The 121896-nt window shown below is 32.6% G+C and overlaps 1 protein-coding gene across 1 annotated transcript; it reads right to left on the bottom strand.

Moving 5' to 3' along the window:
- Positions 1-241: 241 nt before the first annotated feature.
- LOC113396251 (uncharacterized) lies at positions 242-73614 on the bottom strand. The gene is made up of 9 exons (XM_064215573.1): positions 73447-73614; positions 29522-29604; positions 25005-25497; positions 17082-17190; positions 13034-13116; positions 7573-7709; positions 4346-4526; positions 3524-3675; positions 242-375 (listed from the first exon to the last, which is right to left on the bottom strand). Exons 2-9 carry the CDS (start codon positions 29580-29582, stop codon positions 266-268), a joined length of 1326 nt encoding a protein of 441 aa, XP_064071643.1. The 5' UTR covers positions 29583-29604; positions 73447-73614; the 3' UTR covers positions 242-265.
- Positions 73615-121896: the final 48282 nt, after the last annotated feature.

The following is a 121896-nucleotide window of genomic DNA, read 5'->3' as shown; positions in this document are numbered from 1 at the left end:
AGGTTCACGTATTATTCTAAATTGAAGATAATTCTGGTGTGAATTTACCTAAATTACATTAAAATTTGGACATTAATAATTTAAATCGTGTTCAAAAAAATGGAAATTCGATTATATAATAGAAAAGTCAAGGAATTGGATCTATTTAATAACAAATTTTGATGTTGCGCTTTTTCAATATCAGCAGATATTGATACGACATTTATTAGTATTGTTTGATAGTAAAAAAAAACAACAAGAATAATCAAAAATGAACAATTTATTGTTATACAATATTATAGGTTCGTAAAACTAGTAAAGTCGCGAGCGTGAATACTAGACACAACGAGGCTCTCTTTAATCCCTGTCCTTGATGTAGCTCAGCCAGACTTTCCCCTGTAATAAAACAAATAAGTTTAGAAAATAATTTAAGGAATCACAAGTTATCCGGCTCGAAGGACCAATTAATTTTACTAAGTTTCAGATAGATAGAGAATAGATTTTATAAGAGAATTTATGAGATTAGGTCCTAAAATTAAATTAGTAAAATTACTTGTGATTTAATTTATATTTGACGCATTTCCCAAATTTTGTTAATACAAAATTATAAGTAATATATAAAAAAACAATAACTATAAATATAAAGCAACGAAAATCAAAAGAAGCTAATCGACTGACGTACAACTAAATATATTGCACCAATAAGAATACACCAAATGAATTTTGACGAATCAAAGGATCGCAAATACCAATAAATAGTAACATATATGAAATTGTTTCTTGGTTAAAGCATCGGAGGCGCAGAGATTACACACAGTAAGTAATAGAATGATGAGCATGAGCGTAGAGGAGTGAAGGGGAAGAGAATGACCTACGAAGACACGGATGGAGTGTGTCGGGAGGGATATGAGACAAATGGATGTAAAGGATCAGATGGGGAATAATAGAGAAGAATGGAAGTAAAACACATGCTGCGCCAACCCCAAATAATTTGAGAAAAAATATTTTACGTAACACGTTATAAAATATCTGTACTCCAATTTGCTACCAAATTGTTCATGTAATGGTAAACAATAATCATATCAGAAGCCAAAGTCATAGGTAATAGTCAATTTCATCAAGATTTATTGAGGTAGAAACACTAAGGGATATACAAAGGGGGTATAACATTGCATAACAAATTCGTAAACGATCATATTCAAGCCAGTATCGGATACCGCACACGTGTCTCGCTCCTTTCGGCTTATTGTCATCGATTTGCATATTGGATAATGTCTCTTACAACCGTTATAGTGTCTTCGGAGTATTGCTACTGAACTATTTATTGTAACGAGAATATTTTTGTGTTCGATGTTAATATACTCGATACATTTTGTACTGGTTTGTTAAGTGCGAAATTATTTAACTTTGAGTAGACTATGATGTTTGCTCTTGTTTCATTGCATATATAATTAGGATCTTAAAATGTTCTTCGCGATGTTTTCATTCACTACCGTACAAAATTAAGTGAATTTATGAAACACAAATTAGGCACATGAAAATTCAGTAGTTGTCTGGTTCAATTCAACCCAACAGTCTATAATGATGAAGAAATCTTAGAAATATTATAGAAAAAACAATACAATTTATTTGTACGTCTGTGGATTTACGATACATCGTATCATAAATCCACATATAAAGTTACAAGTGCAATGACACCGGAATGAAATTGATTGGACTCTGAAGAGGGATCGGTTCACTTATATTCTGTAATTCTGTCTATATTTATAACAGAACACGTACTCTGAAAGTTCCTTAGGCATACGTGATTTCATTTTGGACTACTTTGCAGCGGCAAATTTTAACTAGCCCATTCTATTTACAAAAAATAGTAGCTTAATTAATTCTTTGTCCCAAACGATCCCTACGACAAATTATTAAGTTATTAAATATTCATTGTAAATGACACGTAATTTTGTTTAATTATAAAATTTTAATCACCATCAATCATCAAGCCGAAATAGTTAACTACAGGCCAGGCGCATTTTAAAATTCTTCGACCACGACTCAAAGAAGAAAAGGGGAATCTAGAGAACGCTTTGTCGTTCAAGGCACATTCAACTCATTGACGTTTGGAAGACATCAAACCTAACGCTTGACGCAAACGGTGTTGGAATGGACTGACCAAATAAGATCTGCAATAGGTCATAATATAAATGTACTAGGATAGCAACCGATAGCGAGACACGGCGTGACATTGTGAAGAGAATGACATCAGTCTCCACTTCATGACGACCACGATCTTATAGATAAATTTTAATACCCAATTGTATCTATATCAGAATCAACTAAAGTTAACTATGGAAGAGCTCCGTTGTTTTTTTAACATGATTAACTAAACTATTATATACGAGGTAAAATGTTCGGCAATCGTTACAAAGCAATGCTAGCATTCATATGATTATTTTATGGGATCGATCCGAGCCTCGATCTGCTTGTAAATGGAACATACCGAATGACTGATAAATGACTGCTGATGGTTCTCGATTAGTTTCCTTCTATCCCCTGAATGTTTGGGAGTTCATTGTCTCCCAAATGGTCTGTACGCGTAGGTCAAATATCTTACATTCTGTACAAATGTACTCTAGGCATTTGATATTTGTTAAATAGTTGAAGGGGAGTCATTTTATTTCAATAACGATAACATTTTGCTAAATTGAATATATTTTAGTATGCACACTATAAATATTTTATTCTAAATCTTTTTAAATGTAAATAAAATTAACGTCTATATTTAAAATAATCAAGCTAAGAAACCTTTTTAGGAACAAGAATTAAATTAATCTTTGTAAGTTAATAAGTTTGGTTGGATGGATGTTTGTAACTCAATTACGCGAGAATTGAGAACTGCCTTATTTCCAAGGCACATCAATAGGTATTACAAATCAAACACCATTGAAAAATTGTATCCACTCACAATTGAAGTTAGATTATGTATATTTTAGACGACCTCCGTGGTCGAGTAGTGTGTACACCGGTTTTCATGGGTACGCCATTCCGAGTTCAGAATCGAACCCGGAATTCCGAGTCGATGTAGAAAAAGTTAATTAGTTTTCTATGTTGTCTTGGGTATGGGTGTTTGTGGTACTGTCGTTACTTCTGATTTTCATAACACAAGTACTTTAGCTACTTACATTTGCATTAGAGTAATGTATGTGATGTTGTCCAATATTTATATATTTATATATTTGTCCATCAATCAGCATTATAGCAGCGTTATGGAATTAGCTCCAAATAAAATATTTTATGTATATAGATCACAGAGTGTGAGGGTGAGTTGAGTGTCACACTACAAATGAAGTAAAACAATGAATCAATTTTATTATCTTGGTGTGCGTGACAGTTACACATTGACACTCCTTAACCAGTGTGTGTGTACTTAGTAGTCAACTATTTTTTTCGACGCGTTTTCAACCTTGACTATCTATTTAGCCATCGGTCAAAACAGGTGAAGTCCAAGAAAAGTTTTAAAAAAATGATTAAAATTAAGTCCAAATAATATTACCCTTAATAACATGCAGGTAAACATGCGCCGGTGTGGGTGTGGGCGGTGGAGCACGTGCAATGCTGCAAGTGTATCTTCCCGCATCATCATTTCGCACACGTGCCACACGGAGCACAGAGTTAGCTCCGTTCGCGCCAAACTCTGTACGAACACTGTAAAGTTTGCCTATGAATTAACTTACTCTATTGGTTTTGACTTTAAACATAGTAATTAATTTATGTTGTTGAATACAGCGGTTTAACAACTAGTAAGATGGTAATTAAGACAATACCCAAATCTCATTAATTAACAGAGCATCAAGCTACGGATTATTGACTGATAAATAATTAAAAGTATCAAAATTATCTTGAATTTAAAATGGAATAAATACCATCGCTACGATATAGATATAATATTTTCATTGATGAAATTCGATATATCGATGCGACAATCATATACAAGTCCAGGTTCTATATTCTGTAAGATAAAACTCGAAACTAACCGTAAAATACGAACGTGAAATATGAGAAAGTGTTTTTGACTAATTTAAAAAAAAAATTAAAAACATATGACAACATCCACGGATCAAAATGGCATAACAGTAAGTCAGCTGTCAACATTTCATGATTCAGATACGAAGTGAATTCTTTACTATAATTTTTATGAAACAAAATATGCAGTGACAAAAAAAGAGTATATGAAGTTTATAAATAATACATCCTTATATATTTTTCAAACTACTAAATGATAGCGCGTTTTAATGTACATTCAGCGCCATCTAGTGACCAAAATGTTACATACAATTTATTTGTATCAATAATAATAATGTAAAATTTAACTTACCTAATACCACCTCTTGTTGTGTCATCATTAAGCAAGGCCTCCTTTCGGTACCAGAGAAGCGACGGGCCCCCTTCCATGCGAAGGCCCCGCACTTCACATCGCAGAGCCACCGTGCTCCCTAGCTCACAAACTTGTTCAGACACCTCAGCGCCAGCTCCATCCACGATGCGGACTGACACCTCTGTCAAAAAATCAGAAATCAAAATATTCATTATTCAAGTAAGCTTTTATTAGAGCTTTTGAATCGTCGAAGATCTAACGGATCTATTGAGAGTAATAGACAAGAAACTCAGTAGTTTCAGTTTTTTTTTTTCAAATAAAATATATAGTCAAAGATATTTCATATATGTTATGTTAAAAAGAAGATTAGTATTATTGAGATATATATTTATATATTTAAAATTTCCTTAGTAAATTAATAGAGATTTTCGTAATTTGAAATAGTAAAATTTGAATAGAATAAAACATAGTCATAACGGATTATGAGACCGTTTTTACCAGAAATAGAAATACATAATTTGTTATTTTTTTTGTACAAAATCACTACCACGTTCTATAGAAAAAAATGTTATCGTGCACATACACTAACGCTGGCAAAAATCTTTATTGATAAATTGCACCCACGCGAAGACGGAGCGGTTCGCTAGTATTCATATAATCCGTGCGATCAAAATGGGATCCGTTCTTTTGGAACTGAGACACGCGCGTTCCCGATACTGGTAGCGTTGGCAAGCTAACTCGATGACTCGCGAGACGTACATATTTACTTATTTATTAGTTTCGATTTTTGCTCGTGATTTGATTTTGTGTTAGACATACTATATATATAATTGTGCAATTATTTAAGTGATTAGATTAAAATGATAATAAGTACAATGAAAAATAAAATTTTGAAAAGTTAATCACACGAAATATTTCCTTTAGTTGTACAGACATACAAACAGGCCTATAAGGCCAATAAGGCCTATAGCCTATTCCAATGGAAGTAGGAAAAAGATAAAGAAACCTTAGATTTACGTCTTTCATGCGATTTGCTAATAACTCAGCTATATTGTGAACTATTAAGAGTTTATGATTATCTTTATTTATAATACAACACTATTACACTTAACTACTTATTTCCACTTTAATATTACTTTCAAAATTCCGATAACAGTTTCGTCGACGTTCAAAACGCCATTTTCGCAATCCATAGAGAATTTCATAGATTAATCAAGCTCTCAACCAATGATATCGCGTCAATTCGCTGTCAGATGTTGTTTATTTCGCTTTTTCCTGTTACGGTTGGAATAGAGTATACGTAGACATACTTTGCCAGTTGGATATTATTTCAGAATTTTTCTGCTAACGCTCCTTCACTCAAGAACTGTCATTTTCGATATACTTTGACAAAGCTTCGTCCCATTTCTATAGCGCACGGACTATGTTTCAGTGTTAGCAAATTTCTGTATTATATGTTCATACACCAGAAACATATAATGCAGAAAATTGCTCACGACTCAAAAAAAATGTTATATTCTACAATGGGTGAACTTTAATTAGCCGTCCCTTCCAGACTACCCAAGCTTAATTAATTGTAATTGGATATAATTACATTCGAGCATAGCATGACTTTTATTATTATGATATATGGTATTTATTCTTACAAAACAACAGGAACATGATATGTAATTAATGATCGAGCCTTGGTTGTATAAAATTTATAGGAAAATATTATCTCTATCTATCTAGTAAGAACTCGATTTGTATTTCACTCGTAAAGCGCTGAAAAGCGATTAACGCTGTAACGTTATTTTGATGCATGTTTTCGTTTTATATTTCATAACTGAATCAAAATCACTTGTCACAAAGCATTCATGTTCTTGTTTTACAGCTTGTTTAACATTTATACAGTAAAGATAAACAAGAGACAACCCCTGGCCGTAATAATGGATCTAAGGTCTTCCAATATTTAACTTTTGTTTATGAAATGCGGGCTTATTCAAGCAAGTCTAACTTAGCAAAACAAATTATTTGAATATAATAACTGGTTACCAGGTGAGACTGCTCTTATTCTTGACGTTATCAGATATATAAATCGATAACCAGCACTACTAAAACTTTCTTCGAAGATAATTATGGTGCTATTTGTTTGTTTCCATATAGTCATGGCAATTACTGGCCTTCATTTTTAGTACCAACAAAACGGTTTGTGGGCAAAGAAACCCAATAAAATAAAAAACCGACAGCAAGTAAAAATTCCAGAGATGGGCTTAACCCTTCTCTCCGCATCATCTATTAAGAAGAAGAAGGTTTAGAGTAAAATTCCATCGGTAATGGAATTACAAAGATGTAGTATAAAATAGGACTAAAGATTGATCCTTTGAGTTAAACGCCGTTTAAAAATTATCGATTTTAAATTTAATATCTCAATAAAATTAAGTCTTAATTCACTAATTAAAGTACGCTCCAGAGTCACCAAAAATGCTAAATACATTTTTGGTCCAATAATTCCAATATTATATGGACATAAGTCGGGTGCACGTATGTTGTAAGAGATGCTTTGCATACTTTCCAATCGGTATAAGCGTTTTGGGTCACGCCTTGGTCCCAATCATACACGTGTTCCGAATAAAACCAATTTACAGGGTGTTGCTATTTTGTAAGTTTGGAGCTATTCAAATTCAGGGCACATGTTGGAAGTTTTTGATCAATGATAAAGTGAACCATTCACTCCAGATCGAAAACTTGAAATCGAGAATGTTGAATCAAAACAGACATTCGTAGTCCTTAAAAATGCAGAACCCTTGACTTGGAATATCGGATGGCCTAATAAAAGTTATTGGTATATCAACTATCAAATGGCGTATCTATTCATCGTAAGGATTCAGTAAGCATTTAAGCTATATCCTATAACAATATGATTTTAAAAATACTTATTAAATAAAAAATAAAAAAACAAGTCAAGTAACTGCCTGTCAATGTCTCACTTTTAGGCCAAGGTTCACTTTTGAGGAGACGGTTCTCTTTGGAGCAGGAGAGACACATGAAGGTTCACGATATTTTTCCATACCGCCGAACATGAGATGAATTATAAGCACAAATTGAGTACATGAAAGTTCAGTGGTGCTTGCCTAGGTTGGAACCTGTAATCATCGGTTAAGATGTATGCGTTCTAACCATCCTGGATCGCCTTATTAAATATACGAGTACGTACAAAATACATATTTGTATTAAAAAATACACACCTGGTACTCTCAAAGTGACCCGAGCAGTTCGTGGTGGATGGGCTGAAAGCTGACAATCATAAAAGGCAGCGTCAGCAGGCCTCACTTCTTTCACTTCTAGTCTCCAGATGTCTGGTGGAATGAAGCGTGCTGAATACCTGCATAACAATTGAAGGTCTTTAATAATCCTATATTAAAATTCCTGTTGATCCCGTCTGTTAATTACGTACCAACTCTCTGAATAATTATTTGCTTACAAAACTGATTGACAATGTGGTTATTGGACAAGTTGGCAGGTCTAAGAGTGGATTGCGGATTTGGAACCGAACAAGATAAATATATCTATTGACCGACGGCGGTGTTTCACGTCGCTGATTTATCGGACATCCGATGGGGTTGCTAGACGGTTTGATTGTAAAGTTTTTAATTATTTCACACTTTTAGTTATTTAATAAAATTTAATCTAAATCAAGATTTATATATATACTATACAAAATGTAGACTAAGATGACTGAACGAATGACAATCATCATGTCATACAAAGAGAAAGACGTAAAGTAAAAATAACTAAATGTGTCGGATAAAGGCCTCCTCCCTTACAAGTCCTCCACTACGGTGCTCCAATAAGGCTTATCCAAAGCATACAAATTGCTCTAACAGTTTCCGTTTATCACCGAGCACGAGATTAATTATAATCACAAATCGAAAAATCTCGAAAAATCTGTGTTTCTTGTCTAGATTTAATACGCACTCTTTAGTAAAAATTAACATTTTCTAAGTACTCCGACATCTCGGCTCTACAAAAGGACGAGATTTCTTACAAATAATGCTTTAATAATACAGTTGGATGTATATAACAAGGCATTGTTAACGCTCACAAGGAAATATATTTTTAATTAAAACGTACTAAAATACTATCTATTAAAGCACTTCTTTTTAAATTCCACGTCAAAATTCCTCTCGAAACTATTAAAAGTTGGACAAGTACATCGTGAAGAGTCACCATATTATTAAGGGCAGTAGTTATTCTTTACTATGGTGGTGTTAATAATAATGTCTTTCTGACGTGTTAACTATGCAGGAGATGTACAAACAAGTACATTTCCTATTCCGTCACTTATATAATCCAGAAAATCCAATACGACCGGAAAGAGTTGCTTTTATTTAATAGGTAGACGGACGAGAAAATAGGCCTCCCAATATATGTGGTGACATACAATGCCCATAACTATTGTTTACAAAATCAAAGACAAAATATGCTTTATTCAAGTACACCATTTATGTGCCACCTACCTTGGGAACTAAGAGGTTATGCTTGTGTATACAGATACACAGACCCTTGAAACAGGAACACAACAATACTAATAGTTGTTCTGCGGTGGTACCTATCCAGACGAGCTTGCAAAAGTTCTTATACCAAGTAGTTCCAGTGCAGGACCAACGGTTTTATGCTCTTTCCTTGGCATAGGAGAGTACACTTTAACTTAACTTCCGGACTGTTACTGATAATTTTTCTGAAAACCTCAATATTCTTTATTTGCCAAACCCAGGGTTTGAAACCAGGAATTCGAGATCGGCGTTGTTATAAACTAGCCTTTAGACCAATGACGTAATAATCCATTAAATCATAACATTAATTAATGTAATTCATAAATAAATAATTGCGATGTTTATTATATAAAAAATATCTGACGTGGATTTCAATGGTTACACCTTCAAAGTATTATTAGAAAGACACTTTCAGTCACCTCTAATCTAGTATTGAGTAATATTACACAGTCAATCTGACTTATTTATTAATGATTTTTAATATAATATTAAAATTGAATATTTGAAAAATCTAGAATAAAATATATATTGATATCGTAAATCACTCGTTATCAAAGTACTATAAATTTTTAATTCTCAATTGACGAAACAAAATACCATAAAAAAATTATACAATAAAAATGAGGTGGACTATAGAACCATTAATTTATTCGCTTAATAGTCACAAGCTGTCATAGATACAATATACGTATCATAAATTTCTAAAGCTATATACATCAATTGAACATACGTCGTCCGTCAGTGAGTGCAGGTTCGCTCGACAGGTTTATGGCGGCATACCACTCACGTGATGTCGTCACCTCTGGCCAGCCGTGTATCGATTTATGTGTAATAGTTAAAATATGTATTACATAGTTATGTTTGCATGGCGATATAATTTGTGCTCTTAATGTCACTAGAAGCAGTTTTAAACGTAATTTTAAAATAAGAACATTTTGTTTTTTACAATTTGGTTATGGTGGAACAATTTTTATATGGCAAGGCCAAGGCAACATCATTATGAACTAGTAAATAAATGATTGTAGATAAGACAAAAATGTTAGTACCACATGGAAAATAATTTATAATATAATCGGGATTTAGCCGGTTTTGTCCGGATTTTAGCACACGACTTTTGTGATTTAATATCGACTGATTTATCAATAATATTAAGATTTAATATTAAAAAGTACTATTTATCTAAGAAAATAAAAGATTTTAGACCAAACAAACATAAATATAATGAAAATGATTGTTAAATTAATAGACACCATAGTATAGCTCACATAGTAGTAAACACCATAGTGTTGTGTTTATAATTCATCTCGTGCGGTGAAGGAAAACATCGTAAGGAAACCTGCATGTGTCTAATTTCAACGAAAATCTGCCACATGTGTATTCCACCAACCCGCATTGGAGCAGCGTGGTGGAATATGCTCCAAACCTTCTCCTCAAAGGGAGAAGAGGCCTTAGCCCAGCTGTGGGAATTTTACAGGGTACTAATGTAAAAAAAAGTGGGAGTATGTAAGGCATGTGTTAGATATTGAAGATAAAATTAAAAAATATCTCAGAGCGCAATCAAAACGTTACGCCCGTGAACCTAAACGAATCCCTCGTTATTTTATTGTATATATCGGCGGCAGCGATGGCTGAGCGGTAGAATTGTCATTTTCTCTGTTCGGTGGTACGGGGTCCATCACGATGAATTAAAATAACACATATAGCGACAGAAGTTTTATTACGGATTTACAACTTGGTTCTTAAATGGGTAGACCGACAGTTTCGCCTTGGAGGTGTGGGCTGATCAGTTACTCAACCGTAAGTGTCGTTATCCAGTCCGCATAATCTCCAACACGACTCTGTCCACGTGACTTTAACATTCCATGACGTCACGGCGTTTACCCACTACTATAATAATCAAATAAGCTTCTTTTAATCAAAATGATTGGCTTTCCACGACATATATATTCAAAAAGAAAACAAATCTCGCCACAGAGTAACGTCACGTAGAACCCACATTTCAATTTCACGTTCATCTGTGCGAATATTCGTTTGCGCGACAGGTTTATGAGGAGGTGATTTGTTCTGCCTTCAGATTACTAAAATACCTTTAACTGTGAACTATGTAATATTTTTAGCCAACTGCCAAAAGAGGTTATCGATTCGGCGCTGTTTTGAGCTTATTTTTTTTATGGGGATTGTCGTTTTATTTCAATTAATTTTTGTTATAGTTTTTTTTAATAAGATCATATGGCATATGAACATTGTATTGAATTATTAAATATTTTCCTTTTAACCTTTTGACCTAAAAATACGTGTTTTTCTATATTTCTATTATAAGAGTGTGTAAATCTCTCTCTTAATGTACATATGTATAGGTATACTCATTCACATTCATTCATTCACACATACATATATTAGAGGCTCCCTTGCAGCCAACGTTTATGTAGATCTTTTTGTTTTTATCTCGTTTGTTTTTTTTTTTTAATATTGCTTTTGTATGTCAAGCAATGATTCTCAACGGAGAGACTTTTTAAAAAAAAATATTTTGTAAACTTGTAAACATATTTTTGAATAATAAGTTATTATTGTTCTCAATGAAGATATTTGCAATCAAATTTGAAGCATTTAAATACGGTCCATAATTATTATTGAGTTAATCGTGTAGTTAATATTGTGAAATTACTCATTTAATTGAATCAAATTAAATAAATATTTAAAAATGGATTTTGTGTATCTCTTTGACACTAAGAATACATCGATACATCGGTTGATATTCATAGTCTATGCCACGAGTTGAATTCCTAGAGAAACTATTACTTGCACGTCATTGGTCAATGCAAGCTAGAAATAAGCGAGACGATTCCGGTATGTATGACAATCGTAAGAAATGATTTGGTTAAAGAAGGAATGAGAACCAATCAGCGCACAAGATTAATTTCCTCTGGGAGCTCGTTTCGTGGAATGGACTTAAGGTTAAATACGTAAACATTTGTAGCAGTTCATTAAAGAAACATTTTATAGCTGCTATGTTACACTTAAAAGGTAATTTACAAACAAAATTTTGTCAGTGGAAAGTTTCTTCATAGATTTGCTATAGAGTTTATTTCGCGGATAGTGATTTTTATTTAGTTGAATACAAGGTTTTGCAATGGTTTTAATTCAATTGCAAAATAAACTAGGTTATATTTTTGGAGCTCGCCTCGGTTACACAAAATTGAACAGACTACCTTTAAGATTTGTAAAACTAGCACTGCGTTTTACAATCGACTTTACGTTAAAGTATCCAAAAAATAAAACTCGTGGGTTCATTATTATTAAATTAAACATAATATTATATATTTCATTTTCATATAATATCATATGTATCAAATAAATTATTCGATACAACAAATACATATTATATGATAACAAAAAATATATAATATTATGTTAGATATAATAATGATGAGCCCACAAATTCGTTATAACTAGTAGCTTTGTAATAATACTTATCAGCGTTTTAGAACGGACAATTTCGACAATGTCATTCTGTAAGAACAAACTCGAATCTCACCGCAGTATAGGATCGTAAAATGTTACAACGTGTTAAGCGATATTGACTGTAACATTTAAAGGATATAGGCATCAAATTAGCGTAACAATATAAGTCGGCTTCCAACAAGATACTGCTACTGCTGACTTTATTGAATGTCGTTTCATCGTAACATGTTTCTCACGTGCCTAAGAAGATCACCAAACCAAGAGCTGAGCACAGGACTGGAGAGGCCGCGGATCCGTTATATCAATAACGCTTTCACTAACGACCAGTCTCTTTGACCCGTGACGAAGGTGGTACACTAGATAAATAAATAAATAAATATTGGACATCATCACATACACTACTCTGATCCCAATGTAAGTTAAAGCACTTGTGTTATGGAAAATCAGAAGTAACGACGGTACCACAAACACCCAGACCCAAGACAACATAGAAAACAAATGAACTTTTACTACATCGACTCGACTCTCTCGACTCGGTAGCCATGGAAACCGGTGTACACATACTCGACCACGGAGGTCGTAGTAAGAATCCCACATAACCCAATTATCCCCCAGAGGCCCAGGTTCAGACCTTTCTGGTTTCCAAATAGATGTAACACACATATGCATATATTCGTATGTATATATTTACCTGTCGTCGGCGGTGTATTGCTGTGTGCCGGTCGTGAGCAGCTCCATTGGTAGCTCGTCGTTTTTCCGACGCACCCACGAAACCTGTGTAACATATTTTAAATTATTTGCGAAATAATTTATTTTAAAACGTTTTTAGACTTCTTTTAAATAAAAATGACTCTATATAAAAATTTTATATAAATTATAAAATTATTATACAGGTTGATTTATTTTGAGTGGATTTGCAGAGAGAAAAAAATCTTAAAAATTTTAGCTCTGTTTTTATTTTAATTTTCATGCAAGCACTCGCTATTAATAATATTTATGTATTTTTTTTAAATGTGTTGATTAAGCTCTATCTGTATATTCAGTTCAGACATTATGTTCACTAAAGAGCGCCATATTCAATACAATGTGACATCACATAACTTATAATCACCGGACAATCTAGGCTCTTCATACGATACATCATTTGTTAAATTATCATAATATGTACGTTAGATGATATGCGGGAACAAATTAATATACATACCCAAAACACTTACATACATACCGATCAAAACCATAACCCTCTTTTTTCCTTCAACGTAGTCAGGAAAAAATATTCAATTCTTAGAACTGGCAACATTGTCACAGTATTATTATGCAATGACTTCCCCTTATTTTGTCTCTAACTTCCTACGATATGCTAGGAAAGCGATATTTCTATTATTTAGATACCTTGTGATTATTTTTTTATTTCAATACATGAATTCTTTTAACCCCTATTGATATTTCCTGCTGTTTGAAATACAAACATTATTAATAATTATATTTATTAATTTTATTCTGCAATGAACTTCAAGCATTAATAACACAGAACATTCCAAATACCCTATTTTTATATAAGAGTACGTTAAAGTTTTGTTTCCCACTGCTGGGCTGGAGCCTGCTCTCTGGAGGAGTTGAGCTGGTTGTATTGCAACCAGACTTAAATGGTATTTTACTATTCTCACATACATTTGCATTCTAGAAACTTGAACTTCATTTGATCAGGCCGCTGCAATGCGGAATGCAGGCTTACTGAAATCCTCGATGATTGTCTAAATATGTAGGCAATACGTTCTCGAGAGTAAAGAAAAATATGTCGTGTAAATGTTATACACAATTGGAGCCGTTGACAAAATTCGTGTAATTTATACATACAGCGACTTGCGTTGTTCATTACATCACACGAGCCGCCAGGGAAATATACTTCATATCGCATCAACCCAAAACTAATTAAGATGGAAGAAAGATCTCGCTGGATTTTATATTATTTATATTAAAAAAAATATTAAGTGCGAAAAAACTAAGTAAATAAATTTCTAAGAAACAATACAAAAATTTTAGTAAACGTAAATGCATAAATATTCCACCGCTGGGCAAACTTTCTTCACGAGGAATACGTTTAGAGCTAATTCGAAAATGTTGGTCGGGGTCCACGTTATGCATGTGGCAGATTTTTATCCTCCATATGCAGGCATTTTGCCAATGCTTTCTAAATATTGCGAAGATTTTTTTGTAAATATAGGAACCACATTGAAATATCTAAACTACAACGCTTGTGTCGTCATTTTCACAAAAACGTTTGTAAAATTAGGTTGTTTTTAAATTTTTATTATGTTAAAATCAAGTCAAATCGGTTTTATTCAAGTAAACTTCACAATGATTGTTTTGGATCGTCAATATTTAAACAGTACCACCGTTTCGGAAAGCAGCCTCCAGCAAAAAAAATGGCAAGTTGCTCCTTTCAAATAAACAGATTAACAATGCTGTTTCTCACAAAAATCAGTGTCCTGTGATGGAACGGATGTTATAAATTAGGTCAGGCATATATGCCACCTGATGGCAAGTCATCATCACCGCTCATAGACATCAGCGAAAGAACAGAAACACTAACCATTCCTTACATCGGCAATGCGCCAACTATCTTGGCAACAAAGATGTTATGTACCTTGCGCCTCGCTCACCTTTCTCCCAGAACGATTCACCCAAAGCCTTCCAAGTAAATGGAGTAAAAATTTTAAAATCGTTTCCAAATGTTTGGAAAATTCTGGTACAACCACACCAGCAACGATCGCAACCTTATATTAGCGGAACAGATAATTCTCAATAATAATTACTAATCTGTTAATCTAATTCAATTATCCAAAACATTTATCATTTAAGACTGCTTACTGTTAACGTTAATTGGATATTGGCAACAAATTGTATCGTTCACGAACCTCGCATATTAATTAGACCAACATGACATTATCATAGTAAATTACAATAGTATTAAATGATTTGACTGTAATAGCCTGTTATTCATGATTCATGTTCTATTACAACAACACTGTAATAAGCAAACGATGTACAATTATACTGTATTAACTGTTCGCAATTCAAATTTCAAGAATTATTAAACTGTCAATTATTCCCTTTAAAGCAAATCCTAACTTATATTAATAATTACGTGAATGTGTTCGTTTATGTATTATAATCAATTCTTAACACCTTACTGGAGCATTCTGTGGAATTCAACACAAAGACCACCAAAGCGATCGTCGTGACTTCAATAATTCTTCATGACACATAACGTGGGAATCGTACGAGTCGCAACATCAAGACCACCGACGAATCTTAACATCTGGCTCACGCTTCGAGCAGACACAAGGCTAATTGGTGGATAGGATAAATGTTTTTTTTTAATTTCTTTTTTTTTATTAAATAGTTTAAGTAATTCAAAGTCAAAGTCAAAGTCAAAAATCTTTGTTCAATATAGAAGTGTTTACACTTGCTTATTGATACTCAGCGGGATATATATATATATATATTTTTTTTAACCATTTTCCATGTACAATGATAATTATATTTTAGTTATTTGAAACAGCCTGGAGGCGATCATTTCATTCCCATTTCGTTTTATTGGCTCCTCTCGAGGTCGTTCATTGTAACTGCCGTAACAAACAAGTAACTTATAAATAACAAAACATAAAGTAAATTTCACTATTGTATTGCACTGTATTCTACTGCATTGCTTATGTCAGGAATCTAAATCGGGCTCTCGACTTCCAACGCTGATTTCCAATAATCGCCTTACAATAATTGATGCCTTCGAACGACAGTACAGCTTAAAATATATTAACCGTGCTAGTTTTCGGTGTTAGGAATTTGATATACCAGAAAGAGCTTTGGTTGTGATTCTCAAATTGTAGGTCCAATTTCTTCGTGTAAATAATTCATATCATCATTAAAAGTTTTGTAATGGTCGAGTTTCGTTTGACTTGGACTTGACCCTTCGTTGTTATTCGTCTAACAGAAAATCGACTATCAAAGATGACCTGTCAAAGTCTTAACTAACAAGCTATCTCCCTCTTAACTTACAAACTGTATTCGATTATGGTTCCACTAAATAAAATGGACGTATTATTATTGATATTAAATATTTGACCAGCCCTTGTTATTCATTGGTTAATAAATTATCAAAATAAATAACAGAACATAACACGCCGTGTTATGGACCCTGCATAGTTAGACGAACATGACAACATTCCTCGTGGCAGATTTTTGTGCGACACATACCAGGTTTCCTCACAATATTGTCAATTCCCTTTCGAGACTAGGTTTTTTTTATGATATAGGAAGGCGGACAAGCAATTGGGCTACCCGATGGTAAGTGGTCACCACCGCCGATAGACAACGGCACTGTAAGAAATATTAAACATGTGTCGTCCCTTGTGCCTGTAGTTACACTGAGTACTGCTGTTTGGTAGTAGAATATCTGATGAGTGTTTGATACCTACCCAGATGGGATTGCACAGAGCCCACCACCATCAACCACCACCACCAAGTAAATTTACGTGATCTTATGAAGATAAATATATTATTTAACTACGCAAGGCGTGTTGTATAGTGTATTTCAACGATAATATGTAATATCTTATGAAGACGAGACCAGTTGCTTGTATATTATATATATAAACGTCTAACTATTTACTTGTATTCCTTGTTATGTACTTAAACCCGTGACTGCTGGAAAGTTGGAATGCTGGAACATACATTACCAGTTTATCGTGAAGAGCGTCAACTTTGCAGTCCAGGTGTGCAGTGGAACCAACCAGCGCTTCAATTTCTGGTCCTGCGGCTACGTAGATACTGTTGCCATTTCCTGGTCTAGAAAAAAATATTAAAGTGTTAATAATTATTTCTAATGTTCTAAAAACCGTGGAATCTAAATTTGTCTTATATCAGAAGTAACGCAGAAGTTTGACAGTTTAATTTAAAGAAAAATGTTTTGGAAATTTATTTGCCATAAAAAAATCTGTTATGTTACCCATTTTGTTCCTTAATTATTTAAAGCATTTGATATCATGAGATTGTCATATATTAAGTTTTATAAATAAATCTGTGAGTCAGAATAACTTGCGACAGTCCTGATTGCGATACAATTGAGACGCCAACTAAATAAAAAATGGTATATCAGATTTCTCTTACCACGCGTGCTTACTTTAAACGTCTACATATATATATACTAATGTTTCTTTTCGAACAATACGTTTGTTTTATAGAGATATCTATATACAAAAAGAAATCATAATATTACTGTAGTGTGAACTTGTATCAAAAGAGTTACATACATAAATGTCAAATTTGATCTTGAACTTTTACTCGATAGAAACATTATATATAGCTTCATAACTATAATGTTTGATTGATTGACAGCTTCTTTGGTCTAGTGGTAGTGTAGATTCAGTGGTAGTACCGTGGTAGTGGTAGTAATACTGTAGTAGAAGCCAAGCGCTTTTTGGAGGACTCTGGGATAGATGAACCAGTGTTGGGCCATTAAATATAATCAAAACAAGTATTGTTATTTCTGTTGAAAAATTCTCAAGACAGCACAGCATCCTGGTATTTGTTAGCTTAGCCGTTAAGTGGCTAGTATGATATACATTGTAGCTATAGTGATCTATGAAGTGAAATTAAACATGTAGATCGCATTGTGAATATAATGGAAGCAGCGGAAAATCTTGGAAACGGTTAAAATTATAGTTAAAAGCATTCTTGCAGGATGCTCGTAAGGTATAACGTAATATTAAATTTAAAGAGCATCATAAAGTTTTCATTGTTTTCGTATACAAAGAAATATCTTTTAAATAATAATTGTTACATTTTTCGCTGTAGTTTAAATCGCTCGGCGTACACAATGCATGCTATTTTAAGCATCGTTTGTATTACTGTATTATGGGAAGTTATTGTTTGGGTTTCTTAATGATAAAAAGTCAACCAACTCCCCAATCCTCTCCAGAGAGTGAGACTGTTAAAACTATAGCAGGAAAATAAAGGGGTATTTACAATTGAAATATCTAACTTCGTAACTTAAGGCTTGGGAATTCGCAGGATTCGAATCTACGAGCAAGACCACCAAGGCCATCAATTAATAAAAAATATTTATAGTTTCGCTCAGCTCACTCAGGTGTATTAAATCCCTAACACGATTTAATTATATCATATGTATCAGTTGAAAACAACTACAGCATTGGATAAACAATTTGAATACAAATTTTTACTAAACCTAAACGTTAGAATACACCAAAACAAATTAACTACGAAAACAATACTGTATTTGTTTCGTTTAATTCAAACAAAATAAGTAACTATAAACAAAAACAACATAACTATTACTTGCGAATAGTAAATCGAATTACACTTCAGATTCTAACAAACATTTCGAACTAAGTTTATGAAGATAGTCGAATATATTAGAAGGGAAAATTAAGATTCGAATTAAATTAAGGTATAAATTCATAAAATTATGTAAATTCATAAATTAATTTAAATGATGAACCAATTAAGAGACATCGCTTAAGTATTTGACTAATCATTTTGAAGATATATTTATAATACCTTATTAATATTTTTCTGAGCAGGAACATCCGCGTATCCGGAGCCCTGTTCTTTTGTCATTGAAGTTACGGTAAGGTTAGATTCCGGTCTTATCGAATTTTATATTTTATGACGTCATAGGGTTTGAATCTATAACCTCGGAACAGTCACATAAATCAGCCGAGCCTAGAACTTTATATTTTACTAGCTGTTACCCGCGGCTTTGCTCGCGTAGAATATGAATATATTTACAAATTAACTTAAAATATTACGTTAATGTAAAACCTCTTTGTATACCACATTAATGTGAAAATAGCCCAAAAATAAAATTTCATGCTTCTAACTATAAAAATGGCGGAATTCCAGAGTAAACTGTATACGAAATGTCAACCCCTATTTCTTCTCTTAGACATAAAATATCAAAAAACACTTAAATACGTATTAACTCATTTTTAATCAGTGTCACAAAAATAAAGTTTCATGTTTTTAAATAAAAAAAATGATTCACTCACATAAAAACTTTCAATCCTTATTTCAACCCCTCAGAGGTAGAATATTAAGAAACGCTTAAATAGGTATTTACTCATTTTTAATAAGTAACACAAAAATTAAGTTTCATGTTTTTAACTTAAAAAATGATTGACTCTCATAAAAACTTCCAATCCTTATTTCAACCCCTCAGAGGTAGAGTATCAAGAAACGCTTAAATACGTATTTACTCATTTTTAATAAGTAACACAAACATAAAATTTCATGCTTCTAACTTAAAAAATGACGTACTTACAGACTAATCTATATAAGAAATGTCAACCCCCATTAAACCACTTACAGGTAGAATATCTAGAAACACTTGAATACGTATTTGAACATTTTTAATTAGTATCACAAAAATAGTTTCATATTTTTAGCTTAAAAAATAACGACTTCCATAAAAACTTTCAACCCTTATTTCACCCCCTTAGGGGTGGAATATGCAGAAATACTTAAATAAGTATCTACTCCTTTTTAATCAGTATCCCAAAAATAAAGTTTCATGTTTCTAACTTAAAAAATTACCGACTTCCATACAAACGTTCAACCCTTATTTCACCCCTTTAGTTGTAGAATTTCCAAAATCTCTCCTTAGTGGGTGTCACGATATGTTAGTTTATAAGTGTACAGCCTAAAATATAAGTTTTACGCTTCTAGTTCTAAAAATGACATTACTTTCAACATCTTACAACCTTTCAACCCCTTATCTACCCTTTACAGCACTTTTTTCCAAATAAAAAGTAGCCTATGTCCTTTCTCAGGCTTTAGACTATTTGTGTACCAAATTTCATTTAAATCGGTCCAGTAGTTTTGACGTGAAAGCGAGACAGACAGACAGTCAGACAGAGTTACTTTCGCATTTATAATAATAAGTATGGATAACCCAAAAATACCTTTTTATACTAAAATTATAAAAAATATAATCGCCTATAAACGTCTCGCTACGTAAATAGGTTTAGGCCAGTAGACCAGGCAATTACTTTTGGAATTTAGATATAAATAAGTAACCAATGCCGAGATATCCCAGTGGTTAGAACGCGTGCATTTTAACCGATGATTTCGGGTTCAGACCCAGGCAGGCACCACTGTATTTTCATGTGCTTAATTTGTTTTTATAATTCATCTCGTGGTCGGCGGTGAAGGAAAACATCGTTAGGAAACCTGCATGGGTCTAATTTCAACGAATTCCGACACATATGTATCCACCGAACCGCATTGAATCAGAGTATTCTCTATGCTCAATATGCTCCAAACCTTCTATTAATTTACAGGCTGTTAATGTTTAAAATATTGAGTAACCAAAAACCTTATCTGTATATGGCCCTTTTACACAGAAGGCTTGGAGTTTATACCAACACATTTTCTCAATACACCCGTATTGTTTCCGAACGATGTTTTCCTATTCCACCAAGCATGAGACATTAGACACGAGTGACTTATTATAAATACAAATTTAGCCTTTGAAAATTTACTGATATTAAACCTTTTTTGAAAACCTTATTTGAAAAGTTTATAGCTAAAAACCACGGAGTATATTCTTAAATTGTTCTACAGTCAACTACTATAATAAAATATATGGACAGTGTACGCTGTCTGTTCTATTGTAAAGTAATTTTGGTGATTGGTGATGAGCCAGTATAACAAGAAACAGTACAAACACAAGGGACAAAATATCTTTCATTTATATGTTGTAGCCGATTGTAAGAAATGGCTTATATTTCTTGTCAGTATTTTTATAAGCGGAGCGGCACGAAGACGTAATTTCCGGCAGTTAGATAGTATATATACATTTATTGATCTTTATATTGATGATATATACTTAATATTACAAATACAATTGTTTTTGATGTTTGTGGAGAAAATCTAATGTAATTATATATATAGAAGTAAATTATATTAATGTTATGAACACTATTCGGTGCATGTTGTGTTCTTGAGTAACTGAAGGTACATTTAAGCACTGTGTTCTAAGCATTTTATTACTTATTTTATTAATTACGTAAAGGATTCTATGTTATATATTTTTAAAGTGATAACTTCTTATGGGAGGGTAAACCGCTTCGTTACGTAATGCGTTACGGCGCCAGTCTGTCTGGCTTTCCTTTCTCATACGCATACGGCAGCGATTAGTTTAAGTTATCACTTCCGTCGGACGTGTCTTATTTTATAATTTAGCCTAAGAACATCTACATCAGTCAGTCGCATCTAATGATGATAAAAAAAATATATTTTTTTTTCTAAGCCAAAACCACGCGAATTTTGTAAGTTTGTAACTATTCGGAAAGTAAACTCCGGAATCACAGCTCTTTTATGAAAAAAACATCGTTATTTGAAAAATATATATATACTACTTCTATAATATATACTACTTCTGTATCAAATGTTCAAATTAAACGCAATGAAACGATATTATACAGTGTCATATCTAAAACGAACAAAGTCGTGCGCAAAGCAACGTTCCTAAATCCGAAGAAGCGAAATAGAACAATATTTGCATGTTTTTCCATACCGTACGATACGAGTAAACACTGTACTTAACCAAAACGACCTTAGGTATAGCTCGTAAGTGTTCCGAATGAAAATGTCATATTGACCTGTATTTTTATTTTTACGATTATACTTTAAGATGCTTTTTATTTTGCGATGAATATTTTAGACATTGTTTTTTTTTTAATTGATTTTCTTATGTTTTCGGTGTTTTCCGTGACGGCATACGTCATGACAGTTTCTTATTACGTCCCCTCCCTGCTGCCGCTCTTTCATCACAAAAATATTAACCTTTTAAATTTAAAAATACAAATTTAAAATAAAATTTAGAACTCAACTACCGAATTAGTCAAATTATTCCGCAACATATTTAATGCACTTCTTTTTTTCCTATTTTGGGGTCTTCCGCGGATGACAAAGGCGAGACGGCGTGAAATAGGGATTTCATGTGACAAAGAACTCCACCGGCGTTTAGTCCGAACTCCTACCAGGCTCCTAAAATGTGCAGTATATCTGTCTTGCTGGTATATGATCTTTTGTCTTGTAACCTTCGTGGTAACCTTCTTCTTTCTGTAAATAAGTCTTCGAGAAGGATAGGATTTTTGTGCACTTTCTCACTTCAATCATGTTAATTTTGGTAATTAGTAATCCTATTTTGATCGATTTTAAATTCAAATTTTCAAACAAGACGCGACTCCTAAATTAGTGCTTAATGCGGTAGGTATGAATCTACAAAAAATAACTCTCCTTTCAGGGACATCTTCGTGAATAATTTGCGCAGGAGTATAATGGTAAATGGTGGTGATGGAATCCTGCATTATGCACTGTATACCATGCTGTGTGTGCTGCGCTCTGTTACAGAGAGTCGTACGGCGAAGGTGTTTGTCGAAATGGTTCGAATGGTTCATCGATAAATTCTTATCCTCTCAGTAATTAACAACATGGACTGGGAGTCTTTCGACATTAATTTGTCGTCTCTGAACACTACCAGATTCCCGGATTCGCTTATTATAAACTGATGAAACGGTGAAGAGGAAACCGACGCGAATAATCTTGCATTGCTTAGGTATGTATTAAACTTATTTGCGAGACATTCAAAGAGCGAATTTAAGTTTTGTTCGAATAAAAATTTCTGCCAGCGTCTTTTGTGGTCATTTTATTTCGGTTGTTTGAAATAAGTTCCTAGTTGTTATACATTTTTGGAGAGCTGATAAAACGGCTATGTTTTGAAAATAATCTGCAGGACAAGTTTCATAACGTTTTTTATTGTTTTTAAGGCATTTTTGTGGAAAAAATATTTGAAATAATATCTTTTTCCGTCTCGCATTTTTAAATATGGAACGATAATTATTGTTTTAATATTGACAAATAACCAGTGTTTATTCGTTTTTATAAATCATAAGAAAAAAGTAGATTTTAATCGATACTTTTTTTTTAAATAAATTTATGATGTTGCATTTTTGACTTATTTTGAAAAAATCTAAAAAACGCGATAACTCAAAAATGGTTCACTTTTACATCATGCATATGGGGGTTAAAATTGTCGCAAATAGTCGCCCCTATCACCTCCTAACGGGAATACGTCGAATTACCAATAACCCTGTATAATGGATTTAGTTAAATTAACGCGAGATAAATAGTACATTTAGATCTTAACCGACATTTGCGGGCTGAAAACAAACCAGAATTTTCATATGCTTGTGTCATATTAGTTTTTTGTTTATAATTCATCTCGTGCTCGTTGCTAAAGGAGAACATCGTAGGGAAACCTCCGTCTAATTTCAATGAAGCTCTGCCTTATGTGTCCCCAACCCACATTGGAGCAGCGTTGTGAAATATGCTCCAAACCGTCTCCACAAACGGAATGGATGTCTGAGCCCAGTTGTGGGACATTAATAGCCTGTTATTTTACTTTTATTGTACAATCAAGAATGTAGTTAGTTTTGTTAAAAAGTATACATTGTTTATTTACAAGCACGTGTTCAGTGTGGGTGGGTGTTCAGTGGTGTTGTTTCGTATTTTACGGATGAAGTATTTACATCACTGTCAATTTCGAAACCGCTCAATCGTCCGTAAACTTCATCGATGGTTGACATGTGGCTGTTTTGAGCGTAGCGTTATCAGTTTCATGTGTTGAATATATCAAAGTAGAAAATTATTAATAACATAATGTTCAATAATGGCGAATTTTAAAAACAAAAATATTGTTTGTATTGACTTTTCAAAGGGCCGGTATGTTCAGTCATGTCGTCTAAGTGAAAAAATACAAAATTATACGATATGATCTACACCTAACTAATAAATGCTTATCACTGCTTCGTTGAACTAAGGGCTATAAATGAATATGCAGATCCTAGGTTTAATACCCGGGTTGGGTCTCTAAGCAATCATTACGTTTTTTGACAAGAACTTCAGTAGCAGTCACTTGAAGTCAGTCTTTGGTCTTTACGCCTGATTCTTGTATTGAATTTACTATCGGGGCTATGATTAGATTCATGAAATAAAGAGATAGGTACCTACTCGTGTTTATAAAATTAGATTTTTTGTACAATTATATAAATATATAATAAATGTTTTATATATAAGGCTAAGTCAAGACGAAAACGCCAAGAAGTCATTAATTATTATTAATAATTAGAAATTGTTTTACAAAAACCGGTATATTACTCTTTTTTATAATATTTCTTCAACAATGGTTATAAGACTGTGCAAGTCCGTATGGGTACCACCCTCTCATCAGATATTCTATTTTAAAGAGATAATGAGCCATTGTAACTACAGTCATAAGGATCATAACATCTTAGCTACCAAGGTTGGTGGCGGTTTTTTTATGTAAATGTCTATGGGAGGTATATAAGTACCATCAGATGGCCAGTCCGCCTACATATATCATAAAAAATATATATCACTAGGTTAATTCAAAGGTATATATATAATTATATCTTAAATCGAACGGTCTGCATATTTTGGTGATGTTATTAGGAATTTTGTTAAAAAATTTACCTAAATTTCTAATTGGCAATTTCACAGGTGACTTATTTCAAATGGTCATAGTGTATAAATAATAAATTAATCAAAATAAAAACCTTTCATTTCGATGTTGATGCGTGTTAGAATATGTATCAAATATGTAGTTCAGAAGTGGAGCACTGGAGCCAGCTTCCCCTGGCTTACGTCTTCTTTCCATTGCCATTGGTTCTGGATCAGACGTAACCGTCGTCACTTGTACATAGCTAAAAGTGTAATTTTCATCCGTCCTTATCACATTAACTACCCGTCTCTTTCTATTTCTCTTATTATCTTTATTTAGCATTTGTTTTGGGATAGCGCGATCTTGATTACTTGGCACAATGAAATCTTGACAGCACATGTGGTTAGTATTATCTGAGCTCGGGAAATGTTTTTGATTACTATTTTCGAAACTATTCGGTTCATTAAGAGTGTAATTAAAGTTGAGGAGTTTAGCTTGATTGTGTGAACTTGAAATATCGTGTAGCATTTGATAAACTTTGTTTATTATGGGCGGTGAAGTTGACTCCTGTTCTTCTTTTGGTATCGTTGATGAATCCGCGTCGGTTCCTGGAAAGATGAATTAGATTAATTATGTTAAATTATACAACAAATATTTGATTGTGTCTAGATAGACAGTCAAAGCTGAGAGTCGAAAAAAATAGCGGTCACTAAATACACACACACTAGTAAAGTAGGATGACGTTATGCGATAGTGTGTGTGTCAAGCGTAGTATTACACACACCAAGATGATAAAGTTAACTCGTTTGTTTTAGTGCCTTTGTAGTGAAACACTCTATCTAAATATATCAAACTAAGACTAAAATATACGGGGAATCTAATATTAACTCACAATCAGTTCAAGTGATGTTATAATTATATATTTTTTTTCGCTTGTTGAATAACCGCTCAATTTCTTAATCGAGCAAAATAATTCTATGAAAATTGTTAATATTTTATTATATAGCTGAAAAAGGAATTGAGAAAAACATATAATAATAAAATAATAATAATCTTTATTAATAATTGAGAGGTCGAGTTTAATAATGATTACAAAATTATTTTGTACAATTCAATTACAATTAGGCATGTGAAGTGCTGTACTCCTAGCTAGGTTATAAAATTATTATTATTACAAAATAAATATAATTTGTAGCAGTCCCGATACCCTTTATGTGTGTTACAAAATAATTATGTACAATGTGTTTCCTCTTTATGTGTGAGTGTGTAAGTATATGTGAGTGTGTGGGTATGTGAGAGATAGAATGAACGTTACTATTTATATATTCGAATATATAGTTTAGGTATTTTTGTGTTAGTTATTTTTTATTGACAGTTATTGAAAGTAGTAAAGCAAAGTTAAATATCGTCAAATGTCTACACCTGAATAGATATAATATTAAAGACTAATGTGTAGCTAAGTAATATAGTATTTACACTTTGTAAACGTCATATACTTCGAGAAATAATATTATTTGGCTTAAAAGTTTTCCTCTTAGTAAAAGAAAACCTTATTTAATTACTAAATTAATCTGCTAATGATGATGGGAAAAAAGGGTCTCACGCCTACATTTGAGAAGCGCAGGATGATATTTGTACTATTTTTAGAACTTCTTAGAGAAACAGCTATTTAATGTTATGCCTGATTATAGTACATAAAATAAAATATATGTACTTTTTAAAGAATATTTATTAATATCTAAACTTGTATCAAAAGTGTTTTCTTGCTATAAATATGCTTTTAAGTCTCCGACATTTCTTTGGTATTTTGGTCATATTCAGAAAAGTTTTTAACGCGATTACCTATTCGACGTAACGGTTACGTAAGTTGAAGTGGAAAGTTTGAAAGAGGCTGTTCAACCGGGTGATCGTGGCGAACTTAGAGGCATTAAAGTTTCGGTAAAATCCCTCACTCGCTACGGAGAAAAGGTTAAATACGAAAACTGTTTTTTCCGTTTTTTTGTTTTTTTTTTTAACTTAGTGGATCGAGGATTTCGGTTAAGTAGCCAGGTAAGAAGTGTCGTTCAATTTATTGCATAGGTAACATTTGATTTTAGCATAACAGAATAGCCCTTACTTGGTAGCAGAGATTTATGCAAGCCCGCCTAGGCAGGTACCACCCACTCATCAGATATTCTACCGTCAAACAATAGTATTGTTGTGTTCCAGTTTAACTAAAGGTACAAGTGACATAACATCTTAGTTCCCAAGGTGAATGGCGTATTGACTATGTAAGAAATGGATAATATTTCTTACAGCAACTTTGACTACGGTGGTGACCACTTACCGTCAGGTGGCCTATTTATCCGTCTAGCTATACCATAAAGAAATACATCCAGGTCGTCCAAACAATTTGGTAGATAAATTGTTAATAAAATGTGCTCTGTTGATCAGTGCACATTTTATTCCAACACAATATTTTCAACATATTTATGAATGCTTTTTGTACTGAACCATTACGTTCTTCTGAGGTTATAATGTTATAATTAAGATATGTCTTAAAACACTTATCTTTTCGTGTTCTGAATATGCTGTCTAAATTCAGAAAATCGATTGAATATTTGGAGAGACAATTGATACGCTTCATTTTATATTTAAATAATGTTGAAAGATTAAATACTCCAAAACGACAACCATTAAAAATTTAAAGCCTTTAAGTATCTTTGAAAATAAATATTTATTACAGAAGCTCTCATATTTTAATTAAAGACGAATTTATAATTTAATTAAAGTTTTTTTAGGAAGAACATTTCAAGCTTTCGCTTAAAAGGCTGAGAGGAAAATGTGGTGTATTTTAATTCCTTGCAGTAACGGTAGGCGAATTTTAAAACGAAATTTATACGAATTCATAAAACGAAACAGGACGCTAACGAGCCTTATTAGGTAACGAGCTGAGACCCCAACTTCGTTTACGTGGACGTAATTTTTTCCATTATAAAACTATAAAATTTATAAGATCACACGATTTGTAAAATAACATCTCATAATGGGTCTGGTCATATGTATGTGGCTTCAGCGTATAAATTATATACTGCTTTTCTATATGGATTTTAATTTTTACAATTTTTAACCGATACGTCTTTTGCTCATATTATTTTCCTCTACCGTTGAACACAAGATGCATAGAAATTTGGCACATGTAAAATTGCATGCTTACCCAGTTTTTATTGGACATATTTCGATGTCGCTTACTATTAACTTAAGACCAATTGGTTCTCAGCTATGCTACAAGCTGTCTTCTAAATTTGAATAAAATTTATCGGTGCATTAGGGCTGTATGAAATATTAGAAATTCCTTACATTGCCAATGTGCCACCAATCTTGGGAATTAAGATTTGATGTCCTTTGCCTGTAGTTATTTTGGCTCAATTGTTCTTCAAACGGAAACACAACAAAGTATGGCTTTTTGGCAGTTGAATGATTCACATATTAATAATAAAAAAAATGAATAACAGTAATTAAAATAAATTCAATTTTGATATGATATAAAATATTATTCATTTAGTAACAACGTTTTTTCATTACATTTCTGCACGTTTTGGTATATTAAATAAAATGTTTAACGTGCGGAAACGGATTCATTACCCTAACATAAAATTATTCAAATTACGAGCTAGACTGTTTTTAAAAAAATATATATATTTATTATTTTATTTTATAAAGTCGGACGTATACGTAGTTCTTTAGATATAAATTAATTTGTCTTATATGACATATTCACTGTTGGAAACATGACAATTCATAGTAAATACTATCGCTAATAATGCAACAATGCTTTTAACAAAACGTTTCTCTGCATATCAAAGTTTTGGTTAATCGTTTTGAAGAGTTTATTTGTGACCACCACTGCCCATAGACTGTGGCACTGGGCGAAATATTTATCCCTTTCAGCGTCAATGTGCTACCGTGGGAACTAAGTTGTTAACACCTCTGTGCTGTTGCTCTAAGTGTTTTTGTTTGGCAGTAAAATATATGTTGAGTAAGGGATTCAAATCCAGACGGCCTTACGCAAATCGCCACTAAGTAAAATATCGTAGCTTGATAAAATTATTTATTATTTGAAGTTGAATAAATCGAAATTTAATGAGCGCTCGTTCCAGCAAGAACCAGCATACGGACAGTGAAACAGCTGCAGTCACAAAACAAATAGATAATATAAAAAATATCTGTGGATTGGCGTCTGATTATTTTCCATAGGACTTCTGGAAGTTTACGTTATCGCTCTAGAAGGTTCTCAATACAAAATTCAAGCTTAGATTGAGGTATTTTTAAGAGTCACCAGAATTTTGGTTTTCAAACTAGGCCTATGTAGACATTTAAACGATACTATTTATTTATTAATTTCTCAAAAAACAATTTCATTTAGTAAAAAATAATTATTCTAAATTTAAAACGCCCGTATAAGTATTATTTCTTTTTCCGTAAAATACAGTACTTCGCTATTTTCGAAAATAATATAAATATGTATAAAATCAAGACAGCGCTACTTAAAGTTTAAATTTCAAAAAATCATTGCTCTCTAACGTAACGAGCATGTCCGTCGCGAAAGGAGTAATTACTCCTGTTATATATGATATTATGAAACATATTTACCTTTACAAGGAAGAGCGGCAAGCGCGGCGAAAAACAGCGCCGCTGCGGCCGGCGCACACATCGCTCCTACATCTTTATTAACACTGCAACAAAGAGAATTAATTATAAAATAAGAAAATAATAAACAACCACAAAAGAAAAGCTTTTACAGGTACCATTCTCAAGAGAGAACTGCCAAGTACGGTTACTATAGTCTATAACCAGATGTATTAAAACAAAATGTTTACGAGCCGACGATGTAAAAAGTCGCAGGTTCGATCCTGACCATCTGAGCTATTGTCGTCTCCCCTAGCACAAGCTTTAAGCTTAATCGGAGGAGTAAATGGGAATATTAATAATTCCGTATAAATAACTGATCAATGGAATTTAGCACAGTTTTGTTAATATAGCATATTATATAGTCCATTCCAACCAATATACGCCATATATAAAGCCAAATATACAACATTTGAAAAGAATCGAGATGGCCCAGTGGTTAGAACGCGTGCATCTTAACCGATGATTTCGGGTTCAAACCCAGGCAGGCACCACTGAATTTTCATGTGCTTAATTTGTGTTTATAGTTCATCTCGTGCTCGGTGGTGAAGGAAAACATCGTGAGGAAACCTGCATGTGTCTAATTTCAACGAAATTCTGCCAAGTGTGTTTCCACCCACCCACATTGGAGCAGCGTGGTGGAATATGCTCCAAACCTTCTCCTCAAAGGAAGAGGAGTCCTTAGACCAGCAGTGGGAAATTTACAGACTGCTTAACGATAATTTAACGTGGAGGTTTGCTTCGTAAGTGAGTAAATACATAATAAATATTGGACAACATCACATACATTTCTCTGATCACAATGTAAGTAGCTAAAGCACTTGTGTTATGGAAAATCAGAAGTAACGACGGTACCACAAACACCCAGACCCAAGACAACATAGAAAACTAATGAACTTTTTCTACATCGACTCGGCCGGGAATCGAACACGGGACCTCGGAATGCCGTACCCATAAAAAACCGGTGTACACACTACTCGACCACGGAGGTCGTCGTTAGATACTAGAGTAACAAAAGTGTGTGCCTTTGCACACAATACGATTGCAGGACTCATACATAGTAACAGTTGAAGTTAAATAAAGCTTGTAGTAATGTATAATATTTTATTTGACGTTTTTATAGTGTAGTAACAAAAGCATAAATGTTGTATCATCAAGATTGTTCTGAGTTGATAAAACGACGTCAACCAGGCAAGCAAGTTAAATAACAAGGTTGTGGAACTCGCTGCCGCAGTCCATTTCCACTTTTAAGAACAATTTGGTTAAGTATTTTACGTCACTGGTATATATTTAATATTTAAGCAGAACTTTTTATTTTATCGTAATTGTCATACTTTATTTTCTGCCAATGTTTAATACTATTTGGGTGGGCTGAGAAATTTATTAAATGGATAAGCATACTTTTAAATTGTGGATTCTGAAAAGATTGTTAGGTCAAAATTCGCGCAAATATAAAAAAAAATATATTTCTTGTCATCTCGTTGTCCGATAAGGAACATAGCACCAGTCTAAAGCAGCGTGGTTGTATACGCTCTAAAAGGTCTCACCTTAAAAGGAAAGCTTAGCCCTAAGGCGGAATATTTACCGACTGTTATTTTTATTTACTTAAAATTAAGTAGGTTAATTAAGGTACCAAGCTAAAACATTTACACGTATGAACTAGGTATCTTACTATGATATCCTATCAGTAGAAGCTGATGTTATAAAAAAGGACGTCATTTATATAAATCATTTTTTTTCAAATACTTTATTGACCACCACAAAGTAAAAGGCGGACGTAACGCCTGAAGGCGTTCTCTGCCAGTCAACGTTTAGGTCAAACAGAAAACCATGAAGGCGGTAATTAATAATTAATTAACAATATATGAACAAACTTATATATATAAAACTATAAAAAAAAACCAAATACATACCCATATAGTATAAAATAAATATTGATCTATACTCTCTATAGTAAAAACATATATAAAATCTTATATAATATGAAAAAAAAAACATTCATAGATTGTTCAAAATTGATATTAATTTATTTGCAAGCACTCGTAGTATTGGTGCAATCTGCATTGCGGAGAAATATACGTACATAATCCGTTAAAGCGGTCTCGTTTTTTATAATCTAAGTTTGCCAGATTAAAAAAAAAAACCAACGCATACACAGCGGTTACCTAACATTTCCGATATTTCCGTTAAATTAATTGGTATTAAATCAATGTTTTTACAAATATAACAAATAATATTACAGTTATATATTAATTAATGAAAAGATTTTTCATTACTGAATATATATAAATATATCTAATACTTTATTTATATAAGAATTATTAAAATTATAGCCTTAACTATATACAAGTAAGGATTAAAAAGACTTACTGTATGTATCATGACCGCGTGGAATGGTGGCAAGAATGCTAGCAGCATTTCCCCGTTTAATCGCAATTCCGATCCTTAGGGTAAAAAAGTAACTAGCCCTCCGGTCACCAGTGAAAGTAAAAAGGCGAGGAGTTTTTTAAAAAAGGGTTTTGAACAACTAGTTAAAGGTCTGAGTGTATATAAATAATTTGTTGCTATATCATCAATAAAAGTAAACTTAGGTAATCTTATTATTACGTAATCAATGGAGCTAGGTTTATTAAGAAGATTCCTCCAACGTATAATATAGTCAACTTTGTAGAAATTAAACATTAATTAATTTAGCTTTCTTAAATGTTTGATTATTTTGGTTGGCTCGCTGAAGGATTGTTTGTGAAATAATTACATTGTTGGTTTTAAATGGGACGACACGGTAAGTATACTATATATGCTTGTTGGCTTCCAGACTGGATGTGTTATATACGTATATAATTGAATTTAACTAACGTAACTTTGTATTTTAAATGTTGAAAAATATTCAGTTCTGAATTTCTTGAAATATTTTTTCTGTGGAATCTACATTCCGAGCCGGTGGTAGCTTTACGTAATATACTTTGTTAAATGACAATTTAAAAGTGTTTGTTAAAGCTTTAAATACCCTCCGAAACAAAAAATAGAATTATAAATGACGGAATTGTGAGGTAACAAACGTAAAAATAAAACCGAATTGATAACCTACTCATTTTATTGATCTCGTTTAAAAGGGTTTGATATTTTCAATTAGTTATGTATTCCGGCGTTTCTCATACGCGTGTAAGACTAAGGTTGGGTTGAACGATAGTATACCAATAATATTAGGTTATTCAGATGTTGATTGGCTGTATGTCTATATCATATATTTAGTTATTGACCATGACGACGGTTAGTCGAGTATATTATAGTATATATTTGCTATTCGGAGCGCTTGAGGTTGTCACCTCATTGACTCAGAGCGAGCCAAGCAAAACAAACCCGCCGACAAAGACAGTGTAAGATGTTTTGTATCTCTCTCTCTGTTCCTTAAGCGTTATGATCCAATTGATCATTGAAGCTTATATCGAGAAAGTGTATTGAACATCAGCTTTCAAAAAAGACAATTCTAAAGCGCGATTCAGGAAAGTATCTCCCAAGAAAAGCGACATCTTTCGTTGAAAAACGCAAACCAACTTTCTTATATAATTGTATGAGATGCACCCCATCTTGATAGCGCGCAATAACTTCCAGTGACATTTATCGTCGAACAGATTTACTGTTATATGACTTATACAATGAGACGATGCTGTTATATTTAACTACCTTTAACAGTTGTGGCTTCTCGCTCGGAAATAAAAAATATATTTTGGCGACATTTTAATTTGATCCTGAAAACAAATGACGGTTCAAATGTGCTTCTAAGACCTTACTTTGGAATAATTAATAATGACGAAACGTATTTTAAATAGGTAGGTTGTATGTTTCGCTTGTGTTTCAAGATGTTAAGCGTATAGTAATAGTCCTGTTCAAACTTGCTTCATACCAAATTTCATCAAATTCGGTTCAGTACTTATGTCGTGAAAGCGCAACAAACTGATAGACCAGTGAGTCAGATATTTTCACATTTATAATATTCGTATACATTATAATATCATGTTGCAGGTAATCGTATCGTCGATCTTGTTTCGAATTTACGTACCTATATATAATTTATCGTTGCAATTCATCTCGCCTTGAAGGAAAATATCGCGAGAAAACCTCCACGTGTCGTATGAAAATCTTTTTCAAGTGTATCAACCCACTAGAATTGGAGGTGCATGGTGGAATAAACTACAAACAACCACCCTTAAGGAATAACCTTAATCAAACAATCTCACAACCTGCTAAAGCCTCACGCTTTAATAGGTTGTGACTTTACTTTGTGCTCTGTGAAGAAGGGAAAACTCAATTAGAAGATAATTCTACAATTTACTTGTAATAAGTGGAAGTAACTTCAGATTCCTCACCAAGAAATACATTAATTTGCATCAATTTAAAGTTTTTCACTTCTGTTGTTAATTATCAATAATTTTATCAAACTAGCGACCCGCCTCGGCTTCGCACGTGCACGATTTATTTAAAAAGAAAATGATATGATACCAGTGAAAACTCTTTTAGATCGTTAGTTCCTGAGATTACCCCCTACATACAAACAAAATTTTACTTCTTCATAAAATTAATATAAATAATAAATGTTCAATTTCCGTCTTCAAATAAAACGTAGATTTATTGTTAAAATATTCAAGAGAGCCGATGACAATACGAGTAATTTATAATACAAATGAATTCATATATTAATTATTATAATTGAAAACCCACGTCCAGCTTCGACGGCTAAATGAAAAACACAAAATTCAATTTTTCCATTCGAAAAATTGTCAATATCCATTAATATTCCTTACCTTAATACGAAAACATTGCGAATATTAATGAAAGAATTTACATCGATAAGCAGAGGCCACACCTTCTGTGTCTATTTTTATAATCAGATCAAAGTGCTTATAAAAGTCTACTTGAATAAAGTACATTTTGATTTTGATCGTTTAAGTTATTCAGGTAATTCAGAAAATGGCGACGTAAAAGATCTTAATTGAGTATGCACGTGGCAACTTGACTAGGTGATCATGACAATAACTGATATGTTAACCTACTTATCTTTTTATACTATGTTTTATACTGTTCTAGAATTATATTGCTAACCATGTTTTTCCAAATGTACTTCCTATTTCTTGATATAAATAAAAATGCCCCAAAATATCACGCTACTAATAAATAGTTTACTCATACAACAAAAAAAACTTTGATTTTTTTTTTAAGAATTTTTTTTACAACTTATGCACTTTAATTTTATGCAAGGTAAATAGTATATTTTCTTTTTTAAAAGTCAGTTAAAATACTGATTATGAATGAAAATACTTGCCACCTGTGTTTCGTTCGAGTTTAACCCCAGGTGCATTACAAATAAAATAAATTTCAAACTTTACAAGGAAAATATTTTAAAGTAGTTAACTGAGAAGTAGAAGGTCTATACATTTTATAAAAAGTTAAAATTAGGTCAACATTATATAAAAACTCTGAAAGGAAACATTTTAAAAATAATACAAATTTAATTTAAGCTTGATGATTTGTGATGATGATCGCCTCGGCGGCCATTCTCATGATGTACTTGGCAATCGTGCTGGATGAACTTACAAACTTCATTAAGGTACTTTTTATTAGGCTTTGAAATATGACACACCTACTAACATAAATAACTATTTAAGATAACTATTACTAACACTATATGGGCTTGGCAAAAGCACAAATGTACAAATGTGACGCCAATTCCAGAGCTCACTTTTCCATCACCCTCCAAATTTTACGGAAAATCCGAAACGATCGGAAATAGACCAACGGATTAATGTGTGCGTAAAATTTTTAGGGATCCGGCCTGGGGTTTGCCCCACCCCAACCCAGACCCTCGACTTTAGACCTTAAAATAACGAAGCAGTCATCTATTTATAAAATAATTCGAAATAAATCCCACGATGATAAAAGTACAGTTAAGGGATTTCCTGGTCTCCTAATTTCTTAAGGCCAACACCAACCTTGGGAACTAAGATCTCGTATCCCTTGTGCCTTGTGTTACCCTGGCTCACTCGGCTAAGTGAAAGAGTGTTCCGGTTTGAAAGCCTTCAAACCAATCAATAATAATAAGGATTACTTGAATTGAAAAGACATTAAACAGACGTGTTTACCACAGAGTATAATATAACGAATAGCTTATATATTAAATCAAACAGGATGAATAAAAAAAAAATGGTGGTTGATTTTGGTGGGGTGTTAAACAGATCAGATCGCTGATCGCCAAGATCAGTGATGTGTACCCTGTTCTTCTCCTTTGCCAGTTAATTAGCTACTCAGTCAGCCAAAACTTTTTTACTATTGCTTATAATCATGAGTCTACTGAAGCTTCTCTAAGCTTTATTGATTTTTTTTTTTATATAGTTTAGCTTGTCAAATGGGCCACCTGATTTAAGGTGGTCACCACCAACCATATCTTAGCATTTTAAGAAATATCAAGCATTCCTTACATCGCCAATGCGCCACTAACTTTGTGAGCTAACTGGAAAACAAAATACTAAGTGTTGCTATTTGGTGGTAGAATATATACCACCCAGTTTGATTTCAAGATATCTGTCATCCGGGTTTGATATTTCACTTTGAGTCTACTTACTAAGCAGTTAATCATTAGTTTCAAAAATGTAAATGTCTCTCAGAACTTCAGGTGTTCAAAATATGATGGACTAAAAAGCATTCTTCCAGTTTTACATAAACTACTTGTAATGGGATATAGTGATTGACTTCTCCCTTTTTATTACCTCATTTAATTTAATTTTGTAGATTTTGTTTTAAAAAATTAAATGCAAATAAAAATATATTTTCATAGAAAAAAAAAATTTTGGTTAGCCTATTAAAAAATTTTATGTATCGGTCTTTAAAACTGAATTATTTGAAAAATACCATACAAAACAAAAAGCAATAAAAATCCCTGGCATTAGTCCCCGTTTGATAGAAAAAGTATACGCCAATAGCAAATATTTAAAGTGACAGTTCCTTTGTGGTATTAAAAATAAGACGCGTCGGTTCGCACTACGGGCAATTTGTGTTCGCTCTTTTATTGCTGTTGCTTCACTTTAACGTTCCACGCATTCCATCTGCCTTTTTATTTTAATCTAAAAAAAAAATAACAATTCAAACATCAAACATTTAGAGATTCAACGTACTTTTGTATGGAGCAATCTTCATAATTTTCATTACATACGGGCCTGTCTAAGGATTAGACAAATAGATACTTCAAAGGCAGCGACGCATTGGCGTACTGCAAATGTCAAATAAGGAAATGAAATTCGTTCTGTAAACGTCAAAAAGTGGCAATCGCTTAAAATCAGATGACTCGATTCGTATGATCGTAAACGGAAAATAAAAATTAAATTAATTGCTTCTAATCTTATTGATTATATCGATCTTATATCGAGATGGCCCAGTGGTTAGAACGCGTGCATCTTAACCGATGATTTCGGGTTCAAACCCAGGCAGGCACCACTGAATTTACATGTGATTAATTTGTTTATAATTCATCTCGTGCTCGGCGGTGAAGGAAAACATCGTGAGGAAACCTGCATGTGTCTAATTTCAACGAAATTCTGCCACATGTGTATTCCACCAACCCGCATTGGAGCAGCGTGGTGGAATATGCTCCATACCTTCTCCTCAACGGGAGAGGAATTTACAGGCTGATTATGTTTTTTATTATGTATCTTATTGATGGCTCCTATAATAGAGCGACGAATGCAGAACTTCATTTAAATTTCAATGGGACTGATGATGAATATATTAATGTTCGGCAGGGAAATTTGGTATTGCTTATGTCAATTGCAATATGAGACCGTTATGGTGTCCTGTCTTCGCTGGAACACTATCCTACCATGTGGTTATGATATTATGATTGTTACCAAGAAAAAAATATTGCAAATATAATTTTAAATTTTTATACCCATGTTCAAGTTAGCTCGATCTTTTTGACAGACGGACTAGTGATGAGAAACATAAAATATAACATATATAACAGTCGATTGAACGATGGAATGCGTAATTCAAATTAGAATTTAATTTTTTTTAACTTATTTTACTAAAAAGAGTTATACTAGCTAAAGAAACCCCAACCACTAGCCAAAGAGACCCCAACCAAAATGACCCCCGTTCGTAACAATAACTTAACAATGATCTTTAATAAGAATTTTTGTAATCGATATTTGTAGCAGTCACTGCCTGTTATTCGCGTCCCTACCGTCCGACCGATATAACATTGTACAAGCGTCTATTATTTTCAGTGTTTCTATTTAAATTTTACTTTGAAGCAATAATATATAATAGAAAAAGTCTTAAAATTTTCGGATAACGCTTGAATCTTTAGGAACTTTTACAATTTTTAAAGTCATTAATTAGGAAAATGATATTTGCGTCATTGCAATGTTATGTCGATCAGAAAAATTTACACCTGTCGAATAGATCAACCTATCTTGGACAGGGTATAGATGCTCTCTTAGTTATTTATATTAATTCTAAATTCAAATTAACAATCGTTCGTGATTTTTTTTCTTTTCGTATAGATCAGTAAAGAGTAGAGGTTCGTAATTTAATAGAGGTTTTTCATTAAGTTAAATTAATGTATTTGGTCATTTCATATTTTTTCTTGTAAGTATAATAAATTATTATTTAGAGATTTTCTTTTAACGACGAGGACATGTCTTATGATGAAGAACAGTTTTTGATATTTACTTGACTGTCGATAAAATAATTTCTTCTTCAATTGTGTGTCAGGTGTCAACTTGGCTATTGAACTTAGGACCTCAACTAATTTTCGCTAGCATTAAAGGCTATAACTTAGCCTTATGGGCTAGCGACTAAGCCAACGCAGGGTGTCTCACTGCGAAAATCGTGTATGGTGGTCATCTAACCGGTAAAGCGGCTATCATACAACAGCACACTAACGAGGCTAGGCACTTGAAGTGTTAACAATTTCCTATTGTATCGCCTTGTGCAATTTCCAAGCAAAAGTCACAGTATGGTATATTCTAGCCGAACTTCAACCAGTTCAGTACGGAGTACGAGCAATACATTCGTCTACGTAGTAATGAGCCGTGTATCCGTGACCCAATTCATTATATCCTGAACTTTTCATCACAGTTATTATATATTGGATTTCCTCATTAATCCATGTTATTGCAAATAAAAGTAAAGAATTGAATTAATGAATTCATCTAGAATTATTATAATAATTATTAGAAATGAGGTTTTAATGATAGCGCCGGTTGTAGCATTACGCAAATAAACTTCAAGGTAGTCTTATTCCCCGAACAAACAAGATATTATTGGAGTACAGCGATGTTCAAAAGATCTTAATCTTGGCTACAAGTTGGTAACTAGGTAGTAAAATACGTCGTACTTAATTCACCCTCGAAAAGTAATTTAAGACAAAGTTCAACAAAACCGATTTAATTAGAAATGTGCCACGTCACACAATCAAAGTTGCTCGCTGAACTCACAAGTTTTACGGTGTTAGAAAGTATAATAGGATCTAGGAAGTCTGTTTTATGTTATATGGTTTGTATGCAAATATGGTATTAAATAATTGTCTTATAAATTGATTGGAGAAATTGTATCTATGCAAGATGTTATCCGCACCATTCGCTAAACATTTTGATTATGTAAATTAAATAGGTAGATAACAGCTAGACAAAACTCTTGAAATAAATATGGAGACCTAAAAATTTTACATAAAATTAGTCTCCTTATTTTATTACACTCATAATGGACAAGGGTCAGGAATACTGTAAAATATGGGATGAATTAAGTATTTACCAAGACGGCTCAGTGGTTACTACACTTAAATTTTAATCAATGATTTCGGCTTCGAAACCTAGCAAGCACACTTGCTGAATTATCAGGTGATCGTTTCTATCTTTAATGGCCAAGTTTGGGGGCGCATTCGAATGAATGATTACAAATTTTCCGCGCTGCTTAAATCTATGGACGGTGGTGGCCACCTACCATCAGGAGGCTCATTTTGTCGTTTACCGACATATTTCATTAAATAAGATCTTGTTCTCGCGCGGCAATAGACAATATTATGAGGAGACCTGGAATGCGCAATGTTTTCCTGATCGGTTTCGGCCAAGAAGCCCAATATCAAGGGGGACCAGCCAACTACGCAGGGCGAATAACACTAAACAAGTGTATTCCCAAACGAAGGCGCACTGTTTATTTTCTCAGTCACATAACCTGCAGTGATGGTAAATACATGGCTACAGAAAACCCCAACAACATTTATCGGCCAAACCAGGGGCTTGAACTATGTTTATATCTAACTACTAGATCAACGAGGCAGTCAGACTGCTATCTGAATACACGCAATGTGTACCATACATACATACATACTAACAGCTAAATTTACATTAAATCTGATAAAAAGCATATATTCTACATAACAATATATTTGGCTACAATTCATTTCAAATAAAATGAAATGATTGAGGGGAATCTAAAAATATTTAAAACAAAAAATAAATCAAAGGTCAAACTTTTATACCTTATAAATACGCGCACCAACGATCCCATCGCAAAAGGTCCGTACAATATTTACGTCAGAAAAAGTAACGTTTTGCGTCAGATAAACATTTTCCGAGGTAAGGTTTTTTCGGTATTTTTCCGAATGGCAACCCCCATAAATTCGTGTGAAACAAGTAAACGGTTGACCTAACCTGCCTTCATATTTTCTGTCACGTGCCAATATAATACATTACTTAATATTCTCACTGGATATACTAAAAGCAACGTGACGGTTATACAGAAACAGTGAAGTTACTTTATCTTGAAACAGTATTTGAAATACTTGAAAAAATATTGTGATTATCATTTCATAAAATTTTACTTTCGAAGTACACTTTCAATGTAGTAGTTTTATTTAAGGTAACTCTTTAAGAGAACAGAACACAACAGAATGTTCTATTATTGCCTAGTAATATGATACGTGGATCCTTATTGAATATCGCAGGGCTAACTATGAGCCAGTTTTTATGTGCTAAATTTGTGCTTAGAAGTCATCTCGCACTTCTTTTTAATACCAAAACAACGTCAAAATTAAAACTTTTTACATGGTGGTAGAGCTTTGTGAAAAACCATCTAGGTAGGTAGTACCCACTCATCAGATATTCAATCGCCAAACAGCATTGTTGTGTTCTAGTTGAAAGTTGTGTAACTACAGATACAAGGGAGATAACATCTTAGTTTCCAAGCACGGTGGAGCATTGGTGATGGAAGGAATGGTTAATATTTCTTACAGCGCCATTATTTATGAGCGGTGGTGACCACTTACCATCAGATGGACCATTTGCTCATCCACATACCTATATTAATTTAAACGAGAACGATGTTAAAATTATTTGTATTTTTTTAAGGATTTATAGATTTACTCTTGACCGTAATATAGACTGTAATGTCGATGTCGGTCAAGATTCGGTCGACAAAGGAGCCAGAAAATCTATTAAGTGCTGATTGCCGATTCAGTACAGTTTTCGAGTTGTTTAGGTCGTAGCTGCCCGAAAATATAGACCCCGATAACAAACACACAACTTGACTGTGTTCGTAAAGCAATTCGTAAACCTCTCAGTGTGGTTTAACGGGGTTTCCACCAAATATAGGTTATATCCTGCCTTTTGTCTAGTATCCCGGTTATGGATTGATGATGGTGGAATGAGATTATGACGCTCTTGAGCCACTATTCCAAGTTCATCAGAGAAAGAAGAAAACTGTATGGTTCCAAGTTTTGTAGTATTATGCTGCATATTTATCTCTCAGTTCAACGTTGAATTGAGTCAAATGTAATCGTAGCAGATATGTATGCAGATAATAACGTCCAATGGACAAAGAACATTGTCTGATAATTATGATTTATTGTTGTATATATGCACTTACTTTTGTTCAAAATCAAAATATACTTTTTTCAATTAGGATTTTACAAGTACTTTTGAATCGTCATTTTACAAAACTATATCAAGTGAAGCTATCACCGATTCGAAAAATGTAGATTCGAGATGAACTGGCGGGAAACTCAGTAGTTCCTCTTTTCTAACATTTAAAATAAAAAGTTATGTTATTTAAATAAAATTATAATATACATATATCCTGCTTCGAAAATAATTCCAAAATAATGTCGAAGTCTCACTAACGTTGCGCAAAATGACTGCTAACTGTCAAAAGTTTTTAACACGCCATTTTGTGTTACGAGCGGTTGCTCAAGGCCCGCCCGCATTGTACGAGCCAAGAGCAAAACCGGTCACGATTTACTTTTTTCACTTTAGTCAATTTTAGTTTACAAAAAGCATTCGAGGAAATTTACGACAAATTAAAAGCAATGGAAGTATTACTAACCAGTATTATAGCCAAATGGATTTTCTAGTAAATTTAAAAAAAATAGCTGGAGACATTATATTACTTGTTATAGAAACTGGGACATCATACATTTTTAGATAAAATGAACAAATAATACAACAAGCCCCTTCAGCAATAAGCTTTAAATTCACAACGAATAATAAAGAAAAATGTGAAGATATTTAAAAAAAAAAAACAATAGCTATTGTATACAATCATTCAGCCTTACCTTTGGAAAAAATAATAATGAATAAAGAACATTTATTTCCTTTCCACTTAATAAATTTAATTACTTTAAAAATATCTCTACGTTTCTCTTTACAAACTTAATTGTCACAGATTAAATTAAATAAATGTTAATAGCCTTCTTATCTGTCTCATTTTGCGTTCGTTTCTGTATAATTAAACGATTTAAAAAATGATGATTCTCTGCGTTAATGTTTAGTATTATTATTAGTAACTTCGTTAATTGTGGGTGAAGGTCTTCGGACTTCTGTAAGAAGAAACTCGAAACTTACCGCAGAAAAGTCAGTTTGTGATATGCTACATCGACTCATCCTCCTACCCTTATCCCAATTTTACTTGAGGTCGGCGCAGCATGTCCTCTTCTTCTATACTTCTCCGTCGGACGTCATCTCACAAGTAAAATTATTTCTAACCATAACGTCTTTCACACAATCCATCCATGCTACATCGACTATAATCATTATAAAATTTATAGGACATACGGATCAATTTAGCGTAACACCAAAAGTCGGTTGTCAACATAACATGATTGAGATAAAGTTTCAATATTAATACAATGATTATAATTCTATTCTTCAATGGACGTAGAATCTATTCTGGCAAATTTAACCATATTTCTCTTTTTCATATAGTTCTGAAATTATATTATAAAAGTAAGATTAATTGCTTGTCCAATCGGAAATGAAAATCGCTAAATCTAATTGACTCCTAAAGTAATTACACTCAACTAACATGAGGGTCTAATCACTGCAAATGAAGGTCTGAGATAAGGATGCGCCTTGAACCAATAACAAACACCAGATAACGTATAGATTATTATCGATTAACCACAATTGGAACCGTAAAACTAATCTTTTAACGAGCACATTTCTTTTAAGATAGCAAAGGAAAATGTTTGGATGAATCAGAAAATAAAGAAATTCTGAGACTATCTGATCTGTAGAACTATCCTGTAAGAAGAAACTCGAAACTCATTTCAGAACAGGAACGTGAAAAGTCAGAATTTGATATATAACATGGACTATAATAATTAATTATAAAATGTATCAAAATGTCACCATATACCAAAATTTTACGAATAAAATATGAAGGAAATTCTTACAGGATCACACTTTTGTACTAGTTCTTTACTGTCAGATGTAAAGTCGAACGGGCTAGTGAAATAGTCACCGATTACTTGATCTTAACACACTTTGTTACTTGAGTGATAATAAGACTCAAACGTGATTTTCCTTTAAATTATAAAATAGCTTAATTGATAAACGTTAAAAAGGGAACAGCCATTAAACGCACTCAGCATTAATTGCGCCTTGAAAAAAGCATATTCCACACATTCTGACTTCCTGACCGATTTTGGCCACGGCAAACAATTTCAAAAGTAGGCTCAAATGTGTGTACAAAAACAGGTGCACTCTCTATTTCCTCAGTCCTATAATCCGAAGGGACAGCAAAACTGACACGCTTGGAAAGAGTTTAGGCGCAGGGCCAAATGATTTACGCACTATCCTAGGCATGGGAGTGACACATAAACTTCTAGATCACGCTGAGAATTTTCCACAGAAAAACATAACATCATACATTTTATCGGACCGAAATTTTAACCCCGTTTGAACCGAATACTTCAGGCAGGCAAGACCAACGAGGCAGTCAGATGATTTAACTCAATCACCTATAGTATAATTTAATTCGATACATGCAAGTTTCACGATGTGTTACTTCTCCCTCGTGTACGAGATGACCACAAGGTGAATTCGGTAGTTGTTGCTCACTTTGAACCCGCTTAATTCTATTAAGATTCACGTTATCAAGCCTCAGAACTATCTTGGGCTATTAATACCGAAGCAATTGAACGAGGATTATTTCCCCATTAACACTAGTATAAGAACTAAGGCTATGACGCTTTTACTCCGTGTTATTATACAGATATTGGGCTCATTACGTGCTGTTATTACAGTAGTCACAATTACCTTAGATAAAAATACATTAGAAATGCCATATAAGGTATTTACTTTATGGCAATTAATGTTATAATGTTGCTTCTAGCAAGACACGCTTTGTATTTTTATTAAGCTATAATGTGAAACGGTTTCTAAATACATTTAGGAAAGCTAGCACAAAACATTTTAAGTGTGGAAATTAATTTAATAGCTAAACCTGCGGCTTTACCGAAGCAAAATTTATAAAATTTTACCTATGATACATAAACCGTTACGCCTCATTTTACCCCCTTGGGGGGCTGGATTGACAAAAGTAGCCTATATACATATGTATATCTGCTTGGGACTCAAAGTATTTTCATACCAAATTTCATCTAAATCGGTTCAGTGGTTTAAGTTTGAAAAGAAAACAGACAGACTTACTTTCATATTTATAACATTAGTATAGACTCATTTGATGACGTATCAAAGGTTAAATAATCTCTACGATGCTCAAGGTTTAACAAGTATTGTTTTCAAAAAATAGCCATTCCTTATTCCAGTACCATTATAGGTTCATTTATGTTTAAAAAATGATAATTTCCAACTCAGTTTTTTTTGCTTCAAATTAATCACATATGACTTAACAGTGCTTGGCTGGTCTTGGAGCGGTCACACACAGTTATCCTAGACCAATAAGGTTAATAAAATACAAGGATTACCAAGAGCTTAAAATTGAATGTACCTCCTTCGCAATATTTCCTTTTCTCCGGTATTAACATCTCGTATTCTATAAGCGTCGTCACGACGTTCGCACGTTTTGCAAAGCGTAGACATCTAATCACGAAGAATGGAGTAATCGCCTACGATGTTTCGGTATTAAAATTTACGGTAATCGTTGAAATATCTGTGAAATATTATGTGGTGAATATGAGTTTCGTGTCATATTTTATGGTTGTTTTATTTAAAATTGTCAGTTAAATGATTAACATTAGTATTTCCGTTCTGTCTTATTGTCTTATCAATTTGATATCTAAACATTTTGGTGTTTGAAGATAAAGTTATGAGATTGATATTGAAACACTTCAATATTGGTATACCTCGTTTAAAGTTTGTTTTCTTCAGTTGGATACATTACCATGATAAGTTTTTAAATTTTTGTTTTTTTATTTATAATTAAATAGCTATATTATTTAGTAGTGTTATTTTCGGTTTCAAAAAACAGAAGACATACGCAAAAATCCAAAGCGATAGATGCTCTCGAGCATATGGAATAACTGAAGTGGATATGAACTGGTCACATGGCAAGATCGACAGATGGAAGGTGGACAAAATCGGTCACTAATTGGTCAGGTCCAAGTGGACCAAGCATCCAGAGGAAACTACTAGAGTCCACTGGAAAATACTGGACAAAGAAAACACAGATAAGGAAAACCTCTAAACTGTTGAAGGCCTATCCGCCAGGGGCCTTAACAGAAAAATTCTAAATGTATGTAATTTCTACTTTTCTATGAATGTTAAGGAAACAAAAAAGGGTTTATTATTATAGCTGTTAGTTTATTATTTAGTGATTTTTGATTTATATTAGATATTATAATTTTACAGATAAAACGAGCTCTATAAAAGTTACACTAACTTAAAAGTTTCAGTTGAATGCAACTTTCCTATAGATAAAATTTACAAAGCGTTTGGATGAAAGCGTTCCGATGCGATGTTTATACATTTGAAACGTGTACTAATAAGGTATCACTCGTTTTTATATTTTTAAGAATTTCTGTGTCCTGAGAACATATATACACAGTAAAGAGTTTTCATTGTATTCATACATAGTTTAATATTCAAAATAACTTATCTAACTAATTGAGCTTAAATTTAGTACGCTCATTTATTTTGTGTAAATATTTTCTTCGAAATGGTTACCAAATGGAAGCCCATTTCATGAAACGTTTTTTTAATACAGTTATTTTTACACTTTTTGATTTGTTTGTTTAATTATAAATTCTGTGAAGCTTGTCTGTAAATATAACATATTCATGACAAATTTTATTTTGCAAACATAATGAGCTGTGACCTCACTGTTTGTTACTGGAGGGCAATACTGTGTGTGGTACAGTAATGTGTCTGATATAATTATGGAAACCGCACCGTGGCCGCTGTGGCAATTACATTGAACAGTAATCCAGATATCAAAGCGCAAATCTTCATCTCTGCATAGTATAAAACAAAGATCTTTTAAGCTAAGCAACGAATTTTAATACGGTTTTCATACATGCATATTATAGTAGAGAAAAGAAATTCAACTTTCCTGGCCAGAAAAAAATCGTTTCACGTTTGTTTTTCAATATAAAATTTTATAAAAACCTTTATTGTATCCGTGTGAAGTCGGGATCAATAGCTAGTATAAAATGAAATCGAAATTATAATGAAAAATGTTCGGAATGTAAAACTCCGTTACCGGTAATACAGTAACGACTGACGAAATTCGGGGTTCAAATAATATATTTTTTAAATACTTAATGAAGCAGACGACCAAGTGTTCGTACAGATGATGGACCTTCGCACATAGTTATTGCGAGAAAGAATACCACTCTTTTGAATGGTCACAAAGCTGTGGTCGTCACATCCATCAAGGATACTTCGCCGTTCGCAAGCCAGAGGCCACTCCATTACGGCAGAGATGTAGTACGCGCAGGATGACTCAACCACGTCCCTGCTAAAAATAACAATATCGTTCTAAACTATAATATACCTAGCAGCAGAACGTCTGCGCGGCTTAAAAACACTAATCATTCAATTAGCGCCATCTTTTGGTACGATTTGTAACATATCCACTTAATCTTTTATATATTTGTCGCAGCGTCAGATAATTAAATACTTTGATTGTAATCTCTTAGTTCTGAGATTTGATTCTGGATTGTCAGTGAGGTCAATCACTCTTTGTCACGTTAGAAAAACATAACATGTCAGTTGTCAAGAAGGATAAGACAGATGTGGTCGCGGCCAACGAAATATTGTAAAAATCAATATACGATAATCCAGCTATCGTTTCGTTGTATTATTTGTGAATATGTATGACGGAGATGGTGACCCCGACCCAAACAATACGGCCGGCTCACCGTTATATTAATAGCGTAGGCTGATTTTTCTCCCAGTGATTATGGCACGATAGGTGTACATAAAAAATCGATTATGGTCTCATTTTAAAGAGCCTTAGTCGTAGATGTGCGGAAAAATAAAGAGGATTCTTGATTCATACAATTTAATAAAGAATTAATTTTAGAGAGCGGAAAAAAATTACTGGCCGGTTATATAGAACTAATATATTTCATTCATTTAAAAAAAGTTTCATCTGTTTACAATGAAATTAAATCAAAACAAAATCTATCATAGGTTTAGAAATAACTAAAAAATATTTTGATTAAACGCGAAGTTTCGCAGGCGACTCACTAGTAATAATAATTAATACAGCTAAGAACAATCAGAATATTTATATATAAAAATGTAGACTATGTCCTTTTTTGAGGTACAAACTTGCTTTATAACAGAAAGATAGCTTTCAAACTTATCATATTAGTATAGATTTAGTTTTATGTTGTTTTATATTAAACAACAATGTTTTTAACAATAATGTGTGTGCTTAACAATAAACAAAAATATATAATGTCTGTCTAAATTGATACTGCAATAAAACCATCATTCCCTAGTTCACATTGTTCTAACATGTTTTTTTATTAGTTCATTTTATGACAAGATAAGAATATCACTCAGGAAGAGCAATTCTGTAAGGAGCAAAGAGGGTCGAGTGCTCTTCAGTCTCGAGGCCCCTGTAGCAATATAGAGGAGCCATTGTTAAAATATTTACAATAGGTGTTAAAAAGAGTTTCATATTATCTATAAATTCTTATTGACATAGTTGATCGTTTTCTTTTTTTAATAAAATACTAATCGTCGAAAATTTAATGTAAAATTTCAAGCCAGTACGATATTTTCTCTGCGTTTTTAAGATAAGTAATCAAACATTATCTTGCATTCGAATTTGTCAACGTCAACAAATTCCTCTCGTCGTACAATATCGACACAATGGATTGAATGTCCGTTCGATCAAGATAAACTGACAGGAAATTCAATAGTTACTCTTTCGCATTAATATTTTATACATAATCATGATTTAAAACTATATTCTTTAAATAATCGAAATTTAAATTACAAAAGAGGATTACACATAGAACAATTAATTTCCTCGCTTATAACCATAGGAACTCCAACACACTAGAATTAACACAACAGTTTGAAAACTTACACGAAAATCGGGTCACAGTTTCGCGGAAGCACTTCATGTTTATGTAGAACTAGATTTCACGCCTCTGTTCCAACGAGATAAAGACATATGAATACTCGTACTACAGAACTCGGTCAGAACATTCATACAGTAATGACTTTTTGAACTTACATCTGACTTACAGTTTAATTTTATGAATATTATTAATTAAATAACTTTAATATAATCTATAATTTGCTTGTGAATTCCTTTTGAAGTGAAAAATCTGTTAGCGCGCCTTGGGGGCCAGTCTGTCTCGTATACCTTAACGGCAAACGACGTAAAGCGCTCTCATACCGCCATGCTCCCTCTACGCCACCGCTCTCTAGTCTCTTATAGCGTAGAGCGTATATTATATATTACTAGCTGTGCCAGCGACTTCGTGCGCGTTTGAATTAAAAAAAAAAAAAAAATTGTAGCCTAAGTTCCTGCTTATTAAAGGCCTGTCAAAATCCAGCCGTTCCAGAGATTACCCGGAACAAATAGATAGACAGACAAAAATTGAAAAAATAATTATTTGGTATATGTACCGTGTACATGTACATATGCATTTAGTAAGAAAGCGGTTATTTTAATATTACAAACAGACACGCCAATTTTATTATATGTATAGATATAGACATACATCTTGCAATATACTATTATAATACTAAACATATATTTACTTAATAAACGAAACGTGATATTTTTATTTATTTTACTTCACGTGTATTTACTGGTTTCCTTTGATTACAAATTCTTTTTTTTTTCAATGGGTTTATAAAAAAGGGTATGACCTGGCCATTGGTTGGCCGTTGATCTATTTTGCAAAAAAAATTATGACTGTATTTAATATATTTTAGAATACCAGATATAAGACTTTGTTAATAGTAAATGGTCGAAACCTCCCCCATGATCGCTAGCCTTGTTCGAATTTTAAATTATTTTTATATCGTTAATTGCGTCACAAGCTGTAGAAATTATTTACGCTTCTTTTATTTTTTAATAAAAAAAAATATAAATAAATGCTTGTATTTTATTGCAAAACGTACTTTTTTTTTTTTTTTTAATATTCGACGAAGAAGTATAACGAACAAACATGTTTTATCATATAATAGAGCTGAAGGATCAGCGAGCAGAGCCAAATATTGAAACAAATGTTGGAATACTTGGCAACATTTTAACGTTAATTTTCAAAACGATGTTATATGGTTTGTCTTTTGCGTCCGTTACGGTACCGTGTGTTTGTGGTTTATAAAATGAATAAAGAGAGCAAATTGTTGCACAAGTCTTAATCAATTTATTAAAAAAAAATACTTAGGTTTATTACATAATTTAATAAAAACTTATAATAATATACATATCCCTTGCTGAAGGTAAGATAAGCCTGATTGCCCCATGCTGAGGCACTGGATTCACACACATGTTCGTGTAACTGGTGCCTCAGTACGGTATGGGAAGTATTTAAATTAAATGAAACTTATTCTGATATGCATACTTTTAAGAGACATAGTTTTAAGAGATTCTGTTACTAATTTTATGGGCCTAAATGACCTGAAATAAAAATGTTTTATTTTTTATTTTATATTATAATTTAATACTAGGGAGCAAAACTATATTATACTGTATATATATATTTCGTAATTTAGCTATGTCTACATAGTTTGTTATATAAAAAATGTTCCGTTCTGTAAACTAAAATCGCCTAAATAATCGCCAGTTAATCTTTGTCACCATTATACAGTTCATAAATTTTCTACGGAACTGTTAAAATATCAATAAAAATTTTTATATAAATTCTAACAGGAAACTATACTCTCGGTCCTAAGTCACTATAAATAAGTCATAAATTCTAGAAACAAATGAATTGAAAAAAAAAAAGCAATCATTGCAAAACAGGACTTTACCCGCTTCGTGTATCTCATTCAAGATTAAAGACTAATCGAAAACTTTTTAATTGCATCACTTTAATATTTTTATTTTATTGAAAATACTTGGCCTATACTGGCCAATGAGTCACCTGGTGATGTTGTGTGGTTTCTACCACCCATTAAAAAATGTACTAACATAATAGACATTCCCTACTCTTATGACGGAAATTAATATCTCTTGTCCCCTCGTCCCTTCAAGGACATTGGTTGACAACAATACTACTAAGTATAGCTAAGGTTGGTGGTAGACTATGTGAGAGAGAGGGTGAACCAGACCTGCTAGCACAAAGTCCTACCGCCAAGTAAAAGAACGGGACATTTAAATTAACAGTACATTATTTTATTTGCTATCTAGTTTAAATATCGACAGCTCGACGATAATGGAACACATCGTGAGGAACACACCCCAGGAGAACACAACGTGCCCATATATTAGCCAGGAGAACTAAATAAACCTCCAAGCCTTCTCTTTCAGATGTGAATATAGAGAGCAATAATTCTTTCCAAACATTTTCCAAATAAATTTTAAAATGTCACAAAAACCTAAAAGGTACGCTATTAAGGAAAAACAATAAAAATAGATTAACCCTTTTACTTACTAAAAGTAAGGCCAGAAGTTGTCAGCGTCAATTTGAAATTCAATTCAAATTTAATTTAAAAAGCTTAGGTAAAAGGCTTCGATTCGGCATCGAGAGATTAAAACCCACTGTACAAGAATTTCCAAATGAAATCGGCCAAGGGTTCGAAAAATAAATGAGTAACATAAAAAAGTACGGTCACAAAGCAGAACGAAACGAACGTATTTCGTGAGTATGACCTCAAATACCGAAGGAAACGAGGAAAGAGGCCGTTTCAGTCCCCACGTCGTATTATTTATTCAAAAACCTAAATCGTTACTTCAATTTTAACTCACGTAATAGCGAACTGTTTAAATTTATATACACGATGAATTTTCAGAATTTCAAGCTTATTTACATGTTGTATAGTTAGTATGACTGACATAGACCAGTAGATGGAACTCTACTAAATATCGTGGGCTACAATCCAAACAGTGATAAGTTTGGAGTTATACACAAGTAATAGAAAGCGCCGGCATTTGCCATCACGACATATAAGCCTTACCCTCAAGGCGCGCCAATAGATAATTTACCGAAGAAAACATTAATTGACAAATTAAATCTATATTTACAGCCATTGTATGCTGTACAACATTACTTCTACCAGATATATTAATGTGAAAATCTATCAATTATTTATCCAACAATAGGATAAGCCCTGCACTATGAATCCTATTTCTTTTCATTCTTATTGGTCTTATACTGTCCTAGTGCCTTTTGATAGCAGCTTCAAGTACCGTAAGAGTTACCGCTCAGCGAACTTTATGTCTCATAAAGCAGGTTATTGCGCCCTTTTATACCAATTTGATATTAAACAGCATACAATACGGGTTAAATTTGATTAACAACAAGAGCCTAGATGTTTAGAACACGTCAATTTTAATCGAAGATAAGGTTTCTGACCTAGAAAAAAATGACTGTCATTTCATGTATTTAATATAAGAGTTTATGAATCATCTCGTGCTCAGCGGCGAAGAAGAAGAGAAACATTCTGAAAATCTACATTTATCGAATAAAAACTTGACACATGATTTTTTTTTAAATAGATGGATATTGGTCACCACTGCGAAGAAACATTGCGCCGTATGAAATTTCAATCATTCCTTACATCGCAAATGTGCCAACAACCTTGAGAACTAAGATGTCTCTGTAATTACACTGGCTTACTCATCCAAGCCGGAAAGCAACATTACTAAGTATTCCTGCTGGGCGGTTGAATATTTGATGATTAACTACCCAACCCACTGAATATCCCCAGTCGGCATTGAACAGCATGTTGGAAATAATTTCGATCATTTTCCTCCAGAGAAGAGAATATCTTTGACTACCAACAGAATATTTACAGACAGTTAACTTTTATACCTTATAAAGTGGGTACATAATAAACCAGGAAATAAGTCAAACTGGTGTCTTAATTTCATTTATTAATATTTGCCGATATGCCAGTAATATTATTACCGATGGTCATTATGGTGTGAATATCAGAATAAGCCTGTTTGATATAAATGAACCGGATATCAGCATAATGGGATATTGCTGTAACAATAAGAAATGAAAGATATATCTTAGTTTTTACCAGTGGATGACTGGACTAAACTAATACTTTATTGTAATCATAATCAGCCGAAATCGTAACTATAGATTGGACGTTAAAACCAGAACCCCATACGCGTTTATGGGCTTTATTGACAGGAAATATCATAAATATACGAAGGAATTTTTTTTAAAAATAATATACGCATAATATGTTAACCTACATCGCATAACACAGCATTTCTATTAAAAAAGTACCCATTGATTTTTTTTTTTTTATTATAAGTTTTTTTCCTAAGTTATCTAACATATAACGTTTAAGTTAAATACGGACCATTCAGCTTATTTCTTCAGAGTATCTTTTTTTTTAAATAATTTTCAACGATTTTTGTACTCTATCAATACGCAATACTTCTCTGTCACCTAATAATGCAGGACAAGACGTTGTGCTGAACGGACCTGCGACACTTCTCTCCTAAAATTTCAAGAGGAGCGTGTGAGATTTCCGTGCGACGTATCGTAACATCCAATTGAGCAATGTCAACGTTACTGTTGTAGCCTTAGTTACTCCTTATTACATCTGCTATCTGCCAGTGAAAGTCCCGTCAAAATCGGTCCAGCCGTTCCAGAGATTAGTTGGAACAAACAGACAGACATAGACAAAAATGGAAAAAAATAATATTTTTGTATATGTACCGTGTATACATACATATACATTTAGTAAAAAGCGTCTATTTTAATATTACAAGCAGACACTCCAATTTTATTATATGTATAGATAAAAGTTAATTTATTTCAATAAGATAGCAAATACATTAATACAGTTACTTTGAATACAGCAAAATCCCAATGCCAAATTATTGCTTTGACCTCTTAAATTAGTTTTCTTCCGTGAGTGGTGTCTTACAGCCAGATTTGTTGAAATGTACGTATTCAATCTGAAGAGAGATTTAATCAACTTCAAAACATTCTTCAAGTAGGCTCTTACCAGCATTTTGAATCGTAATTTTATAAGAATTAATTAAATCTAAGTTTACTATGCACTGTTTTGAAATATAGATTCTAAAATAAGGAACTGGCAATGATTGCAGACTGTTCTTTTTTTAAAATACTAGCAATGCCCAAAATTAATTAAGGAAATAAGAAATATTCCTATTTACCCCCTTTAAAGCTTATTTTAAGAGTGGTGGTCTTTGGCGTCGGCATCGATCCTGCGACTTTTTACATCGCTAAAACTATTAACGTATTAAGTAAGACATATTAGACATAAATAAAGAACTTGGGTATTTTTTTATGTAATAGCTAGGCGGACCGGCAAACGGACCTGGGCAACCTGTTAAGTGGTCACCACCGCCCTGCAAACATCTGATGGCAGAATATCTGATGAGTAGGTGGTACCTACCCAGACGGGCTTGCACAAAGCTCTACCGCCAAGTAAAGTAAGTTATTATAGTACAAGAGTGTGTGTGCCAACACAGGTGCAGTTCCTATACCCTCACTCTCCTTATCCGATGAGACAGCAATTCCAACACGACCGGAAAGATTTTGGGCACAGGGTTACGTGCTAACCGTGCTTTACGGGGCATGGGTATGTAAGCAATTTCAATTTCTAGACGCAGGGCTGTTACTGATATTCGTTTCGACAGGAAAATCCAAAAAAATTATATTTCCGTCTTATAACTCTCTCAATTTACATAAAATTAACGTCTTTCCACAGGGCCATATTGCTCTGAAATAAACAGTTTTAATAAAAGTTTACTTTAAAATTCTCAAAGTTTATGTCATTAAAAAAATCTAATATAAAATGTCGAGTAATAAAGGCTACTCTGTACATTATGAAGCAAGCGTAGTTCTGACCGCAACTGGGATTACACAGTCTGGACGAGAACGTAAGTCGACAATATTAAGATTTTAACCAATAATAAAAGTTTAATAAGGTTGGATTAGCGTAAAATAACTTTAAAAAAATACTTTGTAATATTAAACGTTATTTTTAAAATAAAATTGTAATGAAGTCATAATATTTTATAACTTGAAAGCGAATGTGAGAATCATAATCTCGGTTTTTTTTTATAATGCTATGGCGAACGCTTTGGGCTGAAGGTGAATGACCAGCAACACAGAATTTATGTAATTAAAAAAAAAATACATGAATTAACAACAAAGCGCCGTAAACAATGAGAACTAAGATTTTGTGCCTCTAATTACACTGACTTGCTTCATTAGAACAAAAAATTGCTTCGTGCTATTAATTGTTCAAGTGCTTTTCTCGATTTCATGATCCGAAGAGGGTAATTCGAACAAGTTCAGGTGTCAAACGAACGTCTTTAAGGGCTCTTTGAAGCAAGGAACTGTATGACTACCACTAACTACGGGTTAGAAATACATGATAAATTTTATTGATTCGACTTCGAATTAATTCCAATTTAATTCCAATAATATAGTTGTATTAATGCATGGAGACAGCTTGTCTCTGAACAAAAATAATCTAATTAAGAATATAAAATTATTATGTGAAATTCAAAATCAAAAGAAATGCAAATTTATAATTAGTACATTTCCATATTCACATACCTTGACAGATGCACAGAATTTACATATTTATGACTTAAATGTATGTTTATACAATTTGACCCGACATTGTAGCAATGATTTTATGTTATTTGACATTAATAAATTCATATATAGATTTAAGTTGACAGGAGGTACTACGTACCTACCAATAAAATCCAGAAGACAAATTGGTAACCTAATTGCTTACAATATTAATAATTATTTTATGCCTAATGTTACCAAGGATCATATGCATAATAAAAATAACAATTTAATTTATATTAACACTGACAAAAGTAATTTAAATTGAATTTTAGGACAAAAGAGGTAGTCTCTGGCTCAAGTATTATTAATACTAATATTAATTTACCTAATAGTAATTTAACTTTGGATAAATTCCTAAATTTTAAAATTAGAAATAATCAAAACAATAATAATAGTAAACTTGTAAACCTGGTGCACCAAAACATTCAAGGAATGGCTGGAAAAGATTTAGAAATTGAGTTATTCATAAACAGTAATGCCATTGATATTTTATGTATAACAGAACATTGGCTTGTAAATTATCAGTTTATGTTTAATTTCAGTGGTCACCAGATGGCTAGTATGTTCAGTAGAAAAAAAGCTATACGTGGTGGCTCATTAATACTTATTAACAAAAATCTAAAATTTAAAGAACGTAAGGATGTTGTGAGCCTTTCTATTGAGCAGACTATTGAAATAGCCTGTGCAGAGCTTGAGCATGTCATTGTTGTATGCGTATACAGACCTCCTAGCGGGTTATATGAAGCATTTGAGAAAATATTGGAAAGTGCATTATTGAAATTATCTGGATCAAGTAAATATATTTTTATTTGTGGTGACTTTAACATAAACTTATTAGAAAACTATAGCACAAGTATTAGATTCAGATCATTATTATATTCATATAACCTCGTTAACTTATTCTTAGAGCCAACTAGAATCACTGAATCCACTGCAACATGTATTGACAACATATTTACCAACTGTGTACCTAATCATAAATGTATTATAAATATGTTAAGTTCTGATCATTGTGGACAGTTGGCTTCATTTAATTCGCAAATAAAAAATAATGCTAAGGATTTAAAACAGACATTTGTTCCAATCAATTTGTATCGAATTGAGAAGTTCAGAAGTAATATCATGGCAAAGCTCTCATATTTACAATTAAATGATAATTCTAATGAGCTTTATAACAATTTTTTTAAATTAATTAAAACAGAATTTAATGCCACATTTACTTCCAAGACAGTCTATTCTAGGAATTTTCTTAAATTTAATGATTGGGCGACTGTCGGAATTCACAAGAGTAGGCAGAGGTTGTATGAACTTTATAGTGAAAGATCATACAACCGGTCTTTTTCATTTATCAGTTATGTTAGTGCCTACTCTAAACTGTTCAAACGTGTATGTCATACAGCTAAATCATTGCATATAAAAAAAAAAATTATTGACGCACCTGATAAAATTAAAATGACATGGAAAATTATTAATTGTGAAACTGGAAGAGTCAAAAATAACATCTCCGACTTTAGCTTATCTATTGACAACAATTTATTTTCCTCAGATCGGGATGTTGCAACTGTTTTTGAAAAATTTTTTGCTGACATTCCATTTTCGACTACTAACTCATTAAATTCCTCTCCTACCGTTGCTGAATCATTATTAAAAAACCACGTGGAAAAATGTAATATTAGCTTTAAATTTAATACAGTAAGTGTAAGTGATGTAATAAGTTCCTTCAGATCACTAGATATTAAGAAAACGGCCGATCTGTGGGGGATCTCTGTCAAGGTAGTCAATTCAATAATTGATGTAATCGCACCCTACCTTGTCACTATATTTAATAAATGTGTCCTTAGTGGCGTGTTTCCTGACCTCATGAAACATAGTAGAGTATTACCAATATTTAAGTCAGGTAGTACATCAGACCCCAACAACTATAGGCCCATCTCTGTACTACCAACTCTTAGCAAGATCTTTGAAAAGTTATTACTAAATCAAATGCTAGTACATTTTAACAATAACAAGTTGCTACACAAGAAACAATTTGGATTTACAAGGGGTCGCTCGACAACTGACGCTGGTGTTGAGCTCGTTAAAAATATTTACAGGGCCTGGGAGGAGTCACAGGATGCCTTAGGGATATTTTGTGATTTATCTAAGGCCTTTGATTGCGTGCAACATGAAACTTTGGTCAGGAAGCTACGTCATTATGGAATTAGGGACACTGCACTCAGTCTTCTGATTTCGTATCTGAGCAATCGGATTCAGAGGGTTGATGTAAATGGAAAGAGATCTCCCGGGTCTCCAGTTACTGTGGGGGTCCCTCAAGGATCAATTCTTGGACCATTCCTCTTCCTTGTTTATATAAATGACCTGCCACATCTCCTAGGTGATAAACTCGAGATAGTATTGTTTGCTGATGATACTTCTTTAATTTTTAAAATAAAAAGACGTCTTTCAATATATGACGATGTGAACAATACTCTCTCTGAAATAGTAAATTGGTTTAGTGTTAATAATTTAATGTTAAATAGTAAAAAGACTAAATGTATTAAATTCACTACTCCCAATGTAAGATGTGTCAAAACGAGTGTATGCTTAAACGGGGAAGCATTAGATGTTTTAGAATCAACAGAGTTCCTTGGTATGACAATAGACTCTAAGCTCCAATGGGGCCCCCATATAAATAAGTTGGCGAATAGACTCAGCTCTGCAGCCTATGCGGTAAAAAAAATTAGACTTTTGACTGATGTGGATACGGCTCGCCTTGTGTACTTCAGTTATTTCCACAGTATAATGTCGTATGGCATCCTACTCTGGGGTAATGCAGCTGACATTAATACTATTTTTGTACTGCAGAAGAGGGCTATTCGTGCAATTTATAACCTGGGCCCAAAAGATTCGTTAAGAGATAAATTTAAAGAAATTAAAATAATGACTGTCGCTTCTCAATTTGTTTTTGATAATGTTATGTATGTACGCAAAAACATAAACGATTTTCCCAGAAATTGTGACGTACATTCTATTAACACTAGGAACAAGAATAAAATTGTTACTCCAAGTACCCGATTACACAGGGTTAGTAACTCTTTTTTGGGGCAATGTATACGTTTTTACAACAGGATCCCAGAAAACGTTCAAAATTATTCAATTATAAAATTCAAAAGAATCGTTAAAGAGCGTTTGTGTGCTAAAGGATATTACAACACTAATGACTTTTTAGTTGACTGCACACCTTGGGAATGAAATGATCGCCTCCAGGCTGTTTCAAATAACTAAAATATAATAATTATTGTACATGCAAAATGAAAAAAAAAAAAAATATCCCGCTGAGTTTCTTTCGCCGGTTCTTCTCAGGTCCGAGGTGCTAAATTCCGAACCGGTGGTAGATTTTTGACAATCAATAAGCAAGTGTAAACACTTCTATATTGAATAAAGATTTTTGATTTGATTTGATTTGATTTGATTTGAATTCGAACCTGGAACTTTGGATAAGCAACGAGACTGATGTCTTTGAAAATAATAATCTAAGTAATCAGCTACAGTTTTAATGACATTTAGTTATAGTTATAATAGAATCAGATGATTTAGCTTCGAGTTTAAACACATTCTTACTTTAGCAACTGTAAAGTCTTAATAATTTTTAGGACTTGTATAATTTTTTGTAAAACTACAATTTGAGCGCTTTAGGTATTATTAGTAAATAACGTATATTTACGGTATATTAACAGTTATTTATTAATAATACATAAATTTTTTGCATCGACTAATATATAAGATTCCAGAATCTATTAGCTAAAAAAAAGGTTTAAGCTTCTTAAATAGCGTGAAAGAGAATTAAAAACAAATTTTAATACACTGTATCATATTTTGTAAGTATTTTCGGACTTTTATTAAATTGTTTATTCGAAATTCAAACGAGACAGGAGATTTGAAATAAGAGACATTTATTAAAGTAACGAACGAATCCATCACTGTCGTAACTTAACGCGTTAAATAAATTTCTTTTAAAATATTTACCTTTAGATTACTTTGAAGACATTCATCACAAAGCACTTTGGGAGGAATCATTTAATTTTTCTCTGAAGATGAAAAGGGAGAAACAGAAAAGTTCTATCAGAATAAATTTTATTGATATAATTTTTGAGATCAGTGGTGATATGGTCACGTGGTTTTTATTCGATTTAACCTGAATAAAGAATTACATTTACTTATTTATTGTTAATAAAGGTAGGCTGACTAGCAAATAAACCACCTGATGGTCACCACCACCCTAGACATTGGCACTGTAAGAAATATTAACTCCTTATATCGCCAATGCGCCACCAACATTGGGAGCTAAGATTGTATGTGCCTGTAGTTACACTGGCTTACTTACCCTACAAACCAGAACACAACAATACTTCTATTGTTGTGTATTGTAGTTTATATGGTAAGCGGACGGTACCTACCCAGACAAAATCACCAAGCCAATGTTATGCATTAGTGACCACTTAAATTCAGATGGCCTAATTGTCAGACTACCTACGTGTATGATTGAAAAAAGTAAAAAATAAATAAACAAAGGAAAATGAGGAAAAAATGCATAGCTCCTAAGTAAACACAAGTAAATTGCAAAACTAAATATGTAAACGATACATTTTTATTAATCAATATCACTATGAACACAATCATTTTAAGTATTTCCCTCTAGTTAGGAACAGACATACAAGTGCTTGATCACGTAAGGATAGCTTGCTATGTTAAAAATATTGTAATATTTATTTAATTACTTCATCCCCAGAAATTACAAAGGAAGATTTACTGCTCTTAGGTGTTGCCCTGACATTAATCACAAAGTTTTACACGGTGTTACAATCCAGAGATTAAAAAAAAACAGAATATTTATTTAGGAAATATTCATATTAAAGCTAAATCAATGTTTTAATATGTAATTTTATTGTATTCATTCGTATTACATTTTGAAAAAAGAAAATCAAGTAAATAAGCTTTATTATACAAAATGACGTACATATGTCATACAATACATTTACACATATTTAAAATACGACATTCATTTTATAAAATATCTTTAAAATATATAAAAATCAGGCCCATTAATCCATTTCGATAATGCCTGAACGTGTTCTAAAGGCCATTATGTTGAAAGTAAAAAAAATCCTTTCATAATAAATTTCAATTGAAAAAGCTCTTCAAACGCAAAAATATCTTTCAGTCGCCGTTCAACTAAATTTATCAAAGAATTTGATTAAAAAAAGGTAAAATTATATTATGACAAATTGCGGTAGAACGGCACTGACTAATAATAAATTTCCTTTAGTATCGACCATTTTAAAGTCAACATGTTTTTTTTTTGTTATTTTCGAGGTAATAGTTATTTGGGCAATGAAAGTACACTGTACGATGCTTGAATGAAACGCATCAGACGCGATAATTTGAAAGTAGATGTATCTAAAAATCATATAGTTTTATTAACCAAACGATATTTGTATACAAACATAGACAAACCTTAATATAAATTATATTATAATCTGGTTTAATACTGATTACCAGAATCAGAGCTGAGAGTGAGGCGTGGTGAACATCACGCCACTGACACTTTAAGCGTATGCCTTTGCTAAGCCAGGGTACCACCACTCACCACCTATTCTACCGCAAAACAGCAATACTTAGTCAGCTGTGCTCCGATTTGATGGTGTTTGAGCTAGTGTAACTGAAGGCACAAGAGACGTTACAGTTGGTGGCACATTGGCGACGTAAGAAATTTGCTACGGTGTTAATTTCTATATATATTCATTTACCATCTGGTGGCCCATTTGCTCGACCACCTACATATTACAGTAAAAAGATATACTATATCTTGAAATAACGTGATTAATAAGCTGCGGTAATAAAAACTAAAAACTTAATTTAAAATATTTTGAAAGCGATCTTCTTTTTGAAAAGACATTCTCAGTCAAAAAAGAGTGCAAAGTTATACTCGTAACGTTTTATGAAAACGTTACTTAGACGAAAATATATTCCAAAAATACAATTATGACATAAATATTTTTCTTTTAGAGAATAGTTAAGAACTATGTAACATTCCCTGAATAGCCCGAAGCTTGGCGAGAAATTTTATTGTATTGTAAATCAAAACACTATACGAAGTATTGTGATTAATTCATCAAATGTAAACAATTCCAAAACTTCGTATCTATGTCTTGTGAACTTTTGTTTGTGATATTCGAGTAGCTATATATGTTATTTTAAGGTACACGTTACAACACAGGTTGCTGTTGCTAGTACCTTGAGGCAGTTGATTTAGTGTAGAACTTAACAACAGATACAATCTAGTATCACTTTATCATAAAACTAAGTCTCCGTGCTGCGTCTATTTCATTGTCTGAACACGATAACGTCAAAAACCGGCCAAGTGCGAATCGGATTCACGCACAAAGCGCACCGTGCTATTATCTATAAAAACGGCATGAAAATAAAAAAAATCATGTCTGTTGTTTGAATGTAGTATTTTTTGTTATAGCGGCAGCTGAAATACATCATCTGTGAAAATTTCAACTGTCTAGCTATAACGGTTCATGAGATAGAGCCTAGTGACAGACGGACAGACAGACGGACGGATAGCGGAGTCTTAGTAACAGGGTACCGTTTTTCCCTTTGGGTACGGAACCCTAAAAACTACCCTGCGAATTTTCACACGATTTACAGGAATTGACGGACTTATACCCGTCCGTGTTTATCTGGTTAACTAATGTTCTTTATTCAATAAATTACGACACAAAGATAACATATTACTTAAACATGGTCTACTTACTTATGGTAACATTTTAATCAGAATTAAAATTCCGTTCAGACATGAAAACGTAATAAACGACATTACTTAAAATATTTGATTTAAATTTTAGTATAGTTAGGCGCATGAGCAAATGGGCCACCTGGAAAATGGTCACCACCGCCCATAAACATTAGCGCTGTGAATATGAAACATTCCTTACATAGCCAATGTGCCACCAACCTTGGGAGCAGAGATGTTATGCGTGTAGTTACAATTACCCTTTAAACCGGAATACAACAATATTTAACTAGCATGACTGTATTTTTAGATGTTGAAAAAGAGTAACTACTGAGTTTCTTGTCGGTTCTTCTCGGTAGAATCTACATTCCGAACCGGTGGTAGCTTTACTTAATATAGTTTGTTAAATGAAAGTTCAAAAGTGCTTGTAAAAGCCTACTTGAATAAAGTATATTTAGATTTTTTTTTGTTATAGAACGACAGTGACTGTGTACATATCCAGACTGGCTTGCACGAAGCCATCGCGTAAGCATTTCAATCATTATTTATTAACCCAATTTAAAACTTTTCAAATCGTATGATATTTTTAAAGGAAATAATCATGAAAATCTATTTAATTAAACCAATAATTTTTAAATTTAAATAAAAATCTATGAAATTTTCAGATAATAAAGTTTTTTATTTAAAACCCTCAACTTGATATAAAGCTTTTACGAATATCACTGGCAATTTGCCAAATATAGAATACCATCAAAGCCTCATTTTATCTTATTGCAAGTCTAATAATAATTTTATTGCCTGTAGAAACATTTTGTATTATCTTGACAAGTATAGAAATATAAATCATATGTATTTGAAATACGGGTTAAATTCGCGTAATAAACACAATATCTCACGCAGTTATTGCAGTTTGTGAGATATTAAGTGAGCGAAACAATAACTCACACGACAAAGACAACCTTTAAGAAGAATTGTCCGTATTTTAAGAGCAATCATCACCCAATAAACTATTTGTTTTATTTCATAACAAGTTTGAGACAATATTATTATCTATACGACTATTTTAACGGTGATTTTATTATTCTGACGTTTTCCTTCATCGTCGAGAACGAGATGAATTACAAACATAAATCAAGCACGTGGCGCTCGCCAGGGCTTAAACCAATAATCTTCTGTTAAGATTCTCGCGCTCTAACCACTGGGACATATCGGTATGTTACAGATATTGAATCAAACATAATAAAACAAATGGCTAGGGATACGCGATGTAAGAAACAGTTAATATATGCAATGTCTCTGGGCGATGGTGACCACTTACCATCGGGTGACCACAAGCCCATTCACCTACCTATATAATGAAAAATAAAAGACATATTGAAAATTTTGTTCACCGGCCATAAATTTATACCATTTATGAATCAACATAACAGCTTCTCACCTATTTTTATTCGTCTTGTATTGCGTAATGACTCATTTATTAATGCATTATATCAAAGTATTTAATTGTATTAATAATTTACTTCATGATATATGATCCAAGGAATAATTGATTGTCCAAACATGAAAAACAAACCCATATGTTAAAACAACCAAGTGCGAGGCGGACTCGCGCACTGAGGGTTCCGTGGAACCGGACAAAAAAATTACAGATACAGATGTAACAACCAATTTACATTTTATAAGATATTAGCTTAGCGGATTAGCGGTCAACGGATAGCGACCTAGCGTTTTGATTCCTTTTGCAAATGCATGTGCAATACAAAATGTACGGATATTCCTTTGAATTGCGTAGACTTAAAGGTTTGATTTCCTTCATAGTTCCCAAGCAAAAGCATCTTGGCGACCAACAGACGACAGACAGACAGTACGGAACCCTTTCAATAACAACTATTCATAATACAATAATTAAAACTGCAATGTCTGATTCGATAATAATTATATAATAATTATTCAGTAAGCAAAACATAATTAAATTTATTTCTCAAATATCAACACGATTAACTTTAATACGCATGCTACCGAATTGTATTAATAAAATTTTAACCATTTTAGGTTAAAATTCTAATTCTATACAAATGTCAATTTACTGAATGCACTCTAAGTATTCGTATAATAACGTCAATTTTAACGTTTTTTATTTACATCAACATCACCATGAATGTGATCTGACTTCAGTGACGACTACGGAGAAAAGAGACTTTTTTTTCTTATTTAATTTTGGGACTCTTGTCCTACACAGGTACGTCAGTCCCATAAAAGAAGATTTAACAGCTAAGATTAACAGCTCAAAACTTAAACGATCTATTGAATAGTTTAAATTTTTTAAATAACTAGAATGACCTTGTTGATTCATTGACTGAAGAAAAATTTAATCATAACAGGACATTCAACAATGCTCACGATATTGATCACGATTTTTATGAAAACATAACTTCGTCAATAAAATAATGATCTTCTTATTATTATATCATAGCGACGAAATATATAGTAAGCGCTACGCAATTACCGGCGGATTATCGTCATAATACAATTATATGTATAATATATCCTGCAAAGTCAACAAGCATTAGCTCCACGCTTTTTTATCATATATATAAACTTATGTTGAATAATATGCTTTATTTATTAATGTATTTTTACAAATGATTTGAATTATAATAATGACAATAAATAACATTAAAATTGAAAGTAAACTAATCATGACGAAATATTCGTTCGAAAATCAAATAAGCATTAAAATTTACGATCGCCGTTTGAATTTAATGTTCATTAAAATAATTGCTACCGTAATAAATATTAATTAAAACAACATTAAAATGGTTATTCTAATCACCCATGAAAAAGATAATAAATATTTTTTTCCGTTGATTAGCTTTCGTGAATAAATTTGCCCTTATTCATGGTAAATTTGATAGAAAATCGAAGTTAATTTCGGACGAGTCGATCGCATGTCAAAGCCTGCAAACTTCGCAAACTCTAGACTCAGGTAAATGTTTAGATGTGAGGAGCACCTCCGTAGTTATCGACTCCACGAGTTCGTGACTGGGACCGTTTAGGTCAGTAATTTTGCTATCATATTAGGTTACCTTTGTGTCCGTATAAGTTTGCATGATGTAGAATTGTACTGGTATTTATAATAATTAAAGGCAAAATAATAAGTTATTATTTTGGCATTTTAATGAATAGTACTGTAGTTTTATTATCTATTTAAGTATTTATTAGCTTGAGGCAAAGACGCGTAGACATTATGTGTTAAGTCAGGATACAGGCTATCTCTATTCCAAGTTTCATCCAAATCCGTTCAGTCGTTTTTGCGTGATAGAGTAACAGACATACACATTTATAACATTAATAGAAAATTGGATTTACTACGTGATGTTGGCGAAATGTAACTGAAAATTGTAATGATTTAAGTCCTGTTGGTACGATTGGGAATGAAATGATCGCCTCCAGGCTGCTTCAAATAACTAAAATATAATTATCATTGTACATAATAATGGTTAAATATATATATATCCCGCTGAGTTTCTTTCGCCGGTTCTTCTCAGGTCCGAGGTGCTAAATTCCGAACCGGTGGTAGATTTTTGACAATCAATAAGCAAGTGTAAACACTTCTGTATTGAATAAAAATTTTTGACTTTGACTTTGAACCTCTAAGCAAATAATATTATGAAATTGAAATAAGATATAATCAATATAAATTAAACAACTTACAATGGTGTTTTGTAATAGATTAACAAAACATCGCTTTTATTGGACTAGCTCACCTCAATATTAACCATTTCTTCATTCAACAATCTCGATACGCCAACCTTGGGAACCTACCCAAGTGACCCTGGACAAGTAACCCATTACTGGCGTCGATACCGCACTACTAAGATTCATATTTACCTCCAGGATATTTTTTAAATAATGATATTATAATTAAAAGCAATTTGTAGGTGGTGCCGTCTGTTTCCAACTGTGTATATAAAATATTTGTTTTAATGAAAAATACGATGCTTCTAAAATAAATGGTCAAGTTTTAAAATATAAGCAGCAATATTTTTGAAGTAATCATTATTTCGGTGCGTTATGAAAAAATAATGAGGTTAATTTTTTTAAAGCGCGCACAGGTTTTTGTTGTTGGTGCCACGAAAATAACACGAGTTGGAGTGGTTCGGTAAACCGCCGATCTGTCAAATCACTCGAAATAGACGTCACATCTTGTCAAAATTTAAATTGCGATGATTTTTTATGTGTTTGTGAGTAACAATAATTATTATATTATGAATACATTATAAAGATTAAACTATTTTGAATAACCCTGGAGAAGTAGAAATACGAAAATGCATAAGTACACGCATCTTTTTTTTTTTAAGCAAAACGCTTAACTTTTTGTAACTTTTCTATTCGATATTTTTTCTCACTTTAAAATAGTAACTGTTAGTTATCTTTGAAGTATACGCACCAATAGAAGCTAACATTTTACTGTTTCCGTTTTAAAATTTATTTACATTTGTAATATTTTAGAGTATGAAAACGAACATCAAAGTACAGGTGAATTTTAACAGAAACCGAAATCTATGAATACGTGTTCTAATGAATTTGAATTTCACCGCGGAAACATTTTCCGCCGATGAACATTTGAACTCATTGAAATATTTCCCGCTGAAGGAAATATTTTAATCTTCATTTGAAATTTTCGCTCTCTACTTTTTAATTTAGAACTTTAATTTAAAATACGGTTTGTGGTTCTGTGTTTTTTTTTTCACTTAATAAGTAGTTCAACCTTTGTAGGTAACATAAATATAGTTAAGTTATGCTGTTTTTAATTCTGTAATTAAATAATAAAACTCATAAGCTTAAATATAAACTTATACCAGCTGTGCCTCGCGGTCTTACTCGTGTCAACATTGTATTAAAAATAATAAGATATCTTAAAACTTAACATTATCAAAACAACAGAACTGTAACAGCCTGTAAATTTCCCACTGCTGAGCTAAGGCATTCTTTCCTTTTGAGGACAAGATTTCAGCATATTCCGCCACGCTGATCCAGTGCGGGTTGGTGGATACACATTTAGTAGAATTTCGTTGAAATTAGACACATGCAGGGTTCCTTACGATATTTTCCTTTACCGCCGAGCACGAGATGAATTACAAACACAAATTACGCACATGAAAATGTAGCTTACCTGGGGTTGAACCTGCAATCATCGGTTAAGATACACGCGTTCTAACCACTGGGCCATCTCGGTTCTTCAAAGAATATCAACGAAGCAAAACGATGCTTTTATCACATCTTGAATTACCTATATATCTTTTAAAAAGTCCTGGGAATTATTTGAGTGATTATATTATATACTTACCTACTTATGTATATTGCTAAAATAACGATAAACACGGCATAAATACGAGACCGATTTCGATTTGATTTTATTTCGTAACAAACAGACATACAGATAAAAATCTGGTCATTTTGGTTTCGGTAACTGACACAGAGCCATATTAAGTAGTTAGCCATTAATTAAAATCACAGAACAACAGTTTAATTTTTATCCTTATATAGTAAAAAAATACAAAAAACTAACTAAAACTAGCAAACTAAACTAGCAAAACCGTCATCCTTAAAGATTTCTCGATAAAAGACATTTAACTGTAAGGTTTTATATATAAACCTATCTTGACGCCCGCACGCCAAAACAAAAACATTACCAGCGAGCAGTATTTGTTTGTAAGCAATCCATCACACTGTTAGCAATTTCGCAACTCCAAATATTCGCGTGACATGCCTCAGCAACGTGACAACTTATTTGTCAGATGTGACAGTTTAGCCGTGAAGTTTAATTGACATCTAATTCGCACGATAACATCCAGTTTAAATGACGATCAAATCCTGGTTACATAATTTGGCCGTAAACTTAATGCTCATTGGCCGCCTATTGGCTATCGTCTGCCACTAACTATTGGCAATTTAGTTCAACTGGCTTTGTTCACTGCTTAATAAATATTAAGATGAACAAGATTTTTATCTTGCGTTATATTAAGATAAAGACAATATTTTATTTAAAATATATAAAATAAATGAAATTATTTTGTTAGTAAAGTAATTTTTCTAAACAATTAGGTACTATTTTTAATAAGATTGGGTTTAAATACGTCTTCTAAGAAAAATATGTTGAGTGGTTGAGGAAAAAGTATCTATACAATTCCTAAATGCACTTTTCCTAGAAATTCTATACATCTTATAAATAAAAATCGGAAAATTATTTTATTCATCAAAGCGTCTCGCGCTTTTGCAAAACATTTTTTTAATTCTTTAGCGTCATCAAGATTTCTAAGCTGTGTGGTGTTTGGCCCTACGGGATGTGCAGCCACTTCGCCTTGCTTATCCAAGTACGCCTCGTCGCCACGCCACGTACGCATACAAGCGAAGCTTCAGTTTCTTAAGGTCGACAGAACTACATAGCGTTTACAGAATTGATTTAGTCTATCCTAAAACTACAAATTTTATAAATTTTATAGTATAATCATGGAATTTTATTCAATTCTTATGAAATAATAACATTTCACAGGAAATATGTGTATTAAAAGAATAAATAACAAATATGTGTATTAATATTATTTTACTTATATTCAAATACGCTTGGGATTGCAAAAATAATTGGAGTAACAGATACACATGTGGCAACTCGCATCTGATGTAAACAGGTTTCTCATGATGATAAACACAATTTAAGAATATAAAAACTCAAACTTGGAAGCATGCGAAAGCGATCCTGTGATGCCCCCCATAGAGACAGAAAGGGTACCAGTGGTTTTTAATGAGTATTCCGGTGTACTAGGGCGCACTATTCGTCCTGGGCACTGGCGAGTCCCACATGTAGGTACCCTCACTTCAAGCAGGGGAAACTCGTAAAAAACTTTTTCCAACAACATAAAAAAAAAGGTTTGAACCCCGTAATCTTCGATTAACAATCACGTATTCTAAAAACTGTTTATATTCTAAACTAAATGCAAAATATATTCACAGAATATAAACTTATTTAAAACCAGATTTCTCTTAAACGAATGTAGCTCTAAATAGAGTCAGAAACAGTCGAGCTTAAAAAGGAACCGTGTTCCATTTCGGCACAAATCGAAAAACATAGTGAAAATGGACGTGTTTCCGTGCCGTGACAAAAGTACCCGCGTGACCGGGATTCGTGACACGTGTCTTGATAGAAACACTCCCATGAGATAGCTGTGTCAACATGAAAATGGGGAACTTCGTAAATAATTTTCCCTCGCTAACTCAATTGTTAAAAACGATGTTTATCTCGTTCGAGTGTTAAAAACAAAAGGTATTCAAATAAGATGGTTTTCGTTATATGAAACTGTAATTCTATGTATTTTTAACTAACTACAGCAAATAAAATGAAGCGTTACGATTTCAGCAGATTATGTTTGTTTGTTCATCTGTTCACGTGTAAATCGTGCAGCTAATAATTACATCAAAAATGTCGTTCGTTTACTTTGTTATTCTAATTCACTTTACATTGAGTCTTTATATTAAACGTCAAGAAACAAAATAAATGACTAATATATCGATTATGATCGCTAAGAAATATTTCATTCTTAAAATTATAAAATAATTCAAATGAAGAATGTAGATGAAGTCATATCTCACTTGAGAAATGTTGCCAAGCAATTTATGGTTAAGTTAAGTAAGTTAAGAGAGTAAGACATTGGCCCATCACCTAAAGTTCGCTGGTCTCTCCAGTCGTGTCGAAATGTCGGGAGTACTATATTAAATTGCATCTGTGTTACAAACACACTTGTGCGTTACAATATCCCCTGCGCAGTTATCTGGTCTCTTTAAAAATATCTTCAATATCAATCAAGCACGTGGATATGATCATCAGATATCATCTGCAGTACGTTTTTTATTATAATAAGTAAGTTAAAATGTTAATATTGAATACATTTAACATATAATGTTAATATATTAACATAAATAACATAAACATAATCAGCCTGTAAATTTCGCACTGCTGGGCTAAGGCCTCCTCTCCCGTTGAGGAGAAGGTATGGAGCATATTCCACCACGCTGCTCCAATGCGGGTTGGTGGAATACACATGTGGCAGAATTTCGTTGAAATTAGACACATGCAGGTTTCCTCACGATGTTTTCCTTCACCGCCGAGCACGAGATGAATTATAAACAAATTAAGCACATGTAAATTCAGTGGTGCCTGCCTGGGTTTGAACCCGAAATCATCGGTTAAGATGCACGCGTTCTAACCACTGGGCCATCTCGGCTCATATATTAACAATGCCTCCATTATGTGGCCATAAGCAATTCGAAAGTGAAGAGTACACTTAACTCTCCCTCTTCGCTCCTCACAGAATTGCTACTTCCCAAGTGATATTCGTTCTATTAGACGACTTAAAAAAATATTCGAGAATAAAAGTTGTATGATAATTTTGGACAAGAAACAACCAATCGCATCGCGCGTCGCTTTTCCATCGATTCGGAATGTTGTGTGTGACAGTTGTCTCCCTATAATTTATATTTGACGTTTCAAGTTCCAAGGTAAAACTTAAACGGCCTATTTACTCACGTATACCTATTATTTCTGACAAAGGAACCTGCCGATGCCAATTAAAATAGATGTCCTGAACAATGCCAGCTTATTTTATCTTTGTCATAAAATATATTGTATATTGAAACATTTCAGGAATGCTACATTCGTTAAAGTTCTGCTCCGGAGACGGACGATACTAACTACAAAAAAATGTAACGCTCGTTAAACGCGTCTCGTCCGAGTGTCCTGTTAATGATGGGTACCAGATCTGGGGTGTCGGTTTAAAATCCCATATTGTAAAATTTGCCTATGAAGTTTTTTTTTTATATATAAAATAAGTTTGCGGGCAGACAAATCAGTCACCTTACTCACTTCACTTCAGACTAAATTAGTGAGTGTTCACAATCGCCCTAAATCCTTTACAACACTACGTTACACGTTACAACACGAAATTCGATATAAATTAAGCGTTTATTCCTTACGTTCTGAATAAACTGTCAACTTGTTTTTGACAGAGGAAACGAATTTGCTACACATAACAATCGCCAAACTACCACAGAGTAGAAATACAATACTTTACTTATAATAAAGCAATAGTACGAATACGATCAGTAAAAGTGTTATTATTAGGACTGCAATGTTTTCAAAATTGACAGTATCGCTCACTGATCGGAAACTACTTGGACGATGTTTCAAGAAACGATCAATAGAAAAGGACGTGAAGCATACATATTCAGAATTGTCTACCAATTATATAAATATTGGACAACATCACATACATTACTCTGATCCCAATGTAAGTAGCTAAAGCACTTGTGTTATGGGAAATCAGAAGTAACGACGGTACCACAAACACTCAGACCCAAGACAACACAGAAAACTAATGAACTTTTTCTACATCGACTCTGCTATGAACCCGGGACCTCAGAGTGGCGTACCCATGAAAACTCGACACACTACTTGACCACGGACGTCGTCAGTCACATATAGTCAGATCGATTGTTGGGTTGTTTGTTGATTGTTTTAAATTATACTATATAGTTTGTAAAATAATATACGGGCGGGTAGATGATCATTAAAAATTCTTTTTTGATTTACATATTTCACAATTACAAAATGCAATATTAATCTATTGTTATATTGTGAAGGCATATCATTGCTAAATCTAAACGTATTTTTTTTTTTTTAATTACACTACATAATACTGAACTATGACTTTATCAAATACAGCCTTCGTCGACCACAGTTTTATTAAGACCTAACAGTAAAAAGTGAAATATAGTTCAACTGGATTTTTATTAAAAAAATATATATTTTTTCATTTAGCAATTAAAACAACTTAATTGGTAATATGTCTGTTATGCTCTTTTTAAGTTAGTACATTAATTTTTTTTAATTTTATTTTTAATATTTACAAAAAGAAATTATATACTCGCCAGGAAAATCAACGAAAATATTTCTTATCGTCTATACAATCTTATTATATCTTATTGTTTTTTAATTGTATATATAATTAACATTGAAATAAAAATCTATTTTATTCAAAAAGCTCTTAACATTAAAATCAATAATTAACGAGATTATAAATTATTGTATAACTATTACCGGTTCGAAATTACGAATGAAATACTGAGCGGAATCTGCAACAAAATTCAGCATTACGCTTGAGGAACGTAAAAATAATTATAAATGTTTACATCCCTGAATAACTTTTTTTATTAAAATATAAAATGTATTTCATTTGTATCCAATAAATCCTTTGCATTACATGGTTTTACAGACGTACGTAATTTTACAAGGATACAATATAATGATTAGGTTCGCTTGAGGTCGAAATTCCTCCTTTATCGAAAATCATTATAAAAATTTTTAAGTTACTTCTAATTAAAGTTACAATTAATAACTAATATGTTTTATAATCTATAATATTGTAATCTCCGAAAGTAATGACAGAATTCAAAAAATGAGAGAAAAAAAATAACTCGTAGAAATTATATTTATATCATATCATTTTCTTTATTAAAAAATTGCACTGTGCGATGCCGGGGTATGTCGCTTATTTTTCAATTTTAGAATGATTGTACTAATGCTCTTTTATAGCTGGCAAATAAAATATCTTCAGAAAAAAAAAACGCTTGACACACAATGAAGACTAAGATTGAACTGTTTTGTCTTCGCATATTAAACTATAATAATAAAATCATAATTTGCATTTAAATCGTACGTAAATCGTTTCCACACTTCAAATACATAGTTATTTCTTATTTGCATTCTCTCGAATAAAATTAACATTATATTAAAATGATTTGGTTAATTTTCTGGTTCGCTTAGGAATAAGAATGTTCAAGTACATCGAATTTAATTTTCCATTTTAGTTTTTTTAAGCTGTTATTTATATATTATTTATAATGAATGATTATATAAATTTCTTTGTTAAGAAACATTAGAATCGTATAACGATCGTATAAAATAATTATAAATCAAAATCAATTAGAGTTATAATAGAGACACTGTTTTCAAAGGTTATTCAAAATCAAATAGACTAAAAATCATTTCACTAAACAGTTTGAAGACGAAATACAAAAAACGACGAAGGAGTATTTATATTTTGAAAACCACAGATCATTTTCTTTTTTTAATTAAGGAATTGTGTAAAGTCTTTTACACTAAATATAAGCAACATATTTTTAAATAAATAATGTAGGCAAGAGGCAAGGTAAATTTGAAAAAAAAAAAATAATGACTCTACCAATATTCAACGTGTCCATTTATTTGTCCATTTTATGAATTTTGTAATTTTCGATTGAACACAATAAATATTTCATGGGCTGCAATTTTTAAGAGATAATAAAATCTCAGTCGATTCGTCATATTTTATACGAATGGAAATATAATTTTCCGAGTGAGATTTAAATTTCCCTTTTCTCGTTTAAAATATTTATATAATTAGTCATTTTTAAATGATTCCTTTCATAATGTATGAATTTTAACATTTATACTTTTATTAATATAATATCGAATTAATTTAATTCATCAATTTAGAAATGACTTACCATTATTAAAAATAAACAAAAATTCACGTTCACAGTTAACCACAGTGTTTTGTTTTATTTAAACACAGAATTATTTACGTTGATGAGCTGAGCGAACTTTTTACCGCGAAAGCACAACGCACCAACGTGCGTTCCATACCAACGTCAAAACGGTACTGCCATGTTAAGGGTGCGTGTGCATTGTCAGATAGATTTGTTTCAGCGTCAAAGGGTTTTTTATAGCGTCAATTAGGTTCTTACCGTGTAACTAACAACAGAAAAATCATGTATATCTTAAAGAGTATATAAACTTAGTGTTATTTAAAATGTATTGACAATTAATAAATAAATAAATCAATTTATCAAGGATCTTTGAAATCGTAAATATATATATATATGCATGTCGCTAAGAATCGAGTCAAAAGTTCAAGTATAAGAAGGTATAACTTACTATTATCGAAATATTAATATTTATATGTAATAATAGAAATTAGAAAAACATAATATTAACGATGTTAACGGAATTTTGATAAATTGTAGGACCATAATTATAATATTTGAAAATATGTTTTTATTTAGGGGATCGAAAAAATAATTTTAAATTTAAGTTCACTAGTCCATCGCTTAACGTCTCATCCCAACTTAGCTCACAAGTCTAGAAAAGCGACGGCATGAAAACAGATGGGTCAAGACAACTATTTCATTAAAGCCGGCTTATTCGCATGTAAAAAATAGCCGCAAGAATTTTAAAAGTCTTGCAAAAACTGTATTGAAGGTAGCGTTTGCGTGTTAAACAAATATTTCTGATGTTTGAAATGTAATGGTATTGTCGTTACGATTGTTTTGATTTCTGATGATTTATGAACTATATATAGTTTTGAGAAATCAAAACAATAAGTCATTATTTACACGTATTTAATGTTATATTTTAAGTTTTGAATACTAGATGGCGTTATATCAAATCGTAGAAATTTCTACATCGCGATGGCAAGATTAGCTAATTGTTTTATAAAGCATTATGGAAAGATTCAAATAAACACTCATTGATAGCACGAGCAAGTCAATACACCTCCCTCAGAAGTTATCCGCCAGGAAGAGTCAGGCGTCCTATGCAAGTCCTGAACGACGAAGACGATAGCTTCACTATCGCAAACGCACCATTTGTAGGGAATAATACACTACACAACTCTGAACTTACACTCCCAGCGTTTCCGCCAGCGAAAACGAGGACCCAGCTTAGTGACGTCACGGAGGCGGCCGTGACGTTAATTCGATTCAATCAGTGTTCAATTCAAGTGTTTACACCCCACCGACTACGTCCTGAGCCGAGGTGCCATCTCATAGGAGACACCCTCAGAACGAACGTCACTCTCGAGCTCGAAAGGATTCAATTTCAAGGCTGTCTTGCACTCGCCCCAACGTCCGGTGACGCTGTAAAGGCCCTGTTGGCACTACATCATTCAGGAAAAAAAAAGTCAAATAAACGTATTTGTAAGTGGCACCTAATATTTTTATTCGTAAACATTAGTGTCGTGCAGATCCTTAGGGTTGAGTGAGCTAGCTGTACAAATTATACATAGAATAATACATACTGACGGATTAAATATCAAAATTATGGTAAAAGCAAAATCTATCACATTTATATCTAATTTCGTTTATAACAAAAATCCTAACATATCCATTGTTTAATTTCAGTATAGATATCTTGGTATCTTGTTATAAGATCTTCTTGACCCAGAATATACGTGGATCTCGTTTTCAGTGTAAATAATTCACTTATTGACTCAGTCCCAATCACAAAATCAATACAACAACCGTATGATACAACTCAAGACAACAACTATATGGTACATTTTTCAAATAAAGTAATAAAATAATAATATATTGCTCACGCTAGTTAAAATTTTGCTTCCAATTTACTACTTCGAATTGATTGGGTTGTTCTTTTTTTTCATCTCTATCTCTCGTTGTATTTTTTGCTCCAGACACAATATCCATACTAGAATTAAAACAAATACAAATCTAGTCAAAGAAAGCTAAGTACAAAGTTATACCTTTAAAAATATTTCTTCAAGCACACACAAAGATGAATAAAATAGAGATATCGTACAAAGTTTAAGTTTTTCTTTAATATAGTATACATACATTACAATTATTAAAAATAAAAGTCACCTTTTAAATATATAAAATTGATTTTTTAATATATTAATAGGTTTAAAGTTACCGCAAAACCCCTCAAATATTGGCTCCCTAATCTTTTCATCTTTTAGCGAATAAGTGAATTTATAATTTTCTTATCTGTAATTTATGTATTTATTCATTCGTTCAGAAATATTTAAATGCTATAAACAAAAAAAAATTGCTATTAGTATACACTTATTTAAATTATTCAATATATTTCTTTAAAAACAAACATGCTAAGCTTAAATTGCTAAGATTGTTAGTATGAAAGATTTTAAATTAACGTGGTTATTTTTATTACTATAAGCATTTGAAACGGGATATTTACCATGTTTTTTATTTTTATTTGTTAACGAGACTGATTGACTCTTGTGAACAAGACATTCGTAGATATCTCGAAATATCGAGTTCCACCAAATAAAAATAAAAAACATGGTAAATATCCCGTTTCAAATACTCATTTATATGAAAGATATTTTACTTGGTGGTAGGGCTATGTATAAGCCCGTTTGGGTAAGTACCACCCACTCATCAGATAATCTACCTCCAAACAACAGTATTCAGCATTGTTGTGTTCCGGTTTGAAGTGTGAGTGAGCCAATGTAACGTCAGGCACAAGGGACATAACATCTTAGTTCCCAAGGTTGGTGGCGCATTGGCGATGTAAGAAATGGTTAGTATTTATTACAGGACCGTTATCTATGTGCGGTAGTGACCTGTTACAATCAGGTGGCCCACATGTTCGTCCGCCAACGTATTCCATAAAAAAATGCAATTTTCATTTATTTATTATTTATATACATTTTGCATTTCACTGACATTCTGCCCCATGTGTCAGATGTTAAAAACTTCCTCCTCAAAGGGAATGGTGGCCAAGCAGTGGGACGATTTGGAGCATTGCTAATATTCTTTATTATAAAAAAGAACTATTCTTTTTGTGCTTAATGAAGCGAGAATTTTAGTTTAATTAAATTATTACAAAGTATTATAAAAATATATCACAAAACATATTAATTGTAAACGTTTTTCGTGAATGAATAATTTATTTACACTTTACTATTAGCCAATGAAAAATATATATATGGTACGGGGCACACACCCTCCCCCCGGGGCATGTAAATCCCCTGAGATGTACAGAAAAGTCGTGTAGCTAGAGATTATAATGTTTAATTATTTTTATCTAGAGAAGCCATACCCTTAAAACTTTGTAATTCGAATTACTAGTTTTAAAAAAAGTGCGAAGTATTTATATAAAATCGTTTGGCACAAAACAGGCGAATAATCGGTTAGCAAACATGTATTAAAAAAAAATCGCTCCGGATAAATTCCCGATTTTGAACAGTGCGAAGTCGAGACGGAGAGGTTCTAGTTATAATTGTATTTATTCTTCGAAGCATGTTTAATGTTCGAAGCAAATATTTAGTTTATTCGTGAATCAACGTGACTTCCATAGACCGACAATTATTCTTCGTGTAGAAACAGGTGAAGGTATGAATTTAATTTGTTAACAATACATATAGATTTACATTTAAAACGCGTATTTTTGATCGTGGTTATTCGTTTGTCCGCATCTGGTCGCAGAAATACCTCCAAGAGCATTATTGCGAGATTATATTGCTGTTGTTTTATATGGTTTCGACTTACAAAGTCCTATTGTCTCTGAGGTATTTTATTATATGAATCATTTCATATTTTTGGTAGGAATTTGTATATAGGGTGTGATGTCATTGTCAATCGAAACCACAGGATGATACTGAAAATCAGTTATACAGGTAAATTTTTCTTTTTTTAAAAATTTTTTTTGTACATTTTTCGGTAAGACGCACGTCAATATAGCAGATCAAATTTAGTAGTTAGTACTTAGTCAAAATACATTTAAACGCATTCATTTCTTTCATTAAAGTAAATTGTATTTTTCTTTTAAGTAATTTTATTCAGTACACAGTAATCGCCTTTAAATTTCCCATTGCTGGGCTGAGGCTTTTTCTTCCTTTGAGGAGAACGTTTGGAGCATATTGCACCACGCTGCTCCGATGCGGGTTGGTAGATACATATGTCACAGATTGAAATTAGACACATTCAGGTTTCCTCGCGATGTTTTCCTTCACCGCCGTGCACGAGATGAATTATAAACATAAATTAAACACATGAAAATTCCTGGGTTTGAACCCGCAATCATCGGTTAACATGCACGCGGTCTAACCACTGGGCTGTCTCGGCTCTCTAATTAATATTGTTTGTGATTGTTTTACTATTAATTTTTGTTTCAGTATTAATTTTCGTTTTTGATATATAAATATGGGAAAGAACAATAATTTTAATAAAATAAAATAATTTAATTATTTTAAATATATATTACATTTTCAATTTTCTCGTCGCTGTTTGCCTTTGTCTGTAATATGTTTAAACTAAGTCTATTCAATCTACATTACTAACATAGCCACAGTCTAAAAACAGATTGAAGAGTTAAAAAAATATTTTTTTACGAATGTTTTGAGTTAGTCGATTCCTTGAATGGTGGGATTTTTACGCATTATTCGGGTGTAGCTATTGTCTGAAGTCGACAAAACCTCAAAGAATACGAACGAAATTGTCCGCAATGCGTAACACGACGGAAATTGGTTCAATAGATCGCAAAGTTTCTTCATCGGGCACTTTAATCAAACGAGTATACTTATTTTTAACGAATCCAACGAAAACCTTATATATTAATAGCGTAAGCAGATTTTTGTCCACATGCACATAAAAAATTGGTTATGGTCTCATTTTGAAGAGCTCAAGTGGTAGATGTGCAGAAAAATAAAGAGGATTCTTGATTGCAATTTACTAAATTGTTACGATTTAACAAAGAATTAATTTTAGAGAGCGGAAAAAAGTTACTGGCCGTTTAGAGCCACTATGGCTGTATAAGAAAATAAATGAATGAATGCAAACAAAATTAAAGTAGATTGTTATCGACAAACTCCAATTCTAACTGAACTAATGTGTAAAATATTTGACAATCAAAATTTTATTGAAAAAGGTTTCATAATTTTAGCGCCAAATGTAGACGAGTGACTTGCATTTTACAATGAAATGATATCAAAACAAAACCTGTTTCGAAATTCCTAAAAAATCTTTTGAATTAACGCGAAGTTTCGCGGGTGTCCTAATAGTAATATTTAAGTAACGACAATTTATTTTTAAACGCGTTCTATTCATGTGTTCGAATTTCAAATTTCGAAGTAAGCTGACGTGAAAAATTCTTTTACATACCCGTGTTTTTCCGAGGAACGGAAACAAAGCTTAGAAATGTCACTTTAAAAACTGCATCGTTGATTGTCGGTCAAAGAGGGTAGTATTGTATGATCTGCTGGTGTATTTTAAACTGGTGTTCAGAATTCTCTGAAAATGAACTAACGATAAGTTGAAGAACCTTAATTGAATCAAATTAAAAAGGCTTATTTGAAGAAAGACAATTATGATTATTCAATCTTAAGCTACACAGATAAAAATAATATCATTAAAATGCCGAATCCATTTTGTATTTTGACTTTTAACACAACTGAAGGCCTATATACTGATTATATTGTATAGATTTAATCTTAGCATTGAATTTGAAGGCATATCCACTTACGTTAAATCCTGTACACATTTCGGTACTGGTAAGGTTTACCCTAGCGAAGTTTATGTCCGTAAAGTAAAATAAGCTTAAAAAAACAACGTCTATTTTTTCTTAATTCAAACCTGTTCGGTGTTTGGTTTAAATGTGAGATTTCATTTTATTTAATTTCTTATTTTTGTAGTATACTACATAGCATTACATACATACATACATAGCTATTTTTATATAAAAAAAATTAAGTTTGATTTCTGGTTGAGGCTTGCAATTGTTTCTCTTCTAAGTATGTTGATACCACGAAACTATGCAAGTTCAACTCACTCCTGATTGGTTTATCGCGTCAACGCGATATAGTCCAAAATGGCTTACTATTTTTCATATTCTGAAAAGCTGATTAATGTCAAATTACGTAAGAGTGTGATTTGAATTGGTCATTGGTGGATAGCAGTCCATGACGACAAAAGTGACCAATGATTGTTTAGTATTTATGTACATAATTGACTTGTTTCTAACTTGTCTCAGTCCAACAAACCATTTTCACATTTTTCGTAAAAAATGGGGGTTAACGATCGCTTAATTTCTCGAAGCGAAAGTACTTGTAAGCAAACAAATAAATTAATCACATATCAAGTTTATTGCAACATAAGCAAATATTTGTAGCGTTTTTCTAAAAAAAACATAAAGAGGTATGCTAATATAAAAAGTCGTAACAAATGTCAATACTAATATATGTTGATGAGGTAACCGTAACATATATCACATACAAACGTCCAAGTTACAATGTGCTGCAGAACATAAGTTTTCCACGAGTTGTGAATAAGTTTTACGCAAGTAATACTTGGTCGAGTATATTACCACTTGAGTGAGACAAAAAACTTTTTGAGAAAAACAGGCGAGAAGGATGAGGGAGTTTCAGCTAAAGTGGTCTTGAACAGAACAATAAAGTTATATGCTATAAAATTGTTTAATATATTCTCTAAGACCACTTGTAAAAAAGTGGTTTTGTATCTTAATAAATAAAACTTATGTTTGCCCTGTATGTAATCTTAGACCATTCATCCGATTGTGATGAAATTTTAGTGAATTGTTCTGCATATGCCCGCGGTGGACTGTGACCTTTAATTATATTTACAATTATCTTTTAGTAGCAACGAATGTTTTTAAATTATTATGATTCATAATTTAATATATTGATCAGATCAGATCATTTTACCGTCAGAACTAGCATAGTGATCTCTACACTGGCAACACTTAACAAAACACTACAATAAATTTTTTTTGGCAAAAATTCGGGAATCTCTTTCAATTCACTTGAGCAATTTTTTAATTCAAAACTTATTATATTCATAGCACAAGATTTCGTAAAATATGTCTTTGAAAATAATATAATTTATTATTGTTTCTTTAGTTTCATTTATATTTTTATATAAATGAGATAAAAAGATTTAGATAAATATTTTGTTTTTTAAGGAAATCGTGAGCACATTTCGATAGGCGACACAGCTAGTATTGGAATACTTGGCGTTGATATTTCGAGCCTCGTTCGGTTCCGCGGTCAGTTGGAAGGCAAAGCCAAATTAGCATCAAAAAAGCTCGGTGTGCTCAGCAAGGCAAGACAGTATTTCACGTCGGCCCATCGCCTAAGACTATACAAGGCGCAAATTCGGCCTCACATGGAGCACTGCTCTCACCTCAGGGCGGGTGCTCCCCAGTACCAGCTCCTTCCATTTGACCGTATCCAACGTAGAGCAGCTCGAATTATCGACGATCAAGCCCTTTCTGATCTGCTCGATCCTTTGGCTCTCTGTAGAGATGTTGGATCACTCTGCGTCTTCTACCGGATCTTCCACGGGGAATGTTCCGAGGAATTGTTTTGATTAATCCCGGCAGCTGAATTTCACCTTCGGACATATCGTCAAAATTCTAAATTTCACCCGTACCACCTAGATGTCCGAAAACCCACAACAGCGCGATTTTTAAGACATTTTCTGTCTCGCACAACCACTCTGTGGAACCAGCTTTCGCCTGCGGTTTTTCCGAACCGATACGACTTGGGAACCTTCAAAAAAAGAGCGTACTCCTTCCTAAAAGGCCGGCAACGCACCTGCAACCCTCCTGGTGTTGCAGATGTCCATGGGCGGTGGTAATCACTTTCCACCAGGTGAGCTTCCTGCTCGTTTGCCCCCTATACCAATTTTACCATATTACTAATTAATATCCGAAATTACTATGTCTTTCAAAAATGGAATAAAAAGTGAACGAAATTCTATGAACTAATTAAAAAGGTAACATAATAAAAGTCATACGTCATAAGGGACAGAATCATCCCAGACATCATTATATATAAATAAAAAAAAAAACTCAAACGATTAAGTTCTGTAAAAAAGTATGAATATTAAAATATATTATTTTTTGTCTTAAGCCCTTTAACGGATATTCAAAAGGTTCCGAAAGTCTGAATTTTGCTAAAAGCAGGGATGGCTAATCGCTCTAGTGCTTATTTACCGCAACTGAATTAGAAAATTTTAAAGAAATGCTTTGATAAAGATTAATGGTTAATAACAAGTATTTTTTATCTTGAGATAAAGTTAAGAGCGTTTATGTTAGATTAGCCGTTATCACGAGTTTTCTTAAAAGGATTGTGAGCTAAATATTTATGAGTTATTTTAAAAATCAAATACTGTAAAAGTTTAATATTTAGTGAATAGAATCTATTGAAAAAATCTTAAATAAACATTACTGATATTCGACTAATAATTTGTTAAAATAGAAAATTTTTAAGAGTTTTACAAATCAGTGTGATTTGAACGCTGTTTATATCTATAAAAAAGGTGATAAGTTATTTCTGTAAACACTAAAAAAAGAAACAGATTGCGTACTGTAGAATGTATTGATAAAAAAATATGTACCTATATTGATTTAAAAAAAAAAAAAAAACTAAACGCGCAATTTAAGCTTCAAACTTCATGTTATTTCTATAAAACTACATCGTTAACCGAATAAATAATTAATTATCTATACGTAATATTCTAAGCTGAACATTTTATTTGGTTGAACGCGCTAATTTCAAGAACTACTGTTCCAATTTGAAAAGTTATTTCAGTGTAAGTAATCATTAATCAAGAAAAATTATATACCATCGCTTTACGACAGACATAGGAGCGGACTATCAATGAAAAAATTTTGCTAAAACGGGGAATTGATTCCTTTTGAGAGCTTCCGTTGCCTGCGCTGCGTGAACGGTTAAAGTCTCACAAAAAAATATGTATGACAAAATTGTTCCCATTTAAAAGGGTTCCCAGACAAGCACCACTCAATTTTAATGTGCTTAATTTGTGTTTATAATTAATATCGTACTCGGCGGTGAAGGAAAACATAGTGAGGAAACCCGAAATTTATATTCAACGAAATTCTGCTACATGTATATCCACCAACTCGCATTGGAGCTGCGTGGTGGAATATACTCCAAACCTTAACCTCAAAGGGAGAGGAGGCCTCCTCTCCCTTAGCTGAGTAGTGGGAAATTTACAGGTTGTTAATGTCAGATTAAGATTCCTTTTCCTTCCTTCATCCCATACATGAATGAATCACGATCGATTTGAATATTTTATTCACAGTTTTTATTTTTTATATATTAACTTTTTTTTATTTTATTTTTTTCTACAGAATTAAAAATAAATTCCATGAAAAATATAAACGGAATAAATAACGTAATATCATCACGATGTTTTATATCGATTGGCTTGACTATAGTAGTTATGATTATACACACATACTCAGTTACACGCAACAAGCTTAAAAATGACAAACATTTAAATGTTTCTTGTAGTACCAATATTCTATCAGTTGTCTGTTTTCCGAAAATATAAAAAAGCCATCATAAACTTCTTATGTTAAAGTCGAGTTATATTTCTATAACTATGATTTTTCGTTTGTTTTTTTTGTGTTACAATATAATAATTCATTTCTTCAATTTTATTTTATAGGTTTCTGAAGTATATCGGTCAGAACAAGTTTCAGTTGTATGAATGGAATTTACTCTCTTGGGTCGGAGTGCTATTTGAGCTAAAAGGTTAGTTCTTTCCCATTCTATCTTTAAGTATCTGAACTTAGGTTGGAATAACAAAAAAACATACCACAGCCAAGAAGCGATACTAACTTTTAACCACGTCTCTATTGATGTATAATTTCTTTGAACATTATAAATTTCAAGGTGAAATTAAATTAAATTAAATCAAAATATACTTTATTCAAGTAGGTTATTATAAATATTTGAATCGGTATTTTACATAAACAATACTTTTACCAGACTAGAACTAACGTTATGCTAAGTATAGCATTTAGCATAGCGTTCGTTTATTTGCGTTAATTAGTTTCCAAACAATACTCAAGCTATGCTTCGTTAGGGGATCGAACTGCGTTAAATATGATCCGATCTGTGATTGGTCCAATTGTCTAGTACTCTTCGATATTTTTGACAGATGATGATTGACGACCTCCATGGTCGAGTAGCGTGTACACCGGTTTTCATGGGTACGCCACTCAGAGATCCCGGGTTCGGTTCCCGGCCGAGTCGATGTAGAAAAATTTCACTAGTTTTCTATGTTGTCTTGGGTCTGGGTGTTTGTGGTACCGTCGTTACTTCTGATTTTCCATAACACAAGTGCTTTAGCTACTTACATTGGGATCAGAGTAATGTATGTGATGTTGTCCAAAATTTATTATTTATTTTATTATTTATGTTTAAATATTATTAAGTCCATTGTATTCATTTTTATGTCCATATATTGTGAATAGTCCAATTGAGTGTCATATTATATTATACATCGTTTAGAATACTAACAATTATTTTTAATTTATCTTATTATTTAATCTTAGATTAAGGATTAACAAAGAAATTACTAATGCTATGTTTGATTTAAAAATTTAATAGATTTTTTATCTCAATTATACCGAACATTCTCATTCGTGTCTTCGCCATCCTACGTGCCATAGATAATATAATCTGTGTCCTCTCGGCAAAACTAAATGTGAATTTATTCCTTCTTCGCTTATAAAAGTAAAATTCACCACAACTGAAACTTCATTTTCATAAGCCTATGCGATGTTATATTACTGGAAATTTACTTTACCTAAGAATATATTGTTCGTGAATACGGGCCTTTAAGTAACGTTTAAGTAAAAAGTTTCTGTCGTGTGTATGCTGATGGGAGGACATGCTAATTATATTATTTGAATTACTAAGGCAGTCTGCCTTTGGCATTACCAAAAAGATTCTTTAACAATTAAAATACAAAACACTTTAAAACTTGATTACACAAAGCTATTTTATACAAACGACGTTAAAGCCAAACACGTAATGGGTACGTGTTTGGTGTCACGTTATGAGATCCTAATGGCTTTTGAATTTATGTAAAACGAATAAAACTTCATATGATACAAGGGTTTTACGATTTTTTTGTACAACTTTATTCAGAAAAAATTTCGACCCGGGTCTGGACTGGAATAAATAAAAAAAAATAATACGGGGTGATTTTGTTAAGTGTTACAAATAAACAAATCGGTAATCAGAGTATATGTTTTTATTTACATTTTAAAGAAGTTTTTATGATAATAGATAATGTTGTATATACTCTTAACATACATACATAGATACATACATACATACATACATACATACATACATAGATAGATAGATACATAGATACATAGATACATACATAGATAGATAGATACATAGATACATAGATACATACATATATAGATACATAGATACGTAGATACATAGATACATACATACATAGATACATAGATACATAGATACATACATACATACATATATACATAGTTACATAGATACATAGATACATAGATACATACATACATAGATACATAGATACATACATACATACATACATACATATATATATAGTTACATAGATACATACATACATAGATACATAGATACTTAGATACATAGATACATAGATACATACATACATACATACATACATACATACATACATAGATACATACATACATACATACATACATACATACATACATACATACATACATACATACATAGATACATACATACATAGATACATACATACATACATACATACATACATACATACATACATACATACATACATACATACATACATACATACATACATACATACATACATAGATACATACATACATACATACATACATACATACATACATACATACATACATACATACATACATACATACATACATACATACATACATACATACATACATACATACATACATACATACATACATACATACATACATACATACATACATACATACATACATACATACATACATACATACATACATACATACATACATACATACATACATACATACATACATACATACATACATACATACATACATACATACATACATACATACATACATACATACATACATACATACATACATACATACATACATACATACATACATACATACATACATACATACATACATACATACATACATACATACATACATACATACATACATACATACATACATACATACATACATACATACATACATACATACATACATACATACATACATACATACATACATACATACATACATACATACATACATACATACATACATACATAGATACTTACATACATACATACATATATACATACATAAACACATACATACATACATACATACATACATACGTAGATACATACATACATACATACATACTTACATACATACATACATACACTTAACAATATCGCTTACCTTTTTCAGGAAATCGGGAAAAAATATTTTTAATCGACCATGAAGCTACGTTGAAACTATGTTGATAATATTAAAACTGCGTTGCACTTACAAACATTTGGTAAAAAGGAGTATTTTTATCGAAAATGCTTGCGTATCCATTGAGTATTATAATATTATATTAAAGTCTAAAAAAGTCTAAATCAGTTAATATTCAGTGCAAGTTTATTTTTGAAGTCAGTTATTTCAGTGAGGGTTTTTAAGGACTTTTTATTTTTAGTAATTATATATTAATTTTGCCTGCCCAAGTTAGTTTTCAGGATTCGTGTATATATGTACGAGTATGTGAGTTTTTATATTCTACCATAAATTTTAACCTGGAAAGATTTTGATTTATGGGGCATCGTTAGAATCCATTTTTTTTTTTGGGCCGAGTGACACTAGTTGTAAAATTAGGTATGATTAATAAATTAATTCAAGGAGTTATAATATATAAGTTATGTACTAATTAAATCACAGACGCAATGTAATTAATTTGTTACGTTTGAGTATCATTAAATAACAATAAATACATGAGTATTTACATTTTTCTTCAATTGTAAACACAAATGTACATGAAAATTCAGATATGCTTCTCGAGGTACGAACCTGCAAAACCAGATCCATCGAATTTCTTTTGAATGTTTAAATAAATTAAAACTTAACTTAATAAATTATAAATATAAGAATTGCTAACCTTGTTATCTTAAACTTGGTTACGAAAGAAGTTTTTTTATTTATATAAATATTTAATTAAAAGTTACAAATGAATTGGTTGTTTTTACAGGCTGTTAATAGAAATTCAGACCTTAAATTAGTTTTACAGCTTTCAAATTTAATAACAGTTGTTTGAGTTATTCTATAACTAAAAATTATAGCAGCTAGACTCAACGTGGTCATTTGGGACAAAGGTACGAAATCAATGTAAGTGCTATAAATCTGAATTATGTCAAATTCATATTTAGGTGCCACTGCCGATAAAATGATTTTATATGATAATAATGATTTATATTAAATAATTTAGAACACTGCTCGCCAAGACGGTATAAAATAAGTTTGTCCAATGGACTATAAAATTAAAAGAGGGAACATTACCAAATTCCCAGTTACACGTGGATAATGCTAATATTTAAGGGAAGAGTGCCATCCTTGGAGTAGCACCAGCAGGAATCTGGACACACTCAATACAAAACCCACCTGAAATATAAAGTATACGGGTTCAACTATGAAGTAATTAACCATAAGATAAATACCTTTATCGAGGGATGTAACCATGATTTTACCTTGTGGAGGTTAGGTCTTGCGTATTATAAATGATGATTGCAACTGCGAAGAATTCAAATGGGTCATATTCACTATAAACCAAAAAATAAACATGACTACCACTTTCTGAATTGCAAACCAACGCATTTAAGAAAAAACAAGATTTAAACACTTACAATTTTTAAAGGTCGGTAGGAACATGTAAAAAAAAATTTCAAACACAAAACATATTCAAAAAATATATATATTAACGAACTGAAATACGAAGTAATCACAAATTAAGAAATTCAACTAGCACGATAACTCGATAACGATATATTCAGTAGATCGAATTTGAAGTTTAAATTCGGTGCTAAACCGATAGAAAAAGGAAAAAAGAACGAAAACGAAAGTTCTTCAAACTTTGAAAGATTAAGGGAGTGTGGCCAGTATCAATTCCAAAAATACCCTAAATTAAATAGGAATTTTATCAATATTTGAATCAAAGAAATGGTTATGGAATAATTAAATAATTAAATAAAATATATAATACGATAAAAAGTCGTATGAAGATGTCATACAGTAACCTTAACAGAGCTACTAAATAGACCTGAAACAAAGCAAAATGATATCCAAGCCAATATGGTCAATCAAATCTAATTTCTTTTTTTTTTAGGATATCGGTAGGCGAACGAGCAAATAGGTCACCTGGTGGTAAATGATCACCACCGCCCATAGACAATGGCGCTGTAAGAAATATTAACCATTCCTTACATCACCAATGCGCCACCAACCTCGTGAACTAAGATGTTATGTCCCTTGTGCCTGTAGTTACACTGGCTCACTCCCCTTGAAACCGGAACACAATAATACTGAGTACGGGTATTTGGCTGTAGAATATCTGATGAGTGGGTGGTACCTACCCAGACGGACTTGCACAAAGCCTTAACACCAAGTAAAAGTTCTTACAATAATTTCACTGCAGAACCGCTAAAATAAATTTGATTTATTTTATTATTTAAATTAAAATAAAAATCAGATCGTAAATAATAACAAGGATATTTACAAGACTAAGTACATTCAATATTAGAAATAAAACAATATTTCGTTGAAACGTCTATTTTAACATGTTTTTAATAATAAACACAAAATCATACCTTCTAAAGACATTTAAATATGAGATTCCGTGAAATACAATAAATACTTGTAAAGTAACTCATGCTTAAAGAGTATTCATACAACAAATAGATGTCTATATTTTCTGTAACATAAATTTGTGCCAAAATTAAAATAATTTACGGAACCAAGAACATAACAAAGTACGTCTTTTTGTTATAAACACGCAGTCCCAAGATTGAATTTAATTATTCAACTGTCAGTCGTAAACCTCTTGTATAAATTAAACATCGGTTATGTGGAAATCTTGATTAGAGCACAACTTCCCTTTGACAGCCTTTACTATTTTTAGATGTCACGTGGAGTCACAGTAAAATTCATTGTGATCCAAATTGGAGTATGTACGTATTCGAAATAGTATGATGACAAATTATGGTGTCCTGTAATAATTTAAAATCAAAAGATTTTTATGGATTTATAAGACATTACCCTTGAAAGCATATTATATAAAAAAAAAAAACTGTAAATATATTAAACATTCTTTCTAACAATAATTAATTTAGTGAATTTGTTACATATATATATATATATATAGGAGATTCACATGGATAGCCACCTAAACGATTACTATTGTCTTCCGACATGTTGATTTTACTAATTCAGCCAGTACGCACGTCTGGCGCTGGAGCTGTCCCAAGACCAAGAGACCAAGTGCCTCACTCAACAAAGGAACACACGCTGACAGATACACCATTAAATCTTTATATTTGGGCTGTGTAACATAATACGTGCCCATCTTATCTTTTTTTACAATTGATGTCTCTCAATTGACAATCTTTAAAACGTTAATCACCTTGTGTGTTATTATCATTCTAATAAATGTGGTCGTATACCCGTGTAAATTAATTATATCTAATTATAATATAATATATATGTATTAAAAAATATTCAAGCACAGTCTCAAGAGCCTTCCCTGCAAAAAAAACGTGTTGTAATACACGTGACGATAACTAAACTCCGTAAATAAAAATCGCTAGGTGAGATTTCGCCGAGCAAACTTGGCGTTAATATCCCGTGTCACAACTAGCCATTTGGCAAGTCTGTGGTTAGATACAATGTTTTACGCGGTGTGGCCCTGATTTATGTCGCGCGGTGTGACTTTGCAGTGCAGCGTTGGCCTCACAAGCTTGTGTAGTCCCAACTGGGTATTTGCTAGTTTTCGTTCGATTTTTGAATGTGCCAATTATTTTTTTAAAGTTCAAGGTCCACTATTTTTCGGTTGTAGTAGAAGAAAAACATCTGTGTATGAGTACGTGTACTTATACAGTTATATCGTAAATATTATATATTATTAAACGTATTTAATATATGTAAGTATGACCGACTTTTTGTCTCTGCCTACATATCATTTGGAATACTAGTAACATAGATATTTTGTCCAAAACGTCATTTATAAAACGAACTCTTAAACATTTTCATTGAATGTAAATTCAAATATTTTTAAACATGCTTAAGCTCCTGCATATATTTACCCTTGTTTAAATTAGGTCCTCCGAATATGTTTATTCTTAACAGGAAAAGTGATAAATGATCCATTTGGCTTAAGCAAAATGCAAGTCAGCCCTTTTGGTTGACCGGCCAATCAATTTTGTTAAAGTATTACAACAAAATGTTATATTTACTTTTATAGAGTTCCGTACCTCGAAAAGAAAAAAAGGAACTCTCATAAGATCACTTCATTGTCTGTCTTTATGTCTGTCCGCCAAGACCCTTTTTCTCAGGAACGAAGAGGTATGATATTAATACCATATACTGAGCTCTGCGGTCCCCTGGAGCTGTGATAAAATCAAATCTCTAAGTCTACGCAATCAAACTATATGATCGCTTATGTCAAAACCTATATGGTATTTTGCGTAGTCCTAGAATCATGAAATTTGGCACAATCTTGCAGCACAAGTATAGGAAAAAATCTGAAAATCGTAAATTTGTTATTATCTGCATGTCTGTTTGTCTATCTTTATTGTCTATCTGTATTGTGTTACGGAACCGCAATTCCGTTTACCGTTATGCGCAAGTCTGACTCACACTAACCCGCTTTTTTAATATACATATAAAATAAATTTGACTTTATTAAGTAAATAAATTTCAATTAATGAAAAAAAGCCATGTTACTTGTTTTCAAGACAATATTTAAAAGCAAAACAGACTTCTATATAATATACGTACGTATACAGAGAAGTATTTCCTTTACTGGTTTATCGACAACTGGTTAACTAGAAACTTTGACATTATAAAAATATAAGAAATTAAAAAAATATGAGCCGAAATGGCCCAGTGGTTAGAACGCGTTCATCTTAACCGATGATTGCGGGTTGCAAACTCAGGCAAGCACCAATGAATTTTCATGTGTTTAATTTGTGTTTATTCTTATATATTTTTATTCTATATTCTTCTCCTCAAAAAGGAGAAGAGGCCTTAGCCCAGCAGTGGGAAATTTACAGGCTGTTAATGTAAGACATTCAAAAATCGAATGAAAACTAAAATATACCCAGTTAGGACTCCTACGACAGTTTCTGTCACATAAAGAACCAGAGAAGAGAAACTTTAAACTAGCAGCAATATAATTTAATTTTGCCCTAAGACGCTTTCACTCACAATACAAACATTTTATAAGCTCATTTATTCCCTCATATTTTCTTAATTATCGGTAAAACGTTTTAACTAGGACATCTACTTAATATACTCCTGAATTTCAAATTTGCGGTCTATGGCCCGTAAAATGTAGACGGTCACTGAAGTGTGAAATAGAACTTTTATTTAAAGCTACAATACTTATTCAAACCAAAAATACGGACAATCTTTTACGTTGTATTTCTAGCGTAGATGTATACGGTTAAAAATCATGCCGGATAAACTTCAGAGATGTCAATTTTATGGCGATATAAACTTCAATAATTCAAAAAGTAAGTCTTTCTGCGATTATTTTCTGTTATCCTGGTAGGTGTATGTGGTTTTTCTCATAATATTGACTACACATCGCTGCTGCTAAACGATGGTATGTTGAAGGATATCTTGGTATTTCTCGCTTCTATCCATCTATCGAATTTACAAAAACACTATCAAATCAGAATTTATTAAAAAATACAGGATTTATAAATTAATGACTTGACTTGACTTGCCTGGATAGGTACCATTCGTTCACTAGTACGATACGAACGTAAACATAAATCAGTCATTATATTTCTTCCTCATCATCATTTCTTCATCATCATTAAATTTTTTCCTTCTGATCCTGAAAGACGGCAGCTGGAATGTTTCCAGGGTTGACGTCACTCTAACTAAGAGGTATAATCAAATAAACCTTATATCTAAAATATTACGTTCGATTAGATATTTTTGTAACAATTTCATATATATTTTAAGCGCATTGGTCCAGAACAATGAATGGACCATACGCATAATAAAACAATAAAAAAAACGAGCCCGCAGTTCGGACACTATATAAATTACCTAAATAAATTTTAAGACAATTTATTTCCGCGAAATATATATACTTATCCTTTGGGAGTTATATTATAAGAGATATATTATATCTTCTTTGGAAAATTGACGTATTTTAATTTAAATATGCTTGTGATTTAATACTGTTATATGGTTTTTATAAACATGTTTGTGTTTATGGATGAGTATATGCAGATCCCAATATTGGCTCATTGGCTTGTCTATTTAAGGCCTCATCTTAGTCTTGTGGCTTTATATAGTGCATAGGCATATTTTTTTGTAGATGAGATGTTGTGTGAGGTGATCTTACGTGACCAGTTTCAAGTGACCTTGAGGAGGGTGGAAACCAGGACAGACTCGAGGAGTGAGAGTACCACGGAGGAGAACACGGCATTGGAAACGTTGTGTAATCGAAAACAATCCCATAGTTTATCCAAACCCGTCTCGAGAACGGCTCTCACAGATACTGTAGTATGTATAATCAAATATAAAATGGTTCCTAGGAATTTTTCACCTCCATTTCTCCTACAAAAACTCTTGAGGTCGATAATTCAAACCCAAAGGCATGTTTATAAACATTTATAGGTTTTGTCGAATTTCGATCGAAATTGTGACTTTTCTGGAGTCGATTATATGATATGATTATTACAGACCTACAGTCTTATTGGTCTAGAGGGTTAGTTTATAAATTAGAAGTATCAGGTTCAAAACCCAAGTGGGGCTCTGTGCTCATGAGTGTGCTCATCTTTCTTATAATTTACATACAACTTTAATCAGTCCATTTTTATAAGTCTTATGCAAAAGTTCAATGGTGAAGAAAAATGTATATGTAACTTACCCTAGAGAGATGTTACTTATATAACAAAACTATTGTACATACTCAATATAAGAAAAAATATTACGAATGTTTTATTTTTTGTTTTTACTATTATTTTTTATGTGTAATCCGTTCGTTCTACCAAAATGATGTTCGCAATCACAATGTTATTTTATGATAATTTCTATTTCGAGTTGTAGATAGGTATGAGAATTTCAAATTTTTATTGTATATCACTACCCTATAACTAAGACTAACTGCTGCTAGTTTGCTGACCATTACCATACTATTTTTAAATACTTAAAGAATTATACTTTTTTAACTTACTTTAGGAAGGCAGACAAAGAAGGTCCTCCTGATGATAAATGATAACATTCAGCATATAATGTAAGACGTTGTGTTTCTTGTATTTATATTACACTGGCCCACTTAAATTTAAATAAATGGCTACTGCCTTAGGTGGTATCCAACCAGACGGTACCACCGGTAAAATAAAATACACGACCGAAACCTCGTACAGAAACGAGTTCAAATTATTCACGTACCAGGGCACCATAAACGTAGAAAGCAAACGAGGTAATAGAATAACGTCATAACTCATCATATAACATAGTTAACATATAATCTACTACTCTCTGATGGACGCTCTTGTACGTTTTTACTGCACAATGCATTATCATATATACTTATGTTATTCTAGTGTCTCATAATACATCTTGATTTAGCCTTTATTTAAATTCGTGCAAGTTTAAACAAGACAGATGTAAATATTAAAAAAATAAACTCCTGTTAGAAACTTATAGTAAGAATATTTAATAAATAGATTAAATAAAAAAAAAAAAGATTTCATACTTAACCACTAGTCAAGTTTATTTTAATGCTCGTAATTCTGGGGTACTATATATAATAGTATGACTAACTAAAAAAATATATATGAAATCAAACATTAGCCGCTAAAATACTTCATTTCCTAACAATATTTTTTTATAACATATATAGGCAGACGAGCAAATGGAGTACATGGGTAAGTAGTCATACAGAATCAAAATCAAAATATACTTTATTCAAGTAGGCTTTTACAAGCACTTTTGAATTGTCATTTAACAAACTATATTAAGTAAAGCTACCACCGGTTCGGAATGTAGATTCTAGAAGAACCGGCAAGAAACTCAGTAGTTACTCTTTATCAACATCTAAAAATACAGTAATATTAAATACAATTATACATGTATGTTATATATCCTGCCTGGAAGTCAACAAGCATTAACTCCACGCTTTTTTATCATCTATATAATCTCGTATCGAATAATATGCCTTCTTTACCAATGTATTTTTTACAAATGATTTGAATTTATGAAACAGGCCATTGACATTGGCGCCGTATGATCACCAATGCACAACCAACTTTGAGGACCTAGATATTATGCCCCTTGTGCCTATAGTTCGCTCAATCAACCTTCAAATCGGAACCCAACAATACTAAACATAACTTGCACAAAGGCCTACCACCAAGTGAATACGTATTGATTTTTTAGTTTTAAATGCAACTTAAAACAGAACGCTATTTCGAATTTTCATCAGTTTATCTGAAACTCGAAACAGAGGCTGCCGTGTTGTCAGGAAATAAGACCGAAGCTAATTTCCTTCTGCTCCAACGTTGCTGTCCACAAATAGGTTAAGCCATAAGTTATTCGGATAGAAAACTTCATTTAAAAGTAAGAATTATGTCTAGTAAAGTATTGACAGTAAATAAGTCTGTAAATTTATCATTATTACAAATTTCTATCTTTTTGAGAATTGGAAACCAATTTACTACGATGTTCCAACGCAGGTTGGTAAATACATGTGGCAGATTTACATCCAAAACATCAATTTCTTCAGGATGTTTTCCATAATTTTCGAGTTCGAGATCAATTATAAACTCAAACATGCTCTTCTGTTAAGCTCCACATCTTCTAACTATTATCACGACTTTGTTGTGTCTGTGTGTGTGTTGTGAATGTGTCTTGTTTAACATACGTAACGTGATATGTTATATCGACGACATTGATAAGTTTTTTCCGACATTTTTAACTTATCTTATACATTTAAACTGGTTTAATAATTGTTAAAATTTTGTAATTATATTCTCAAAATGAAATTCTTCAATATTAATTCTTCTTCGTGGAAACATTTACTTGCGTTTCAAAATACAATAGATATTTTTTCTCATTGATTTGATATTGCTTACAATTCATAACCAAATTTCATTTTTTAAACAAAAAAAAAGTTTGGTAAAGTTTGAAAAACGAATGTTCTTTTCTGTCTTAGGATAGAAGTCAAACAATAAATTCATAATAGAATAGAATAGGATGAAATAGATAGAATAAAAATATTAGTATAACATAGATTCTTCTACACTCTCCGAAAATTATTGTAGAAGGTACTTTACATCGGTATTTCAAGTTGTGGATTTTTGCACAATTCATCGATGCATTATTGATGAGTGTCCTTTATTTCCATTGCACGAGGCGTGATAACAGTCAAAACTAAGACTTAAGACAAAAACATAAAATTCAAATATTACCAAAAATATTTTGACGACTTCGTGTAATAGCCAAGTGCACTCTAAATTTTATTATAATATAAACACAAAAGTTGCAAATTGTCCCTTTTGCAGTTTTCCGCCACATAAAACTGGGAAATAAACGAAATGGAAGCTGACATAACATGATTTACTTTTTGTTTTACGTTTGACACTGCCAAACATATTCCTTTGATTTTGGTTGATTCCATTTGATCTGATTGATTCACCTTATAAATCATTCAAACGAATATTATTATTTCTTCCAATCTTTATAGATATTTGTCAAAGTATGATTTATTTATTGTTATTGATCTAGTGACTAAATTATAGAGTTATGATGCTGATACCCTGGGTTTGAATCGCAGGTCAGAGCATTAATTCATTATTGAGAATTTCTGTACCTCAGGAAGCACATGAAACCGTTGCTCCTGCTCCTGAACTCTCTCCGCCGGAGTCGTCATTCCATCGGATTATCAGAAGGTAGGAATTGAGAACGCACTTGTATTTGTGCAAATACTTGTGCACTTTGACATGTCCTATGCAGTTGGGAAACTCTCTTGAAAATCGTCACCGTGACCAAAATCGTTGAGGAGGACTTCATCATCATTATTGTTTATTTATTGGCATAAATTATCCAATTGCATACAATACTAATATTAAAGGCAGCATCCATTTTCTTTGTCATCTCAAATTTGAACAAAAAAAACAATTTAATGTTACACATGGTACTACACATTTGTGAATTAATACCACCAAATTCAGAATACCTAAAAAAACCGAAAAGATGGTTAAAGACGCACGCACGCACAACTCTACTAATCTACTATTTTTTATAATACAATAATAAACATAAAAATATAACATAATCAGCCTGTAAATTTCCCACTGCTGGGCTAAGGCCTCCTCTCCCGTTGAGGAGAAGGTATGGAGCATATTCCACCACGCTGCTCCAATGCGGGTTGGTGGAATACACATGTGGCAGAATTTCGTTGAAATTAGACACATGCAGGTTTCCTCACGATGTTTTCCTTCACCGCCGAGCACGAGATGAATTATAAACACAAATTAAGCACATGAAAATTCAGTGGTGCCTGCCTGGGTTTGAACCCGAAAACATCGGTTAAGATGCACGCGTTCTAACCACTGGGCCATCTCGGCTCTTAATATTAATATAATAATAATTACCAATTAAGAGTTAGAAAATAAGGTTCAAAAGAATAAAAGTAATCTTAGTCAATATAAATATATTCAAAGCAACCGTGAAGAAAACAGACTCATTTTTGTGTTAAGAAAAATAACAGATGATACCATAATAAAATAACGCAATCGAAATCTTTCAATAAAGTTAAGACATACGCTCCGCTTGTAAATATTTAAAGGCGTCCCTTAAAGTAGGTTAGCGCAGCAATAAAAAAAATCGGGAGTCGTAATTCAGTTCAGAATAAAATTATGGGTTGGTGCAGAAATGAGCCAAAAGCGATTTCAATAGTCTATAAACGCAAGTCCAATTCATTTTTAAAACTATTTGAAAATGACTTGGACTTGGCTTGTTTAAAAGGTTGATATGACGTTTTAGTTTCCAATATATTAATTATCTCATGTTTATGACTAATGGTGATCACTTATCGGGCGGCCCATTTGCCAGTCAACTTACCTATTATAAATAAAAAAAGAACATTAGTTCTTCACACACTAGTTTCTTTAAATATTAATGTGCAGTAATAACACATTCATATTTAAAAAAAACTAGTGTGTGGTCTGCCTTTTTGACATTACACATATAAATCAATAGTTTCACACTGGGATATCAAACAAATAAAAATTGGTTTTGTTATATTTTGTATATCAATACTTTTGGGCAATTCTTTTCAAGGGCAATTTTTTTGTCATATATACGTGTAAATTAAGTTGTTAAGTAGTTACAGCTGTAAATAAGCAAATTTTGGACAGTTGTCACAGTAAGGTCTTGTCTTGACTTTACAATTACAAAAAATCTATTTTAAGGATTCTATGGGGAAATTCTGCTAGCATCAAAAATATGTATATGATACTTTTGTATGTATGTACAGTTGTACACTGATTATCATTTTACTAACAAAATGTTCTATCTTCCTTCGCTTATGACATAGCTCCTAAATTTAGGCTGCTTACCAATTTTGAATCAGAATCACCATTTTATCTACGATCGACGATAACCTATCTCGTGGACTATGTGTTGAATAAGAATCTACGATAACTTACACAATAGAACATATGTTACGAATACAAGAAAAGTTATAGATAATAACACTTCTGGTTGGTTTGTTATTCAGCAGTATTTCAATTTCAATAATAATAAAAAAAATCTCCTCGACCTCCGTGGTCGAGTAGTGTGTACACCGGTTTTCATGGGTACGCCACTCGGAGGTCCCGGGTTCGATTCCCGGCCGAGTCGATGTAGAAAAATTTAATTAGTTTTCTATGTTGTCTTGGGTCTGGGTGTTTGTTTGACAGTGGAGGCGATCCGCCCCCACTTGAGTCGCTGGGTCGAGAGGAAGAAGGGCACACTCACCTTCAGGATGACGCAGGTACTTACCGGGCACGGATGCTTCGGTAAGTACCTGCACGGGATAGCGCGGCGGGAGGTGTCACCCTCCTGCCACGAGTGTGGTGCGCCAGTCGACACGGCGCTCCACACCCTGAGTGAGTGTGCCGCGTGGGGGCCCCAGAGGCACACCCTTGCGGCGACTATGGGCGGAGACCTCTCGCTGCCGAGCATCGTCAACGAAATGCTCGGTAGCGAGACGTGTTGGTCGGAGATGCGCTCCTTCTGCGAAAACGTGATGTCGCAGAAGGAAGCCGCGGAGCGGGAGCGGGAAGAGGATGCCGCTGCAGACCCGCTCCGCCGAAGACGACCGGGGAGGAGGAAGAAGCGCTACGCGCACCTTCTCCCCCCGCCTCAATAGGCATCGCAGGGACTAGGGGGGGTCTCAGTACCCCGAGAACCCCCTCTAGGTGTTGGAGGCCCGCATAGGCGGGCCGACCGTCAGGGCGTCACGGTAGCATGCGCAAGCGATCCCGTGGCGCCCGCCGAAAGACGGAGAGGGTACCGCTGGTTTTTTAGTGGGTAAACCCGGCGTACCTGGGCGCACTCGGCGTCCAGGGCTCCGGGGAGTCCCACACACCCCCCCACCTTCCATCACGTGGGGGAAGCGCGTAACGCGTTTTTCCAGCGAGAAAAAAAAAAAAAAAAAAAAAAAGCGTCTGGGTGTTTGTGGTTACCGTCGTTACTTCTGATTTTCCATAACACAAGTGCTTTAGCTACTTACATTGGGATCAGAGTAATGTATGTGATGTTGTCCAATATTTATATTTATTTATTTATATTTATAATGTTCAATACGGATCAGTTGCTAAAAAAATTTGCTAAATTAGCCATCAGCTCAGCACGTATTGTCATGCATGAGTGGGTGCTCAAACTCAGTTATACTCTCTATTAACTCACCCTCATAATCCGATGACGGTAATCAAACTTGACCAAAAAAAGATGAAACACTGAAATAATTCCATTACGTTCTTTCCGAGGCACGGTCGTGTAAATACTCCCAATTTCTTAACGACAAGCAAACGACCATTGGTTAACAGAAAATTTCAAAAACATTTTCTGCCTCGGGCTAGGTTTTGAACTTTGGTATTCGGTATTAGCAGCCTAGTAAAATTTAGTCCGTAAATCACCAAGGCAATTTCTAAAATAACTCATGCGTGGGTGATACGTCTTAATTTATATCGCAAGTAAATAGAGATATAAAAATCTTTTAATTCTATTCTATCAGGAATAAATTGAAACATGGTTTGATTAATTATCAATAAATTGGTCAATGTTTAAGTAAATATCCTCACGAGTTTGTTTTGCTCTCATCGTTGCCGTAATATTCATAGTCGAGTATGTTATTGAAATTAATTTTCTAATCAATCAAGGGGCAAATTTGATTACAAGAATGAACTCTATACCTTAACTGGCTTTATACTAAAGTGTGATTATCAAAATAATATACATTATAGTATCTTATACTTTAAATGCGAAAGTAAACCTGTCTGTTGCTCTATTGCGGTCTAACTACGAACCCGATTGTAATGAAATTTGGTATCAAGCGACCTTAAACTTCAAGAACCACTCTTTTTACCTAAAATCTGACGACCAGCCCCTAAAACCCTGCGGTTAACAACTAGTTATATAAATACCCGTTGTCATTGCATTGTCAATGTAATAGTTACGTAGAGAATAAAATGACGGTTTTTATGATTGGTCTGGAATCAATAAATCATTATTTTATCTATCTTTTATGTGTATCTATTAAAGGAAAACCACGTGATAATGTCATGTACAATAAATATTTTTAATTTTATATTTTTTTTATAATTAAGTCCATTATGTAAATAAATGTAATTAAAATGTCTATATATACGATCAAATTACGAAAATAAATAAACCGACTTTAAATAACTGACGTATTATATCCTGTGCTAAATGGATTGCTGCGAAATGAAATGAAGCTAGAATTTAAATACCACGTTTAAAAATGTAGTAATCAGATTTAAAGAAAACAAAAGTAGCAAATAAGAATCGAAGGAAAAATAAAAAAACAATACGAAAAACAGTAGACACAGTAGACACAAACACAGTATTTAAAGAGAAATAGAAATTCAAGGTTAGCGAAATATATCGCTCTTTTTTTTGGAATACTCATTCTAAACACGCAAACGCCGATATAACGCTATACCGTAAATTTCAGATACTCTTACAAGCTGAGGGCACGACATGGGAAATTCACTCTGGGATGAGACTTACGATGCAGTTACAAATGTTAGGTTAATACGGAATCTACACGGTTTAGTATTCCTTTAGTAGATAACCTCCGTATTAGCGCGAGTTGCCAGTTGGCCCGTCTGGAATCATCTACTCATCAGATATTATATCATAAAACAGGAATACTTTATTATTGTATTCCAGTTTGAAAGGTGAGTAAGCCAATGTAACAGACACAAGGGACATTACATCTAAGCTCCCAAGTTTGGCGGCGCATTGGTGATGTAAGGAATTGTTAGTCTTTCTTACCGCGCTAATGTCTATGAGTGGTGGTGACTGCTTACTGTCAGGTGGCACATTTGCCCGTACCCCTACCTCAAAATACTATAAAAAAGCCCGTTTAGTTTGTACATCAACGAAATAAATCGATTAGCTCAGTGGCACACGAGTAAGACCCTCACTGACTAACAGAGTCAGCACTGTGTTATATTATAATATTTCCCTTTATTTTATAATAATATTATCGCTTAAAACCGAACAGTAAGACCAACAAGAAATTTAGAACGGCTAAATTATATGATATACTAATTGTCGACTGCGGCTTCGCTCGTACAGTGGTTGGTCATCAGGTATAAAATGTTATAAGGCATAAAAACTGTCTTATGTCCTTCTTTGGAGTTGCTTGGCTTGCTTCATACGAAATTTCATAACTTTCGATGCAATGGTTTTGATTTGAATAGCCGAGACAGACAACCAGACTAGCTGTGCCCGCGACTTCGTGCGCGTTTGAATTTAACAAAAGTTATTGTTGTAGCCTAAGTTACTCCTTATTACATCAGCTATCTGCCAGTGAAAGTCCAGTCAAAATCGGCCCAGCTGTTCCAGAGATTAGCCGCAACAAAGAGACTAACAGACAAAAATTAAAAAAAATATATTTTGGTATATGTAAAAAGCGGTTATTTTAATATAACAAAGAGACACTCTAATTTTATTTTATATATAGATTAGGTTTCTTTTTCTTCTTATATATATAATTCTTTTTTTTAAAGTATATTTCGAATTATTTCATATTACTTTACCATGAATGAAATGCATTGATCAGAGCATTGATCGACTTGGTAGCTCTTAGCATAGCCTGTCACGACCAGTAACATATCGTCAAATGATACCAAAAGTACCGTTTTGGCGTTCTATCGTTTTTTTCTCTCCACGGGCAATATGCATTCAAAGGATCATAACCTCAAAAATATCCGTAAGTGTACTCATACATTATTCAAAAAAATCCATGAACAGAGGAAGAGATTGTAGATGATAATTATCTAGTATATTATCATAGTTATATGTGGTTATTATTTCCAGACTAATGACAAACATCCTAAAATATATAATTATGCACAGGCGATCCGTTGCAATTGGTTCCGTAAAACTTTTTTAAATTCATAATACGAACAGAATATTTCATTTTATCATTAGTTCGATGGATGTTTATACAATCGCGCGTAATTAATTAAAATGACTTATTTTTATTACTTGTTGTGAGTTAAAAGAGGCTTTTTTCTTTTCTCCATCCAACTACTTTGGCAGATTGTCGTCCTGATGAAAGTGTTGTAATCATTCTAATTGTTCTCGCTATTTCAAGCGATTTTCCTCATTCCGTTTCCATGGGAATAAGCTTTTGTGTAATACAATTTACTCGTTATGCTAATGATAAGTTAAGATAACATAAATTTTTGCGATTCGAATGAGTGTTAGGTTTATTTATATATGTCAAGAAAAGAGCGTACTCCTTCCTGAAAGGCCCACAACGCACCTGCAAGCCCCCTGGTGTTGCAGATGTCCATGGGCGGTGGTAGTCACTTTCCATCAGGTGAGCCTCCTGCTCGTTTGCCATCTCTAACATAAAAAAAAATATCATATTTTAGTAAACCTATTTCTTATTTTATAGTTGCCAATAATGCTTTTAACGTGAGTCTAGTATGGTCATAATAATATGTTATTTTCTGATCTGAGGTGATATGAGATGAAAGTTTATTAAGACTAAATTAATAGTTACATAAAACATAACATAATCAGCCTGTAAATTTCCCACTGCTGGGCTAAGGCCTCCTCTCCCGTTGAGGAGAAGGTATGGAGCATATTCCACCACGCTGCTCCAATGCGGGTTGGTGGAATACACATGTGGCAGAATTTCGTTGAAATTAGACACATGCAGGTTTCCTCACGATGTTTTCCTTCACCGCCGAGCACGAGATGAATTATAAACAAATTAAGCACATGTAAATTCAGTGGTGCCTGCCTGGGCTTGAACCCGAAATCATCGGTTAAGATGCACGCGTTCTAACCACTGGGCCATCTCGGCTCATTATTAATTCGGCTTATTATTAATAGTTAAATCTTATAATTATTATTCATTAAAAAAAATATTTTTAGAAAAAAATGCTTGTATTTAGCTTCGGGTTCCATCACAGGACACTAATAATTGTAAAAAAACAGCATTGTAAATCTGTTAATTTGAAAAGAGCAACTATGCGAGTTTCTTGCCGTTTCTTCTCGCTGGAGGCTGCTTTCCGGAACGGTGGTAGTATTTAAATATCGACGATTCAAAAACACTTAATTCTGAAGTTTACTTGAATAAAATGGATTTTATTTCATTTGATATTTCGGTCAGGAAGATATCATAGATAATTTTATACTGAATATGAATAGTTAAATAAACAGTTTTGTATTTTTTAACCCGCCAGTTAATACATACTACCAAAAATTACCATTTCCCGTTATATCTGAGCAATATAATCAAATGGTTCTTAATTTTGAATGTACAGCATTTATTCAAAGAAAAATGGCCAAGCCTATTAGTTCTCGGCCTTCTGCTTTCGGTCTGGTCTCAATATTGACCAGAAATACAAGGTGTATTCTGAAACCGTTCCTGATGAAGAGCGCCCCATATATCAAGTCTTACTGCTTTTGTTTCATTTACTGGTAATAAATATATATATATATTTTAATATTGTACAACATCACATACATTACTCTGATCCCAATGTAAGTAGCTAAAGCACTTGTGTTATGGAAAATCAGAAGTAACGACGGTATCACATACACCCAGACCCAAGACAACATAGAAAACTAATGAACTTTTTCTACATAGACTCGGCCGGGAATCAAACCCGGGACCTCGGAGTGGCGTACCCATGAAAACCGGTGTACACACTACTCGACCTCGGAGGTTCTCAAATATTATATATCTGCTTGATCAATATTTCCTAGACGAGATACCGATAAAGCTTTCAAATTCAATGATTTAGTTGTACCAAGGGTGTGACGAATATTAATTTAGTAGAAGACGAAACCATCCTCAGAGAGAACCGAATCGTCGTCTATGATCGAATTTAATTATCTATGGCCAACATCTATAACATTTCTACTGAAATACTCTTCGGTTTAACCATTAGCGAATTATTAAATCACAGTTTTGGATGTGTAACGATTTCACTTAGCAACAAAATCGATTTCTAACGTATTCAACGTTGTATGAATAATGGCTTTCATAAACAAAGAGGGTTCACGAAACATTTCACATTCACTAGTACATGAAATATGGAATCAAGTCAATCTTGACCGAATAATTTGGTTTCTATCCGGGTAAGTACCGGTGGATTTTCACGTTTGTGTTTAATTCATGTTGTGTTTAGCCTCGTTTTAACAGCGTTTTTTCTCGGCGAAGGAACACTCCATGTATTGAATGGTATTCTGCCACATATATCCGCACCAACTCGTACCAATGTAGCGAAGTGGAATAGCTTCATACTTAGGAACATTTACGGGTTGTAAATTTTATTTTAAGTACATTAACCTGGAACACCTGGCTAGTATTGTAGCAATATTGTTAAACCCTGAATAACAGTGAAAGCTTAAAGGCCACTTTAATAATAATTTTCCTCTTTCATTAGAATTTTCTTTTAAAAAATATAAAAATATTTGAGAAAATAAAATACAACTTTTTTTTACTTGTTTCCAAGATTGTATCGGATTTTAAATAACAATAAGTATTATAAAAACTATTAACTTTACAATATACTTCACGAACAAACCAACATACATGCATGAAAACTATATTGTACCTACAGTAAAAATATTTCCTTGAAAACTTTTCTTGCAGTGATCACCGTATTGAGCGAAACATGCGATGATTTTTTTTGCTGGGTCCTCTCCTTTTGGAGGTTTGGAATTTACTCCACCATGCGCCTCCAATCTGGATTTATCCACCACGTGGAGAGTTCCTAACGATTTTTTCCTTCACCGCTAAGCACGAGATGAGCAATGTTTGAACTTGGAATCATCGATTCAGGTCTTCAAACCACTCAGCCATCACGGCTTGTATTGTTATAATTGTCACTGTCAATTACCTAACTAAAATATTTATATTAAAAATATATTTAAATACAATAGTAAATGTATTAACTTAAATCTTAAGTATCTTATTTATTTGAATTACTGGCAGATGTTACGACTGCTTTTGCAGCGAAAATGCATTTAGCTACTTAAACAGGGGACAGTATCCAGCATGCTGACTTTACAGTTATATTTCATGTGGCATTAAATTGAGGCTTTATTTTAGGTTGGGGAAATAAATACGAATTTCGTATTTCATATATCACAGTATATGTTTTAAAAAGGATAAAATTCTCGACCATAACTGTCGTCCAGCTTAGTCACAATACTGAACTTCGATTTATTGAGAATTTTTTAAACGACTCTATTGTTTTATTGTTATGGTATAACTTTTATATATATCACTGAAATTATATTGCATAAATATACTCGAAAAAAATGTTATATTATATTTCTTAAATCATAAAAAATGTTGCATTGGTAAATAAAATTAATTTTACTAAAAGTGTTTTGAAATAGGTTGCACGATGCAAAATTTTTGCTAAAAAGTAATTTGATTAATTTTATTGTGGTTTCAGAAACAACTAATTGGCTCAGTTTATTACTAGAGGACATTATATTGTTTATTGTTATTTAGAATGATTTGTTTGATTTGTCTGCCAATATAAGTTTGCAGAGACCCAGTCACAAACAGCTGATCAGTGGCCGGGATGTAAGTAGTTCTTCATATCAATTTGAATACATACTTGGTGGTCTGGTTGTGATGTTGGTAGTTACCATTCACTCAACACATATTTTACGGCTAAGCAGCTTTACTTAGAATTGTTGTTCTCCGGTTTGAAGGGTACATGATCCAGTGTTATTCAAGGCAAAAAGAACATAACAACTTAGTTCCCAAGTTTGGTAGAGCTTTGGTGTAAGGTATGGTTAAAATTTCTTGCCGTGGTAATATACCTATATATACAGGCAGTGGTGTTCACTTAACTTCAGGTGGCCCATATATCCATCGAAATTTATAAATAGAATCAATATAATGAATCTCATAAAAATCATTTACGAAATAGCTATAAGAATCAATTTATGAGTGATATTTGAAAAAACGTATCGCATATAATATTTTTCATGGATAAAAACACAGCCACGCAAAATGTAAAAAATCAAATATGAACTCAAATCTTATGTTTAAAATATTATATTAAAAAAGTTAAAGGCAAATGTAAGTCCAATAGAGAAAAGATTATGTGTATAACTTTCGAACCGTCCCAATCGGACCCTCCAATAAAGTGAGTTAGGGGTCTTCGAAGTACGTCATGTATGTAAATTCAAGGCGTCCCTTAAAGTAGGTTAGCGGAGCAATAAAAAAAACAGACGTAACTCAAATGTGGTTGAGGAATGGAACACATAACATAAATCAGGCGTTTTTTTTTTTAATACAAGTAATAAGAAAAATAAGTAAACGTAAATTTAGAAAAACATTTAAATTTAAATTAATGGTTATTCGAATCCTTTTTTTTATATATATTTATTATTCTATAGGGTGTTGTGTCATCAAAATTACAAACGAAAATCCATCTCAATTGAACGGGTGGATAAAAATCCAGTTGTAAAATTGACAAATGATATAAAATACATATAATTTACTTACTAAAAAAAAAAGCGGTTATCTATTCAATCCAATTTTCTCGAAAACTACTAATCCGATTTTGATGGGGTTTTCGTTATTAAATGCATGTTTTTTTCAGTGAATATTTGACTGTTTAATATATTAGGATATGATGAAGATCTTTGGAGAAATATAGATAGATATAACAAACAGCAAATGACCTGCGGGCGCTGTGATGTGTACTGCCTGCACGGTTATAGGGATAAGCACATATGTATTAAATTTATTAATGAAACCTTCATTATTTCTAAAAAAAAAGTAATTAAAATTCGTGTTTATATGACGAAATAATAATATATAGAGTTTGTACTACACGTGACGATAAGAAAGAAAACGTGTAAGATTACAGCGGTACTCACTAAGTCATAAAACAGCAGAGTACGTTCAGATTGCATTCCCAGTGGTTCATTTTGTGTATTTGCTTAGTCTTCTGCTAGAAGTTAATTGCATGTTGCTACTTAAACTTCTCAGTTCTTAAACAAAAATAAAAGCAATTTAGAGTATCGCACCGATTTTTCAAAACATTTGTAACATTTAGTTATATTATGATGACTCGGAAAAAAAATCTTTTATCATAAATAATAAAAAATAAATTAAATCGTACATTTAGTAAAATAATGCTGACTCGGAAAAAATAAATCATCTAACAGATGATAAATATGAACTCTTGAATTTGCCTATTTATATATAGAGACTAGATGAGTCTGTGGCTTTATCCGCGCGAAATTTATAAAACATTACTTATAGCGCATAAACCCTCCCTTCGAGGGATGAATTGATAAAAGTAGCTTATGTCCTCTGGACGCAAACCATCTCCATAGCAAATTACATCGAAATCGATTCAGCGCTTTAAGTGTGAAGTGGTAACAAAAGTTACTTTCGCATTTATAATATTGGTATAAATTTATTGAGAATATTATGCTTGTGTTTTCTTTTCTCTTATTTAAATGATGATTCCTAAACTAAACAAAACATTTAAGCCTAATGATAAGTCTAACAGATGTAAACATTGATTGGGAAGTCACTGACCTGTAGTTTAGGAGTACAGGGCGCTTTGATGTATGTACCGTATTGTAAAACAATAAAAAAAAATATTACTATTTTATTGTAATAAAGCAAATCTTGAGTTTAAACAACATCCAAGATGACAAACCCTTTCTTGTAACCATTACGTAACCAATGCGCCACCAACCTTTAAAGCTAAGATGCTATGTCCCTGTAGTTACGCTGACGCACTCAGCCTTCAAACCGTAACACAATACTAATAATTGCTGTTGGGCGATAGAATATCTTAGTAGTAGGTACGCAGTTGGGCAGGTAATACTATAATGATATACGTATTTATTTAATATACATATTATATTATCTTAGGTGTTATATTATCTGTGAATTTCAATAACAGCTTATGTCTTGTACCACACACTCTCTGCGGCTTATCCGTTTCATGTCTGACGAGTGCGTTTTATGTACCCCAGACCATAAAAATAATCGTTGAAGTTCTGATTCGTAATATTTATTTTACTCTTTCGGGCCTTTAAATTCATTTTGGCGGTTAATTTACTGAAAATCTAAGATATGCCTGCGCGTCTGCAGTGCGTTTCTGTAAGAATCATTTATCATTTCGTGTCTCACTCGTGAAATGCTGACAAGCGTTTTAAGGTTATAAGTCATTTTGATACGTTAATCCTAATAAAATTTGATAATTATTAGAGTCAATATCGCATACCACTTTCTGACATTTTACGTTCGTGTTCTGCGTTTCGAGTTTCTTCTCACAGAAATGCTTTACTGGACAAATAATACTAATCATGATGCAGTAAGGGTTAAATACTATCTTCCATAGTGTTCTCAAATAAGAAAAAATCTTCCGATGGGGGCCGGACACGTAGACTATAATTTACTGTGGAAATTCCACGCTAGATACTTCGATGGTACGTTCGATAGAGAGAGCCACAATATATTTTCGAGATTTACAAACTATATCATTCCGCACTAATATTAATGAGCCACCACGATTAGCATCTCTTACGAATATTCTTGACAGTTTAAAGTTTCGGATATTAAATATGTCAAAACTTTTAACCCAATGCTCTGTGAAACAAAATACATGAATTACATACAGAGCGGAATTTCAATTCTGGCAAGCAACGTCTATTTTTCTAGAATTTAATTTGTGTTTATAATTTAATTCGTGTTCGGTGGTAGAAATAAAGTGAGGAAACTGGATGAACTTACTGGCACTGAATAATTCTGGTTATTAGCTTCTCCTTAAAAGGAAAGACGACTTTTTGCCAAACCTTGGATCATTTGTCACCGAGCAGTCACCATACAAAATATACTTCACGAATTTTCACGAAATCGAACTTATTTATACTAATATTATTAATGCGACATAACCTTGTTTTTCTGTCTGTTACGATTTCATGGACAAACCACTGCACCGAAATTGATGAAATTATGAAGGGAGTACGTAACTGAACGCGAGAGAAGCCGCAGACGTCGACTAGTATAATATATTTTATTCCAATAACTAACTAAATCTTTACCACTATTTCAAAACAATATACTTATTAAGAAAATGATTCTTTGAAAATAGAAAATATAAAAGATGTTTAAAAATATAAAGCGTGTTGGAAACATTCCTAAAAAAACATAAAAGGAAATTGCTGAAACAAAAGAAAAACCTAGTGTTGCAATTCCTGTTTTAAAATCCAAAGTATTTTTAGTTCCTAAAAATCCTATTACGTTTGCTTGAGATTCGAGTAATTCGCATTTGTATCCAGAAATTTAAAATTCAGAACCGCAGAGATTGTGGCGCTTCGCTGAACGTGGAGGTTAATTAAGACTTAACATTTATTGGACTTAAAATAAAAATCAGGAAACTTGAAACGAATATTAAATTTAATAAAAAATGTTGATGATAAAAAATACTACACATGACTTGAATGAATTCTTTGTTCAGTAAGTGTTATCCAAATTTGACTTTAAGTAACATAAAACAAAGTCGCTTTTCACGTTTGTCTGTCTGTTATTCGCTTCATTTTAAACTCAGCTATTTTGGTTTGTAGTATTAGAGATATTACAAGTTATTTGAATTAACGCACGAACAAAACACGTAGGGTATTACAGCACGAATTAAGTTTCCTAACTAATATTATAAATGCGAAATTGTTACGCTTTAATGTTTTAACTAGGTTTGTTAGACAAGACGACACCCCCCCCCCCCTAATGCCCAAACTCACGCACACATGCGGGCGAAAACTGGTAAATGTATATTAGCGAAAACTAGTACGGATGCATGATCACTCGCCTCTGTGTTCTGCGGTGAGTATTGAGTTTGTAACTTAGATCTACTAGACAAAGCAAAGGTTATTTAGCACTAAGAGGGTACTACAATTTTTTCATTTTACCTAAAAAAATCCACCTAACTACGATGTAAGGAGAAAGCAAAATGTATCTTTACTTTTAACATTCTATATAAACATTCATCTAAGCACTCAGACAATGTATCTTCATTCAAAACGATTACTTTGACTGCACTGAAGTCAGCGAGGCAAAAGAGTTTAGTCAATACTACGGGCCAGGGAGCGAATTTCAAAAGCTTCAAATTCGTATAGGCTTAGTCTATTCATATCGGAGTGTTTCGTTTGTACACGGGGCTTCATAAACTGATTCCGAGGGTCCTAAACTAGATAGGTTTCACGTACTGCATAGATTGAGCCCATGTATGGGGCTCGCGGACTTTTAGTGATATTCCTTTTTTAAAAATGTATTCTCAACGTTCCTTCAGAATTTTTTTATTAGGTTTGTCGTTTACTTTTAATAAAAAACAGTATTTTAAAATGCTGCTAGGATTCTTGCCACCAAGCACCTTCCAAGCGGTCAAGATTTATACAGTTACATTTTTAATTTTTATCTATTTAAGGCCTTAATGTTAATAATTCTAATATATATAAAGCTTTAGATCAAAAATTGTTTTTGTACAATATATGATCTAAATTTAAATTATGTATCAGCTTGAAATCTCTTTTACAATGAAAATGTTGTCATAAGTAATAAATCACTGCAAACTACGAACCCTATGGAGTCCATTAAAGATTTAATAAATAGCCAAAAGTAAATTTTAAATTGCATTGTAACACAAATCAGCCTTTACATGATTGTCTTCTAAACTAAAATGAGATATATTTTTTAATGTCCAATTAAACTATTATAAGTTTCGGAAAAAGCTAATTCTAAGTTTAACAAGTTGGAAGCCATTTGCAATGTAGCCATCAGGCGTAGTTAATGCTTCAGGCACAATCAAGTTGGAGTCCTCTTAGCCGAGATTTTTTTTAATCCAGCATATTATTTTAATGGCACTGGAAGTCAAAATACTCATAAAATTTACGGCATTTTGTGTTTTTATTTTAATAATATGGAGATGACCGAGTGGTTAGAACGCGTGTATCTCAATCGACGATTGCGAGTTCAGGCAAGCACCACTGAATTTTCATTAGCTTAATTTCGTTTGGAGGTGAAGGTAAATATCATGTGACAATCTGCATGTGTCTAATATCTAAAAAGATTATAGTTATTTTTTTTTTTATTCTTTCAATAAAATTTTGCTCTGTATTTAATTACTTAGGTTTTGCAAAGAAACATAAATGTTCAATTCGTCTTAGAAACTACAATAAAACAAAACTTATTCAATTTCGCGGCAAACTTTTTAACTCGCTTCGAATGTCTCTTTCTCAAAACGTCCCCCATGATGGATTGTAGGCTGTTTATATAAATTGACATCATGAGTTATCCTTGCGAAAATATTTTATTTTGGGATATTATGCTAAATTAGGATAAGTCGAGATGGTCTAGTAATGTTAATATTGTATCTTAACCGATGATTGCGGGTATAAACCGCAACTGAACATTCTTAATTTGAGTCTTAATCAATAGTGAAGGATCGTCGTGAGGAAGCCTACATGAGTATGATAATAATTTGCAACAGTGAAATAAGCCTCTTCCTAAAACGGAGAAAGCTGTTACTCCACTTTCATAGTTCAAATTTCGTCTTATTATCTATACATATAATAAAATAAGAGTGTCTGTTTGTAATATTAAAATAACCGCTTTTTACTAAATGCATAGTACATATACCAATATAACATATTTTTTTTGTCTGTCTGTTTGTTCCGGTTAATCTCTGGAACGGCTGGACCGATTTTGACGGGACTTTCACTGGCACATAGCTGATATAATAAGGAGTAACTTAGGCTACAACAATAACTTTTTTGTTAAATTAAAACGCGCATGCATCCGCACAGCTAGTTAATTCATATTTCCATATTATTTAATATTATAAATGCGAAAGTAACTCTGTCTGTCTGTCTGTCTCGCTTACACGCCAAAACTACTGGACCGATTTAAATGAAATTTGGCACACAAATAGTCTAGAGCCTGAGAAAGGACATAGGCTACTTTTTATTTGGAAAAAAGTGCTGTAAAGGGTTGTAAAGGGGGATGAAAAGTTGTACGTTGTTGAAAGTATTCATTCTTAGAACTAGAAGCATAAAAATTCATTTTTTGAACTAGAAGCATAAAACTTATATTTTAGGCTGTAACACTTATAAACTAACATATCATGACACCCACTGAGGAGCAAATTTTGGAAATTCTACCCCTAAAGGGGTGAAATAGGGGTTGAACGTTTGTATGGAAGTCCGTAATTTTTTTAAGTTATAAACATGAAACTTTATTTTTGGGATACTGATTAAAAAGGAATAGACACTTATTTAAGTGTTTCTGCATATTCTACCCCTATGGGGTGAAATAAGGGTTGAAAGTTTTATAGAAGTCCGTCATTTTTTAAGAAAGAAACAAGAAACTTTATATGAGTAAATACGTATTTAAATGTTTTTGATAGTCTACCACTACGGGGGTGAAATAAGGGTTGAAAGTTTTTATAGGAGTCAGTCATTTTTTAAGCTAAAAACATGAAACTTTACTTTTGGGATACTGATTAAATACGTATTTAAATGTTTCTGGATAGAAGGGCTGAAATACACACCAATGTGGTTTACAAAGAGGCCTTTTTTTTTTCTCGCTGGAAAAACGCTTTACGCGCTTCCCCCACGTGATGAAAGTGGGGGGGTATGTGGGGCTCGCCGATGTCCAGGGCGCCGAGTGCGCCCCGGTCAACGGAATACCCACTAAAAAACCAGCACCCTCTCCGTCTTTTCGAAGGGCGCCACGGGATCGCTTTCGCATGCTACCGTGACGCCCTGACGGTCGGCCCGCCTATGCGGGCCTCCTAGCTCTAGGGGTGGTTCCCGGGGTACTAGGACCTCCCCATTCCCTGTGGCGCCTATTGAGGCGGAGGGAGAAGGTGCGCATAGCGCCTTTTCCTCCTCCCCGGTCGTCTTCTGCGGAGCGAGTCAGCGGCGGCATTCTCTTCCCGCTTCCCGCTCCGCGGCTTCCTTCTGCGACATGATTACAAAGAGGTCTTACATTAACCTAATATTTTAAGTTAATTTGTAAATATATTCATATTCTACGCGAGCAAAACCGCGGGGAACAGCTAGTATAAATATATATACTAGTCGGATTGATGCAGAAAGTTTAAATATTGATGTCACAAATGTATATGTAATGTCCGTATGACGAAGCTGCTTAACTAGTAATGACGAAATTTTTACTAACATAGATGGACTCCTTTAAAATGATCATTGTTCCTTTTCATAATAAACCGATATAAAAGACAAATTCGACGCAAATAAATTTTTAGGTAAAAGCAGAAATAAGTTATAATGAAAACTTTTACTAAGTAAATTATGTGAAAATTCACATTGATCCAATAAGACCTTTTCTCAAGTTATAAGCTTCCCATTTGAAAGTTATATCGGTTCGATGTTTGAAAATCGTCTTTTTGTCAAATCTTCACGTTTTAAGAAAAATATTTCTGTCATGTGTCTGAATTTCTGTTGTAGGTTATACATACTTACGTAATGTATATATAAATACTAATCATAATGTATAATTAAGTATTGCGACTAATTAAGATTTAGAAAATATGTTACCAAAAAAATACTTGGAAGAAGACTTTTTTTCACTTCAGTAGCGTTTGCGCAAATAAAAATTCGACCCTAAAAATCATGCAGGAACTTTAAAAGAATTGCGTAGAAAATAGGTGAATATTCTCTGTTGACAGACAATATCAGACAGCATCACAACTACCAGGTTTTCAGATGGTTTATTGCTCAAACGCTGAACTCACGTCCAACGCTACGAAATCCTTCAAAAATATGAAGAGGTATTCTGGGGCGATTCAACATATAAAGTACTCAGAAGAATTTTTTTTACATTAAAATAGTAAATATTTTTTTCAAAGGCTATATTTTATGTACTCTTGGAAGGCTACAAATATCTATTATAGGAAATTATAACGCGAAAGGCAGGCTTAGAATTTTTCAACAGAATTTTATGGAGTCACGATACTCGTACCTCAGCTATCACAGTCGTGATTGACGCTCATCTCCTTGTCTACGATTTAAATATCTTTGGATTATTTAAGATATTTTATTAATATTATAAAATAAAATACTAATAGATGATCAAATTTATGATAGACTTAATAATTTAAGTCCTGTGCTTCCCGTCCTGTCCTGTACCTCTCTTTTTAAATACTAAACATATATTTATCAATATTATTATTTCATAAAACTGGAGCTTCAATTTGAAAAAAGAAATTAAACTTGAATACACGCTTTGAATAGAACATTGCCTTTTTAAATTTAGAATTTTTTCATGTTCTTTATTTCAAAAAACGAAGGCAGCAACTTTAAAAAAATACACTTGAATTTCAGTCCACTGTTCGGATACCAGTTCCAGTTACCAGTAAAATGGACGGCTATATTCTTTGCCAATACAATATAATTAGACAGATATGATTTTCTATAAGATGTCCGTCTGATAAAATTAGGCAGAGGTGTCTTGTTATAAGTTGTAAGTCTACTTTATTATAATGAATAGAAAAATACCATAAGCACCTGCAAATTTTCGACAAGATCAATTTATGACACGTATAAACACATGTAACGGTAACATAATCAGCCTGTAAATTTCCCACTGCTGGGCTAAGGCCTCCTCTCCCGTTGAGGAGAAGGTATGGAGCATATTCCACCACGCTGCTCCAATGCGGGTTGGTGGAATACACATGTGGCAGAATTTCGTTGAAATTAGACACATGCAGGTTTCCTCACGATGTTTTCCTTCACCGCCGAGCACGAGATGAATTATAAACACAAATTAAGCACATGAAATTTCAGTGGTGCCTGCCTGGGTTTGAACCCGAAATCATCGGTTAAGATGCACGCGTTCTAACCACTGGGCCATCTCGGCTCATAACGGTAAACACTGTTGTAAATGGCACCGTTTCAGCGTAATGTCACCATTTGCACGTATACCACTCATAGAGTAAACAGCGTTTAAATTCTTCGATATATAGCCTCATAAAAATAATCAATTATATATGAAATATGCCATCGTAAATTTGAGTATACAAATTATTTCATTGTTATTTAAGCATTCATTATAGTCGACTCACTATCGGCCGTTAAATAAATTATAATTCCTTATTTATTACTAGCTGTGACCGCGACTTCGTGCGCGTTGTTTGAATTTAAATTATTTGGATATTGTAGCGTGATTTTATTTTTATTCTATATATAATTCTAAAATAAAAGTAGCCTAAGTTACTCCTTATTACATCCGCTATCTGCGAGTGAAAGTCCCGTCGAAATCGGTTCAGCCGTTCCAGAGATTAGCCGGAACAAACAGACAGACAGACAAAAATTGTAAAAAATGTTATTTTGGTATATGAACATATGCATTTAGTAAAAATGGGTTATTTTAATATTACAAACAGACACTCCAATTTTATTATATGTAAAGATTAAGGGCTAAATAAAGTACATAATTAAGTAGGTGATAAAAAGTTGTTAAGGCTTTCTTACTGTTTCTTTTCAGTAGTTCCTACACTCCAAATTGGTGTCCAAAGTGCCTTATATTTAATATGATCTATTAGTGGTAGGGTTGACGTGCAAGCCCGTCTGGGTAGGTTATCAGATATTATACCGGCAAACAGCAATACTTAGTATTTTTTTTGTTCCGGTCCGAAGAATACCTAAGGGAGAGGGTGCATTGACGATGGAATCCTTATATTTCTTACAGGGCAAACGTCTATGAGAGGTGGCAACCTGTCACCAGGTGGACCATTTATAGTCCATCCAGTATAAATTAAGAAAATTTAAAGTTGAGTTCTTATCTAATGTTTGGCTCAATAATAATAATGCAATTATATTTTAATTATAACGTTAAATATGAACTGAGTAGAACTGAGTAAATAAATACTGAGTTACATACACCATAGCAATCTCGGATTTTTTATTACTCTGTTTCCAAGATAAAATCCATCAAATTGCACGATCTTGTTCTCTGACCATTGTTTTTATTACAAAAAATTAAAATAATGGTCATAACAATATAATGTCACCTGCCCAGCGACTGGGCTTTAATATAATGCAGAGAATAATAAATATTTCAAAAGGTCTGTAAAAATGCTTATTTATAATCAACAAGCTGTGCCGGCGGCATCGACTGCTTCGAATTGATCTTGTGACGAAAATCTTTCAAGAATTTGCATACAATCATATCACGTCACCCTAAAAGTAAAAAGTGATGTACGTTTTTCTTCTCCCATTTTTTAAAAATGTTTTCAACATGTTTCATATGTTCGAAACCTTTTTACATTTTTTATTTTCAGAGATTTTTTTCGTTTTGTTTTTTGGGGTAGTAATAAACACTTAATATATATCGCTAAGTTTAAGGTATCAAACTTGCTTCGTACCAAATTTCATAAACATTGGCTCAGTGGTTAAGCGTTAAATGCGTAACAGACAGGTAGACAGACAAAGTTACTTTAGCTTTTATAATATTAGTATAGATAACATTATCGCCATAAATTTTTCAAAGTTTTTCAGAGATTTGATAAACTTTTCAATTAGGACCATAAAAATAATTTTATATATTGAGAGATGTTCAAACTTTATCTCGAATAAAACTCCGATATGAATTTCTAATGAACGTCTTTGATAATAATTGTCAAGTTAAATTAATTATTTATGAGAAATTGTCATGAGTTGCTAAATTATGAAAATTATAGAACAATAATTTATTTTATTATAAATTATTTTAAACTTAAATCCATCTTAAAGATTGCTGATTACGTCTTGACAAATTGGTACGATTAATTTTATAAGCGAACTCGAATTTGAGTAAGAAATTTTGAGTCAATAGTTACGAGTCGATATTCACGTCTGCATTGTTGCATAAAAGCAATAACCAGTGCACAGCAAATTATTGTTTAGTTTGCTATTATTTAATTTTACTCGGTGGTACGGCTTTGTGCTAGCCCGTCTGGGTAGGTACCACCCACTGATCAGATATTCCACCACCAAACATCTGAGTTCCTAAGGTTGATGGCACATTGGCGATAAAAGGAATGGTTAATATTTCTATTACAACGCCTTTTTCTATGGACGGTGGTGACCACCTAACATCAGGTGGCCCATTTTCTCGTCCACCTTCCTATATATATATATATATAATGTGATTAGTTTAAAACTGTGAAGCTCGCAATAATATCTATAACTGTTTTTACAGCAGCTCTACTTTTCTATTGTATCTAACCAAACGTGTACAATGTATATGAAATTCAATTTTTTTCCATGAAGCGTCACAAAACTGGTCCGCAGTGCGACGAAGCGAGCAATCGCCATTCTCATTATTTCAGCTTGTTACTTATGAAGTAACTTTGTCGGGGAGTAAATTACTCGTCGTAATACAGAAGCTGTTTGAAACCGAGAGAGGTAAATTAGCTGTCATCTTTAACACTTCCTTACAAAAACTTTCCGTTGTTACTTTTTTTTTATATATCAACCACTCGGGAGATATATTTTTTTATATACAATTATTAATATTAGATCAAGAGTATATTATCCTATATGAATAGACGGCTTCGCTCGGGCGAAACAAATTTAATAAACAAATAAGGTTTATCATTTACGTTTGATAAAACTTTTTTATAAACGATTATATATATTGATGATGCTTACAATAATCAATACATTATTTACATAAATAAATACATGGTCGATCATGTCATTGAAGTTCATGGATTATATATCGAAATATATCGATTCTACGAATTTTTTGGATATATGTTGTCGACTATAAACTACCTAATTAGTTTTTAACGATTTATAATTGTGAATAGGTTTCGACTGGGTTTATCGTTAGCTGCACGAATTTATTAATATAGATGTGTGCGCCATTGCTTTTGTGTATATTTTTCTCATTAAGTTATTTAATAACTTGTATAATGACGGAAATAGGTAGGCAACATTGATTATTATAGTATCTTTTCAATTTTTATTTATTTTTTTACCAATGTAAGTCAGTTTTTGACATTTAATAAGTGAGTTGTGAAGTTAATATATATAGAACATCACTGCAGTACTTATTCTATAAATAGAAACTCGAAACTCACTGCCGATCACGAGCGTGAAATGTCAGACTGTTATATGTGAAATGGACTATAATAATAATAAAATTATAATAATAATAATTTATAACATACACGTATCAAAATAGTGTATCACTGTAAGTCGCTTATCAACATTCGGAGAAGTGAATCATACTACAGGGTGTTTTTAGAATGAGTAAACAAAACGAAAATAAATAAATCATCATCAGCAATATATGTATTTACAAAATTCAAATTCAAATCTTACGTTATATAAAATAATACCTGTTTATATTACGTTGCAAGATATTTTGTATGGTCGGTCGTGCTAATTTCATGAACTATTGGTCTGTTTTGCATAATTCTCTTGGCGGTAGATAGACTATTTATTGAGGTTATGTTACGAATATAAGGACGGATATAACCATAATTATTTAACGTCAACCAATATGGCAAAACGTTTTGTAATGCATCAATATTTTGTAGTAACTGTTGTCTATTCGATATTCAAAATCTGATAAATGCAAAGAAGCGACAAAGTTTATAAAAAAAATTCCAGAAAGTTCTTTATACGGAGGAAATAAAAACAAATATTTTTTCAAATTAATTCTTACGGAGATTAGCAAAATAACTATATATGAAACAATAAAACTATATATAATGATGTACATAAAATATTGGATTAATTACACTCACACAATCGCATTTAATACAATCGATATACATACATGTATTTGCATGCTATGTTTGTGTCATCAATTTCGATCTATCCCACCGACGGTCACTGCTACCAACAGCTGAGACTCTGGTACCCTGTACCGCTTGATAAGTTTGGTAATTAGGACGCGCTTTTAATTGCATTTACGTGTTTTGACGTTACCCGTGCTTGCGCTCCATTTATTGTGACTGACTATTTTATAACAATAAGAAGTTTTGTATATCAATTTATTTTATAAAACGAAAAAAGAATTTAACTATACTCATGAGACACCTGGTTGGCACGAAGTTGCTTTCGCCATAATTAACAATGTTCGAGAATAATTAAATAACAAGAAATATTTTTTTATTACAAATCCCGTGTGAATTAAAACAATAAGCAAAACATAATTAAATAAAACCGTATTTAAAAGAAAGAGACAGAGAGATAAAGAAAGAGAGGAAAGATTGCCTTAACATAATACTTTTTTCCTTACATGACGATTTCTCCCATTTCACTCTACGATAAGCCGCGTTAAAGACCTTCGTTCAAAAAATGAGATGAAATCTATAACATAAAAAATATTAAATATATAAGTATATAAGCAAACAAAAATCACAATATAACGTAGAGATTTATACGGACATTAAACAACTTACCGCTTAACAGCCTCCATTATACACTGTAAGCAAGATTAAAGGCGAATTAATTTCTAAAAGCCAGTCCTCACTATTTAGAGCATAATAATGAATTTGAGTAGTGGTATGGACGCGTCGGACAGCGATCGAGCCACGGGGCTTAATCGCGACTCATCCTCTTCGGATTGAAACGAAGGATTATGTCACATGTGCAAACTTTATGCTTTAAATTAAATTTACAATATCAATATTTATACATACATTAGCAGCCTGTAAATTTCCAATTTCATCACGCAAGAAAAAATCACGCTGCTCCATTGCAGGTTGGAGAAATACACATGTGGCAGAATTTCTTGAAATTAGACACATGCAGGTTTCCTCACGATTTTTTCCTTCACCGCCGAGCACGAGATGAATTATAAACACGAATTAAGCACATGAAAATTCAGTGGTGCCTGCCTTAGTTTGAACCCGAAATCATCGGTTAAGATGCACGCATTCTAACTACTTTATACAAATATCTCTTTAAATAATTATAGCAAATATATTGCATTATTTATTAACGCCCCCTTTTTGTATATTTAAAGTAAAAAGGTCACAGGTTACTTTCCTTCCTCTTTGAATAGATACAATTCGATGAATGTTTGTTGAACCTAAAAGATTTTTAGATCAGTAGATTGGAAGTAATGTTATATTGAGTTGTGATCTACCAAAAATCTCACGTGTAGGCATAAAGACTTGCTGTTCATTTAAATCAATTCCTTTGATTCTACAGTATCTATCGCTTCTATATTTATAAGTTTGCTTATATTCTTGTGATATGTAACTTTTTTTTTCTTAATGTTTAACGTTACCTTATTTAAACTAACATACTTGTTAAATATATAAATTCTGATGTCAAATAAATAATTGTCATATAAATATAATATCACAATGGCCGTTCCATTGGAATAGCACGTCTATGGAAGAATTGTAATAAAATAAACCTGATTACATTGTTAAACTGTATGTTTCCTTTTTTTTAAAAAAAAATAAAGATTGTCTTTAAGCTTTTCATCTTGCGTGTGTCGTTCCCTGGAAGAAGAATTAAGTAATTCGCTTGTAAGATAATTTATATTATCATATATTATAACTCATATATTTTCTATTCCTCATATATAAATATGGGGAATATAAAAGGTCCTATAAGCTATCCTTGGAAGACCCCTTACTAACTGAGCCCTCGGGATCGTATGTTCTTTTTACCTCGACGCACGAGTTTTTTTAACAGTCTACGTACTTTATAAAAAATAACACATATATTGAAGTTATTTAAAGAACAATGGCAAGCTCGCCAACAATTTTTTTGGACATAATTTTACTAAAAATAGATAATTAAAATGTTAATGTTATATCATTCATAAAAATATAATTAAAAAGAAAACAACGTCTTCGTCTTTTTAATGGCTTTCTAATTACTTTACCGAAAAATTGTTCGTCATAGTTTAAGTTCTTATCAAAATTATTAAGTAATATTGGACCCAATCTCTATAATTTTAGAACTTAATTTGAATCACTTGAAACAGTTTTCAAATAAGAATTAGTTTATTATACTGTTCAATAAAAACCCTAGTGTCGCTAACCAAAATTGTTTTCATTGCCAGTTTTTGTAATACAAAAATATTATAACGTATTTCGTGCCTATAAAAGTCGTATAAGTGATATTAAAAGTTAATAAAAACGACAGATTAGTGAGTGGATGAGGTTCAAATTCCGAAAACCACTAGTAAAAAAATCAACAAATAATATGTTAGAAACAGTATAGAGTCTTATTAATAAAAAAATAAAAATAAAGTACGGGAATGCGAAGGGGGTGTATGACGCTGTAAGAGAGCATCTTGCTGGGGGTCAATTCTACCAACTTATAACGGTAATGATATCTTCTCGATCTATTCCGATCTAACTTAGACTATTCCTCACAAAAATGTACCTCAGCTTAAATGAGGATCGATTCAACTAATTAATATCGAATACGATACGACACCTAGTACATTCCGATCCAACTTTGACCGAAACTGGATCATTGCGTTAATACGATAGGTAGTCGGCTGAAAGGCAACGACGACGTTTCGATTCGATCGCGATAATCAGTAAATTTCTTAGTAGATTTGGGGCCCTGTTTCCCGCTACTGCACGAGTTGGACTTTTTTATGGTATAGTTTGGCGAACGAAAAAATGGGCCATCTGATGGTAAGTGGTCACGGCCGCCCATAAACAATGGCGCTGTAAGAAATATTAACCATTCCTTACATCACTAATGCGCCACCAACCTTGGGAACTAAGATATTATGTCCCTCGTGCCTGTTACACTGGCTCACTCACCCTTCAAACTGGAACACAACAATACCCTATCACCAAGTAGATAAATAAATAGTATTAGTTGACTTACTCCCAAGGCACCAATAAATCTTATACATAAAAAATATAAGCACAATAACTAATTTTTTATAGTATATAAGTATTCCATTATTTCATGAAAGTACGTCGCGTATTCATTATTTACCATGCGTCGCGTAAAAACCAGTTAAAAGCTTCATATTAAGGTTTTTAATTGAGAGTGATACGAGTCGAAATTTTTATTATTTTGAATATAATAGTACTTATATTCCTTATTTTTATAAAATTATTCTTTTTAATATTGAAAAAAAAATGATATTTTGGATTGAAAAAGTTTATTAATACGCGTCATAAAATTTAGCAAATACAAACAACTACAGCAAAAACACGGAATGTTGAAATATTTGAGCATAAAATGTTTCCGCTCTATATAGTTCACGATTTTTTAAAAAACGCTTGTGATTTTATGCTATAATTTGACAAAAGCTGCAACACGTT

The sequence above is a fragment of the Vanessa tameamea genome, chromosome 8 (assembly GCF_037043105.1).
Source record: "Vanessa tameamea isolate UH-Manoa-2023 chromosome 8, ilVanTame1 primary haplotype, whole genome shotgun sequence".
Lineage (NCBI taxonomy): Eukaryota > Metazoa > Arthropoda > Insecta > Lepidoptera > Nymphalidae > Vanessa > Vanessa tameamea.
The sequence above is the reverse complement of the archived record's forward strand: the minus strand, read 5'-3'. Positions and strand labels throughout refer to the sequence as shown.

Bases quoted from the DNA above. Each gene is read 5' to 3' on its own strand.
- LOC113396251 (XM_064215573.1), bottom strand. From the start codon at position 29,582: ATGTGTGCGCCGGCCGCAGCGGCGCTGTTTTTCGCCGCGCTTGCCGCT. The intron at 4,527-7,572 runs GTGTGTATTTTT...ATTTTTTGACAG, and splicing joins GGTCACTTTGAGAGTACCAG to AGGTGTCAGTCCGCATCGTG. The intron at 376-3,523 runs GTAATATTATTT...GTTTTATTACAG, and splicing joins TTACCTGCATGTTATTAAGG to GGGAAAGTCTGGCTGAGCTA.